Source organism: Larus michahellis, chromosome 3 (assembly GCF_964199755.1).
Source record: "Larus michahellis chromosome 3, bLarMic1.1, whole genome shotgun sequence".
NCBI lineage: Eukaryota > Metazoa > Chordata > Aves > Charadriiformes > Laridae > Larus > Larus michahellis.
The window spans coordinates 96,634,079-96,746,185 of NC_133898.1; the positions used below are offsets into that span (position 1 = coordinate 96,634,079).

Genomic DNA, 112,107 nt, shown 5'->3' on the forward strand with positions numbered 1-112,107 from the left:
AGAAAAAAAAAAAAGAAGAAAGAAAAAAAAAGATCTATCAAAGAAACAGCCGGCTGTTTGAATCTAGGTTGCGGCTACCGATTACTCGCAGAACTGAATGCAGGATCCCTCAGGTATGGTGTACATTACCAAGCTTCCTTTTGTAAGCACAGGTTTGCGTGAGTCCACAGGCAAATCTGCTAAAAGCAAGCAAGCGCTAGCCTGTCAGAAAACTACAACGGACCACAACAGAGAGAACAGTCGCTTTCCAGATTACACCTTCCCTTAACCAGACTGGAGCCTACAAAACAGACATCTTTCATCACATCTTTGAGCAGGCATGGTTGAGTTAAGCGGAAAGGATTTGGTTTAAAAATATGGTGGTGAAAGATAAGCAAATGGCTGTTACCTCACTCTTACTGTTTCAAAGTTGTAGTTTGTAACATCAGCTCCCCTTTGATTTCCAGAAGTAGATGGGAAGAGTCAGACGACTTGGGGAGATGCGAGTGCCTTTGTGAACCTAAGTCACTGCACAAAGGTTCTTTCGGGGTATGTAAAATTTAACAAAGACTTACAAAAAGCGTCTTACCAAAATAAAATAAAATCTTTTATCCAGACTGCACCACCTCTCACCATTGTGGCCCCATGGATCAGGACTCCAAAGAACAAGCAGTTTATAGCTACCTTCTTCTGTTCAATGCTAAAACACAAGTATCATGTTATCAACGAAGGGCAACGTAAAGCTTTAACCACTGACTGTAAATACGGAAAAAAAATTACAGTGGATTGGTGAACTAAGGAAACTGCTGCATTTTGTTCATCACTCCAATTTCCAGAGGAGCTACCACTAATGGGAATTAAAAACCATACGTGCAAAAGCTTCCTGTTCTGCTTTACTCATTTGCTCTGCAATACATAAACAAACAAAAAAAATTAAATCAACGGCATGGTTTTATCATCATGGCATGAAGTTTGCTTGATTTTTCAACTCTTTCTTTACCGAATGTTTTGGAAGTTAGATTCTCCTGAGACGAGAATACAGTACAACCTCAAAGATCAACACCACAGTTCTTCTGTTTGAAGTCTTTGGTCTTTAAAGAGTGTACTCAGTTTCTTAGAGCAAGAAAAATAGGACTGTCACAAGGGACGACTTAGGTGTCTCTTCTGCTTTTGCCGCTAGCCTGCAAATGGGCACCAGAAGTGCATGCATTTTTTATGCCAAGTAATCTAAAACTTTTATAAGAATTCTTAGCTGTTATTCTATCCGATGTGAAAAACAATACAAACAGATACATTTAATTAGGTAGCCATCTGATACCTTACGCTGCAGAACGCAGTCATGCTACTCTTAAAGCATTCGTAATCTTAAATCTTATAAAGGCATATACCAGTTATGCTTTCCTCAGAGTGTATGTGTGGCCATATAATTATTAAACAAACATATCTAGTCCCCACCACACTAACTTTCACTGAATAAATCTGATTCAGTACATTCACTGGTAAATTCTTTGTTAGATTGCAAAACACCGTGGCATAGCTGACCATCACGTTAACGCCTAACAAGCACATGCAGCAGTGAGCAGTGAGCTTTGTAAACCAAGTCAGTAAGGTTTTAAATAACTCATTCTTAATTCTGTGGGGTTTTTTTCTATTAACATCACATTTTATTAAAAAAATAAGTTTCCTATATTTAACATGTATATTAGCTTGCTGTATATGACTGAAGATCTCAAGACCTTTAACATTAAATGATAATAAATCAAACACTTTCTTCACAGCTTTGAAAAGGGGAGGGAGGAAGAAGGGGAGGACAGGAAAGAGGAGGGAGAAGGAGGAAGCACCAGGCCATTCCTAGCAAGAGAACCAAATAGTTCTACAGCATCAAATTATGAACCTGCATCACAAATGTTAGAAAAAGGAAAACTAACTATTATATTGATCAAATTTGGATATATTCCATATAATTAGAACATACCATTGGGAAAGACAAAACTGGGAAGAAATACATTCTATTTGCAATTGTCTCTTCTCTGTATTTCCAAGAAATTCTTTTCCTTCCCTCTCTACAAGCCATCACTGATTTACCTGCATTTGTATATTTTACTATTCCTGTATGTCAGTTGCACTGAAGCCAGATACACAAGACCTTGCAAGGAAACAGCCTGAAACTATTTTATCACAGATTTTCCCCAACAATGGCAAGAATACTGGATAAATTCGATGGAGGAAACAACTCGGAGGTGTGCACATTACATATTTAACTTGTAGTCCAGAAGATTTCCCCCCACGTACTTTCAACACGAAACCTATGCAGGAGTCATCTCTAATATGATGTATATACGTGGTGCTCACGTATTCTCCGTGGGGCCCACTTCTTCTACGCGAGAAGAGGGAATGACCAAGTCCCCTAAATCCCACGGGTTATCTGTGCAAAAGATTAGCAGCCCACGGTTGTATTGCTCTACGTGCACTCGCTCTGCCTTGGTGAGCGAAACCCCTTTTACACAGAGGGTTTCACAGAGACAGTCGTCTCTGCAGAAACGCCCCGGCAGTAACGTCATTAGCAGCCGTGTTTTCAAGGTTTAGTGAGAATGAAAACTCATGGAGAACCTGAAGTACTGGGTTAGACTTGATCTTGCGTATAAAAATTGATCTTGCGTATAAAAATTGATCTTGGGGGACGGAGAGTTCAGCTAATGAATTCTCTGCTGCCTCTCTTTGGGAGAAGGGAATGACAAATGACATTCCCAGCAGAAAAATCAGGAGAGAAAATACTATCTGCAAGGAGGGACAGAAGGTCCCTCTCTCCCCTGACAGATTCCTTCCTGGGAGGAGTTTCTGGTTCCCTTCAAAGACATCTATGTCAGTAGAAGACTGGAGATATATATATCCTTGCACGAACCATCTCTTACTTTCCTCATGTGAATACCACAGCCTTTCTGTAACAAGGATAAAAGGCTACGTTTGCAGTTTAAGCAACGATGGCATTTTAGATTGTTGTAAAATCAAAATACACCGGAAATATCCAAACAAATCCCAACATTAGTCTGATGCTACCTAAAGCCAAGAACAAACAAGCAAGCAATGAACACTGGTATTTTGGTTTTTTGCGTGGATATTACAAAAAATAGTAATCATACACTTTTTTTCTTTTTAAATGTTCATTACTTAGATAAAGCACATATGAATGTAACATTCAGAGTTGTAACATAGAAAATGTAATGTGGGCAATCTGCTATTCCAAGTACACTTACCAAAATACAATTTTATAATGAAGAAAGTCTCAAAATACACCTGTACAACAATTGGGATCCACAAAATATGATTTAATAGTATCACTCAAGATCACTTCATTGAAACCACTTTTATAATACTGTTTGAATAGTAATCTCTGGTCAAAGAGCATTCTCCCCCGTTTCCTAGCCCGTCCCACTAAAGCAAGTGTGGAATTTTAATTGCAATGCGTATCTTTTAAAACCCCAAATCTGAAGCAGTCCTATTAACTATTACACTGCCTACACTTAGATACTGGGAGGATGGGAATCACCCTCTCTGAGGCCATGGTACATCGAGACACCCATATTATTGCTTGTAGCGCAAGCAGAATAATCTTGTAAAGGGCAACTAAAGAGGGTCAAAATAGGAATTAGTTATCTCACTACCAAATCGTTCCCTATGTGTTACTTAAGCCTGTAACATTACAACTTTACTGAAAAAGAAAAAGTTAACCATTTTATCCTATAAATATTTTCTTTATTTGCTTTATGTTTAGAAGTTGCTATTTAAGTTCTATTAACAGAAATACATAACAAAAGCTCCCTAACAAGTGGAAAAAAAGTAATTACAAATGCTGAAAAAGTTGGCCTCATTAACATATGTACAGACTTGCTTACTTAATACACATCTTTGTGGGAATTAAATCATTTTATGACACACATTTATACAGGCATTAAACATTCCCAAGTAACTTTGAGCAGAGAATACGCCAAATCTTTAGTCTGGGCAGACAAAAAAAATGTATATTTCAGTTTTGATTGTGGAGCTAACATGCAACAGATACAACATTCAGTCTGAGCTGCTGTTGATAAGTTGTTCTGTTTTTTCCTGCAAAGATCTTTCCATTGAACTCAGGTCCTTTTGTCCCTTCTTTTCCTTGTTCTGCTGTTCCTGCAGCTTCAGGATTATTTTTCGTATTTCTTCTCTTTTGGTTTTCATTCTTGGGCGTGGAAACCAGTCTGTTAAGTTCATTGGTAGCTCAAAACTCAGAATGGGATTCTGAAAAGAAAGGTCATTTCGATATTAAAGTCAGGAGTTATAACCTAAAAGGCTGGAGAGAACTGTAGTGGGGAAAAGTACATGCTTCTTCACCTCATTCCATCAGCATGGAACAAAGTTTCTGCAATTTGTGTGTTTGTACATGTACGATTCAGGTAGAATCAATCAAGCTTCAGTATGTTACAGAGTACCATTCATGCAGATCACAGTTCTGTGAAGAAGGGCCCTAATAATGTACTCAGTTTGCTACATCTTTTATACAAAGCGTTTGACTGCATAAATGTGTAAAATTGCTCTAATTTTTTTTTTTAAAAAGAGAAAATTATTGTAGTGATATAGCACATTTTTTAAGGATGACTAGCATCAAAATCTAGAGCTGATTAGGAATCCGCGGCTAAAGACTCCTGTTCTTATAAATACTTTTAGGACCACAACCACCTAAGAAAGTCAGTTTTACATTGCACCCTAAAAAAACAGGGCCTGTGAAAAAACCCTGGCTACCACCAGCTCTTTGTGTGCTTACATTCTGCTTTCTTGGTAGAGGTCATTCATCCAATGAATTAAGAGAATGATTCTTATGAGATGACAACTACGCCACTTCTGTGACACTGGTATAACAATTTCACCCTAAACAAACAACAGGTTTTGGAATAGTGTTTTCTCTCCAAAGAAATGCCTCCCTTTGTGTATTCTCGTTTACATCATTAACAGGGTTATTTAAGAGTGAACTACATTCATCCACTGAGCTCACACTAATAGGGCTACTTGGGAAAAAAATAGTCACATTCTGCACAGGAACATGTCAGTGCTTAATGCTGCACTAGCTACATGACTCCACATCCAAACAGAGCATCAGGTAGATAACACCGCAATAAAAAAAAAAACCCAAAACTGTGTTGAACTGACTTTGCCAATGAAGCTACTTAACACCAGCAATAAGTGGACTTCAGAAGGATGACACTAAAGATGCAGGAAACCATGAGCAAAGACTGAATAGGTTTTCCATCGTTTCCATTATAAAATAGGCCAGACAAAGGTGTGGGTTTTTTTCAAAAAAACTAGTGTGCTTACCAACAACAGAGAGACATTTCAAATTAACCTGAACACATCCTTAAGTAGGGCTTTTTGGTTTTGTTGTTCAGTTTGGGGAAGAAAAGCAGGGCCATGGGTCGGCAGCCAGTCACGCAGGTATTCTGCTGCCTCGGAGCTTCCTTCTTGCCTTGCGAGAAGACACGACCAATTTCGGCCCCGAAGCCGTGCTCCCAGGGCGGCGGAGGCCACCCGCATCCCGCCCGCCCCCTGCCCCCGGCGCGGCCCCACGGCGGCCCCTGGCGGCGCGGCGGAGCCCGAGCCCGCAGGGCCGGGGCGCCTTTGGCGGCTCAGAGCTGTTCCCCCCCCGCGGGCGAAGCTGGGCCGGCGCGGCGTTGAGGGAGGGCTGAGAAACTACGAGAGCTGACAGGTATGATCCTTACTACGCCACCTACCCTGTCAAATGAGTCTTGGGTTTAGAAAACACACATCATGATTTTAACCCTTATTATTAAAAAGCAGGGATTTGAAATAAATCCACAAAGAAGAAAAAGATGTGCCTGAGTAGTCCCACAAACATCAAATGAACCAGCCCTCCCCCCACACTCCCCATTTAGTTCGTACAGCTGCTGAAACATATGAGACTGTGCAATTTTTCAAATACATTAGCAGCCAAAACTATTACTTCGATAACTGCAAGCCAGTCGAGTGCCATGCAAGTAGTACACCTGTTTGCCTTCCCCGCTAGCGTTACTTGTGAGAATACCCTGTGATTTGCTATCTGACACATCGACCTGCCATCCCTGCTCCCTGGCAGACAAAGCTGCCGCATACTGCAAGTCCAGGCAGGACAAGGGATTTCCGACTAACATAATTCAGCAACTAATTTGCAAAAAGGAAGGGGCTAAGATTATTAAAATTTGGTTGCTCCTCATATCCCTTGTGTAGAAACCAAGAAGCACGAAGACGGTTCTAAGCTCTCAAGGACTCACTGGTAAAGCAAAAGCTTTCGGCTTTGATTTGCATGAATGCACTCTGCTAAAGCCCTGCTGCTCTCCTAGAAAGTATGAACGAGGAGAATAAACCAACAGTTTTCTCAGGAAAGGTTCATTACAGGAGAGTTCAGGAACAGCGCTCAAGTACTATGGACCATAAACAGAGCTGGTGGCCCATGCAGGCAACATCTCACTTTGACCATCATTTCGCCTCCCAACCCAGACCTGAAGGTGCTAATACACCTTCGCTAGTTTGTAAAAGTAGCTGTAACTTGAAGACAAGACAGTTAAACTAAGGAAGATTTTAACTTATTTCAATGGAATCAAGATTTGGCATTTAGCTGTAAATGATTCCACTTACATGTTTTAATGCAAGTTAAAAAAACTAGCTGTATCATATTAATGAATTTATTCAGAGTCACATTTCTTAGGGAAAAAAGAACAAGCTTTTTGTACCACATCTTTAGTTTAGAATTTGAACTCGAATTTGAACTCCGTTTCTTACCGGATAATTTTAAAGGGAATACACGGTGAGAACACAAAGGAAGACTATTTTGTTAACATTCTCTCAGAAAATCCATGGCTTCTGATTTCTGATACCTGTGTGCAACTAATAATGATAACTAGTTTATTTTCGAAAAAGAATTATTTTGTATGTTAATGTATAAATTAGTTTATAATGCACAATCTAATAAATAGGTGTAAGAGACACACTATAGAGCCTTTTATTATTGTTACAGGTCATATTTGATTGCTGTAGGAGACCCAAAAAAAATGGTTACATGAACAGGTATACATACCTCAAAAAAGCTCTCCACATACTGCAGTATGTACACTCCACAATCACTGAAGTTGTTCTGTTGTGGCACTTTTGGGTTGGAACCTTTCATGACGTCTTTGGAAAAGCTTCTTTTGTTGCCTTTCCTGACTTCCCATTCCACCTCTAAATATCTATGATAAAAGACCACGTAAATTCAAACTTTCATTTTCTTGCATAATTTTGAGAAGCGGGGGGGGGGGGGGGGGGGAGATAAAAGAAAATCAACAACTCAAACCCCCAGATATGAAACTTACTCCCTTAGTGTTTTCACAACATTTGACCGGGAAGGGCCCCTCAGTGAGTCCATAAGCAAAATGCAGGGCCTAAGAGAGAATACAATTTTTTAGTACACGATATTTTCCAGCAGTTTGGAAAACACATTGTTACACAGCTGGCTCGCCATGAAATAATTTGTGGGGTGATCTTGAACTGAACTAGATCAACACTATGAAGTTTTGCCAGTGCTGCTGTAATCCCCTAAACTGGGAGAGCTGAATGGAAAGTTATCTTTAGATTTAACCATACACTAAGTACAGAGAACTTCAGAATACACTTAGAAAAATATAGTACTGTCAGACTGAAAGCATGTGTTATAGTCAAAATCCAGGTGCCTGAAACTGCCTCAGGTGTCTCATGCTCTTTTAGATGCACAGGTATCTGGGACACTGGCAAGAGACTAGAAAGTAAGGCACAGAACCCATATACATCCTTCTGGAGGGCAGATGGGACAGTCCACAGCCCCTAAGACGACATGTTCAAGAAGTGATCCCAACCAATGAATCTGAAATCTGACAGTTACCCACAAAACACACACGTATTCTATTTGATAGACTCTAGAAAATAATGTATCCATAAACAATTTCTAGAGAACCAAGTCTGCTTGAAGTCATGCACATGACAGATGTTTACATCCCATCACTTGACGTAGAGGATACTACCTTTGCAGTAGCTATTAACATAACATGCATATCAGACACCTTATACGCAACAGCTGGATTTATACATCAAAGCTAACTCATACCAGAGTTCAGAATCTCGGCACAAGATGCAAGATGTATTTTGAGGGATCAAATAGGATACAGACTACTCTTCACAAAGCTCTGCTTTCTCTTTGCTAACAATACCATGCATGTATTCAGACAAGGCGTCCTTTACAGAAACTCCAAACTAGTAAATTCGGACAAAATATCTGCATGCATTTATGTACAGGTTTATTTGCATTTATAAACTTTTTTACATGTATGCAATTTTTTAGGCATAAGCATATAGTCACTTGAATAATGTTTGCTTTTACTTGTACTGGTTTTAGTTTTTGATAAAAGAAAGTTACTATTTATATAGGTAATGTGCTTTAAAAATGCAGAGTCCAGTACTTTCGGGGTGGGGAAAAGAGGGAAAGAAGTGAAAACCTTTTCAAGGTAATACTCTTTTTCATATAGAGGTAATTTAAAAATATGCTAATAGTAAAGTATTTAAGTGCCCTTAATGACTTTCGATACTTAAGTGTACACAATCTTACGAAATTTCATGTTTGGATTGAAATAATGTCTGGTAGAAAGTATTATGTACAGATAATCCACCATCAGAATGGGATAAATTTAGCCAAGCTATAATCAGAAGCTCCTAAATATGCTAAAAGTCATAACACAGATGTAACCCTTCCTCAAAATGTATTAAGAGCAATTCATACACATTCCCTATCATGTATAAATCTATAATTTTATCCTGCACCGTAAGAACATATTGTGCATCTTTACCTTTCTAGTAACCATTATATTCACAAAGAAGGAAATATAAAAATGGATAAATAAATTGTGAAAAAATGCAAACAAAATTGTGAAGATAGCAATTCTAGTAACAATATTTCTAGATTTGGAATCATGCGCTTCTGTCACACCAAAATGCAAGCAACTGCAGTCAATGATTATTAATAAATTATTTCTGGGTTTCAAACATCAAAAAATAAATTTTAAGAGTTTTAAAATCCAAAACAGGTAAAAAAAAACCAAAACGAACTGAATTTAGTATTGTGGAATATTCTCATTAGAGAAAAAAGAATAATGCAAAGAACAGAGAGAGAAAAAAAGAATAATGCTAGGAACAGAAAGAGACAATAAAGAGAAACAGCTAGAGCACATTTAGATAAGAAATGGGAGCAGTTAAAATTACTCCCATTTTCCTGTACTAATTTGAGTGGGGACAAAGGTTTTCTTTAGTATTCATTTATTATTTTCATTTAAAGACCTTATTTTTTTATATAGAGGAGGAGACATTGAAACATGCTTCTGCAGCTTCTTTTTGTAGGAATCGAAGTGCAAGATATCAAAGACCAGCTTTATTTGAAGAAACAATCTTCAATTGCCTGAAGCAGCACACAGGCTTAACAGAAACCCAAAAAGCTATTATTTAACTCCTAGTGTTTATTCATTAAGCTGTCTGCTCACTGAAGATGTTGATATTGCAAAGTATAAAATTTTCTCCCAAACACTAATAACATGCTCATTAAAGTGTTTGAAGACTGATGTATTTCCCGTAATTACTGTCTTTTAAATTTCAGACTTTTATGGAATTTCCATTTTAATGGTTTTAATACTTACTGTTTGCAGATAGTAGGCTTCAGGTGCCATTGTCCCATTTCTGAATTACAGTTATCATCCACAAGGCCACCATCATCACTACTGTCTTCCTACAGAGGCAACATGTTTACAAGGTGTTTAAAAGCTAGTATTGTTTTTCAAACAGATGCAAAAGAAACTATTGCTATACTTACCATTTTTATTCGAGACCAATAACATAAATTTAGTAAAGAAGTGGTAGCTTTAATCTGAGACCATTCAGCGTTTGTAAATTTTGCATTACTAACTTTTAGTCACATGGTTTCTCAAATCCATGCTGAAACAACACAGAGTGAACGGTGCTATTTATTTAATGACTGCTGAAACTAGAAAAAACCTGCAACTGACACTTTCAAAGCATTGCTGGCTTAAAAAAGGTGCATCTCCATTATTTGGTTATAATCCAAATTATCAATACTTTTTCCCTTGCTAATGATTACTAGAAACTTGCTTGGTGGCTTCATGTACATTATCTTCTAGATGAAATGAAACAAAATCTGCAATGAATTCAGCAGTAAAATTTGATCTTTGCTCCAGAATATACCAACTCAATTCTTAGGGCAAAGGAAATTAAATCACCGTGATATTACATATCATGGGTTATAAAAACAGCCCTTCCACAAACCTCGGAATATCCTTTCATTTCAATATTGATTGCTATGAATGCTAGTGGTTTTGTTCATAAAACTTCCCTAAGTTCTTGTATCTAAAAGTAACCCAATGATCCATGGTTTATTACTCTTCTACTGAGTTCACTATTACTACCACAGACCATTGCATTATAGGGAAACAGATGCTTTCCAAAAATGAGAACCCCTGTATCAGCATGATTTGTGAAATTTTTGGTGAGTATTACATACACTTCACTAACACACAGGATCCTATGACTGAAATCCTCATGCTATGCCATGAAGATGTTATCATATGAAAAACTACTGCCTAGTTCCTAATACAGTTGTTTCTGTTGCAGCCTCAACTCCATTTTTGGCAGACGTGAAGGTGCACTTGGCCTACCATTTGTATACGTGCTTTGTGCATTCTAGAAGGCATCAGTGACAGCTTCAGCCTGAGTTAAGTTCTAAGCTACACTGCAACCAGGAAATTTGGCATCTTTTCCTCAAGGAACACAGCTGGCCATGTGCTTTCTTCCCTGCCTTCATGCCATCTCCTTCAGAATGGAAACACTCTACTGCTCATTCTCCACCTTCAGGGAACTCTAACTGCTACAAAATAGTCAGAAAGGCACTTCATCAAGCGGGAATCACAGAACGTTTGGGCAAGTGGCACGACAGGAGAGGTGGGTTGAGTCTGTATAAAAAGCATAGTTAGGTTTCAACATGAACTGCAGCTTTTATATGTGTGCACACATATACATACTATTTGGAAGCCATTACAAATAGCTGCAGACTTTGAAAAATAATTGTTTGTTCTGGACTCAAAGGTGAAAAATAGGTAATTCCTAGACTGTATATTTGATAGCCTCTGATTCTTTATTTCGGACAACTTGGAGTCATACACCTGGAAAATGAATAGGAAGGCCAATTAGGAAGAGTAAATGTGTAACTCCTAGCGTCTCACACTGAATTTACACTGTAGAAGCAACAGTGCTATGTAATAATGCCTGCGTACCCAGTAGTGAGTTAGTAAAGGACATTTTAGTGATCAGTCTTTCCACAGCTCTAAAATCTAAATGTCTTCCAATCTGAACAAGAACACTACTTGATTATAAATCCACATTGTTTAAATTTGATTAGGAGAAGCACCAATGAAACAAAACAGCAGAGTAGCACCTACTTATAAATGTGTCTGCTTATGTCCAGGAAACGGAGCTGAAATAAAAGTAACTTGTTCTTGGGTCTGGTAGATAAATATGGGTGTGGGGGAGATGAAGATAGAAATGTGTTGACTTTCAGAGTTTCCACTAAAATCATTGTGTAATGAGACTCACAAAATTAAATGCAGCATCAGTACAGCAGTACCATATTAAACACTTAAATGAATAAATGTATAATCCTCTCCTATGAGCTAATTTGCATATTTTTGGAGGTAACCAGTGTTTTGTATTTGACACTTGTAAAGATAACTAGCTTTAGACAATGCACATTTACAATGTGTATACAGCTTTTAAGCTGCCCATTCAAAATACAACACAACAGTTTGCATTTAACAAAGAAAACTGCTAAATTCTTTACCTGGTTATCTTGGTCTTCAGAAAAATCTATAAGCTCATCTTCATTTAGTTTACTGCCATCAGCTGAGTCTTCACTATAGTTTAGCCTGATTTTGTGCAATCCATCTGTATCAATCACAGACAGTAGTATATTTAAACATCAAATACTATGTCATCATTGAACACCAAACTCACTTTAAATACCTCAATTTCCTGAGGACTGCTTACAATAACCATGATACAACTGACATATTTTATTCATGCATATGAACAGAAGTGAAAAGTTACTTCTAAGTAACAGCAGGAACTGTTCCTTATTCTGTGAAAGGCCTAAAAAAACCAAACATCTAGAGACCTAGACTAAAATCCACTCTGAAATTACCCTGTAGTTCCATGAAGCCTATACACAGTATAAATTGGTATTGCTACCAAAAGGAGCGGTCCCATTTGGTCCCTAATATAACCATTTATTCCCATCCCTAGCTGGTTCTTTCCATGACACCAAATACATCCCCACACAGTGGACCAGACTGAGAAAGTCAGTCACAAACTTATGATTTTTTAACTTGAATAGTTTCCTTTATCGGATTCACTGTGTAGTTATATGAAGACTTGTGCTGGTAAAAGGGAAAAGGCAGCTTGGGAACACACTACTAGGAGGGCAGAATGCAGGATCAGCTCTCCTGGGAGCAGCAGCTTAGTTTGTGAAGCTTCACTGTTTGCTACATAAAACGAGTATCTCTAAATTCACTCCCTACCCCCTCTACATATTTAGTCCCTTGGGAAACAGCATCAGAAGAAATAAAGAATAACGAATGTACGAATGTTATAGTTATACCTGTGAAAGAAGCAGATACGGACAGATACAGGCTCCCTAGTCTTACTATACTACCATGCAAGACTTCGGAACAGATTTTGAGGGAAAAATAATAAACTATGTAGAAATAAGTGAAAAATGAATAACTCATGCCAGCAAAACCTCAAATCTTTGTAAGAAAGCTTATCCTATAAAAGGGCTATACTATATCCAAGCAATCCCAAAAATAAAAAAGCGTTGGTTATGATGTCACTGGAGGACGTATTACTTATTAAAGAAAACTAAGATTTCTATAAGAACAGTAAATAGGGCAATGAACTAGCTAATGGAAAAAACAGAGAAGACCTGGATTTGAGAATACTTCAACAGAGAATTTGAAGTAACACTTCAGAAAGAGGTCACTAGTGGAGTTCCACAGGGACAAACTTGGGAATTAGCCTCACTCAGTCTCTTTGAAAAGACCTTAGCACAAGAAGTAGGCCATATAGTAATGTGATTTATTGCTGAGAGATTCCTAACAAATAAAAATTAGTATCAAGAAGAATCACATCTCATACAAGAACTGAGCAATAAAAAGAGGATTAGTTCAGGAATAAAAACATACATATTTTGGATTATTTCTTCAAAGCTACTTAGGTATCAACTCCTACTGATTTACAAGTCCAACACCGGGATTTAGTCTGAGATCAAGACATCGAAGTTTACGCTCCCACCTAGGATCTCGCAATGTTAAGTGGAGACCATAATCAGAGCAGAGAGCTACTCAACTGAACAGAGCTACTCTGTATCTGCTTTAGGATGAGAAGAGGTCTCTTTGTTTCATTAACTATACTATCAAAGAAGCACCTGCTGCCTTTTGAGATACCCTAGGATATCCAGGACATACGTATGGATTTGGCAGAGTCAATAGTCAAGACCTACACCCTTCTGGAGCAAGAGCTGAAGGGTGTGCAGAAAAGCCAAGGCCTACATCCCCATCTCCCATCTGGAGAGACTCAGAGTGTTTTCGTCAGCAACAGAATGACCATCAGCCACAAAAAAAAAAAAAAAAAAAGTAATCCTAGTAAAAATATATGTCATGAAGTGTGTTCCATCTAATTACAGACAAGTAACAGTAGCAGCATCTGAGACACAAGATCATATCATACAGCAGCAATATCATAAACAATAACAATCACACATAAAATGAAAAATCAATTAAAACGCGAGCAGATCTCCACACACCCCCAGCCCCCTCCCCAAGACCTTCTAGAAATGACAATGTTATCACAAATGAATAAATTTAGATCAGAAAAGTAGGAGAGTGTTTATACCCACGAAGATATTAAACTTGTAATGGCCTGCAGTATACAGATCAGACCACATGACTGACAGTCTTCTCAGATCTTGTACTATAAGCTATGCAATTACTTACTGTGTAAATTAAGTCAGAAGGAATACTATCTGTGACTAAAGTAAAAGTTTTTTGCATGACCAGATGTTTTGTAGTCTATGCCTCAAGGAGATGCAAATCTTGCAGTGAGCAGAGAAAACAATCTTTTCCTAATTCCTTCATATGCCTTTAAAAGTATGTCAGCTCCTTTGTACACTTTGGTACAAACGCTGTTCCAGATCACTGAAATCAGCCTCCACAGCAGTGAAGCTTCTCTGAACGTAACACGGAGGTCATGTGAGAGATTTTTTTATTTTTTTTTTTAAATTATTTTCTTCTTACTTTTTTTACATACCTTCTATCAGGACATTAAATAACTTAATGGTGTTGAAGCAAAACCTCAAATGCTAGAAGACACTGGAATTAAGGTTGCTCACACAATCTTAATTCAGTTCCTCCATGCACATACACCCTGAGGATCCGTGGTCAACTACTATTCTTTCCTTAACAATTACAGTCTTAAGTGATGCAAAGTGATATCTAAAAAACGATTGTGTGAAAAAAGTTCATACAACTGAAAAAATTAATCTGATTTAGGAAAACAGTGTTTTATCGCCAGCCCTTTGCTATAAGAGTTATGTCAACCACAACAAAAACATTTTATATGCAATGGCTATAAATTACTTACATTGCAAGCACCCAAACTTCATCCACACACAATTGCAAAAGTAGTAATCTCCAATTTTTTTCATTAAAATTGCATATTTTTAAATTACATACCCATAGATTGGCTAGCAGTTGTGAATTCACCCTGTATACCATTTTTGTCCGGAGTCCTATGGTCTAGTTTATGGCAAGCTGATTCCACAGTGTTAGGCTCTTCCACGTCACTGTCTATTTGATTTAGTTTTTTAAAAGCAATTTTTCCCCTACAAGGACTTCTTCTACAACATGAAGACTCACTGTCCTCTGTTTCAGTGTTCGGGTCAATTAAAGCTGTATTATATTTTTTGGTCAACGTCTTCTTTGCTGTGGACTTGGAAGGTGAGTTTTGTGCATCTAATTCATTTGGCAAAGGAGATGGTGTGTTGGTCTCTCCATCTGAAGAGGAAGATTTTATCTGTGTTGTAGCACTTTCATGATAGTGGGGATTTGGTTCATATTTGGGTTTTTCTAAACCAGGAAAGCAGATGACAGCCAAAAACCAGTGGGCACTGCAAAGGAAAAAATACATTAAAAACTAGCAATTACATTAATGCTCACAGTTAAACACTGAGAGCACACACACACACACACACCCCCCCAACCTTACCCCCCCATAGTTATCAAAGATAGATTGCAACAGCTGTTCACTTTTCCGAGCAGGTTTTACTCAAGCCTTCACAGTCTTTTCTAAAGGAAAGGTGACTCCATGCAAGTAGTCACCAACAAATTCATTAATAGTATGCAGTTAGTTGAAAACGGGTGCTGGCTACATATTTATTTCAATTTGCTCATGCTTTATACATTCTTTTCCTTCTTTGAATTAAAGCTTATTTCTTTTTTGACAGTTTCTTTATCACTGTATGAACTACAGATTGTAGCATTCATGTTTTATGGCTGTATAAAGTTTTCTAGTAGTTCAGCACTAGCAACACAAGTAGTCAGATCTAATGGTATAGCTGGATTGCCCGTATTCTTCTTCCTATATATCTTCCAATTGTATATGACACTTCACGTTTTTAAAGAAACCTTGTCAACAGCGAATTAAAAAAGGGCAGAAAAGAGTGTTTGTAATGCCATCACCATGACTCTCTTGTCCTTCTCACCCTTCACAGAACTGACATTCTAACCCTTTCAGGATCAAAAATAGCTCCATTTTCCTCCTTATCTCCTTGCCTCTTTGGACTTTACTGACTTGCCACTCAACCAGAAATGGAGCAGCAGCAAATTCAGGGATTCAGACATTGCAAGTAGATATTGACTGATCTGATTTAGAAATTTTCTGAAGGTTCTCTGATTTCCTACAGCAAATAACAAAACAGAACCTAGCTACATACTAAGCAAGTGAAGACACATTTCAATGTGTTTTATAAAAAAGAAAAAGCAGTAGGTAAAAATGCATGTCTAACCGACATATTAAAAAATTAATTAGAAAATTATGAAGCCTAAATTTCATCAAAACTCTATGGCAGTTACAGTAAGCGGCCTTTGAAAGCAGCACGTGAAGTATGGAGGCATTTTGTCTTGAATGATTCACCACACCTAGTAAATGAATACATTAAGTATTGCCAAACCCTGGAATTTGTGTGCGCTCTATTAATATAGGCTTTATGTACCAATTATGTAAATAGACTAGCAAATTAACCTCGATCTAAAAAGGAAAGAGCTTGTAACTTTTAAAAGAATAACCTATTTCCATTGGAGACTTGAACAAAAAGGACTGTACTGCCAAAGGACGCTGATGCAGTCATAGTTAAATCAGACACATTGTTCTGAACTTAGCTCTCCCCTAGATTCATCCTGCCCACCTCAGTTACTGCAGTTTGACACTTGTTAGACAATAAGCCCACATTCCCTATACTAGTGTTTATGGGAGAGCCTGGAAAGGCTTTCTGGAAGTAGGTACTGAAGTCCAGCAACTCCAAACCAGTAATTTCTAGAATGTACTTGTAAACCGATGCCAGAATCATAGAATGGTTTAGGTTGGAAGGGACTTTAAAGATCATCCAGTTCCAACCCCCCTCCCACTAGACCAGGTTGCTCAAAGCTCCATCCGGCCTGGCCTTGAACACTTCCAGGGATGGGGCATCCATGGCTTCCCTAGGCAACCTGTTCCAGTATCTTCTAAAAGAAATAAAAGCATCACTCTAGGCAGCACAGGAGACCTGTTATCAGGAACAGCCATTAGCAGCATTCCTACAACGTGAGACAAGCTCTCAAGTTTTCTCAAATCCTAGAATAACTTGTTTCACATGCTACTCAATTCAAGACACAAAGAAGCAAATGAAACTCTGAGACCGGTTCTCAACCAGACTAATTTTGCCACAGATTAAGGTCTGAGACCTTTTATAAATAGTAAAGAATACATAACTTTCACTAGAACCAAAGAAACTCTTCAATACCTTTGATCCGCTATTGTATCACATAGAGAAAAGTTCTGTTCACAAGGACTAATTACCAGCATCAAACCCGGTGGCAAATTCCTGAAAAACACCTGCAGTGCTGCAATGTGTCAAGTTGCAAACAGTGGGAGAATCTATGCAACTCAAGGCTGTATGCACATTCTATGATCAGAATCTCTGAAGACAGAGAACAAAGTGATGGAAGAGAAGTGGGTGATGAAAGCCTTACTACACTATATTAGGTTGCATACACAGATGTCCAGGCACAGGCTGGACAGAAAAAATTCTGAAAACCAGGTTCTCCAAAAACCACACAGAATGGCATGTACTTTGCACTCTATACACCACAGGCATTAGCTGTCTCTCCCTCGTCACCACAGATTCTGTGTGCTCCTAGTGTTTTCACTAATCCCTCGAAGTTATGAGGCAATGCCCTGATTACAAAAAAAACCTCTAGACAATTAGACACCAAGTAGTTGGAAGTCATATTCTGCTGAACATACAGCATCTAAAATTCTCCATTCTCGTCAACACAAAGCGTGACAGTCCTCATTTTGCAAGTGAGGAACAGGAGCATTGGGAAATTTGGGGAAATTACGTAACACAAAAGAAATCACACAAGGGAATTTCTGAAAAAGCTGCAACTTCATACAGATATTAGGTGCCAGCCCACAGCCTTCATCGTAAGGCTTGCATGTCCGAAAGACTCACTGCAGATTAAGAAGCCAACTAATATACAAATCAGCACCACAAATATATAAAGATGATGTATTTAGCACGAAAGCAACGGTTCACAGTCCTAACAACAAACAAAGTCCAGGGGCTATACATTTCATAACACATTATATACACAGCTACAGAATGCTACCTGAGGCTGTAACTTACACAAACAGGATCTATATTGTACTTCCTAATCCTTCAATTTAGTATTTTGCCATTAAGAAAAAAAAAAAATCAACACTGATACTTAGTGCCTCTTTTTTTCAGCAGTATGTTTAGTTCTAAAAATAAAACTTTGTTGTTCTACATCAGAGAAGCTAAGTAGTACTGTAGTGAGGGTCAATGAAAATCAAACAGGATTTACACGTCAATTCAACATAAAGAGCTACAAATCAATGTAAGAGAGATACTTGCATTAACCAGCAAAACCTCGAAACATTTTTGACTGAAAAAAAGTGAGTTAAGACAACTCCAGTTCTCTGCTCTTGACCCATTTTGAAACATAAGAATACATGAAAAGAGCAGTCCGATGTAGAGCAGCCCGGTAACACCTGCTATTCTTCTGTGTCATGGCAACATAAGCAAGAAGGAGACACTTAGCAAGTGACAGCGATACTACTAGGATAGAGGCCTAGAAGCCTTCATACTTGACAGTTTTTCCGTTCTTTCTGAAGTAGCTCCCCAGCCTTCTCTCTGTCCTCCGATATCAATTACTCATCATAATGGGAGTATTTCATTGCTGAGTCACTGATTCCTTTCTAAATATATTAGCATCTCCCCCCAAAACAGTCAGCTTTTTGTTCCTCAAAACTGAATGTTGGGTTTCAGGGGATGGGGCAAAGTGACATGTTTGAGGGGAGACAGAGTAGCAAAGTGCATCCAAAAAAATACTAGCACCTAACAGCAATAAATTAAAAAAAGAGAAATATCGAAGATCTAACTTATGCTTTCTTTGCCAGAAGGCAGGTCAAAAGACAACAATAAAAACCAAACCCACTCCCCCTGCCCCACTGTCAGACCAACACTAACTCATCTATGACCATGTGACCCACCTTCTGGATGCGGGGAAGGCTGCGGACATTGTCTGTCTGGACTTTGGTAAGGCCTTTGACACCATCCCCCACAGCATTCTCCTGGAGAAGCTGGCGAATCATGGCATAGACAAGTGCACTCTTCGCTGGGTTAAAAACTGGCTGGATGGCCGTGCCCAGAGAGTTGTGATTAATGGGGTGAAATCCTCTTGGTGGCCCGTCACCAGAGGTGTCCCTCAGGGCTCAGTTTTGGGGCCGGTTTTGTTTAATATCTTTATCTATGATCTGGATGAGGGGACTGAGTGCACCCTCAGTAAGTTTGCAGACGACACCAAACCAGGTGGGAGTGTTGATCTGCTTGAAGGTAGAAAGGCTCTACAGAGGGACCTGGACAGGCTGGATCGATGGGCCAAGGCCAACTGTATGAGGTTTAATAAGGCCAAGTGCCGGGTCCTGCATTTCGGTCACAACAACCCCAAGCAACGCTACAGGCTTGGGGCAGAGTGGCTGGAAAGCTGCCCAGCAGAAAAGGACCTGGGGGTGCTGGTGGACGGCCAGCTTAACATGAGCCAGCAGTGTGCCCAGGTGGCCAAGAAGGCCAACAGCATTCTAGCTTGTATCAGGAACTGCGTGGCCAGCAGGAGTAGGGAAGTGATCGTGCCTCTGTACTCAGCACTGGTGAGGCCTCGCCTCCAGTACTGTGTTCAGTTCTGGGCCCCTCTGTACAAGAGGGACATTGAAGTGCTGGAGTGTGTCCAGAGGAGAGCTACCAGGCTGGTGAGGGGTCTGGAGACCAGATCATATGAGGAGAGGCTGAGGGAGCTGGGCATGTTTAGCTTGGAGAAGAGGAGGCTGAGGGGAGATCTCACTGCCCTCTTCTACAACTACCTGAAAGGAGGTTGCAGAGAGGGGGGTGTTGGCCTCTTCTCCCAAGTGAATAATGACAGGACCAGAGGAAATGGTCTGAAGTTGCAGCAGGGGAGGTTTAGATTAGATATTAGGAAGAATTACTTTACTGAAAGAGTGGTCAGGCACTGGAACAGCCTGCCCAGGGAGGTGGTTGAGTCACCATCCCTAGAGGTATTTAAGAAACGTCTAGATGTGGCACTTCAGGGCATGCTCTAGTGGCAGAGATTGTAGGTTGTTTGGTTGGACTCGATGATCTCAAAGGTCCTTTCCAACCATGAAGATTCTATGATCTCCCTGGATTCTTGGTTTTTTTTTCTGTTCTGCAATATTCTTACTGTACGTATCAAGAAACCACTTTTGCAGATGAATGTCCTCCTATCACTACTTACCAAGTTTCAGTTCACAGTGAAGGACAGTTCCAAAAACTGTGAACAGGATCATTTCCAGATGAAAGATGCACATTAAGAGTACACTTTCCACGCTCTAATCACTACTGGATGAGTCCACGAGACCAAGCTAGTCCAAAGCAAAATCCCCAACCCACACGTGGTGCGAACATCACACCTTCAGTATAAACTGTTTTGTTCTGCAAATTTACTCCTACTGAGCTGTACTACTTGCTAAGGTAGACATTGCTTTAGTTCCTTATCAGTAAATGAAAAAGACAATGAAAACTACTATGTGTTGAATTACTAGCAACGTAACTAATTCTTTTCAACGACAATAGCTTAGAAGAAAGAACTCCAGAGAACCAGTTAAAACCTAGAAAAAGTACTCAGCAAAGTTCATTTTTACTAAGTCTTTATATTGTCTGATACTTCTTATACTACAACAATGCACTTAAAGGTCTTAAATTATGATTTTGTTTTTATCACTTGGAAAAAGATGTTTATTCTCTTAATTTTTAACTCCAATTGACACTAAAATATAACTTTAAATTTTAGAATTATTAAACTTAGGCCCTTACCAAATGCGCTAAAAAGGTATATTTACTTACGCTTCATTAAGGGGAACAAAAATGAAATCTTTCTCAAAAATGTCAACATGCCGTGTCCATGTTTTCACTCGCCCATGTCGTTTTTGTTGTATTCTGCAAGAAGAAACCAACACATGATTTGTATGGTGGCTCTCATTTGAAATGAAAGACTACTTTTGCAGATATTTGCACCTTAACGGCTTCTTAAGATTTCAATGTCATATTCTATTTTTCTTATAGCTCTGGATGCTTCCTAGAGTTCTCTTGGTATCGTAATATTGTCTATAAGGATTTTATCTCTGTAAAGCATCTACTCTTGTATTCTTCACTGTATCTCAATGAGTCTTCACTTCTCTTAGTTAAACTAACTTATCAACAGACTTACGAAAGGTTTGAAGTTTCATGAATACTTCTTCTTTCTCTTTGATTAAGGCGTTTATAGAAGAATGAACTGAATACATGTATTCTATCAGCATCTTCTTTTTTCAGTTTTTCAAGTACCAAATACCTAATTAGTTAAAAAAAAAAAGAAAGAAAAATTCAGGGAGGTTTTAACTCAACGTGTTCATCACCAGAGTAAAAAGGACTGCCAACAGTGCTGTGTCCCCACCAAATTGTTGCAACCTCTCACAAAATACCTGTAAGAATAATAGAACTAACCAGCCACATCAGCTAATAAATGCAAAATCTGTGTCCATTTCTCAAGGTATTAACAGCTCTGCTCAATCAACAAGTTCTGCTCCTGTTGTATTTATTTTTATTTCATGGCAGGAAAACAAATTTCCACTCAGTTTATAATGACCTATCTAGGAAAGACCCGTATTTTGTAACAGAGCCACTAAATCTCAAAATACTCCCACAGTGATGTACTAATTTTCTTTCTACCTCTAAAATATTGTAATAGAGTGAAAGTGATACACGTGCACCTTATGTGTAGCATAAACAAAGCAGAATGCAACAATTTAATACTCTTCGAACATCGTTAGCATTAGTGACACCAAAAAATTAATTTATGTATTATCTTAATCAAAATTAATTAAGTTCCAGGGAACACAAATACCCTGAAAAAAACCAAACTTAAAAAGGCTTTTTGTTTTCCTTGCAGTTAAAATTCCTCTTCAGATACTAAGAAATTTTAAAGAACATTTTTTCCAAGTGAGAACAATGTCATCGTCAAGCAGGACAGGAGAGGAATGAAAACTTCTTGCAAAGATACAAAACAGCCTTTCAACTAGAGCTACACATAGCTGGAGACCAAGTGTTATCAAGTGACCTATGAATTTTTAATCTCATAAGTTTTCAAGTTTCAAAGTAAAAGACAACTAAAAACTGATTTGAAATAAAACTTACTTTAAATAAAAATCAATAATAACATCATTTAAAAATTCTCCTTCATTTAGACAATGGAGGTCTTCGTTGGTCACAGAAATACCACCTTTAGCTGGAGGAGGTGGATAAACTATCAACCTGAAAAGAAAAATAAATTCAATAATAAATATGAAATGCCAAAAAACCTTGGAGAATTGTTACAGGGCAAAGATAAGTATCTTACTTTTCTATAGGACCAATAAATACTGTATGTGGTTCTCCAATTTCTTCATCATCATCAAAATATGGTAATTGTTTATTTCGCTGCTGCAATTTGGACTCAGAAGCAACCTTAAAAGAATACAGTCATTATTAATTTGCATACTGTGCTCAAACTTACCAAAAAGGTAATAAAGCTTTGTGAAGTCAAGTAGTATACTTCAAGTTTGTGTTTTTTCCTTTCCTAGTTCATTTATTACACTTAGGTCTGTACTCATTTCTTGCAGAGCCACAAACACTTTCAAATTCTTTAAGAGGTAGTTTTGTTTAAAGAAAGCATTAAACTTAACTGCAACACTGCAACTTAATTTCTTGTTTGATGTGCTAGAATTTTATCAGTAGATGAATTTGGAAACAATTGTGTTGTCTAATTATAGTACAGATTTCTCATCCCTTAATAATTTTGAAATAATAACATCACTTGTGGACCACTGTCCAACCTTACAATCAAACTAAACACATTAGAAGGTATTGTGAATGCACAGACTATTTCCCATAGTTTCATAACGCACCATGGACCACTCTGGGCATCCTCTTATAAAAGCCAGCAGAAGTTGTGGGGATTTTTTTTGGTCTGGTGACTAGCACACTATCTTTAGTGTCTTTGTAACCCAAATAATATAACGACTTTGTTTCAAGACAAAAACATAATTACATTTTTTATTTTGTTTTCTCTGTGAGATGGGCTTCCTTTGGAATTGTCTTCCAAGCACTTAGTAAATGCAACAAGCCTGCCATTGGCTTCTTCAAAGGAAATTTTCACAAAGAAGTCAGAAATATTATTTCTAATACCAATGTCAGTAATTATTTTTTCAAATATTGAGTTTGCATGAGTATCAAGACCAGTTTCAAAAATCAAAATGATGTACTGTTCTTCTTGACCTACAAAAAAGCAGACAGAAGATTATTCATTTAGAAACAAAATAAAATATGTTGCAATTAAAAACAGATTTCAAAGAAACCTGGGTCAACACATGTATGCAGTACTGACAATACATACAAGGAGTAACATATATGTATGCAGATGGACAGAAGGATTAACTACCAAATCCTTCTACCTACATTTGCAAAAAGAGTGCATGCAAATTCTGGTTTAATCTAGAAATGTTAATTACTACACCTGATAAATTTTTAAAATCATAGAGAAACAGAATCAAAGAATGGTTAGAGTTGGAAGGGACCTTGAAGATCATCTAGTTCCAAACCCCCTGCCATGGGCAGGGACACCTCCCACTCAACCAGGTTACTCAAAGCCTGGCCTTGAACACTTCCAGGGATGGGGCATCCACAGCTTCTCTGGGCAACCTGTTCCAGTGCCTCACCACCCTCACAGTAAAGAATTTCTTCCCAATATCTAATCTAAATCTACACTTTTCCAGTTTAAAACCGTCACCTCTCGTCCTATCACTACACTCCCTGACAAAGAGTCCCTCCCCATCTTGCCTGTAGGCCCCCTTTAAGTACTAGAAGGCTGCTGTAAGGTCTCCCTAGAGCCTTCTCTTCTCCCGGCTGAACCACCCCAACTCTCTCAGCCTGTCCTCATAGGAGAGGTGCTCCAGCCCCCTGACCATCTTTATGGCCCTCCTCCAACAGGTCCATGTCCTTCCTGTGCTGAGGGCTCAACAGCTGGACACAGTACTCCAGGCAGGGTCTCATGCAAATGGAGTAGAGGGGCAGAATCACCTCTCTCAACCTGCTGGCCACGCAGTTGGCCTTCTGGGCTGTGAGTGCACATCGTCAGCTCACGTCCGGCTTTTCATCTGCTAGGACCCTGCACTTGGCCTTGTTGAACTTCACGAGGTTCACAAGGGACCACTTCTTGAGCCTGTCCAGGTCCCTCTGAATGGCATCCCGTCCCTCAGGCACAACAATCACACCACTCAGCTTGGCGTTGTCTGCAAACTTGCTGAAGGTGCACTTGATCCCACTGTCTATGTAATTGATGAAGATATTAAACAGTACTGGTCCCAATACAGACGGAACCCAGGGGGACACCACTCGTCACCAATCTGCATCTAGACGTTGAGCAATACCCTCTGGATGCGACCATCCAACGAATTCCTCATCCACTGAACAGTCCACCCATCAAATCCATATCTTTCCAATTTAGAGAGATATACATGCAGATATAGCACTGACATTTACATGTCAGCTCTTTCAGACAATAGAGATTCTTAGAAATAGTGGAAGGTTGAAAGAAATACTTCTCTCACTTGGGGTAGCTAGCAAGTACGACACAAAACTTATTAGAAACTAAACTGAACAGAATACGACAGGGGAAAAAAGTACATTTTTGAGACAACTGTTTTCTGACTTAAATGGGAAAATAAGCATGATGGTTTTTAAAAAGCGTATACAAACTGTATACCACATATTAGAAGCACGAAGTTCTAACACAACTACTCTTACTGATTCTAGGCATGTGTTGTTGGGTACGTAAGTATAAAAACCTGTAATGGCAATTTCACAAAAGAAAGTTATTTTTCGCTGATCACATTTTTGTTACTAAAGAAACAGAAATCTCTTAAGGATCTCTGATCCACTGGGAACCAGTTTTCATTTCTAAAAATTACACATCTGAACAAGGAACTTAAAACGTCACAGTAATCAAAATGTTCATCCTCTTACACAAGTAAACAGATCTCACCACTTAGAAGAGCAAAGCCCTGCTTTCAGGTCCTGTAACATAACCAAATCAAAATCTCCCTGCCTCCGGTGAACATTCTGCAAACAGAATACTGTCAGGTGTTCTCTCACGCTTACTCTTGCTAGCCCTAGTAAATCTCCTGTTTCTTTTGGTACAGTGGCTTAGCTTCAACAGGTCAGCCTACACCTTTACCAAAAGTTGGAGAACGTGAGTCGGATCAACCAGCTATTGTATAAATACCACCCACTCACATAATCTGAAAAAATAAAAAAGCAGTAAGTTGCACTAAGAGCAATTATTTAGGCAGTCAGAGACAGGAAGAGGATTCAGGCTGTAAATCCCAGTTTCATGTAGTTTGCTAGGTCAGAGCTGTAGAGACCTGTTTTTCCGCAAGAGTTTGAGACACATGCATAACCATTTCCTTTTGGTTATTCTTAACTCAGCATGCTAACTGTTGTGAAAAACAATTCTTCAGCATCGTATTTCCCAATTCACCACACAGAGAATTTAGGTGTCTAACCAGGTTTTGGGTGTTCCTGTTTTGGGAACTAGGCATCTACACACAATTGTTTACACAGCTATGGATTCAGGCTTACAGTAATTTCATTGCTCACAAGGCAAATAGCAGCTGTGTTATCACAAAGTACTCCTAAGTATCAAGTACAATAAAGCAGTTGGGTGTTAAAACTAGCTCAGCGCCACAGCCTCAGAGGGAAAAGCTGGAAAAAGAAAGGCTAAGAGACATGCTAAGGGAAGGATTTCTTAGACAGCCATCTCAGGAAGCTGTTCCTTTTTTCACTTTTGAACATCTGTGTTCATCTGTGTTCTAATGCCTGCTCCCAGGATTATGTCTAGCTCCCCTGCATGCTCTCCAATTACTTTTATAATTATGATACTCCTTACAGCTCATACTTTTTATAGGAGGTGGATGAGGTTGTTGTAACAGTATTATGTGTTGGAAGCAAACAATTTTGAGACTGTTGAAAGCATTCTTCCTCCGTTTGAATGCATCACGTATCTATGAAGCTGAGTACAAGTACAAAGAACCACAAAATTTAACCTAAAGAAAAGCCTATTTCAGGGGAAGATAACTCTATGCTAATTTTAAAAATACTGTGAATATTAAGATGCTAGACCCTTGAGGAAAATCATGTTGAAATTAAACTTAATTTTAAGATACATGAAGACAATCCACTTATTTTCCAAGCAGATATTCGTCTACATCACAACATCGCTTACAACCATATGGGGAAAAAAAACCCAAGCCAACCCACACAACAGTTTCTACTGAAACTAAGGCCTGTAAGCAGAACAGCGCAGAAAGCAGAAGTAAGTATACCAAAAACTGTCCAATAAATGTAAAGGCCCGTATTCAAAAGCTAAACAAACCAACTTGATTTCATTCAGTATAAATATTAGTGAAAAAAGTTATACTAAACTGACTAGATGCTGTAACTAGCACATATCTGGACAAACAGAAGACTATAGTTTTGCCAAGCTGTTCTGAACTGTACTCTTCAGCCTGAGAAGGTGGTTGTGCCCAGAAAAACACTACACCTGCCGCAGCCAGTAATGCCAGTTTTATTCTTTAGTCCAGTCACTCATGATCCAAAACTTTAAAACACAATTTAAAATGAAATAGTAGACTAAAATTGTTTTACTTACTGTCTCCTTTACATTCGTACCAGACATTATCTTTACTCATTTTCAGTTGGTCTCTCAGGCTACTACAGGTTGATGGTACTGTTTGTAGGAAAACTACTGGTAATTTTCGGACGCTACACCATTCACATTTGGTAAGTTCTGAAGTTTTCAGGTTAATCTCTCGGATATCACTTTCTGATTCTAGAAGAAAATAATGACATTATATTAAATTATAGTAAATATACATAGGTTTCCTTTACAATTTCCCCCTTTATTTTAACAAGAAATCAGTACGTGCTCATTAAGTTCTACAAAGTTTTTAAAAGATTAAAATCAACACATATCCAGGAAGTGGTGTCTGTTGATATCTTAAAAGATGAACTGAACTCCACTGTCACTTTTCAGGAAAGTAATCAGAAATAAACTGTTTTCTTCTCACCAACTTTAATCTAGTTTTTACTCCACAGAAAAAAAATGTAACTTCCAGTGACGATTTAAATTTGCAACTATTGCTATGATACATTTTACAACAGGTTTGTAAAACTTTCTTTGTAGATTTATCTTTGACAAAGTTTCCTTATGAAAAATAACTTTGAAATTAAGATAAACAAACACATGCAGAGAAACGACCTGATTGCCTGAGGAAAATAAGGTACCACTATCAATTTACAACCAAAGAGAAATGTCAGTAACACGGTAAATTTTTAAAACTACATCTGATGCTGACAGTGACAATGTTGAGAATTTTACAGGTTTTATTGAATTATAAAAATGGAAGGAAAAATGCGAAGTCAAAGTTCTTCGAATGTGGTGACGAAACCCAAAAGTTCAATGCCAGTAATTATTTCTAGATCAGAAAAATGGTTAATGGTAGTCACTTAAAGCTTTAGATAGTGGTAACTTCCACCATTCTACCACATGCTTGATGGCAGCCTCCACCAGAAAAACTATATCCCCTTAAATAGACAGGATAGAAGGAGAAATGGAGCCAACAAAGTCCTTTAGAAATTAAAAACGGTGCATGAAATCCATCTCCTCCTTTCCCTGTAAAAGGGAGGAGAGTGAAGGGAATTCCTGAAAAGACTAAGGCCTTTACTAAGTTAAATTCTAGTAAACATTTCATGACCAGACAGATGATAAGTAAAAATTCGTAAAATGGTTACCACTTTAAGAGTTTAATTTGCAGCACCCTGAACATAATTGTATAAAGCCACATGATGAAAACAAATAAAAAAAAGATGGCATTACCATTACTTTCTACCTTACCGGTATTAGTTATTAGAGGTTCTTATTATTAGTGGAGGGAGTGCTCCTCTCTGCCTCCCCCCCCCGCCCCCTGCTTTTTTTTATTTTTTAAACTGTTTTCCCTATCCTTCCTGTGGCATTTAGCAGCCAATGCCCAGCAGCAGCCCTCTACATCCTCTCTTTTTGATGGCAACTGAATTCACACCCCTGTGCCTGCCAGAAAAGAGTCTGCTGCTCATAAAGACAGAGCAAACAGTTACCCAAAGCAAGGCATCCACTGGCTGCAGACTGGAAGCGGTGGCCACCACAGCTCCTGCAGAGCAAAGCAGCTCTCCTTTTCTTCTAAACCTCCAATATCCCTGGTCCCACGAGCTGGGGAAGAAGGAGTCCAGCTCTGCGTCAGGCTGCAGCAACACCATGCTTCCTTCAAGCCAACAGGGCAGCATTTACTGCTCAGAACAGTAGTTTGCCATCTCATCAGGAAAAGAGCTGCAGAAATACGCCACAAGGATCTAACTAGTCCATCTCCTTGCACTGATTCTCCTTTTTCTCCCTAAGGACTTATATATGATAAAATGAAGATAGTAACTAAATGAAGGTTTGTAGATGATTCCTTGAGTCTTCTCTCCTTTGTGTTTAAAATGAACAACAAAACAGCTTTCGAAGGCTAGGCTGTAATACCACAGTCTCTATAGTAATACTTCAGTTTTCTCCTTCCTAAACGTACACGCTTTCCTTAATACATTTCACCTAAATTCCCACTTTCAGAGGCAGACTGCAATAACTACAATCGCAACTTAGAAGTGGATTCAACCCATTTAACTGAGGCATATAGGTCCTTCTAATGGTGTATAGATAGAAGGTCCTTGCCAAAACATGAGCTAGTTGGTCTTTGGAGAAAACTCTGAATCCTTGTAACTGTATTTGCACTGAGATGAAGCATACTGAATTTATGTGAGAGGAAGACTGTCTACTCTTCAGATGATAATTTAAATCATATTCATCCTTTTGCATTAAGACAGGCATCTTATAATACATTTCACCATAAGCACCTTAATCTGTGAACTATATTTCCTGTAATGCTGACAGAAGACAGACAATAGGACTTATCCATTAAAGGCAATGTGAATAGTTTTTCACACATTCGAAACACCACTTGGGAGCTGCACAAAACTGACAAGGGGTGTGGAGAGAATTTTGAGAACTTGATGTATATACACACAAAAACAAGCTCAAGGCAGGACAGTACTGCTATTTCTACTGCTGTTCAAAGCATTTGCCTTTCCCTGACAAAGCATGACGACTGTAATCAATCTAAAGAAAAAAAACATTAGGTGTCATTTTTATTTCAAGACTCTTACTTGTATTAAAACAAATCATCCTATGATTATAAAGTTAATAGAAATGGAGCTGGGAATACACCCATATTCCTCCAGATGCAAAACTCAAAAAAAAATTAAAGTGCTAAATGTTCCAATAAACACAGCATTTAGTGAGTTGCCATTTTTATGCTAATGAGGGATCAAGTCCCACGGAAATAAATTCACCATGCAGTTGTTTTGCCTAAAAATTGATAGACGTTTTCTACAAATTTTACTAAACTTTGTAGTGTTGTTTGGTTGTTTTTTTTTAATTTATTTAATGCATGAAAACTGGTAGTTTCTATGCATCTATATTTTAGATGTAGCAAACGTAAATACTTGACTGAGCAAAGGCTACGCTTATCTTTACAGGTTGTGAGACACCATTTTGCATATAATAGTGACAAAATATAATAGTCCTGTTTTACAAATAACAAAAGGCAAAATTCTATAGGACTGCATCTTCACGGAAACTTAAGATTATCAAATGGAGGCAAAGCTTCTTTTCAGGCCGAAAGTAAAACCCTACAAAGGGTTTTCTACCTCCAAAAGAAAACAAAGGAAACAGAGCAATAGTTGTAAGCTCACCATTTCCCAAACTATGTCACTGTATTTCTTTCATTAACATGAAATATACAACTTAGAGACTAGAGAAGAAAAAATTTTCAAGGGAGATACAGACAGGAAAGGTCTAAGACACCTGTGTGGTTTTTACTCTCTACTTACGCATCTGAAATAAAAGAACTAATAAAGTGTTAAAGGTACCATGTTTTACAGGAGGTTATTCTTCCCTTTTGTTTTTGCTAATCATTTTCAAAACAACCTTTGCTGACCATCACCAGAATATCTACAACTCTTCAGCTAGGATGAAGTGTAAGAACTAATGACCCAGTTGCACGCACAACACAAATTGCTAACTCCTGCTATCTGTGAATTTTCTTTCTGTCAGTAGAACGCAGAGAGAATGCCAAATCATTTTGTTTCTTATTCACCAGGCAGTTCAGGTTGAATTTATACTCTCAATTTTTTTCTTTTCTCTTATCTGACTACAAGCACCCAGTATAATTAATTACATACATAACAAAACCAGAGAAAATGTTTCATTATGATTCACTTGTTAATTCCTTTGACAAAGTTACTTCATTCAAAAATATATTGAGTACTAACATAAAATGAAACATGTACTCACCTTCTTGACTTTCTAGGCGTATTTTGATATAATCCAGGCAAAACTGTGGAAGACAACATAATAATAATATTTCACATCTTCTCTAAACCAAAATTAACTTAATGGCTTTTAACTGTTAGTAAACATAATTTAATTGACTAAGTAACTGTCAATTACTTAGTAATGATTGTAACATATTTTAATTGACTTAATGAAAACTTTAAAATAAAAAATGTATTTTTTTAAAAAAAAACAAAGTGTATATTTTGGTACAACTCAAGAAAGCAAGTATATTCTTTACTATTCAGTGTCTCTTTCACTCATATTGACTATTGAAACTTAAGATCTCTCAAGTACTCAATTTTCAAAAAGGTTCAAAATACTGTGAAAAATACCAAAAATTACAGGGAGAAAAAACCCGCATCTTCTAAGAAGAATGCCATCTATCAGTATTTAAGCAAATCACACAATAGGGATTCGCAGAGAGGCGTTACTTGTTCTTTCCACCTCTTTCCTATTTGGTGAAGAGCTTAGCGGTTGCTCCTGCAAGAAGTATGCTGCATGCTGCATACAACTAACATGCAATGTCTCCTTGAACATCTCCATGTAGCTTAGAAGGTTAACAAAAAAAGGTATTGTTCTACAGAAGCAAGATTATTCACCTGCAGACATGCTGCTTCTTCCCACCTATCAATATCAATTTTTTGGTAATTACTGCCTTCAATTTTCTTAGCAAATGCACGCCAATCCATAAGCCCTCCCCCAAAGTAAACACATTTTCAAGGGTTTTGTAGGCATGATGTTTCTATTAAACACCAAAACTAGATGGTATGCATTAGGAAGCACATAATAGTATTTTGGGTTTCTTTGGGAACCACAGCCTCTGAAATTGGAGACAAACTTACTGTTCCAGACAAAGGCAAAATATTATGTTGATCAAGTATGAAAATAACAACATCCATCAAAAACTGAAAGGAAATTTGTCAAATAACAAGTTTACTTACAATGACAGGTTCCACTACCATTCTTCGTAGTGTTCCTATTCGTATACTTCGACAGTTCAGAATGACACTTTCACAGGAATTTTGATAATTTAGAGGTACAGCCTCAGTTACAATCTCTTGAGAAATAACTTTACGACGTTTTATTGGAGTGTTAGACACAATGTTCCCAAACTGAAAAGTAATTTTCAAGGTTTCAGAATGTCTCACTAAGATTTATTGCTAAAACAAGCTTATTAAAAACTAGTGACTAAATTTACAGGTACTTTTCTGTTTGTCAACAGGATTACTTACTATAGCAGCCACCTTAACCATATCCAGAAGGTAGAAATTTCCTAAGGGACTTTTTTGGAACACCTGACAATGTAAATATTGCTAGATTCAAGAAAAGAAATGTAAACCAAAACTTGTAGACTTTTTTTTAACATTTCCAAATCACATATAATGCTTATAAAATTGCCAAAACCAATTCAGTTTTTGTCATTTTGAAACAACATTCAGCCCAGCAAAACAAAGTTATTTTTAATATATTTTATTTGTTTATTTATATAAAAACACTAATTACTAATGCTGTAAAAGCACCACAAAATTGGTGGTTTTATTTTTTCTTTCAGTTTTTTTTTTTAGTCCAAGCTTTTCGTGACTGAAAACACTGAGTAATTACTCTAGTACAGTACATCAATCACATTATCAGGAGTAGAATCTTCAAGAAATATAAATAAATAAGCCCAATCAAAATTCCTTAAAGCAACTTTATAAAACTATTAAGATTTTTTTAGGATAGATTCCAGGGTCAGAAGACTAAATACTGAAAGAAGGCCACGTGGAGTTTGGCTCCAGTTCAGGAACGTCTCTAGCTGCTGACTGAAGCTGTAATCTCAGTTAAGCCCCCTGTTTACCAACAGAACAATCTTACCAAAAACAATTAAACCAAAAGCAAGCTGGCTGATAGCCATCAAGATTAATATATTTATTTGTTGTGTTCCTTATAATGCTATACTTTGTTGACAGATTTTCTGTACACTAGTCTTTTCTTTGTTATTTATATTGTTTCATAAAGTCCATTAATAAACATTCTTTTGGGTTACAAAATACAACTAAATTCCCACAGAAAAACATTTTAAGGGATTCAGTATTTCTATTAAGCCTAAATCTCAACATTTCAAGCCCCTAATTACTAGCCTATCTTGGCCATAATTCAAAACATACTTTTCAATGCTTCATTTAAATACAGTGGAGAAAGCAGAGATTCTAAATCCCTGTAATTGAAGTATTTTGCTATAGCTCCTGTTGAAGACAGTTTTTCATTTTTGTCTGTTGGACTAGCTAAATATTAAAAGCTCAAAACTCAAATCACAGACAAACAGTAAAACAGTAAACATTAAAGTGGTGCTATATTCAAATAGCCTCTTCAGTAAAGAATTAATTAATATTTTGAGAGAAAAAACAAATGTACAAAGCTTCTTAAAGCTTCTTCTATCATATCTGACAAAAACACCCTGACATCTGCAATTCTTGGAAGTTTCCTTGAATCAACGCAAAGTTTGTGTTAAATTTCACCAGGGGAAAAAAAAAAAAAATAAAAAAATCTGTTTCCCTTGTTTTCAAAACCAAGCTCTTTTCTACTTTTGTCTAAAATATGCGGTTAATTTCCAATGGTACAACTTGGTTCTTAAAGACTAGTGAACAGGAATATATGGATATACAAAGGAAAACATTTGGGAGAGTTTCAGAAGTCTTAGACACCAGTGCCTTCACAATGCAACGCTTTCAATTAATCCAGCACATAACACCAGAATAGCTGAAAATCAAAAGTATTTATCATTCAAGCTTTTAGCCCCTCAGTTTTATTGGTGGCTAGAGGTTCACAGCTTTGTATTGACAATGATGACTAATTATACACCACATTATAAACACCCATAATTTAATCAATTACAGCACTAGAATATTGGCTTCTGAATCTCAAAATAGCATGAAGGTTTTGGCATCATTACTCTAGCGTTTTAACTCAGACAACAAAGGGTTTGAGACTGCAGGTGGAAATCTGATACTCTCATTGAACCAAACCCACAATAGTAAAACTGGACAAGTGACCCAAGAGTGGTTTTAATCAGCACTATTAATTTAACACCAGTTGTCACAGGGAATTCATTCTTCTTAATGGCTCACTACTGAGGTAGTTAAGTTTTTAACATACCGTGAAAGCTGTTCCCTTTGACAGCACTTAAGGAGTTTGCTCATGGTGCATTTTTTGTCTTTTGTTTATCCAATTTTTGCAGTGGTACTCAATTAAAAAACAAAAGCCCCACCATGAAATCCTTAAAATAAGTGCTATTAATTGGGACATTTGTCAAAGTATTTTAATTTTAAAGGCCCACTATTGTTCCCAGTGTCTCTTTTTATGTTTAACTTCATACGTCCAAACTCTTCCCACGCAACAACTGGTACTGACATTCTCCTGCAAACGAAGTGGGCCCTTGAGTTTCAGAGAGATACCCCACCCAGTCTCAAAGAGTATACATTCAACACAGAAGCATCTACGTTAAAAGTGTAATTCAAATCATGATGAACGCTTGTAAAAATGTAATGAACACATTTTCTTATGTTTCCAGTACTATGTACGCAGATACTACTCAACGAGTTGCTAAATAAGAAAAGCAATCAAATATAGTCAACTTCTGACAATGCAAAACAAGCCGTTACATTTTCCATTTATGATTTGATTTTTGTTTTCTTTAAACAAAGCGTTAAATAGTACCTGATCTTTCATTCTTGCTTTTCTTGGTAGTGTGACTGCAATTTCTGTATCTGTTGTTATACTACCTATTCTCTGTTCTATTCCACAACTGTTTTCCTTTAATGCTGCTTCCACCTTTCCTGTAGAAGGAGCTGGGGAGGAGCGGGCTGAATCTGCAGGACGAGGTGAAATGCTTTCCATTCTCCTAGTGCTGCCACTATCCTCATCATCATCATCATCACTAGACAAAACAACTAAACAGAAAATATTAAATTCTCAACCACTACATTTTTCTGTAACAGAAATGTCTTTTCAAGCAACAGCTTTAAAATAATTTATGTAATTGTCCTGCAGTGCCAAGAAAGTCCACATTTATCATTATATTATGCTTTTATTAACGTTTATTTGGAATCTGCTCGCAGGTGCTCTCTCCCTCATTTTTTTATTTCTCACAACTAACTGCACACGAAATGGGTATCATTAACCCGCCTCTAGATACAGAAGTGAAGCCATACATTTCTTGTATGTACATTCCTTCAATCAAGAATTGACAGTGAATAATGTAACTTAAGAAAAACTGACAAGAAATTATGACCGACATTGTTCACATCTGCAAGACAACATGGTCTAGTAAACTAAGCATGGAACTAGAAGCATAACTTCCCAAATTTCAGTTCTTTCCTGCTTATAAATTAATTTGAGTTTATGCAGAGAAAGCACAACAATTAACATTTTTCAAATTATGAAATGCAATTAAATGCGTAGCTCAAAAGGAAAGAGGGAAAAATATAAAATAAAAAAAAATAATCAAAGACTGTCTTTCCCTTTGGGACAATGAATGATGGAATTCTGCCCAAGAATGTTTTTTCTTAAAATGATAAAGTGTAAGCCTTTAAAAAAAAAAAAAAGGGGGGGGGGGGGGGGGGACCAAAAAATAATGACATAATGTTTGTTTTCCCCAGTCTTCATCTTTCTCAGGGAGTAACTCAGTATATGAAAAGGAAATTATAAAAAGGTCTGGCCCTCTTCCCCAAGAACACATCCACAAAAACATTCCATGCAAAATCAGAAATGTAAACCTTCAGTTTCTTCAGTATACGCTATTTTGGGTTTCCAGTTTATGGCTATATTCATAAAAAGGTACTTACTTGGATCATTTAGTTCTGATGGTCTTGTACTCCTCTGTCTTAAGCTTCCTGTAATTTTAGGACTTTTTGTCCCAGTTATAAGACCAACTTTTCCATTCTGTCGTAACATAGAATGTCCTACAACTTCATTACTCAGTAGAATATCCGTTGGACCTTTCCCAACAGCAGAACTATAAAACTTCTTTGTGTTGAACCCTGTACCCGAAGATTTTTGTCCTGTTGAATTCTGATGTATTGAAGAACGTGATAAAGGCCCCACAGATTCACTTAATGCCACAGTTTGTCTGGAGACTCTTTGCAAATCCTTTAGAGAAGCACTTTCACAATGTCGGCATTTGGTCTGATTTTCGTTTGCCTGCCCACAATTTGGACAATCAGTAGAATAATCAATTTGTTCCAAAAGCTAGAGGGGAAACAAATACACACAAAATCAGTAACTGCGTAAGTACAAAGATATCATTTCCAAATCTCACATTTAATTTCCATTCAGAATGAAGGTAGACAACACTATATTAGCAACTACAGTAAACAGAGAAAGCAAACATTAAAATACAGTTTGATTTTTTTCATTTAAGAAAATGAAAAATGTTCTAATAGGAACAAATGCCATTTCTGTCAATTTTTCAAAAAGGGATTAATATTGGACAATTCAGATCTTCCTTCTTGCCTTTCTTCTTTCCGTACATAAAAGGTTGCACACCATTCAGATATACATATCCATCAGCAAGAAGGTCCAGATACATTGTTTCCGTAAAAATAGTTTCATTGGACAAAAATAAAGTAATCTAAGGATCCACAGAGCAATGGTAAAGAGGACTAGAAGCAAGCTCCTAGGTCATGAAGTACATTTGTTCTCCCAGGATATTTTCTAACAGCCTGGCAAAGCATGTAGAAAAATCACTCCTTAAAAAAAAAGACAAAAAATTAAGAAAATAGAGAGAAAACAAAAAAAAAAGGGAAAAGAAAAGAAAAGTAAATACATTGCTCCAGAGCCCAGTATCTCAGAAAAGGACTTGAGGAAAAGGAGTTCTCTAAACTTTCAAGAGGAAAGCAGGGGCTACAAGGGAAAATGTATCCTATCACTGCAAAGACAAAGATGTGTTTTGTTTCTCTCACATGTACTAGGCCCCACTTAATTACGTATCACAAGTGCAGAACCTGGACTTCTAAGTCTAAGGGATTCAATACTAACATAAGCTACTGAATGTGTACTGAGTTGAATACAAGACACCTCTAGAACAGAAATGTTTGTTATTGTCTCCTGGAGTATTGAGCTCAAATCACATAACCATTGTACTGTGAACTACTGAAGATACTAAATACCTACATCCCACCAAAAACTTTTTGAACCTATTTTCAAACCAAAACATAGCTATAACTGTTTGCACCCTCCACATCCCCAGCCATGAACGTTTTTCCAATAAAGACGACTTTCTCAGGTGTTGAATCTTCAATCATTTTTTAAAATAAATGTAAAGACAAAAGCCATACACAGAGAATATATTATTTTTACAAAATTTCTGCAATTTAACAAAGTTACACATATCACAGTGAAACCGATGCAAAAAAACCCCAGTGTATAAAATGTATCAGACCTCTAAAAGCCAAGTGGTGGGATACGATGGTAAGTGACATGAAAACCATTGCTGTGCCTCAGTGTTCAGTTACAGGATACAGTTTTTACAAAGATACTACTAATCACATTGAAAAAATTTCAATTAGACATTAAAATACTCAACAGAAGCTACCAATCATACCTGAAGGATCTTAAGTATAGAATAACCGCACCCCTCTACTTCAACCACACCAAAAACTTAAAACTAACTTCCTTTCCATGGTTTGAGAACCTGCATCTTGATGGTAGAGGTAGCAGTGTTTAATTAAGAGGGGCACACTCTTCTCTTTTTTAGACCCTATTTTAAGATAAATGACTACTTAAGTAGATGAGTTCTACCTAAATGCGTCTGCCTTCTATGTTTTCTAATACAGTATTTTTTTAAACCTTGAAATCTGCAAAATAGAAGTACTAAATGTACTATACAAATACTCTGCCCTATCTCTAATAAATGATTCAGAATCCAAAGCTTTTGTTATTTTTCAGCTTTTTTTTTTTTTTTAGGAAGCACATATGAAGCAGAAAATCCTCCTTCCTTTAAAATTATGTACATTTTTAACAACTGGAAAGTGCAACCTATTATAGTCTGGTAAGATGAAAACCATTTGCACTTTGCCTGACAAGCAGCTGGTTATGTTTGTAATTCCTCTGGCACAAAACTACTACCAACACTTTTGAATTGTTCAGACGTTCCACAAACCTCTGATCGATCATCTGCACACTTCAGCAACTCACGGCTCATGAAAATGCACATGGTTCATGACAAATGCATAAATCATTGTGTTAAATCCCTATGCTGCAATAAAGGATAAAACTCTTAAGCCATTTAAAAAAAAGAAAATAAAACCAAGAGTTGTGCTAGTGAACCCAGTTGCAGCAAAACCTGTTCTATATCCAGGAAGTGTATCCACAAACTGTACAGTCTTATAGGATCATAACTATCCTGTGGGACTGGAGTAAAGGTTTATCTAGCCCTGTGCTGTATTTTCAACAGTGGCCAGTGGTAGTGTTGGGAGCACAGGGAATAGAGTAAGGACAATTACTTGATGTAATCACCAATGTAGACATTTCCTGAATCAGTGGTTGAATTTAACTCAACCTGTTTAATGATGATGTAGCCTCACAAATTTTGAAATCTTGTAATGATTGTGTGAAAAATATGCAGGTTTCACCTTTTTTAAGCTAACTGCTTGACACATATCACAGGCACTCAGCTCTTGTGTCTGAGAAAAAGTACGTGGTTTCCATTCATGGCTGTTGATGTTCTCAACTTTAGAGATCTCCAAGATACGCATGGGAACAAGTACCAGATGTAATTATTAAATCCTGTTTACAAGTCCAATCTGTCTGATGGCTTTGGAAATGAAATCATGCCCCTGGAACAACATAATCGAGTCTGCGCTTTTTTATCAGGGAGACAGAGAACACCTTGTTTTAGCAATGAGGTCAGCTACACACAATCTGGCTCAAGGACACCAAGCTACTGCTATTTCTACATGCAGCTCCAGCCCTCACTTTCCACATGTTTACAATGGGGGAAGTAGTTCTTGCTTCTACAGGTACACTGAGCTAGGAGTTGCTGCAAATGGCCAACACAGATCACAGTCCAGCCACAAATGATGAGCCCCTCTCCTTCCTCTCATGCTAATTCACATCATTTGTAAGGAAAAAAACTATGTGTTAAAAGATGACACTTGTTAGATCTTCAGACTAAAAATTGTTTTATCAAGGCAGCGACAAGATTCCGTTTATTTTTAACTTGTTTTCTTCAACGACCATTTCAATCTAGAAGACTGTTTTCTGCTCTTGTCCCTTACCTGACAGGACATAAGCAATGAATATTTTACTTTTTTAAACAAACATAAACAAAGTTATCAATGTAATGATTAAAACAAAATCCATAGAACTGCAATGACTTTTGTTTTGTTTTCAACTGTTTTGCTACTTCATTACTTAGATTTATGGATTGTATCTATATAGGTATCATATGTAGATCAAAAACTCATCTATTAAAATTTCCAAGTAACATCATAGTAATTAACTAACTATAGAATGGAAATGAGTAAGATTAGCACCAAGTGTTCCATCCTAGCAAAGAAATACAGTCTGACTTTCTTTCTAATACACAGGAGCAAACATAAACTGATTACATGTAATAATGACACATCTAGTTGTTATGTTGTTTTTTTTTTAAATTAAGAACTTCTTACAGGAAGTTTTGCTTTGATAGTCATACAGTGGGCATTATGAATCTTCCACAGTAACTTGGGAAGATGATAAGAAATACAGAAGGGCTCACAGGAATTTCCAAAATACCTTAAATATGATATTCAGAAAAGTTCCAGTCAAAACATCCTGGTTGGCTGTATCTAGACCAGAGAATGCCATTGGGATACCTGCACTATTTTCACTGAGAAAGAGAGCAACCGAGTAAGAAGGACTTGCATCTCTGCAGTACCTCTGTCTTTATTGTTATAATGAATACATAAAATCATGATACTTAAAAAAAAAAAATCCTGTCAAAGAGTAAGATATTGTTCATCTATTTCATAGACAGCAAACCAAAATTATCAGTTTCTGGTTTCTTGACCAGCCAATCAATTTAAACACAGGTTCTTTTGCTTTTTACTACAGCATCTATTTGTTCAAATAAAAAAATAAATATTTCATAGCTAGTATAAATATTAACACTTAAATATCTCTACGATTATAGCTTTTTAAAAAAAATGTCATTATCTAAATCTTTCTCCCAACTCTAAGGATTTTTAAAACATCAACTTATTTTACAACTGAATGCTTGTTTTTAAAATATGCATCAACTTTTAAAGTTAAACAGAAGTTTACGTATCTTTAAAATCTAACCCACCTTTAACTGGCTTAAGCATTTTTTTGTAGCAGAAGACAGAGTCAAGTCAGATTGATATGAATTGCAGTGACGTTTCTGTTGCACTTTTCTCTTAATTTCCGATTCTGATTCTGATTCTGACTCTTCTGTGTTTTCCATTATACTATCTAGGAGGGGAAAAATGCAAAAATGTTAACAAGAAATGTCTGCTCATATGCTGTTAAAATTATTTCTTCACATACATGAACACCTTTTTTAAGACGCAACAAACTACACTGCTTCAAGTGTCTCATTATTTGTTGTATGAGTAAGAAAAAAAATCCACAAAGTAACTTTGAAAATTTTGCTTTATTAATACTATTTAAGTGTCTCTTGGTGGCAATAGGTAGCTTAATATCTTTGAAGGAGGCTTGGGACTTGAAAATCGATACTAACTTCACTACAACTAGAATGGAGCGACTGCTACGGAAAGTAGGAGGGGATCTGCTAGATTATGATGATGGTAATTATCACTAAAGAACTGTTGGTGAATGCATTTAGAATCATCGGAAATGTTCTGCGTAATTAGGATTTATTCCTTCAAAACAAGACTCAGCAGTGCAGTGAACTATGCTGTCATATCCTGTTTTATACCAGGGCACTCATTTAAATACTGGAATAGTATAGCAAAAAAGAAATCCATAATCTACTTAAACTAACAACATACAGAGTGAGATTTTCTTTTAAGCGCAGTATGTTTTACAAGAGTGCCTTAATTCAGTTTAATGTAAAAGTGCTATTTACACTCCCTAGCCTAATTGCAGTCTCCATACTGGAACTTTTTTAAGTTTGGTAGTTGTTTTTCTTTTTCCAACAGATATGAGCACTTTTTCAATATACATACTGATAGTCTCCCAAACATCCTAGTATTAGAAGACACCTCGAAACTGAAGAATGACTTGTTTTCAAAAAAGAAACAATAATAAGTGGGTTTTTTTCTAAGTTAACTTACTTTTCTGTAGAATTGATGAAGTTCTACTTACATTAACCTTAAAAAGGCACAGCAGAACAGCTATACTGTAAGAGCATATTTCATTTGAGCTACAGGGCAGTGCTGACGCTGACTCTTCTCCTCACTACCTCAGTGCCTGAATGTACTTCATAACAAATGTTATTTACCGTGTTATATTTTGCACATACTAACAGTACTACAGAAGTTCCTTGCCAATAATTCAAGAACAAGCTGGGGGCCTGGGCTTGGACTAGATGATCTCCTGAGATCTCATGCAACTCCAACAGTTCTACGATTCTAAGTTTTTCCAATTTCAGTTGAAAATAACTGAAGCGCAATTTAAAATTAATTCTGACATGACCGAACAGGTTGCAGAAATCTGCTAAAAAGGGCAAAATCCTCCCTTCATGCACAAACTTGTTTAAACCTAGAATAACAGGATATAAGGATAGAAATAGATATACTAAAGGTTACACAGAGTTTGGCAACACACCCACCCAAAGCAGGTATTCAAAAAAATTATTCTGCTTAAAAGAAATGAGAACTCTAAACGTAACTTACCCACACCTTGAGACCGTGGTAACCTAACGTGGTCTGCTTCTACTTTCTGAAGTTGAGGGGGATATTCTTTTCTGGAAAATAAATTAGATATACGGTTATTCTTTTGACAGACATCATTGTAATTTAGCCAAAATTATACATGAAAAAAATAAACCTGAAACGTATCTGAAAGCTATGAATAAATAACTTCTCCTATTACATGCTATTTATACACTTAAAAAAAAAAAAAGCATTACCAGAATGCTAAGAGCACCTACCATAAACGTCTTAGAAGTGTTTCTGATCTAAACCCCTTTGATAGTAACCAATAGTTCAGGAGCCTCTCACTTTCAGACCCAAGTCTTCAAAGACTGAAGCCTGCATCTCCTCTCCCCTCTCATGAAGTACAAGATAGATACTTTTAAAATCCAAATTTTATTTATTTTTTTAATATTAAAGTAGATTCCACAAGTTCCACAACTTAAAAAACAGGAAGAGAAGATGCAAAACAGAGGAAAGGGATCTAATGTCAAAAATTGCCGTGGCCAAAAAAATAAAAAGAACAAGACAGGAGAAGATGTAGTTCCCATATACTTGTTTTAAAAATATAATACTATAGACAAATTAGTGGATAATAAAACTTCTGTTGGTATAGTTTGCATAATATACATATCACATTTTTCGTGCAAATAAATGCAATATAAAACATTCTAGTAGGATTTTTTGAGTCTCCTGAAAGACATTTTCAGTTTACACACAAGCATGTCAAATCATGCTACTCCCAAATTAAGATTCCTGAAGCTCACAGCATCTCAGTTACTGTTTGTGGCAGTTCTCTTTCTCAGCTATCTTACCCTGCTCTGCAGCTGCAGATTACTGTTCCTGTTATAACAGATGGCACACACCTGAAACACAGGAGGCCTTGCCAACCACTTCAGCAGAAACCGGTTTTATTGGCAAGTTAAGCCAGTGCACTGGGCTGCAAATGGGTCACATACATCCCATACTGCTACCTCTGATTACAAGGACATTAATCAACAGCAAGGAGGCAAAGAAAACAGCTGTAGGCAGTAACATCTCAAACTAACAGCTAAATTTTGAGAACCCACCTGGCAAAAACCTGTCTTTGGCTGAAGCTGACTTCAGGACTAGCCATAAGATTTTATTTCTTTCAGCACAGCATTTCCTAATGCATCACATTAGAAAACCTTGGAATTTTCTGCATTTCTAGGTAATATTTCTCAGGGTTGTACCATATTTTATTATTAACTAATGCCTTTGGAACAGGATTAATCTACAATGCCCTTTGGGATACCTCTTACCTAAATAAAAACATGTTTTATTGTGTTGAGTGGCTGCAGCGTGAATGAAAACTCGGGCAGAAAGGATTGAGAAACAAGCATGGCTGGATTGCAACACAGAATGTAGAGACGCCACAGTACTTTATGGTGACTGCTCACAAACACCTCACAGCCAACAAATTAAGTAGTTTATTTGTTACTGATTGTGTCAAACATCAAACATGTTTCTGAAACAATCCTACTCCTCCAAGAAGTTCTTTTTACTGCCTGCACACATAAAAACTGAACCAAACTCAGAAACTCAACATGAATATTTATTCATAAATTAAGTGTATGATTTTTTTTTTGATCATTTTCTTTAAAAATTCAAATGACAAGGGATTGCTTTAAAGGCAGAATTGGTAGAAATATAAGGCAGAGCCTAAACTAATCACTACCTAATGAGAAGCTGTTACTGTCAAACCCAATGACAATGATATTCTAAAGGGTAGAAAACACCTGTAACACCACTATAGGAGATTTGAAAAACATAAACTTTGTAGTAAGGATGCGCGAGCTGTTGTTTGACATGTTATGATTATCTTCCAGTAGTCTTTCAAAACAGTAAGTCTTGTTTTGAACATAACTGTTAGAAAAATTATTGTCTGTAAAATGTTTTAAATATACAACATTTAATTGATATTTAAGAGAAACAATACTGAAACTATTTGACATTTAATTACAAGCAATGAAAACAATATGGTAGATTTCAAATACTAAAATTTCTTTTAGAAATTAGCTGACAATTCAAAGTCTCTGGACATTTGTATGTTATGATTTTACTTCTAAAAATCATACAGCTTTGCATTACATTTTTAACACGCAACATTTATTTATCTTTTTAAGATGATAAATTCCTCACTGATCATATATTGCTAAATAATTTTCTGACAATAAATTGGAATACAGTAGAATTATTTACCCTTGTCTGAATTTTGCTATCAGCATAGACTTGTATTGATACTTATTAAATGGCCGAGCACTTGCAAGAATACACAAGGGCTAGCATAAAATGAGTATCTTTCTTCTCCCACAATAGCAGACTTTTACTTGTATGCTCACAATGAACCAGTAACACCCAAACCTAAGTTATGAAAAACAACTCTAAGTCAACTTAGGCTTCCTAACACAGTTTAACTTGATTAGCAATTCAAGGTCAGGTTTGAAGTTGCTTTGAGTTAGAAACAAAAGTGGAGACTATTTTAAACACTACTTAATTTCATCTGAAAAAAATGCTTTCTTGGAGACAGTAACAGCCACCAAAACAAGCGGACGGCAACTTGAGGTGCCTCCTACTAATTTCCTTTCCTGAAAAGCCCACACACAAATAAAAAGGCAGAGCCCACCACCACAAAGTTTTTACAGATGAAAAAGTGAAGGCTCCCCCCTCAGCATGATGTTCGCTGGCATTTGAACAGCTGCAGATCCATTGAGACCTTCTCCAGTAAAGTACTTAGTACACTGAGCAGTTTAATTGTGTGTTGGTGCAGAAACAGAATGGAAACTATAGTTGTTTTTTTTAAAATCAAACAATAGACCTATCTTTAAAAGGACTTCTTGAAAAAGAAAAGAATTCTTGTAAGAGATTAAAAAACATACAGCACTTCAAAACAAATGCCTTCTTGCTGTTAAATCCTAACTTAAACTAATAGTCTCACGTTTCAAAAGGAATAAATGAGGGATCAAGTAGCTAAACCGACCAAGATGCGAGACTATCTACATACTGTATTTAACAGAAAAAAACAAGAAATACAATATTGATTCCTGTTCCTACCATCCTAGCAAATATTAAAAATGCACAAATTTTTTTTCCCTGTTAGGATTCCTAAAATATTTATGAGATTCAGATTTTGTTTGAAGAACAGGGCTCCATGCTCGGCGATTAAATCATTTTAGGCAACTCATTTATCCCATCCATTATAAGCAGTTTTGATTTTAATAACTTTAAGTACAAGGGAGGTAGACCAGTATTTCATAAAAGCAACCTCAAGAAGTAGTAAAGCATCAAACAGCAAAACATTAATTACAATATCAAGAAAGATCAGGCTTTTCCTGCAACAAAAATGACAAAAATACTGAGGTAGTCTGGACTGTGGAGAGTCTTGAACTTTTAACACATCTTAACAGCTAAATGGTACAGCATTCTTAACAAAACATGTTTTGCCCAGACAGAATGGTGTCACTGATTTAGTATTTTCAGCACACATTCAAGATTACTGACATATTCCTTTGCTGATGGAATTGGACCTTAGTATCTTCACCTTGGGCTGGTAGACAGACCTGTGTGACACCCTTCAGCCAAAGTGAAGTTTTAACATTAGAATTTCTTCTCTAGAAAAAAAAAAAGGGGGGGGGGCACAGGTGGGGGACACAGGGACAACAATCTACGCCAGAAAGGAATAAACCTAAAGAAGCATCTGGATCTGGGAATTTTGGATACAGTGCTGTCTTAGATAAGAGCTTTCAAAACTACCTCCGATCTGTTCTGAGCCACATCAAAAATACCATCTATGTGCAAGGCTGCACCAACTCCTAACTTTGTTGAGGCGCAGGCTCACGCCAGAGCTGAGTTTAGTGCGCAGTCTGGCTCTTTGGGAGGCTGCCTTATTCAGCCTTCTCTCACTCTGTATAGTACTATTTGGAGGTATGCCACCACAGGCAGGCTACTGGTTTCTACATCATTACACAAAACCAGAGTAAAGTATGGTTAAGACAGGAAGCACCAAGCTGCTGAGGTGAGATTTACCTTCAGTGTGTCTTATAGGAAAAGCAGAGTACAAAAGTCAAGGGCTGAAAGAGAGAAGTTGCAGGACAGGGAGTTGGGGTTTTAGTATGCAGGTCAGTAGCCCTATTTCACCTAGATAGTCAGGAGCTGCAGCTGCACTTATCATGATGGTTAATGACTGAAACTAAATTTAGCAGCTCCTGCCTACATCGTCTTCCCCTGCTAGGACAGCAACAAAAAGCAGGGAAGGAAAAAAGAACGTATCCAGTAGTACTTGTTTAAGAAGCAGCAGGTGTCCCCCAGGGAAAATTAAGATCACCAGCATGCAATTCAATCCTAGTATTCTATGACACACAATGACAAATTAAAAACATTAATAGCTGAATGGTGAACTAATAACATAAATGCAGCACAAAGAAAAACAGGGAAAAATACATGAACTCAAAGCCTAGGCAGCAGGAGGATGATCAAATCCCTTCTTAGAGGGCCAAAACTAACTGGCAAGTATCTCTTTGAGATTTCTTTTAAGAAATAGCAAAAAAGCAGTAAAACAGAAAGGCTTGGTTTTACTACTGAATTTGAAATAAACCTAGAAAATCCTGAATTCACAAAGAACAGATCTAGACTAGATTTCTGTTTTATTTATATCATTATTGGTTAAACATTATATACACTGTTTAAACAACCCAACCTGATATCAAGCATATAATGCCAAAAAACACCTACATAGACAGGATTGTTACCAAGAAAAACAGAATTAATTCATTACTATCAAGAAAACCTTTCCACTAACATAAATTTAAGTTACATAGGAAGAAAAAGCAAATGTATGGTATTTCACATTGCTAACAAAATATTAACAGCAGTAAAACAGTGGAAAATGAGTGAGAAATGAGCCTGAAATGAGCAATGAAAAACCAGCATGCCTGGTTTTGCTACACATTTTCTGTTAATTGCTTTAACATATACACTTCACGAACAGAATGTACACACTAATGCAATAAAAACCTTAATGCTATTCAAACCATGCTCAGATGACATGAAAAGCTGTTGAACACCCTACTAAGATACGCTTCAGAACCATTCTATTACAGAAAGTTTGTGGCTCTATGAAGAGAATTAGCAGTGAATTCTTAAATTCCAGAGAAAGTCAGAATTTATCTATTTAACATTGGATATTTAGAGAAGACATATTTCCAGTGGAAATGTACCCAAAGTTCACATTAACATGCATTATCTAGAGATGGACATAAAGGTCTTTTTTTGGTAAAAGGGAATAAGTGAACCATAAAAAAAGAAATAAAAACAACTAATGCCCCTCACACATGAGAATATATGATTGACTGGATCGAACATTCTTTAACTAGCACTGATAAAGCACTCATTCAGGTAGTTTTCTTAATGCTCATTGCCATGCTCATTTCATCAACAGTAAGCTTACCTTTCCTTTCGGTCCAGATTGCTTAAAATATGAAAAAAGAAAAAAAAACATAAGATGCAAAGCCCCACACGTGTTGCACATCACTAAATTCAAGTTATTAAATATAAACTGTAACTGTTTCGTTGTCTCTTGCACTCACTGGACTAGTTTTCAAATGAGCATTATTATTTTTCACAGCATTTTTGTAACAGTAATTATAAACACACAAACAAATGCTACTTGACAGACAGCAATGGTCAGTGGCCTAAATACTACATTGTCTTGCCTCTTTTTCAATGTATAAAATTTGCTAATTCTGAACTCAACCCAGTTGTCTCACTTAATTCACTGCAATGTAGAACCGGACATGACAGAATCCTAATACATGAATTAAGATAAAGCCCCATTTCCAATCCCCGATTGCCATACGAAAGGAGATAAAACCAATTTACATAACAACTTCTTTCCAACTCTTCAAAAAATATTTAAGTGCTTAAATTGAGGGGGAAAAAAATTCAGAAAGCACTACTTAAATATTTAGGAGACCACGTGCAATCAACTACTGGATAGAGAAGGATAAACAGAAGCAACCAGCCTCCTCCTCAGGTTTTTGCTAAGAAGAATCTCCAATTCACGAATTAGGGCCACTAGTTTCAGAAGTGTCTCCTTTAACATCAGTGAATGTAGTTGGTGCTCACAACTCTGGTCCTTTGCATATACCAAGAGTGATATAAAAATAGATCTTACTAAGCACAGCACAAAGACAACTGTAAAACAGTATCGTTACCTCTCCTGCTTTTTCAAAACTCGCCATATGGAATGCTGTAAGCTTTTAATCTATGTGGCTGTTCCTCCCAAATATCAAAAGCCTAACAAACTTCTGTAATATATGCATTACACTAAACCAGAACAAACTGGTTTGTGTTTTACTTCTGTCAAATTAAACAGAGTAATAATATTACAGAGTAATAAAACTCATTCTCCTTTCCTTTTTACAAACAGAACACTCACAAGAATAGAGCATACTCTCTAACTGTTACCCAGAAGAACAGCAGGATTGAAAGCAAACCAGGTAAAAAGGTAATCATGATAATCCTACAAAGCGCAGTACAAAAACATATTCAATCTCCACAGCGCTGTGGGTTCTTGGAAGAGAGTAAAAGGAATTCAAAACTGAACATGACCACTGCAACTTAGGCTGGGGTGGGGGTAATCAGCCAATGCTGCATGGAAGTGGGGAAAAATTGCTTCCAACTGGACCTAGCTTTAATAAACACTGGTTTTGTGCAGGTCACATCTGAATTTATAAATGCAGTCAGATCTAAACCACGTCTTGCATGGAGCCATATCCAGTATCTTTGTATCCTTGGCACAGTTAATACATAACTTGCATTAACTGTTTACAGGTGCTACAGAGGGTCACACTATTGAGAATTGTAAATTTTAATGCTAAGGAAACTTAAAGGCAGGAAAAAAAATTCCAGAATGCCTAATACTGTACACTGTCATTACATTAGATGCCTTGCTTGTTTTAAAAATCAAAGAATCATTTAGGTTGGAAAAGACCTTTAAGATCATTGAGTCTGACCATAAATGTAACACTGCCAAGCCCACTAAATCCCATATTAATACAACGCACTTAAAGAATTATCACTTTTACATCTCAGAAAGATTAAGAAATGAGAATCCTGGACAGACCCAGGAATTATAGCGAGCAGTGTCCCTATGAATTGCTTCATGCAGCTCATGCATTAATATTTGTTAGACATGCTGTACATACATGCTATTCCAATGCCAAGTCTTGGAGAACAGTCAGTCAATAGCATAAGATAGAACCACGTGTCCATTAAATGAAGCAAAATAGTCTGAACCAACTACAACACTAGGCTACACTGTATCTGAAAATCTGTTTTATCAGAAGTGAACAAATTTTAAGTTCATCCCCAGATTTCACTGGAAAAAACACAAATAATATTTATCAAAATATTATTTTGAAATGCCCAATTTTGTTGTATTGGAAGCTTATATTTGAAATAAGAGTGAAACAGATACTCAGCCAGATCTTAAATTAACATGCATGTGCAAAAAAAGTTGAAGATGAGAAATACAGTACAAATCACAAGCTCCAAATTCAACTTGAAAAAGATTACAGCCAAGTTTCATAATTAGCTTGCCCCATGTGACACCGTCCCCACTCAAAGAACCTAGTATAAATAACGAAATCTGTAACGTCAGTGCCCGAGACTCAATCTGCTCAGAACTAATTTAATCATGGTTTTATTTTTCATTACCCTTTCAATAATGCACTAGACATTTAAGAACAATACATTAGGTTAGTTAAAACTATTTTCCCCATGTTGTTACTGATCACCATACCATAAAACAATTCTAGAAATGCAAACAATGTAAAAGAAAGCAACTTTGTGTTGGCTTTCAAGTAGTATAGCAACAAAGCCCAACACATTAGAACTCAATTTCCATGCTACCAGATTTTTTTTTTGTCTGGATATATACCTAGAATTTTATTCTTGGTTTGCCATCCACATTCTCTGCGTGTACTCCTTTCTGAGGAGACACCATCAGAACTTACTTTTAAACTCAACAATTGTTTAACATTAGTAAAAACCAGCAAAAAAAGATACTAAAAAGTTCCCAAAAAACTAAAAATGTACCACCAAAAAAAATTACATGGTTTATATGCACTGGAATTTTGTATTATGAACAGTTTTACAGTCCTATTTTAGTTTGTTTTTTTTTCTAACAACTACTGTCTTCTCATTCATAAACCTACATTTTCCATATCAAGAAGCCTTAAGATCCCCCTTCTTTTTTAATTAAGTAAAAAAGCATATCCGGAGGACATGTTCTATTAATTTTCAACCCTCTAACTCAGAAACAGATTTAGAACCTTTCAGAAGCAGTCAATTGCATCAAGTGTCAAAAGATACTGGCATTAAAAATCCTTTGCATAGTTCCTATGTAAAGCTCACCCTCAGTCAATTAGATCATACTGGTTCTGACATCCTCCAGTAGCAAAACTTTGCTTGGAATTGTTATGACTATTTCCTGCCTTTGAAACTCCTAAAATATTCTTAGCATTAAGAGTTAACTGTCTGTTGTCAATGTAAATGAACTATAATAACAACCCTGAAAGAAAACACATTTAGAAACATTCAAGATGACTATTATCCAATTACTTCATGCAGTATTCAGGTTGCCTATATTATGCATTAGTTTTCTTTCTGTGTGTCACACATATGAAGGCGCTACTTTTATTTTTTTTTTCCACATTACATTGTAGGCTTATAAAGAAGCAAGTCACCTAGGTGAGAAAGGCAAGCTGGCACGTCTAACATCCCCTCAAGATCAAGAATCTCTGGAGCAGACTTTCCTGCATGCTGAAGAAGCCTACAGCACTTAACTAGATAAGACGGCGGTTTCGAAGAACCACCTTAAAACAAAGCTTAATCACGTACACTGATATTATTAAGGTCAACATTCAGCAATTCAAGAAAGAGCAGTCTTGCATGATTTTGCTTACTTCGAATCATTTTAATTAGCACTGTAGATCAAGATTTTAACCCTTTGAATTACAAAAAAAAAAAAAGATAGATAAGGGCATGAATGCTTAAGAGATGCCCCATGCTTTCCTCCATGGAATACTGAACAAAAATATTCTAAAAAGGACTGCATGTAAGAAGAAAAGAGCAGAAAGAGCACAGCTGGTTCAGCCTAAAACACACGGGTAACATACACCTCATCGTCTTTCAGATAATCTGTGGGAAAAGTTCTGCCAATCCTCCTTAGTCATCCCTGCCTTGCCATGACAGGAAGAAATGAAAAGGGAGATCTCTACTACTGCATCTGCTATTACTAAGGGGAAGGAAACATCCACACTATTTTCCATTTACAGATGACAGTACAGTTTGAAATGGAAGGAGGCAACAATGGTGTAGATCCTCAGGGACAGGACTGCAAAATCCGTTTTTCTGCCTGTTTCTTCAATGCCAGATTACCCTAATATATGTTTGGATCACATAATTCGTTCACATTAGTATACGGGCTTTGTTTTTCTGAAGATAGCAAATGTAAGCAAGGGAAGTGGGATGAAAAGAGGATGATGCCTGTGTATGATCCCACCACTCCAAAAAATCTACACCAAAAAAGAGAGAGGTAAAATGGGGGCAGAAAATGGAGGCTACAAAACGCTGACGGGATGAAGCACTCCTGTAGGCTGGTGGAAATCCATGAAATTCACAGATAAAAAGAGCTCTGAATGGACAAATTTTGCAGGAAAATTCCTTAAAGCAATGGTTATCTCATATGTTTGTGATACACATTGGGTGTGAAAAGCCTGTAACAAAAATTTAAAAACAACCCTGCAATTTATAGAAGTCTGATATAGTTTTAAGTTTTCAAAACAATGAAGTTTAATTCAGCATAGCTGAGTAAGATTCTCCAATTTCCAGCTGTCCATTCTAACAATTATTTATATAAATGCAAAGCCTTGCTTCTGTGAGATGTCCCAGTTTATATGTTTTATGCTGTATTTACAGACCATATAGGATCAACAGATCTATAACTTAATCTTTAGCTGGATTTTATTCAAGCTGGAGTTTCTGTGAATTAGTATTTGATGATGTTGTCAGTTATGTGAATTTCTACTGCATACTATGTTTGTCCATTTCAAAGTATTTTCTAAGTGTATTTACATTAGCAGGTGCTCTCCTACTGAATATGTGCCATAGTGTGGTTAGTAAATTCTAAGATTATATAATAAGTTCTGAACAGTAAGTTTTATGAAACTTCAGTAATTAAGATCAAAGCTCAAGAATGCACCATGTAATTACTTACGTTTCCTTAAAACACTTCATAGCAAAAGGGAAACCATTAAATACAAAACCAGAAAAGATTCTTTTGAATTGAACATCTGGAGGAACAAATATAGTCTTACCTTTGGGCTGCTGTTTTTACTACTGCTGTCTGTGCATGTGCATGGTGAAAACGTCTACCATGTACCACAGTTACAGGACAAGACATATTCTGAGCATTTTCACTGCAAACATACAGAAAAATGGTTAAAGAAAAGACTCTGGTGTATTTGTACATCATTTTTGCTAAAAACTGTGGTGTCCTGCTTTTACAATAACAGCCATACAAAACAAAAAAACAACAAGGTATTTCTGAATCAATAATACAACTTGTTAGGATCCTCTGACAGGCACAAAAACATTCCGATAGACAAATAAGAATATACACAATTATATTTTTTTTTCCCTGGAAGAAAAACTAAAGAATTTTTAAATTTTATTGCCACCCAAAACACTGTGAACCAGCTCTCCTTTACTCATCTCCATCACTGCAAAAAGACACAGCCTTTTTTAATGAATTAAAACCCATTTATAATTAATTTCATACTTCCATCTACACATTTTATCAAGGCATAATATTAACTTCTTTAATGTGCCTTAGAGGGCATAACATGCAAACATTTAGAAATTCGTAACATTGCACATGCAGAAATTTCCCTCATCTTCTTACTCATACGGGAAAAGAAATAAGATGGCTGGTAACCAAAAAACACAACAGAGCTCAAAAAAAAAAAAAGAGAAGGATTCTCAGGTGTTCAAATATCTCAGCAGGACTCTGCACAGAGATAGTATATTCACTAATGTTTTTCAGCATTTCTTTGGTTTCTTCATTTGCTGCCTTTTAACACTTTAATCCCATTACTGTGTAAAACAAGTAATTCTGGAGAGAAGATTACTTGCCATTACCCTCTCTAGTAAAAGCTGATATAAAGATATGGTAGATCAATAATACAGTATTCCTTCAAAGATTGTTAGAGCCTAACAATTATCCTACGCACTTCTGTGACAGGACACACAATACTGCATTTGAAATGCTCAAAAAACATGGAATTTTTAACAGCATGTTGATAACGCAAACGGTTTCAAATTATGGAACTACAACGCTTACATTTTGCTTGTAAAATTGCCTGGAAATCTTATTTGCACTAAATAAAATCATGTGAAAAAGCATTCTGATTGATTAAAAATATTTCTCAGAAATATTATTCAACAGAATTTTTGCTCCTGCCACTTGTCCTGTTACGAACAATGAAAAAACCTGAAGTATCAAAAAACCCCCAAAAGCTGCAAACCAATTCCTAATCCTTCCTCTACATTCCCCAAAAAGTGAAACTGAGCAAACTGCGAGCTTGCTTTTTGAATTTCTTTTCAGTTTAGCACTACAAACCCTTTTGGGAGCCTTATATCAAGTATCATAAGTGAATATTAGAAGCTTTCAGAGCATTTCTGACTGATCATAAGATGACTGTTGTGATCTGACTGATCATAACATAACCATGAACACAACACAAGACCTATCAAAACCAACTAAATGGTAAAACTCTCTTTCCTAGCATATGAAGTTTTAGCTTTGCCAAACTATCGTGATTGGGAAACTCTTGTCACAAAGTCTTGTGCCCCTGCAGCAGAAAAAAACCTGATATGCAGCGCTTCTGCTTTCTGCCTCACGCTCAAGTAGTGAGAAACTCCAGTAGGTGCTGGAATAGAACATCGCAGCCTGCTGGGTGATCAGATTTGAGTCAAAGCAGACTGTTCTAGATAGCACACTTAAATGGTTCATATGGCATCAGATATGCTTCCAAGTAGGACAGCTATAAAACACAATCTGCTCTATAATCCTGTTCTTTGAATAGAACATACCCAGTGCAGACAAAATCACCCGAAAATTTAATCATAAAGTCCTAGCAAGTTGCAAAATGGGCACATCCAAACTGAAATCTGGGTTTGCAAGTTTCAGCACATTTTCAAGAAAATTAACATACAACACTAAAACCAGCGTGATCCACCGATCAGAAAGTTCCTTGAAAGAAGAAATGTTCTAGAAGCCTCAAAGAACTTACAATATATTAACGATATATCTCTCCCTGACATGACCTCAGAAACAACAGAATTATTTAAAGTTTAGGCTCTGATGAAAACAAGGTTACACTGCCACTTTCTACCAGCTGATAGAACTCCTTATCACCACAGATTAAAAAGGCAAAGCACACAGGAATCTTGCACTGGGCAAAGGGATGGATCTAGAAGTAATGGAAGCATGAAATTTCAGGAACACAGGACACAACTATAGACTACATTAATTCTGCTGTTTGCCAAATTAACTTTTTTTATGAAATATTACACAAAAAAATCTAAAATAGACATAAGGAAGTCAGAAATTTTGATACACGTTATTGAAAATAGCAAGGATAAAAGCAATTTAAAGTAAGACCTCATGATTAAAAATAAAACAAACCAAAAAAGCCCCAAAAACTATTAGGGTTAAGTTAGAGCTTGAGACTGGATTTGCTTAACCAGATAACATGATAATGTTTTGCTTGGTTTAAATTTTTGTACATGCAAGTGGATATGTACAGGGAAAGTTTCTTATCACTGTCCTTGCATATCCCATTTTCCTATCACTCATTCCCTGAATTTTAGGGAATATTGTACTACAATAACACTAATTTGAGTCAAGCTCCACTGATCTGAAAAGTTTTTAATCCCTATTCTGCAAACAAGGTGGGGGGAAAAAAAAAAAAAAGACTTCAACTTTGTGATAAAAATCACCATGAACAGCTCAAGAATCTCAAGTAGCTTATCTTCTTGTACTAAATCTAGCAGCTTAACTGCACGATCAATCTTCAGAATTTTCTCTAGTTGAAGAGTCCCAATATTGAAAGGACAACTATTACCCACCTTCCATGCTGCATGTCAAAGTGAACATGCCAGCAATCTCCGCTACAGACAGTAACTGGATCACAAACCTCTACTGATTTGGGGATTTTATTGTGATACGTGTGTTATGAAAGACACACATTGCTGTCACAATTAAATTATTAAATCAAGATAATCACTTACAGCATAATCACATTTTCAAGCAGCCTTAGTGACCAAAATCTGAGTTATTAAATATGAACTCATAGTACCAAGTGTTTACGGCAGTCATAGTTGCCTGCACGCATCCATTATTCCCAACTAAATTCCTTCATTACTGACAGTTTATTAACAAGAAGGTGGATAGTTATATTTTCCATTTAAATTCAGCATGCAGCTCAGTACTAGACAGAAGGCAAATGCCTGCTTTCAAAGTAGATAATGTGACCTTTAAGTAAGGTAACGTACTTGCAACAGATTTTATTTTTTTTAGTTGAATTTTATGAATCATACTAGGTCTTAGGTTTATAACATTTTATTTGTCAATAGAAGGAAGTCCCAATGCAAGTAACAGAATGCCTGAAACTGCTTAGACTGTCTAAAAAACCCTCAGCAATTACTTACCTTAAAAACAAAATGAAACAAACATACCCTTCTGGAACTTAAGAAAAACATATACATACACAGTCAAGTATGACTGCTTTAATAGAAAAAGGGAGAAAAATTACACAGTAAGGTTGGATTTCACTACAAACCTCACAGCCAGACAGAAGAAAATTCTAGTTTCCAGAGGATTAGAGAAATCTTATTTTAAATGGTTAGGTGTACTCAAAACAAGCCACAAATGTAATGTTGCACAGGCTTCTTCACTATTAAAACAGAGCAAAGAAGTCCTGACAGATTTGTTAATAGGCATTTGTATCTTTATGTCTATGTTCAAGAACAGAATCCTAAAGAATGGAATAACCAAGGTGATTCCCTAAGAACTGCCCAATTTGAAGAGCAGCAAGGTAGAAATCTGGATATAATCTTATAAATCTGTTGTGTGTACTAAAAATTAAAGACTGAAACACAAAACATCATTTACATCACATAAATCAAGGATAATGAAGTACTATGCTAATTTATGTAAATGTAAAAAGACTTTTAAAAAGGGATGAAAGGAAAGAAAAGTGATGTTCAGAGTTACCAAGAGCTGCAAAGGAAGTGCTTAAATGTGTTGAAAAATAACAGACTCCTGTGCAATGGCACAACTTTTAATCTATAACAAAAAAAACCTTGCCATTATTAAATGCATTTTATTCAAAAAAAGGTTTTTAAGTTCCATATAAGATCCTATTAGTCTATCTCAAAAATCAAGACACTGTCTGTATTCTTATCAAAGGGAAGCAGGGAAAATGTAGGTGCACTCTCACCAAAAAGCTAAGTAAAATCTTTTTCATAAACGTATGATCATGTCTGATCTGCAGGTCTGATCTGACCAGGTCCGAAACATCTGTGAAGAGAATGCAATGATCGCTTTCGTGTTTTATTAGACACTGGGAAGGCAATGACTTTTGTATTCGTTCTTCTCTATCAAACTGATGGACCACCAGTCCAGATTGGAAATTCTGGATTTGTTCCCTGTACATCAGGCTCAAAGATGAGAACAGCAAATGACACACATCACACATGACTTCAAGGATTTATTTTCTCAAATGACTCTGTGATAAGATGGTCCCACTAAACAACAAAGCTCTATGGATCAGCATGCAAGAATGAAGACAAGGACATCCCTCATACAGCTATGTATGGGTTAGGTATTTGATGACTGGCCCAACTATAGCTAGCTATCTGATGAACTTTTCCTTCCTGCAAAGGTAACCAAATTGAGTGCAGTGTAGCAATATGAAACATTCCCAGAGGAAGTTACATGAATGTATCACTTTTTATTATATACTAAATAAAGAGATTAGTCTGTTACAAGCTAGGGATGGTAGTAACAAGCAAGTACAGCACAGAATGCTTAAACACTGTTCCTGTCAGCTCTAAACGCAAGTGACAATCTCACAATATCATGTAGGAGTATGGATATTTGCCGAATCCTTTAAAGGAATAGTCCATGACTCCTAAATCAAATGATATCTTGCAGTAAGAAAAACAGGAAATGCATCCTGAGTTAACCTTGGCAATTCACAGTCATGGAAAGAAATTCTTGATGGGCATGTTAGAAATATTCTTCTACCTGATAGCACTGCGTAGAGGAAACAATAACACATGCTGACAACATTGGCAAGGCACTGACAACTATGCCAGTGAATGCTCTATTTTAATAATCTTGTAGTATTTTACTAACACACTATTTAACATTTTGGAAAAGGAAAGACCTTAACAACCTAGTTTTCTATCTTTGCTCAGAAGCACACAACAGCGTAGCTTCTTAAAATGCACGGCAGATAATGAAAATGTACAAGTTCTTTTCATTTAGCATTGATTTATATCAACGATCGAGTACATAAGTAAACATAAAACTAAATGTAGTACCTCAGTTTCTTGCTATTTCCCATCATGTTGAGGCCAATTGAGTTCCCTTTAAAAAGTCTCAAGCTTCCAGCTTTGCCTCGCCTTGCATATGTTTTTATGAAATCACCACTGGTGCCGACAGCTCCAGGCCGACAACGAAGTGACTGTAAGAAGAGAATTCACATATATTAAAATACTTGTATAAAAGTTAAAAGGAAAAAAACAAATTGCAAAATATTTATATAAATATTACTTTGGCTTCATTTTCAGACTACTTCTGTGCCAAATTTCAAGTACAATATACCCCGTCTACACCCTTACTCACCAGAATTCCTTACTAAACAAAATATGAATATTTTCAAGGTGTTATGAAGCATCTTGCAGTTCTAAGCTATTTCAGTATACATGAAAAAAAAAACAAAACAAAACAAAAGCATGGGGTTGCCTATGTATCTTCTCCTTTTATATATATATATATACACACACATATATATGCATACAAAACTGGGAATCTGACAGTAAGCAATCAAGGGATATAAGGATTAATATTTTTAATTAAAAATTATAATCCCATTAATGACAACTATCTACAGTTAAACGTATTCACGCTCATATTTTCAGAGCACTATGCAAACCAAGATCTACAGGAGTAAGAGGAAAAAATAACATGAAGGGTAGGCAGAAAGACAGCTTGTGCATATGTTGCTAAATCAACACAGAAACTTTAATTTTGCAATGCCACACAGATGACTAAGCAACATTGTTAAAGAACCCAGCAAGCTTTAAAGATACATTTTCAACAGAGATAAACAGAGTATTTACCTTTCTTTCTTCATTGGGACTGAATGGCCCATCACTGTCTACGCTGAGCAGATTTGCCTCACTAGATAGGTGTGGGAGAGAAAAGCAGATTCATTGTAATGCAACAGAGCACCATCACAACATTTTAAACACACAAAGGGGCTTTTTTTTTTTTCCCCCTTTGCTCTTTAAATTTAAATGCATCACATTCACATTGTGTATATGTGCCCAAAACATCAGGAACATAAAGCAGACAACATAGTGATCCAGATGTTGTTATGTGAACCTGAACTTAAAGCGTATATTAAACTATTTCACAAAAGCAAAATTAAAAGAATTTTATTAATTAAAAATAGAGAATACTACTGAACCTTCAATATTGTTATGGCAATGTTACTTACATGAAAGATTCTATACAACCCTATGCATAAATTAAGTCAAATGCTAAATTTATCTATAAAACATAGTCTAAGTTTGTTCACGCATATCAATGTTCAAGTATGTAGTTTAAAACTGCAAACTTCACACTGCTTTAGGAGAAGAACTTACGTATAACTGAATTTTATCCCATAGGAATTACTGCCAAAATACGTCTTCCTAAAAATAGCGTATTCAGTTTGGCTCAACTTTTCATTAAAATGTGTTTCTGTAGTACTTTTGTGTCTGTAAACTTCAGCTATTATAATGGGGAAGAAGATGCAACAAAAAGAAACCCACACCATGATCCTGTGAAAACGTATCTTTCTAGTCATAGGCAATTATCCTCAAATGTGTATTTAAATTAAAACCCCAATCAAACATTGTATACTGATAGCAACTAGATCAGGCTAACACATTCTTGCTTCCAGGAGAAGCAATCTGCAGATAAGCCCTTCTCATCAATCCTGGTAAGGTTACTCCTTTCTTGGCCACAACAAAAAAATATGTTAGCCAACTTGTAATTGCATGGTTTTGGGGTTTTTAATTAAGATCATTCAGGCAGAAATTACTTAAGAATACAAGCAGTTATGCCGGGAGTTCTAAGGGAACAACTACACGAGAGAAACAATGATGGAGGTGAAGGTGGAAACATTTCTTAGCTGCAGGTATGGTATGTTCATTGCAATATACACAGTGACTTTTGCTCTTTATATATAGGTAACCACCCAGTACCACCACCCCCCATTTTCCTAAAAACTTCTTCCATGCACAAGATTTCCTGTCATGTTACAATTTATTCCTCCACCTTATATAATACGGATATCCCTACATCAAATAAAATGAAAGAAAAAAATGTTCTTGACTCATAGGGTGAGAATTGCAGACCCTGGAGCTTCAGGAGATAAGACTGTGCACACAGTTGGTTTTGATATGGGAAGAATGATGTAAGTGTCAACACTCAGCCAGTGGCACTGTTGTATTTTCCTTTCGTCTACAGACCACAAGAATACTAAGTGCGTAATGGTAAAGCAGTGTAGTGGATCATCACTAATTTCCAATATACAGTGTCACAAAGACAAGAGTATAGTTGTACTTCTGTACAGACTATGCATGGATATTACAATTTTAAAATACTGTAACATTTTTTTAAATTCTCTTTCAGGATAAATTATTCTTTCAAGGGAGGCTCAGTGAGCTTTCTCAACCCTTCATCAGAAGACAATAAGTTCAACGATTTCAGAAATTTTCCAAATCCTAGAGCACAAAGAAAACCCTGCAGCACAGACATGAACGGCAACCTACGGTAGGTACCTGCAGCTCTGGCATTCACCTATTGTGTTCACCTAGCCACATCATTTCACCTCTAGATGTGTTTTTGTTCTTCAGCTCCAGCTTGTACAAAAGTCATGACAATTTTAAAAATGCCATTGTACAGAGGGTGTACATTTAGGGCTTCAAGATGCCACAATACTGCAACCATTTTAACAGAGGGTGTTTGGGTGCGTGAGAGAGAAGGGAAGGTAACAGACTGCAAATGAACAAAACACTGAAAAAAATCCTTACATCAAACTGAACATGAATAACCCTTATGATGCAACTAAGATGACATGACTAAAAAAATATTTGGGAATTGGATGTCTTTAAAGAACCAATATTTTTAGACTTTACAAACTGCAAAGTATATGTATCAGTACCAGAAAGGCTGGTTTTTTCAGAGAGTAGAATACATAGCAACTGAGTAATGTCTATTTGCTCATGCATCACATGCTTACAGTTGCCTGCTTAAATGATGTAATTTATAGCAGACAGGAAAAAAAATCCACTATACCACACTCCCACATACCAGATAATAACGTTTTAACACTACAGAAATGAAACCTCAGTGGTCTTGCTGGGAGGAAGCTATGCCTCCACAATTTGTCACTTTTAACCAGGGAACCAGAGAGAGATGTTTTCATATTAGAATAAAAATTTCTAACACTCCAATGATCTGCAAGCATATTTCTATCAACTACCAACTGATCTAGCCATGTTTCAAATGTAATTGGAATTTCTTTCTCAAAACTCTTACCTACAAAAACAGGAGGCTGACAAATTTCCCCTCACTGCACACTGTGTACGTTCTTTATTTTAAATTACATGGTGGTAGGCAGCATAGTTAAAAAAGCCCTGATATCAGAGGCATAAGAGAAGTAGTGTTATTATTCAACTCATGCACAGTGACATCCCATTAAAAATAACTTTAACTAAAACTGCTAAAAATTAAGAACTGAGGCTCTGAACAAAAGGTTTTTTATCAATTTAAAGGTTATAGGGCCTTACTAACAGGGTCACAAAAGAAGGATAAAACATCTATACAAATGGGTAGGCGGGGGTGTTTGAGAAAGGAAGAAAAAGGAAAAAAGTACTGGACAAAAGCTAAACAGAAATAAAAAAAAAAAGTATCACTGCTTTTCCAGTCAGGAATACAAAGGAACAAGCAGTTTATACCCCTAAGTGAAAGAAAAAAAAATAAATAAAAGTTTTTGAAAGAAAATGTTAGTTAAGAAAGGACACCATAGCACAAATAAACTAGAGACACACATTTCTTTGTATTCAGTTTTTTGATAAGGCTATTATTGAACAAATCTCAGTGGAAGGCCCAAGTCTGGACTATTAAAATCCAGTATGACAGACAAGAGAAAACCAGGTCTGTCAGTTTACAAGACCACTGCGGGGCATATCAAGACATATTTCAAAACCATTTACCCAGATATTAAAAAGGAAGTAAACATAAATTATCCAAGACACTTCAAGAACAATCACCTGTAAACTAGAAAGCATCTTATAAGATGTTAATTTCAGAAATCATAGAATAGAATCATAGAATCATAGAATTGTTGAGGTTGGAAGGGACCTTTAAGATCATCGAGTCCAACCTTTAGCCTACCCTGACAAGAGCCACTTCTAAACCATGTCCCTAAGTGCCCCATCTACCCTTTTTTTAAACACCTCCAGGGATGGTGAATCCACCACCTCCCTGGGCAGCCTATTCCAATGTTTAATAACCCTTTCAGTGAAAAAATGTCTCCTAATATCTAATCTAAACCTCCCCTGACGTAACTTGAACCCGTTTCCCCTCGTCCTATCACTTGTCACCAGGGAGGTCAGCCCCCATCTCTCTACAACCTCCTTTCAGGTAGTTGTAGAGGGTGATAAGGTCTCCCCTCAGCCTCCTCTTCTCCAGGCTAAACAACCCCAGCTCCCTCAGTCGTTCTTCATAAGGTTTGTCCTCCAGACCCCTCACCAGCTTTATAGCCCTTCTCTGGACACGCTCCAACACCTCAATTCAATTAATCCAACAAATCAATTCAATTAATATATTACTTTGGCCACGTTAGCATAAGTATGACATCCTTTCATGTCTTCTGCTACAGAAGACACACATCATTTCCATCATTTATTCTGTGATGGTCTACACAGGTTTCAGTGTGTTCAGCTGACCAACTGGTCTTTTTTTTTCTACTGTTCTGCATAAAGATTTCTCTTCTGTGTGATCTCCAAGAACAAAGCAAGAAAAGTCTCAAGTCACTTGCTATTATCTTGATTGCCATCTTGAGTAGATCAAATCTTGTAAATCATCAAAAATGATACTTTTACTCTTTCAAGTGGACTGAAGATTATCTGCAGGCATTTACTTTGGGATAAGATACTTGTCAATTACCACTTTCAATTTCTGTAACTCTAGTTCCATGCCAAGTATCAATTCTAGTAGCATTTTAAAATGTATATGTTGTGTTGGGTGATCTTCAATTTTTCCAAGTCTTCTTCAGTTTACAAAGTTCTTTACTCTTTTTGTGTTCATTATGCAACACCTCACCATTACAACACAGCCTATCTAATTACCCAAGTAAGTTAAACAAAACAATTCTTTTAAAATAATCTACCTATTCTAAAAATTGCTTTGGTAGGAAGTCATTAGCCACGTTATTTTGTGTTCATTTCACTGAAGAAAGATAATCCAAACAGACATCCAGTATTGACCAACAACATTAGCACAGGTCCTATGGGGTAATATAAGAACACAGCCAATCCTTTAAGTGCTGGAATGTTATTCTTGGGCCAGTTCAAAACAAACTTATTGTGTGTCTGCCATTATGAGGGCAAAAAGCTGTGACAAGGTCAGACACTGCTAGTGCCTCAACAACATGCATGAGATGCATCCAGATGCTTCCTTCAGATTTACAGCTTTCTCCACACAGAAACGCAGTAAGTTACAAACTTTGCTAGTAAATACCAGCACAGCATAGCCAATGACATTTTAAAAACCTGCCAGACTACATACTTATTTGTCGTGGTTTGGGCAGGACTGGCCACTGAAACAATAGTATGCTCAAAATATTGGGGGGATGCAAAGCTTTATGCTGGAAGAATTTTGTGAACTAAAGCTGCTTATCTTTGAAATGTTCTACTAAGGGTAAAGGGAATTAAGAAAGAAAAGGACAATTTACTGTCAAATAATTTGTTTTCTAAAGATTCCGTTCTGTCAATATTTTGTTATATAAAGTAAAAACGTATCAGAAATACACTTTTTTTTTTTTTTTTCAAAATGCTCAAAGCTTACAATACCATCAAGACAGAAAACCCCAGGTGTTACCAAGAGTAAACGTGGGTAGCTTAAAACACATAGCTGTCTGGAGGGAGTGAGAAGTTGCCTGAAATGGTATCAGAGGATGGGTAAACAAAAAAGGCAGGATCTCCAGTTTAAATCAATTTTCAACTACTCTTTTATCAAAACCTCCAGATACGATTCTCCATAATTCACAGATACAAAAACAACTTACTGATGTGAGTAGGTAATAAAATTTCAACACTGGCTATGTGAGAACTGTTTATCATACAGAATATTTGAAAGGAATGAAAAAATCACTCAGAAATACAATCTTAAAAATAGATGTAACTATATAAAAACATATGTTCCACAATCAGTTTTTCTAACTTTTTTTTTTTAGCATCAGTACACTATACATAGTTCATTCTCTGTTCTTAAGTCAACATCAGCTGGAGACAGATGGAAAACAGCAGTAAAATACCAGAAGTAAAAAAATCTGCTATGCTTACTTAAGTGAGTTACTTTTATTTCTGAAAACAAGCAAAATGCAAATACTAACTATATTATGTGTACTATCATGACACTTAAAACATATTACTATGCACCAGAAATGGATGTAAAATTGCTAAAAATAAAAAAGGCAAGCTTAATTTTATAAAATTAAAAAGCCCTTAGTTTGAGAACCTTTTAAAAAGTCGATTTAAGTTCTAATACAGTTCTGTTTTGACAAAAGCTCTTAATGCTTACCTCACACTTCAATGAACTCCCAAACTCATTTTTTAATATCTAAAGCATCGCATTTCTCAATGTTTTTGTCAGATTACAGCATAGCCTGCTACTGCAGCCTAAGTGGTTATGTGTCTACTTTCCCATCTCCCTTCCAACACACAATATTTGGCATAATATTACAGGATATAAATTCATATAAGAATTATTTTTGTATTTAACCACAGGATTCAATTTCTCCTTACTAGAGAACCACAGAATCCTTTTTAAACTTGCAGGTCCTACTCTCCAAATATCTAAGAACAACAAATATACCTAACATGCATTCTTCATGTATGAAACTTGTTCTTTTAACAATTCATTAGTCTTTTTGGAAATAAATACATTAATATCAAGAAAACATATAAGTAACAATAAAATGTCACAAGGACAAAGTATGTATTCAAACTACACACACAGGGTTTAAGTTCTAGTCAAAATCCAAACATACCAAGTAAAGAAATAAATGATCAGGGAACAAAACCAGCCTTAAGTCTACCCAGTGAGATAAGGACGCAGGAGGAAAACCTACAGTCTTTTAAGCTTAGTTTAACTTGATGTAGGCCTACAGCTACTGAAGTACCTTAATCATAACTGTGAAGTACCAAGTAGCATCACCACTAAAGGAGAAGTTGAAGCTGCTTGGATACCCTGCTCTTACCATTTCCTTACTTTGCATGTTGACATATTTCTTGTCTGTGTTCCTTAGAATTACACAGTAGCTCCGAAGACAACTACACTTGAAACGTACTGTTCCCTATGTTGTGAGCCCCACATTCACAATTAACTTTACATTATAATGTACTTTTTTATGTACTTTACTATTTAAAATAATCACTTCTTTGAAGCCATTTTCCTTAATCACTGAAATTTTTAAGATATTATATATTGTTTCTTATTAATAAATTACAAAAAAGTATTTACTTATAAATAGACACTTATACTTTCAATAGCCTAAATAAAAGTATCCTTACTCTTTCTCTGCATCTCCTTCACTTTCTTCTGCATGATCAAAGCTCCAATTATTTTTAAAACCTCCATCTCTCTTGGACTGTGATCTATCCAAAGCTGAAATGAGAACAAGTTAAGATAAGTCTTGATTTTAAGATGAGTTATTAATCAACACAAACTAGAAGAATAAACCAGATGCATATACTTTCCCCAAGTATTTATTTTGTTGATGTCAATGTTTAACTATCATTTGACAAAATAAGTTCATCAATGCAGTGGTGACTCATTTTTCTAAATAAATACAAGTGAGTATCTGCCAACATCTTAATTACTAATGCAACAAGTTAAGAAGCTATTAAAAATGATGACATGAGGTAGTTTTACAAGGATATCAACTGTTTTAGACACCTGTAAATTTCAGGGTTCCTTCTCTGATATGAACTATATGCATGCAGAAAGGGTCCTAAAATTTATTATTTAAATGTTTAATACCCAAACACATATTTAGTTCTTCCATATAAAAGTAACAGTCCTGAACTGCCCCAAGTACAATTTCAATGTAATATGTTTTCTTTAATTCAACATATGACACTGACCTGAATTAACATCTGATGCTAACTGAAATTTCAGCATTAGCATCAAGTAAGTAAAAACCTGAGCTTTCTGAGAACAGTCACACTACATCAAATTTCAGACTTATCTACTGCGATATCCAACGGTATGGAGATTTTCATATAATATGATGGCATGGGGGTACTCTTAAGTGACGGAGGTCCAGTGCATGGAGACAGCACTCGTTATGGCGAGGCACTGTTCACCCCAGGCCCTAATTATTGCAACTAAGAGCTGTCTCACACAAATTCTGTATGACAAACTATGCAGCAGCTTTGACTCTGGTATAATTTAATGTGTCTTTTCTTACTATGTTCTTCTTTACATAGTTGGAAATGCATTTAGAAATAATGAATACAACTCTACGTTTTAATAGAAAACAAACAAAAAAAAATCACAACCAACAACAGATGTCTATGGTAAAGTATAAAGACTGCACACAGAAATAATTATTGCATATTCAACCTCTGCTTCCAGCTACATACATCTACCAAGGACTTCCTGAGCCATGGATGATATTTTTGTGTTTAACAGCCATTGCTACTCTTTTTCTTCTCCCTGCTTGCTTTTTTAATCAAGCCTACTTTATAGGATCAACAGCATCTTGCAGTAGAGAATACCTCAGCTTAATTACACATTATATGAGTAAGTATCTTCTTTTGTTTGTTCTGATTCAATTTGGCATCTTTTGCCCCTACTTAGTACTCCACTCCTTCAGTTCTTGTACTTTGGAAGACAGTAATAAGTAATCCTTCCCTATTCACTCATGATTGCATAGATCTCTCTTGTGTTCTTTCACAGTCATCCTTTTCCCAGGCAGAAAAAGAAAAAAAACTGAGTCATTTTTCCTCACATAAAAGCTGTTTCATGCCTTTAAATCACTCTCAATGCTTCTCTCTGAACCACTTCTAGTCTACTGTACCCTTTTTGAGATGAGGATACCAACACTATGAGGAATATTCAAGATGCATACGTGCCATGAATTTCTACAGAAGCAGTATGATGTTTCTGTTTTGTTCTTTAGTCCCTTCCTAATAAGTCTTAACACTGGATTTGCTGTTTTCACTGCTATGGAGAACTGCACTGATCTTTATGTACTATATAATTCCATCTTTCACTGATGGCTGGTAAGAACCAGTTCAGGGCCAATTAGTGTCTACAAAAATTCTCTTTCCTACTTCTTATTCACTTGGACTACTTGGCATTTACCTACACCGAATTTCATATATGATTTTAACCCACATAACCCAAAATCTGAGCATCTGCCATTTTCTTCAAATAGCTAGCCACTACACTAACCCAAGTAAAATCTGGAACATCTACAAATTTTGTCATCTCACTATTAATCCATTTTCTTTATATCTGCGCACCAATGTTAACACAGAGCCTCGTGGAATTCAATGAGTTACTCCTCCTATTAACGAAAAAACATTTTTGTCCTCTCTTTCCAGTTTTTCCTTACAAAACTTTCCATTTTATCCATACACAACTTAGCCTCTCCAAAAGCCTTTGGTAGAAGACTTTACAGAGGCAACGATGAAATTAATTCTGGTCTTCATTACCATTTCTATGAATCTGGGTCGTGTAGTCACAAAGCTCACGGATGTAAAGCTTCTCAAATACCTCCACTGCCTTTTTAAAAAGCTGGTATCGGTATCATACTAGCTACCTTCTTTACCTGTAGCAGAAAGACAATGCTAACCAACAAGTAACACACTACGAGTTCCTCTTACAACACTTGCACACAACACTTCGATACCATTCGATCCTGTTGCCTTGTTCACTGTTTGCTTAAATGAGCTGCAATTTCTTCCACTGATGTTTCGTTTTGAGTCATATACTCTATCACATTCCTTCTTAAGAAATATTCGGCATAAAGACCTTTATAAGTGTTGCCAAAGTAGGTGCAAGCGATTTCAGGTTTTTTAGCTGTGACCTTTTAGCCACCTTTTACAACTCAGGTATCTAGTGACCCTAGAGATATTCCATAAACTTTTCTATTGAGTTTGAAGAAGTACTTAATGATAGTTTTTATGCCTGTTGGGAGTTATTTATCAAAAATTTTTTTGCCTGTCTCATTGGAATTACAGGTTTAATCCTCCAGCTTTTTTACTAATCTCCATTTTCATCATTTGGACAAAAGTTCGGAGTCAAGAAGGATGATGTTTTACTTCAGACATCTCCCCTTAGGCTGCTGTTTAGCCATGCCAACATTTTGTGGGGCCTTTTGAAGTCTATTTAAATAAGCAGCATTCATGTGCTGTAAGCCTTCAATATGGTGTCTTTAAATAACTCGCAAGCTGTCCGCAAATATTTCACACTTCGGTTGCAGAGAATGGTTTAGGTTGGAAGGGACCTTAACTATCATCTAGTTCCAACTCCCCTGCCATGGGCAGGGACACCTCCCACTCGACCAGGTTGCTCAAAGCCCCATCAAGCCTGGCCCTGAACACTTCCAGGGAATGGGGCATCCATAACTTCTCTGGGCAACCTGTTCCAGTGCCTCACCACCCTCACAATAAAGAATTTCTTCCCAATGTCTAACCTAAATCTACCCTCTTCCAGTTTGAAGTCATTACCCCTCATCCTATCACTACATGCCCTTGCAAAAAGTCCCTCTCCAGCTTTCTTGTAGGCCTCCTTTAGGTACTAGAAGGCTGCTATAAGATCTCCCCAGAATGTTCTTTTTTCCATGCTGAACAACCCCAACTGGCTCAGCCTGTCTTCGTAAGAGAGATGCTCCAGCCCTCTGATCATGTTCATGGCCCTCCTCTGGACTCACTGCAACAGGTCCATGTCCTTCTTATGTTGGGGGCCCCAGAGCTGGATGCAGTACTCCAGGTGGGGTCTCATGAGAGACAAGTAGAGGGGTAGAATCACTGCCCTGGCCATGCTTCTTTTGATGCAGCCCAGGATGCAGTTGCTTTTCACTGCCGGCTCACGTTGAGCTTCTCATCCACCAACACCCTCAAATCCCTCTCCTCAGGGCTGCTCTCAATCCATTCTATGGCCAGACTGTATTTGTACATGGGACTGCATCTTTTAGTTTCTTTCAGAAGTTTCTTAAGATATTCTGTAGTCCTTCCCCTCCCCACCCCGCCATGTCTGCTATTTCTGCAGCTTTTAGAATTTCTCTTAACAGGCTACTATAGTCAGCATCCTGGTCAACTTAAGTGGTAATGTGATTTTTCACATAGTCCTTGAATCTATCTGGATTTCATGTAACTTTTGGAGCCATTTATGTCTGATCTAACTTGAACTTTTTCTGGAACACACAGTACTTCTTCAATCAACACAATCAATTCTTCACCAGTCGCCCTTTAGTCTCAATTTGTCATAATGTCCCTCTAATTATTTTCCTTCTATCTAATTTCAAATAAATTAATTCTGTCAGTTTCCAGTTCTCTCATTTTACCTAAAATATTTTTCTAGGTTTCTTCACACAAATGAAGCAAACACTTTTTTTGGCATGGGGTTTCTTTTGGTCCTTTTTCTGTTTAAATTGGACTATGTGTACATGATTTTCTACGCTAGTTCCTACCTTAGTTTTACCAGCTACAGTACAGGATTTTTTTTTTTAATAGTTTTATCCACTGAGCATAAATTACATCAAATCATGTGCTGCTCCACATGTATCAGCCTCAGTCCACTCTAGGTGCCATGAGACTGCTTCTAATTTTGTTTTGAGAAAATCCATCCCCACTGCACAGAACTCCCTCTCTAAAGAAGAAATTTGCAGGTATTAATTCATCTTCCCTGCGTGTTTTTTTCTGACATTGCAACTGTCCATTTTTGTGGCCCTGCACCTGCTATGGAATATGCCAAGATTCCTATCATGTGCAACAATGCTACCAGCTCTTCTGTTGCGTTCTCTACAAGTCTTCAGATATCTTATAAAGTTTACCATCTCTGCTCCCATGAGACAGCTTGTGACAGATTCTGTCTACTCTCATAAACCCAGCAACCCATTTTTGCAATAATCCAGTCCACTGCCACAGTCCAGCTCAGTTGTCCATGGAAGAAGAGTCTGACTCTGCTCGCACAGCTCTGGATCAATTTCCACTCTCTCTAGTATTCTTGATCCTACCACAAATGCAAATCTACAAGTATACCATCATGTTAGCCAGACTGTTCACCTAAGAGAGTTACTTGATCTGAATGGTCACTTGGGATCTGATTTTATACAGGATTGTTTGTTTTAACAGGGATAACAAGTCATCTGTCACACAGGCTAAGTTTCTAACTATTTTGTAGTAAGACTTAAATTTGCAACTTCTGTGTTGCGATTTTTACTATGTATACTATGAAGACCATTTTAATCAGCAAGACGCATTCATACTTAGAAGGTGACAATATTCAAATAAGCTGACCTGGCCCTAAGAGATTGCGCCAACAGTGCCCATTAAGGCAGCATGCTGGAGCAGATTTCACTAGCAATGGCAAATCATTTTTCCTCCCACTATAAGTTCCCCTTGGTGCTGGTACACCAAGGAAGATTAGCAATTCTCAGCCCCAGAAACTAGAAGGAATTTAAATAGACATTCTTAACAGGTGTATCTGACATACATCACTGCTTTTTAAAATAATTGTGATCAGTGACATTTCATTTTAAAAAGCCAATTAAAAAAGTTTGCTGCAAAATTAATTCGTATTTCAGTTTTTATTAAAACTTTTATGGCATTACCAACAAAATCCTGAAGTCACCCTTTTAAAAATCCCCATACTGCCTTTTTATGTAAAATCCAATTGACTAATTTTAGGTTACAAAACAAAGTATGCTGTAGGAAGAATGGCAGAAAGCATATTAACACCTTTCAGCTACTGTGTGTGGGCACTGTTTTGTAAACTCCTTTAGCAGGAGTTTCTATCATTCAACAGTGTCCTTAACCAATTCCTATATGGGAGGAAAAAAGTTCACAGTGAATCTCCATGAAATAATAGAAAAGCTATGCATTTGCAAAAAAAATCATTTAGAATTCTGCCTAAAACAATGAAGTGAGGAGTAACATATACAGTATTTAGTTAAGTCCTAGTGTGTAACACAAAGTACCATCTTAGAAGATTTTTTTTGCATGCCTTGTACCCCTTGCTCTAAGGCACATCATTCCATAGTAATCTATATTACATCTGACCAGGAAAACGTTACCTATTTCTTCTCACTGTTTTGGATATGATGCTGTATTGGGTTTGCGTGGTAAGGTTTTCGTAGCCAGGGGAGGGGGGCATTGCAGGGTGTTCTGTGAGAAGACGCCAGAAGCTGCCCTCATGTCCGATAAAGCCAATGCCAGCCAGCTACAAGACTGACCCACTGCTGGCCAAGGCTGAGCCCATCAGCGACAGTGGTAGTGTCTCTGTGATAACATATTTAAGAAGGGGAAAAAACAGCTGTGCAACAGCAGCTGGGAGAGAGGAGTGAGAATACGCAAGAGCAAAAACTCTGCAGACGCCAAGGTCAGCGAAGAAGGAGGGGCTGGAGGTGCTCCAGGCCTGCAGCCTGTGGTGAAGACCATGATGCGGCAGGCTGTCCCCCTGCAGCTCATGGAGGTTAACAGTGGAGCAGTATCCACCTGCAGGCCACGGAGGGCCCCACGCCGGAAGCAGGTAGATGCACCCAAAGGAGGCTGCAACCACGTGGGAAGCCCATGCTGGAGCAGGCTCCTGACAGATTTGTGAACCCATGGGGAGGAGCACACGTTAGAGCAGGTTTGCTGTCAGGACCTGTGACCCCATGGGGGACCCATGCTGGAGCAGTCTGGTCCTGAAGGACTGCACCCGGTGGAAATGACCCACACTGGAACAGTTTGTGAAGAACTGCAGCTCATGGGAAGGACTCACATTGGAGAAGTTCACGGAGGACTGTCTTCCATGGGAGGGACCCCATGCTGGAGCAGAAGAGCACGAGGAGGGAGGAATGGCAGAGACAATCCATTGTGAACTGACCACAACCCCCTTTCCTTGTGCCCCTGCGCCGCTTGGGGGGACTCAGTAGAGAAATCAGGAGTGAAGTTGAGCCTGGGAAGAAGGGAGGGGCAGGAGGAAGGTGTTTTTAGATTTGTTCTTTTTCATTATCCTCCTCTGATTTGACTGGTAATGAATTAAATTGATTTCCCCAAGTCGAGTCTGTTTAGCCCATGATGGTAATTGCTGAGTGATATCCCTGTCCTGATCTTGACCCAGGAGCCTTTCATCATATTATCTCTCCCCATGTACAGCTGAGGAGGGGAAGTAATAGAGCAGCTTGGTGGGCACTTGGTAACCAGCCACGGTCAACCCACCACAGTCACCAGATGTGTGTACTGGTCACACGAAGACCAACTTCTCTAGGAAAGCAACTTTTTCAGACGTATCACTGTATTGTCAAAAGAACTCCCCACCCCCAGAATACAACATTAGAGACTTTAAGGTCTCTATTTCAGCACACGGAAGCTTTTAAAAAAGTCTTTCGTCTGCTGAGATCACATCTCTTTCTGTGCCCGAGAACTATCCTAAACATGAAACCTAAATCAAACAAAGGTCTGATTCAAGACCAAGGAGTTTTTCCAGGAGGACCTGAAGTTTACTTTTTTTTTTTCCCCAGTTACACTGGTCTGAAAAAAAAGAAATAATAGAAGCCTCATCTTGCAAATGCTTAGACTATAACTGCAACAAACTTAGCAGATACTGCAGCCTTCACACAAAAAATGCAAATTAATTTAAATGTGCTCAGAATCATTGCCTTCATTCAGACTCGTATTTAAGTAAATTAAAAAGAATGCTTCTAAGCCTTCTAATCTGTTGTTCATTTAGAGTCGTCACATATATTGTTAAGAGGATACAAGCACTCATAACAATCTGACACAGAAATATTTTTTTAATTTTTACCTTCCCTGTTGATTCATTATTCTTTCAAAAAGGCTTCTTCAGGCTTCTATGCAAAATAGCTTTTTATCTTCCAGCTTTGATACTATCAGCTCTAGTAGGTCAACTGTGTAACCACAGTGAGGTTGCATTTTCACATTCTGAAGCAGGACTACATGAACAGGTTTATGCACCCCTCACACTTCCTGAAAGCTGGGGCTTCTTGCTCCTGTCCTGTACACCGCGTACATCAGCACAGACCTACCTGAGAGCAAACCTGGGGAAGGAAACTAATTCAGGCAAAAATGCCTTGGGCGGTGGGGCAGGGGAAAGCTATTTTTCAACCACATCAGTTCCCTGCTCTGTTCAACCACACCACCACAGCACAGCTATGACAGCACAGCGGAGGTAAGAGGCATCCAAGAACTAAGATTGGTTTAGGCACTAAGAATACCAAAGAAATCTGCACGGAACCATAGCCTAACCTACATTTATAGGTACAGATTTAGAGATCTGTTGCTTAAAAGATGCTTTAACTTTTCTCTCCCTAACTAGACGCAGATGCAAAAAAAGCTGTAATTTCCAGTAACAGGCAGTAATCATAAATTAATAGTAAGTTAGATATTACATGAAGCACAGAGTTCAGCAGTAAAGTTCTACGATACCAGTGTTAACAGATACAAAGTATGGACATTCTTTCACACATGAAGGCAATTTAATTTCTCATATGGCTAATAAAAACCTCACCATTTCAAGAATATGATGCCAACAGAAAACCAATGATAAATACTGAGTATCCACTCCTGGACAAAAAGCACACAAAGAAAAAGCATTTATAAGAGGTCTGTAATACAAAGATGGAACATAATCTGCATATTCTGATAAACAATTATTATTTTTTTTTTCCTTCGGGACTTTCACACACATTGGGTTGCTTACAGTGCAGAATATCACACAGAATGACTGGACTCAAGAAGACGGAACTGCATAAATTTGATCATTTGCCAAACTGTGTTTAATATTTTCTAAGTATTAACAAGGAGTAACAGAGGAGGACAGAGCTCTGAAGTATGTTGAACATTTTCTTTGCAATGTCTTTGAAGGTTTTTCTGGTAAAATAACAGTGGTAACCACACACTGGACAATGTGTGTTTCTTGACCTTTTCTACTGATTCTCCCAACAGAGATGTAGATGTATCACCCAAAGATGCTGCCCGTATGATAGCATCAGAAAACAATGCAGCAGTACTTCAAGAGGGCTTATTTACACCAGCAGCAAAAAGAATGCTGAGGAAAACATGGGCCCACTGCTCAATGGGACAGCAACCTAGTGACACAGAACATGGAAAAAACTGAAGAACTTGATCCTTCTTTTTTTCTTTTTTTTTTTTTTTGCCCCTGCAGATTTTAGTGGTAAGTTCTACCCTCTGACCTCCCAGTTCCCCAACTCTACCAGCAGAGCGTTTGGGAATGTAACATCACCCATTGTCAAGGAAGATATGATTAAGGAACACTTAAGTCAGTTGTACATGTAGAAGTCCATAGGATCAGACAGGATGCATCTGATGGTGTTGAGGAAGCTTGCCACTCTCACTATTAGGCCAGTGTACACTATATTTGAAAGGTCATGGCATGAGAGAGGTTACCAATGACTGGAAAAACATCATACCTATCTTCAAGATGGGCAACAAGGATGATCTGGTGAACTACAGGCTGGTCTGCTTCACCTCAACCCTTGATAAGGTTATGGATCAAGCCTTCCAGGAATCCACTCCCAGCTACACAATGACAAGAAGGTGAAAAGCCAGCATGGATTTACCAAGGGCAAATTGTGCCCAACTAACCCAATGTGTAGGTAAGGGGAGAGTAACGAGTATTGCAAGGCCTTTGACATGGTCTCCCACAGGGTCCTTATAGCCAGACTAGAGAGACAGGGATGAGTAAATGAATGAGAAGGTGAGGGGAAAACCAGTTGGACCATTGGGGTCAAAGGGTGATGACTACCAGTACAAATCCAGCTGCTGGCATCCCTCAGTGATCAGTACTGGAGCAAATACTGTTTAATGCCTTTGTTAATAATCTGGATGCTGGGATCAAGTGCACTGAGCACTCGATACCAAACTGGGGAAGCAGCTGACACACTGGAAGCAGACAGGGCTGCTATTCAGAGGGACCTGACCAGCTGGAGAAATGGGCTGACAACAACCTTATAAAGTTCAACAAAAGCAAAATGCGAAGTCCTACATCTGCAACCAAATAAGCCCATGCAGCAGTGCATGCTGGGGGCTGACTGGCTAGGAAGCAGCTCTTCAAGAGAATCTAGGGGTCCCAGTAGACAGCAAATTGAACATGGATCAGGAGTGCACCCCCACAACCTGGAAGGCCAACCTCATGACATAATAGCAAAAGTTTAGCCAGCAGTCAAGAGAAGCGACTCTTCCCCTCCATATGGCACTTCCACACGAAACTGTAACTGGAGTACTGCATTCAGTTTTGGCTCTCCATTATAACAAAGACAGTGACACACAAAATCAAGTTTGGTGAAGGGCTGTCCAGATAGCCAAGGGGATCAAGCATATGACATATAAGGAGAGACTAAAAAAACTGGGTTTATTCAGCCTTCAAAAGGGGAAGGGAAGACCTTCTTGCTGTCTTCAACTACCTAATGTGAAGGCAGAGAGAAGATAAAGACAAACTCTACACAGCGATGCACAGCACAAGGGGCAACAGACACAAGCTGGAACAAAGAAAATTCCAACTCAACGAAAGAATTTATTTTTTACTGAGGGTGATCAAGAGTGGACCAGGCTGACCTGAGAGGTCATGCAGATTGAACAAAGCCCTGAGCAAACTGCTCTGACTGGGCTTAGTTCGGACAGGAGGTCCCACGTGGTTCCAACCAGCAATCAAATAAAACCAGTGACTACTCATAGGTACAAAGAATCACCTAAGGCAACTGCACCATCATCACAAACGCTTCCAAAATGAAGGACTTCAGTCACTTTCTTTTTTTTCTTTCTCTGAGTAAGTATGCCACCCACTCAAACTTTCCACACAAGTAAAATAATTTAAATAACATCAAAAGTAGGATTCAACAATAAAGGGGAAAAAGAAGAAATAAATAAACAAGTAATTTTTTCATCTCTAGTATTATGAATGTATATAATTCTCTACTTACATAAGACCTTTATTGCTAGACTGGAGACACACTAAAGATTCAGAAAGGAAGAAGAAAGTTTCAGTGTTTTTACAGTAAAGACAAAGACAGGAGACATATCTTCCTATTTTATAGGAGAATAAAAGGTTAGGATAGGCTAGGGACAATTTCTGAACTGCCATTTACTCTCAAAATGTGAAAAAGTATATAAAGCTAACAAGCCATTTCAAGGAAGATGACACTTGAATAAAAATTCCAGAATATGATTTCTGTGGCAAATCAGTATGTGATGTTAATCACGTATGGTCTCAATTCTGAATACTGGAAGAGTTTTACAAGATAAGCAAAACACAGCAGGAAACCTTACAGTACATTATGTATCTGATTTGCACACTTCTGATTTTAGACTTAGTTATGCACCGTGGGATTCAACTTCATAAAAAAAACTAAGCTGGTGCAACTGAGAATACAGCAGCACTAAACAAACAGCAACCTATTTTTAGAAAGTGCTGAGAGGCAGTTACATACAGAATAAGATTAATAACCTAGCCTATCTACCCAGAAATTAGGCAACCAACACTTTGAGAGGGTTTCCAGGTTTGTTGCAATAATTGGAACATCAGGTTGAAATACAGCATGGTATTTGCATACCAAAAGGAAGAAGACCCCCCAAAAAATCAAGAATTTGTGTTATCTAACACTTCTGGATTTATCCTGCAAACTTTCACAGATTATGTCAGATAGGTATTATCCCCTCTATAAAAACATACAGAAATTAAAGTCCAGAAAGGTTCCATGACTTCTACAAGAAAATAACTTGCAAATGTAGGACAGAAGAAGAAACTCTAAAATGTAATTAAAGTAGAAAAAAGCAAGACACTTCTTTAATGTTGTCAACTGTTCAAAATTCACTGAAAATGGACAGGAAAAAAAAAATGGACACACAAAACCAAAACACTCGACAACCAAGAAAACCTCAATAATTTGGTCAAATGAAAAAGGCATATCTCAGAAAAAATCTGAGTAGGGAAAGGACGAAAGGAGAATGAAAGTTAGTTAAACTGTAAACTGTGAGAAAAATTTGCATTTGCCTTTCTGTAAAGGCCAAAGACCTGTTTCTTCTCCCTGTTCTTAGTGACACTGGCAAGCTTTCATACCCAACTGAGAGGGCAGTCAACTGGACTGGATTGCTGATATGGCTGAAAAGTAATACAGACTAGCTCCAACAACACTTCACTCCCACCACCCCCACCCCACCCCCACCTTAGTTTTCTGCCAATTTAGTTCTTTCAGCCAACTTGCCATGAAGCCAGAGAAGTGCCAGTGTTGACTCAAGCAAAGCTGTGAGCGCACTGTCTCTAGGAGGGGCAGCAGGACTGTCACTCTGAGCAGCACAGAGCAGTTCGGTAGGCCTGGCTGTGATGTAAATTGCTGGCACAATTATTTGCATGGCTATACAGTACGGCCCCACACATGGAGACTGCTACGAGTTAGAAAATGACCCTGCAAATATATATACAGTTAAAAATCAAGTAAATCACAGAATGGTTCGGGTTGGAAGGGACCTTAAAGATCACCTAGTTCCAAACCCCCTGCCATGGACAGGGACACCTCCCACTAGACCAGGCTGCTCAAAGCCCCATCCAGCCTGGCCTTGAACACTTCCAGGGATGGGGCATTGACAACTTCCCTGCGCAACCTGTTCCAGTGTCTCACCACATTCACAGTAAAGGATTTCTTCCTGATATTCAATCTAAATCTACCCTCTTTCAGTTTGAGGCCATTACCCCATGTCCTATCATAACACCCCCTGATAAAGAGTCCCTCCCCATCCTTCCTGTAGGCCCCATCGTGCCTGTAATCATGTCTGTTTATAAGAAAAAAAACACACCACCAAAAAAACAGAGAAATGCAACACAAATACAAGCAACAGCCTCCTGCTCACACTATATATTTCAATTCCTTTCACAATTAGAGATCATCAATGCAGCAAGGCATGATGTAATGTAACTACATTACTGCATTAAAAACACATAAATCTTTGTAATGGAAGTATCAAACTTCACTAGATCTAACGACAATGAGTTTAAGAAACACTTGACAACTGCTAACTAAATCACAGTGTGCTAAAATTCACTAAGCAGGCTTTATTTTTAAAAAGCTAAAAAATAACTTCAACATCCCTGAAAAACAAACATTTTCTCAGTAATTACTTGTAAAGGCATTGAAATGAGGAAGGGCTATCGATGAACTAATTTTTAATATAACAAAGTAGCACAGGCCAGCTTTGTAACTGCACCCAGTTATGAACCTACTTTTTAAGAAATACCACTCAAAAGACAGCTGAAGCAAAACATCCAACTTCTTAAGGGACCATCCTGCAACTGGAGATGAGTTTCAGCCACCTTCATCCAAACATGAAACTCGTGCTTACCTTGATCTACCAGTTCGTTCTATCACAGTGCACAGAGTAAATCTTTCTTCCAAGTAATGAGCAGTGCCTTTACTATCTAACAAAGGCTTTTCTAGATGACAAAGAACTTCTTTACTACATTGATGACAAATATTTATTTTTTGTAGTATTCATCAGGTAAAGATTCAGCTACAACATTTTTGCTTTACGGCAGAACTAGTAATCTCTGTTAGAGGTTTACTGCTCCACTGTGCCACGTATATGCAATCATAATAACCTCGACCGGAGCAGTCCAGAGGTTCACTTTTGAAAGTTTATTCTCAATTCTAAAGGAACCTTAAATTGCCTCTTGAGCAGTAAGCCTTGTTAGAAATAAAGTTATGATGCACTCTAGTGTTTCTAAAAGAAGTGAGCCTCAGAAATTACAAAGGCAATTGTAAATATGAAACCTAACATCTATCTACTGCATAGTTCAAATTCTCATCTAATGGGCTCTTGAATACTCTTTCTGTTAAGACTGTCGTATTAAATTCTGTCATCAGCAGGATATTCATATTTTGCTAAATGAGCCATAAAAATTGGACATGCCAAACAAACACAACATTATATCCTACAAAATTAATAAAAATACATCAGTAGAATGACTTTTCGTACAAGTGAAACAACTGTATGGCACTAGATAAACACATTCTCATGAAAATAACAAATATTTTTGCAGCTGTTTCTTACAGACATGAATTTCTAACATTACATAATATTAAACTTGTCATATAGTATTATGTTTTACCACACCAGCAAAATATTATCGGTATTTATCAATCCTAAAACATGGTTGTGGCAAGTCTTAAAATGAAATTAAAAAAAAAAAAAAAAACAAAAACCAGGGAGACTTTGTTGCAGCTACAGCTTATATGGTCTGAAAACAAATAAAAACATAGGAAGGCTTCACACAGATTTTCTGAATCATCACTGTTCTTTGTTTATAATCATTCAAGATTCAGCCCAAGAGAGATATCCCAAATTCAATGTCTTTCACTTCAAGGTATTCTTTCATAGGAATTACTGGGACATGCATTCAGAAATATTCCCTTGCCTCATGCAACACCTACAGCACTTGCCCGTTAACAAAAACTTTTTAAAGGCCTGTTGACCAACCTGGGAAGAGTAACCACAGCCTGTTAATTTATTCCCTCCAGTCTCCCTCCAGCCTTCAACATAAACTTCCGCACAGAACCTGTTGTTTAAAATAATTTAATTTCCCTGGGCAGAATAAAGCTGCTGTTACACAAAAGTATTTATTCTAAAGTTTAAGTCATGTATTACACCTTAACCTGACTTAAGTGAAGGGGGGGCATGAGAGAGCATGAAAGGGGTAATGTGCTACTCCTCTCACATGCAGAGCCTGTCTGCCCTCTCCAATCCAAGCCATTGTCCTGCCTCTCCCGTTTACCCTTCAGTGAGCAAACTCAACAGGGGTTTGGCAAAGTGCCAATCTGGCAAGACAGTACACAACAAGTTCAATCTCCTTGGCAATAAACTGGTAAGCCTCAGGGGTGGTGAACAGTACAAGACACACCATGACGCTGGAATGTGGGGAGGGGGGGGCGGGGAGGGGAGGCAAAGGGGGAAGAGTGGCAGACCTCTCTCTCTCCCCCACCTGCAGCAGTGAGCCCTTAAGAGCAGCACAGCTGCAACACATAACTCTCTCTTACCATAGAATAGTTTGGTTTGCAAGGGACTTTCAAAGGTCATCTAGTCCAACCTCCCCTGCAATGAGTAGGGACATCTTCAACTAGATCAGGTTGTTCAAGGTCTAGCCTGACCTTGAATGTTTCCAGGGATGGCACATCTACAGCCTCTCTGTGCAACCTGTTCCAGTGTTTCACCACCCTCATTGTAAAAAAATTTCTTCCTTATATCTAGTCTAAATCTTCCCTCTTTCAGTTTAAAGCCATTACCCCTTGTTCTGTCACAACAGGCCCTACTAAAAAGTCTGTCCCCATCTTTGTTATAAGCTCCCTTTAGGTAGTGGAAGGCTGCTATAAGGTCTCCCTAGAGCCTTCACTTATCCAAGCTGAACAACCCCAACTCTCTCAGCCTGTCCTCATAGGAGAGGTGTTCCATCCTTCTGATCATCTCTGTGGCCCTCCTCTGGACTTGCTCCAACAGGTCCATGTCTTTCCTGTGCTGAGGGCTCCAGAGCTGGACACAGTACTCCAGGTGGGGTCTCACCAGAGTGGAGTGGAGGGGCAGCACCACCTCCCTCGCCCTGCTGGCCATGCTTCTTTTGATGCAGCCCAGGATACAGTTGGCCTTCTGGGCTGTGAGCACACATTGTCAGCTCACGTCCAGCTTTTCATCCACCAGTACCTTCAAATCCTTCTCTACAGCGCTGCTCTCAATCCCTTCATCCCCCATTCTGTACTGATACTGGGGGTTGCCCTGACCCAGGTGCAGGACCCTGCACTTGGCCTTGTTGAACCTCATGAGGTTCACACTGGCCCACTATTGAGCCCTCTGGATGGCATCCCATCCCCCAGGTGCATCAACTGCACCACTCAGCTTGTTGTCTTCAGTTAATAATGTTCTCTTAGTCCCTATGCCCAAACCAGTTAATAATTTTAAGCCTTGCAAAGAGAACCAATAAATAGTTGGCATGCAGCTTTGCATCTAAAATGGAGTCGCAGCATGGTAAGATAAAAGCACCAATGTCACAATTCACTGCTTTAGGGAATACATACACCCACTTTATCATTACCCTGTACAAGACAACAGCATTGCACCTTAATAATTTTACTATTCTTTGGATAGTTTGAAAGCATTATTTGATATCCATGTTGCAAATTGCTAGTGTACACTAACTACAAGACATCAGTATTCATGCATTTACTACAATCCTTTTAATAACAACTATCCTCGTATATAAGAGAGTATATATTAGAACATAATTCCTTCCACAGATTATTTAGAAAAGTTACTCAAACAGCAGCATTGCCAAAATGCTATTTCTTTAACTCATAGCAGACATTACACTATAAATTTAAAAAAAACCCTAACTTCTCAAAAGTTATTTGCTCTTAATCATTCCTCTTAGCTACAGTACCCAAACAACCATTAGCCATTCTGTATTCTGATTTATACTAGACTGTAATTCAGTGACTGAATTCCATTTGGCACAAATCCCCAGTTCCGAGCAGGGAGACTACACCATACAAGAAAATTAAATAAGTTTTCAGTACTTTGACGACATTACAAGTACTCAAAAGACATCTCACAAATATGTCTATGTACTAATGAACTACTAAGCTCTACTTACAACATGCTAATAGTTCTCAAAAAAAGCTTCCAGCTTAAACATGTCACTGAATTAGGCAGTGATTTAATGATTAAAAATACACCCTTTGATTTTAACCCATTATTTAATAACTGGTTATCTTTTCCACATTTCCTAACTCAGCAGCAAAACAAAAACATTTTTTATCTTGTATTTGTGAAGGACCAGGGAAATAAGGATTGCCAGGTGATTATTTTTGCATCGTGATATCCATCAACACAGGCTGCGGAGCACCCACTATTGAAATGCTGTTTATTCCTGTGAACACAACATGCACAAGCAACTGACACGACCAACAGAGACACCTTTGACTTCACCACAGCTAAAGACCAGCTTCACCTGAAAATATTACACATGCTAGGCTGTTGAACACATTAAGAGGAAGTTTAAGAACACATGCTTTTAAAAATTAAACGTGTAAGATAAAATTACCACCAGGTTTAATTCTATATAATATATAAGAATAGTAATATTTTTACTAGTGCTTTAATTTTAGGCAAGAAATAATCAAGCACACAGCATCGGACAGATTTCAACCTATGTAAGAATATCTCTCCAAATTGAAACCAAGTAAGTGCTAAAACATAGGCCAAAAGAAAGGATCTTTACAAATCTGCCTCCCCTCCCACAATGGAAGTGCCTTTTAGAACAATGAAGTTAAGAGAAGAATTACATTTGCCCTTTTTCCTCCAAAAAGAATTTGCTCTCTACAGCCTCCCTCACCACAACAGCTCCACTTTATCTTGTTTTCTCGGCCTCCTGCAGTACCTTAAGGTATCCTGTACACTCTTCCACTCCTTTCTGCCACGCATACACAGATGGAGGTATACACTGACCTGTGTACCGAGTCCTCTATCTGCCCTGACTCCTGACTGCTCAGCCAGTATATGTACTAACACCGGCTAGCAGCCAACAAGCAGCTGAGGAACCACTGAAGCCTTCACTTCAGGAACTACTATTTCTGACTTCTCTGTTTATGGAAGTGGGCAAGTTTCACAAAATTTCTAGCTATTTACCTGTGAGATCTCTACTCCTCTGCAAAAGGGTTTAATAGCTATTAGTAGGAAGGGAGGAGACAAAGTGATGAGAGATTACTAAAAATGCCCTCACATTCTTATAAAGCAGTATTTAAAGCGGTGAGTTTGGTGATTAGTCTCACATTATAGGACGTGCTACAAGACAAGACACCTTGACAGCCCTCAGTCATCTCAATTAAGGGATACAGCTAAAACCACAGAAAAGGTGAAGTCTGATACAGCACTGAAATCCATGCATAGTCTTCTAGAAACAACAGTAATAAAAGCCAAAGTTCCCCTTGAAACCATTGCAATAAATAATTCGTTATGTTTTATCCTCGTACGTAAAACAAGCAAAACACTAAAATATCCAAATAGGTTCATCATAAAAGTATCTGTGCAAGCAAGACATTTGCAAAATGTTGGTTTATGCTTGCTATCATGCCACATATTGATGGTATTACTATTAATTTTGTATTTATACTTACATAAAGAAGAGTGTAAGGATCTCTTTTAGGAACATTTTATATTTAATTTTTTTTTTGGCCACTAAAACCCAGTACAATTTCTGTACTTTTTCTGAGGAAAGAGTAGCACTTTACTACCAAATCCAAGTGCCATAAAATAAGGGAGGAGGCATCCCATACAAGATACTCTTACACCTGAAGCTTTGATGTCCCACTTTGTGCAAAATTATTATAGCAGCAGCTACTTAGAAAAAAATACCAAATAATAAAAGCCTCCATAATGAAACCCAGAAAACTGCACGCAGGTGCTTTCCAATTTAGAAAGCCGAGGACAAGCCTGGGCTCCTAGAATCCTATGTCTCAAAATTAAAAAGAAGGTGACAATGTGGAATAGAACTTGGGCACAAGCTATTATTTTAGAATGTGCTATCAAGCTTATTACAACATATGTTACAGAGCATTCATAGATAAATTAAGTTTATTTTTAGTATCCTTCTACATGCTGAAAAAAAAGCCTACATGTTCATACAAAGCCTGTCTTTCTTAATATTTCATGCCATCTATCACGCAAGTTAGATTGGCACATACAAAAAATAAGACAGTAATATGATAGTTTCAATTTGACTTTGCTGAGAAATAATTCTTGAGTGGGTTTCATTCCTAGAAAATAATCTGTCACTGAAGTCGATGAGAAGGTTCTTAAACCCACTGGAAAGGACAGCTGAACAAATGTGGACACCTGAAGACATGTGCAGTGCTGGAAAGAAACTCTGAATGGGTCAGAGGACTAGGAGACATAAGCAAGCCACGGAAGAGTCACAAAGTTCCCACTAGAAAGCTACTCTCAAGAAAAACAGAAGGAAGGAACAGAACATGTCTGGACATTGCTGGGACTGATGCAAACCAGAGAAGAATTCAACAGCATAAAGCAGGAGTTTAGATTACGGTAGACATAGAAGGTGAATGATACCTCAAACACCCCCTGCCCTCATTTTCAAGCTAATACTTATCTCCGCTAGGTCATAAACAAAGCATTAGAGACTGCTTCAGAGACAATTACAACAATTAATAATTAAATTTCACTGTTAAGAGAAAAATTAAGAGAAGAGTCATAGCAGGTAGAAAATTTTAAAGTGTTCTATCAGAATATAAATTTCACTCTGTCCCCTTAATTTGCATTACTCCTGTCAGATATTTCTCAGTCTGATTAAAAGAAAAAATGCTGTGTGTTTCTCTATCACTCCAGAATCTCAGCTACTTTTAAGAAAATACAAGTCTACAATCCTTGCTTTGGTGAAGACAATTCTTTACATGTGAGCTAAATGAAAAACAAAGTGGTCTTCTAGAGTCCTCTGGCAGACAACTGTGAAGTTTCTTCTGCTGCTAATGGGTAGTCCACATAGTTCTCTCTATTGTTATTAGGAAACCTGTAGCCAAGAAAATGGAATGAAAATTGAGCAAATTCCTGTCATGTTTGCACTGAAATCTCTCAGCAGCTCTGAAGGTAGGGACTGGCAACATTCCTTAGAAAGGAGATCCTCAAAAAGAAACTTCAATACTGGTTCTCAGTATCACTACTGTAACCAACACGAGACTGAAAAAAGAAAACAGGAAGGAATAAAATGTTTCTCCTTTCTTCTGGAAAACACATGCATTTAAGAATACTTTAAACTTTGCCTGTTATCTACTGTACAAACACAGGGAAACTTTAAATTTAGGGTTGGAAAAGAGAAATTACAATTTCCTTGCAACTCAGTAACATCCAAGGAGGCAGAATATAACAAGAGTTCCCACAGTTTTTCTCCGGGGGTAATGATCAACAGTACTGTCCATTCCTACACGTTGAACATCCCCCTATTCTAAACTCAAACAGATTTGCCTATAATTGCTTTATATTTTAGGTGTGACTATCATTTAAAAAACACAGGAATTCTTTAATCACTACATTTCTAGTCTTCCGAATCAGGAAAGAATTCCCATGCAACAGGACTACTTTGTTAGTGTGAATTTCTGCATATTCTGCCCATAACTTTGGAAGTTTACCACGGAAAAGTAAATTCAGAAAAGTTTTACAAATTCCTCTTGCAAACTAGCTTAAACAACAAAAATAAGGTACTTTCCATACTTCTAAATTTTAACAGTCATGACATTTCAAGAAAAGTAAACACACAGGTCATGTATATCAATCTATATGATATACACCAACTATGAGCACTGCTCTAGAATGGTAACAAATATAGCTTTAAAAAGACTCAAACATTCTAGTTCTAGGGACCTTTTTCACATTTTCCATTAAACAGTCTATACAACACAGCATAAAAAATGATGACACGTTAGATACGCAAAACCGGACAAAAACCATGTACTAGTATGAATCACTGTGTTCAAGAACAGCATTACCAGAAAGGCAACAGATAAATCACCCAAGAAACACCCTTCCAGAAACACCATTTTGTTTTTATCGGAGAATAAAATAATAAAAATATTAAAAGGAAGCACTTTAAGAGAAGAATGACAGACACATTTCTTCATAGTAACATCTGTTACACTAAGTGAGAGAAAAGCAGTATTTTACTGGACATACGGTGTCAAAATCAAAATTCTGAACAACTATCATACTTAAAAGCAATTAATTTCATTTAACTCTGTATTTAAGTCTGACTGATAGTCAACATAAGGATGACAGCGCCAGAAGTTTCTATGTACGTATATGTACACACACATACATATATAGCTACATATTTAAACAGCACAGTTTCCATTAGACTGAGTTCAATTAGTGATAGCTGTAACATCCATTTGTCACGCAATTCATTTGTTTTGCACATTAATGGCAGGGATGGACAGAGGAGTCCTTTAATATTACACCAACCTTTAACATAACACTTCCAAAAATATCAAGTAAACAAAACAAACAAAAAATGCTTGTTGCTTACACAGACTTCAGCAGAGTCCATGAAATATACACTCAGACTAGTTACAGATATAACTCTAGGTTCACATATTAATCATCATCTTGCAACAGAAGTTGCCCTATTTCCTACTCTATACACTTTTATCCCCATTACACTTGTTTCACAAGCTTGGCACTCTTATGCTCGTCTAGCCTTTGGATAATGGTGCTTCTAACATCGTTAGGTTGACCTAATGTGCTTTCCAAAGACCCCACATATGTGTATATTCTATGCCTTTACTTTTTCCTATAAAGTCAACATCTCTGATAAGAACCTCTCAAATAATGTCTGACAGCCTTCTTTTCGTTTTGCGTCAAATCAATACAAAGTTTACCAGCTCTTACTAAATCTGCCACAGTACCATCAACCCATGTGGTCTTGGGCCATCCTCTAGAATTGTCACCACCATCCACATTAGGTCTTCTTCACATGTGCATGCACACTCACACACTCTTAGGCTTTCTATCATATCATCAGTCCCAAAATGAATGCATCCCCAAATAATGGGGAAACACAAAACCAGCTGATAACTCAGTTCACCAATTGTGGAATACTGAACTTGGAATAGGGATGTTATCCAGTGTCACGTTGGTCCTGCTGTTGGAGATTTCAGAAGCAAAAAAAAGTGTAGGTGTTGCATATGAAATCTTTTTTTAGCCACCTGTCCAACCAGCAAGTAGCCAAGGTGCACACAGAAGGCACTAACTAGTCATCACCCTGAGACTTTTAGCCGTCTGCGCAAACCTCACTATATTCTGTGGAGAGAGTTCAGGAAAAAATGGAGTGTCTGCATTTCAACACCAAACATGTTAAAGGTAGAAGGGAGGTAACGTGAGAGCAGTTATTAACCAGAAACAGTTTCTGAACATCAGAATTTCAGATTAATCATTCAAAACAACAAGCAATATTTTGTTCACACAGTATTTCTATTCCAGAACCTGTAGTAATAAAAACCAAAACCCAATATCCCACAGCAATACAAAATCTGCACGAGGTACGTTCTGTATAATATACGTACTACAAAACCTCCAATGCTAAACTTATCCCTGACTTGAAAAACTCTACTTATGAGGAGTAATTTATTTCATTGATGTATCTTTTTCTTCATTATCATCATGGCAGTTTAGCAGAATTTAGCATACTATTGGCCTATGTCATCAGAATATACGCTTACAGCAATTTTGCAAGACTATAACAGCAGATTTATTTTTTTTTAAATCGGTGACACTGTAAAGGCTCAACAGTTAAAGATACTCGAATTTCAAGAGACTTTCTGCATTATAATTAAGAGCTTTACAATGACCAAAAAAAAAAGAGAAAATAAAAACAACCTACACATCAAAAAAATTACTCAAGGCTTTATAAACGCTAAAGGTTTCTTTCAGTTGCAGCTGATAGATTCATCATCATCTTCGTCTCCCAAATGCAAGAATGATCCCCCTCCCAACATTAACCCCAGTCCCAAACCTTTAAAGTAGCATTTCGGAAGCAGGCGAGACTCATATTCTGGTGGGGGAAAGAGTACGGACTAGGCCGGGGCCTGGGAGCAGACTAAAGGCAGCGAAATGCAGCGGGGAGGCGGCACAGCAATCCTCGCTTCCCCTCCTCACCTAGCGCTAACCTTGCCCGGCCGCCCACCACCCCACCGCCCCTCCGAGAGAGGATTCCTCCCGCTGCAAAACCGGCCCTGCTGCACCAAGCCCAGGCTGCTCTCAGCGCTCTGCCCCTACAAAGAAAACACTGCATTTCCAAAGCCTCAGAAAATTAAAAGAAAGAAAAAAAGAAAAAGAATAAGAAATCAAATCGCCCTCACTAACCCCTCCCTCAAAAGCAGGTCTCTTTTCACCGAATCAAACCACCCCTTACGGCACCCACCCTTCCCCCACCACGAAGCCACCTCTCATTGTCGTCGTCCCCCAAAGGGGACCCATTCCCCCCCCCACACCCCCCCATGCACACACACGCCCGCCTCCCCCATTCCCCAGTCTGCACCGTACCCCTTACTGGTTGCCAGAAGGGAAACGCAGCCCATGGGCCCCTTTCCCACCCTCTCAGCCATGCACGCACCTTCCAGAAACAAGCTGTCTCTGCAGCCGCCGCCGCCGCCGCCACCGGCCATCTTCCTGCTGCCGAGCCTCGCTCCCTCACTCCATCGCCCAGACAGGCGGCGGGGCCTGGCCCTTCCCCCGGCCTGCGCGCTCCGCCGCCCACCCCCACTGCGGAAGGCTGAGTGACCCGCAGCGGCGGCGGCGCCGCCGAGGCCCGGCCCTCTCCCGCTCGCAGCTCACGGCGGGCCGCGCTGCCTTCCGGCCCCCGTGCAGGAGGAAGCGGCGGCAGCGCGCCCGCTCCTCCCTCACCCCGTCCGCCACCAGCAGCCCCCCGAGCGGTTGCCAGCCGGGCCTGGCCCAGCAGCCGCCGATGGCGCCCGGCGGGGGAGAGGGGCCTGGCCGGTACTCCGCCGGAGGCGCCTCCGAGCACACGGGGAGGATGAGGAAACGGTGCGCGCCGCGCTGCCGCCCCTCTCCTCCATGAACGGCGCGGCGGGGCCTCACCAGCGCTTCCCTGCCGAGACCCCCGGCTGGCCCGCCCCGCCGGCCGCAGCGGGGGCCGCCGGCTTCTCCGGCCCCTAGACGATTAAAATGGCCGCAGTAGGGCTGCGCCTGGCGATGCCTCGGGCTCTCCCGCTCCCCCCTTGATCAGCTCGGAGGCAGCAGCTTTCGGGAGGTGAGGAGGTGGATCGGACTGCGCAAAATGAATGAACTTCCACGCGTGCGGGAGCCCATTGCGCAGGACTGAGGCCCGTGGGTCTCGCCTAGCTCACGCTCGGGCAAAAGGCCGCAAAGGTCTAACGAGTTCTTACCGATCATGAAATCCTCCGTGGCCCGATCAAGGCATGTTTAAATCCAAAACTTAGATTCTGCAAAACATACAGCGTTGCCAAGCCAACTATACAGAATTTGCAAGTCATGGCCTCAGGTGTATTTGACTTTTAAAATTAAAAAAACCTTTTTTAGCATGTAAGGTTTTACATTTTAAAAAGCTTTCTTGTGAAGCCTAAGTACCAAAACCATACATCCTTTAAAAACTGAAGGCAAATTATGACAGTCTACAGTTAGTGAAAACTAGATACTCCTTTCTTGGACAGGTTTCTTCATCTGGAATTCTACTGATCACACTTTTTACTGCAGAATCAGGGAATTTTTATGTCTAATTTAAAGTACCTAGTTTCTAAAATTACTAATCCCTGAGAAGTGAGCTTCCAAAAATGCTTGAACTTAAGAGTTTGTAGTCTAAAGTCCTAAATTAGGCAAGTTCAAATACCTAGTGCATATGAAAATTAAAAACTAGAGAGAGGAAAATTCTTTATTTTCCTTTAAGCCTTCTAAATTTGTTATTTTCATTCCCAAATTTTCCATATTGGCACCAACTATATTCACAAGCCAGTGTGTTTAAAAATATAAGCAAGAGGTAAAAAGAACGCGAGCAGAGCGCAGAGCTGGCCTGGAAGAAGACACACAAGAGACGTCCCACTGCTCCCCAAATGCTACGTCACACCACCAGAGCCAACGAGCAATTAGAAATAATTCCAAAAGCTGGCAAACCCGCATATCCTGATCTTCAAAATCTCCTTAGAAAAAAGACTTCTTTTTGAAAGAGAGATCATAAAATATTCTTGATTCATTAGTAATAAAATTAACAGGAAACAATTAGGAAAAAACAGTGCAAGCTAATTATACAGAAGCCAGAAGACCATATGTTTAATAGAAACCTAATATTAAAAAAAAAAAGGAAATTTAGAATCTAATTTTCAAAAAATATGCTATTGTATATCAGAAGGGCATTGTCTAGACAGAGAGTTTAGTGCTGAGGTTACAGCATTAAGCCACACAAAAAAGTTCCTATTGACAGCTGAGACCAGACAGGTTCAGGTCTGCCCAATTCTTCACAATTTTTTAAAAACTAAGGGTTATGAGTTATGATTATGAGTTATTTGAATAAAAGTTTGATACACAGTAGTGTGCCAAGTCAAGGCATTGAATACAGCTTCATAGTCTTATTTTTAGTGAACTGAGGCACAGTATAGATTAAAATACCTTTTTTAAGTAGAAATAACAAGGGAAGATGTTATGAATATTCGTCTAGATGCATGGTTGATTTTTTGATCGATAATTTAACATCTACTTTTTTATGGAGAAGAGCTGCCCCAAAATTACATCTCACTGCAGTGTTCTTTTTTCCTTTCTTTTGAAGCTCTTGAAGGATGCGAGAGAATAGTATGTAGTCAAATCTCTTGTTAATTTGTTTTTCATTAAGCTTTTATTAGTAGTCTGTTCTCAGCCTTAGAGTGTTTTTTTTTTTTCATTTGAGAAGTATTTGTGAGGGAATGTAATGCTGATGCCACTCAAGTCTTACAAAATCTTTTCAGCATCCTCTTAATTTTGCTTAGAACCAGAGGATTTTCTTCATGTATACGAAGTAACTAAGAGATCAATGAGAAAGAGAAAATTAGCATTCCCCTTCCTGCTGGAGGAAATCATACAGAATTTGAGTTTTCTTTCTCTTCTCAGCCAAAATGTTAATTGTGTTCACAGAGTAAAAGCCCAGGGATGACATGCATCAGATCATTACTTCCTGGCCTTTAGCAGCCACTAGAAGTTGACTAGTCCCACTATGGGTAGTTAGGATCATAGAATCATAGAATTGCCTAGGTTGGAAGGGACCTTTCAGATCATCGAGTGCAACCATCAACCTAACACTGACAATAAAACATATCTCTAAGCACTAAGTCCGTTGACAATCACAGGACACAATCTAAGATCCTGAATTTGCAACCACTGGCATGTGCACAGTTCTGTTGACACAGCGCTGCGCAGAGTGAAAAGCTGATTACTTCATTAGGCAATGACGAAGAACTTTTGTTTCACCTTAGAAATCTAGTTTTTCCTTCTTTTCCCACAATGAAAAAATTGTCATTAATGAATGTGACTTAGACGATTCAGTACTGAAATTATGGAAAAGAATACATCTTTTTTTCTTTGTATTTCTGATTCCTTCCAATTACTTATTGTTTCCTGTATGTTTCTTAAGGTTAGCCAACAAAATGAGGGCGGCTACTTCATAGAAACACTATTTCCTTACTTAAGGAATAAAATTGAATTGTGATTGCAGTTTCACAGCTTCTCTAGTTGTGGTATTGTACATTACTTAATTTTCTTTACTGCGACATAAATTGCATATAGAAGTTTAAGGGAATTTATGGGCACCTTGAATAATTTTTTGTTGTTTACAACCCATGAACAAGACCAGATTCTACAGACTATAAATCAATGCTTTTTAAACGTCCCATCTTTCAGAAATTAATTTATGGGCTGAATTATTTTTCACTGTTTTCCACAGTTGTTCTTAGAACTGTTACTTGAAGGTATTAATGATGCATAATCTATGTCCTTTGTGAAAAAAAAACCAGTTTTGTTGCTGTTCCTCATGACTTGATGCCTGGCTTTCCTCTGTGCATTTTTAAAGCAAAATCAGATTTATTTCTTGTCCTTACAATGCCTTATTTTTGCTATTAAAGCTCATTTTTTAATTTTAGGGGTTTTTTACCTTATATTCCAGGATAGCTCACATACTGTAGTTAACTCTTCAGGAACGTTCCCAAATGGAATGGTACTCGCAAATCGAAGAGTACCATTCTTCTGTGTGCTAGGACTTATAATGATACATCAAGATGTGGAAAAGTTTTTTGTTAAATTTTGTTATCGAAGATAGTTTGTCAAGTAGGTAGTAAATAACTATGGACTGCTTAAAATCATCAGGGCTTTGTCTAAAATGTTTTCTTAATTCCTTCCTTGAAGGAGACCTGTTTTTAAAATCTGATCAGCCTACTCAAAATGCAATATTGTCTTGTTGGAAGATAACCATAATAAACAAATACCTATTAGGTTTCCTGCTACTGTCATAAACATTTTGAAAAGAAAAATCACATTATTAATTGCTGGGGCAGTTGCTTAAATATCTGCTGCACTGTCTTGGACATTACTGCATTATAACTATTCAAAGAGAAATAGTTTTGCTTTAAATCTGCAAGTTCTCTTGTCGGACAGTGAGATCAAGCAACTGTGCTGGTTAAAAAAAATAATGACTCATTAAGCATCAGAGTGAGATTTATAGATATAAAAGAGTGATTGAGAGATGTGTCAGTATCATTAGTTACAACACAGCATTAGATAGTACTTTTGGAAATAAACATTTCTTTCTGGGAGGTCTGGGCTACCTACACCTGGAAGTCTTTTTTTTCTAGTAGAAAAAATAACAGAATTTGGTGCACAGCCCAGAACCATTACATCAGTGACCTCTCCTAAATAGAAGAATAATTATCATCATCAGAAAAAGTAAAACTTTATAAAAGAGAATGATTTAAAATGTATGCATGAAATCATACTAAAGAAGAAATGGCCAATATAAATCAAATATAAAGTATTCCATCCGAAAAAATTTGGGATAATCTTCTATATTTTTAATTATTCCTTACTAATGTATATTGGGTAATTATTTTATGACACATTTTGAGGCAAAGATTGATCTTTAACTAAAGAAAAGCAAAACTGTTGATAGTAGTTTTCTAAGTGTTAAAAGGAGAGCACATAAAAGGCTCAAGAGAATACCTCAGATCTGAGATACTTAGAATATACTCCCCAATGTATATTAGAAATGTCTGTATAAAAGATATTTCTGTGTATTTTGGTGCACTTTATCCTGAAGCAACTCTGTCATTAATCTGAAATAAACTTTTCTTTTTCTGTAATATTTTTATGGTGGTATTCTAATGGAAATATGTTTTTGCATACAGACTGATGAAATACATTTATTGATTGCAATCCAAGCTTTATGATTAGGCAACAGTATAAATTTGTTGTTTGTCTTTCAGCATAACCCTTTCATCATTTTACTAATAAGGGCAGAAGTTTTAACTGATTTAAAGTAGGGAAAATAGAAAATGTTCCATTTGTCAACATTAAATAGTGTGGCATAATCACAATAGTCTTTCATCTACTCACAAAAAGAATAGAATAAATGCATTTACAGTCCAAAATATTAAAATCAAAGACTGTGTAATCAGGAAAATAAAATAATAGTGTGTTTTTACTGCAATAAAAATAAAATAAAAGCACAGCAAGACTCAGACTGTTACTTAAAGCATGTCAGTCCAAAAATATCAGCATACAAAATATGGTATGCATATATGCACTGGCTCAGACTCTCTCTCTGATCTTTTGCTTTTCAAATCAATGGGAAATACGCCTAAGTCAACTTCTAAAGTATTTTTAAACACATTGAATAGATATTGAAACTTTTTTTTTGTATGAAGTTACACAGAAGTCACTCTCACAATCACACATCGAAAGAAATACGTGTTCTTAATTGCCAGCTAACAAAACTTGCAGATGGTCTTTCTTTATAATGGTCTCACACCCATCAGAAAAGGAAACTGTTTTGTATCAGAAATCCTTGGAGATACTTTGTCAATTATCATTAGCCTCAAGATTTTTATGTTCGTAGAGATGTCTAATTCAAATAAATGCATGTAATAAACAGAAAATACCCAATTGAAATTGTTTCAGCAGGGTCACACATTTTAGAAGAGGATCACCTTTTCCCTGCCTGTTCCATTAAATGCCTATTTGTCTAAAGTTTTAAGAATACTTAGGTTTCAGAGCAATTTTAGCAAAAGTTATTATCTGTTTTATGTAGGAAAGTTCTGTATATATCTGAATCATGTTTATAAAAATAAACACCACAAAGGGCACATAAAATGGCAAATAATAACCCATACACCTACAAGCAGAAATACATGCTATAGCAAAGAAAAAGCTCAGGTTTGTGTACAAGGAGGTGTATCATAATCATAACGAAAGCAGAGGCGAAAAATCACTACATCCTACCTAAAGTCAGTGTGCATGACTTAGTGCTCTACTGTTTATGCTGCTAGCTAAAACACTAAAGTTGTTTCTTATAGATCCCCCTTCTAATCAGAAGAACTTCTGGAAACTTTTTCTCAGTCTACGAAGGAGATTAGAGATCTGGACTATGATGACAGATGTGCTTCTGCCTGAGTACTTCAGTGGTTCAGTACAGTCTCATCTGCGAGGTGGGACCAGTAAAAGCATATGTAGGAATAACCATATTGCAAAGAATAGAATCCATACATACAGGATTTGAAAGACAAAAAGGGATCATTTCATTTGTCCTTCTGCATAAAGTTGTAAAGACTTAAAACGTCACTGGCATACGCCCTTACAAATCTCAGTTTAAGACTGAACTTCAGTCTCCACAGACAGTGAATTGGAAACGTTGGCTTTTTTTTCCATATTAACCTAAATAATCTTCTCTACAAATAAGTTTCTTTTTCCACCTCAATTAGAGTTCACTGTGCTCTTTTGAGTAACTTTTCTATACTGGGAGATTGCTGTAGTGTTTCTCAGTCTTTTCTACAGTTCCTTCAGTCTTCCTTCATTTATTATTTTTAATCTCTGTGGAGCCTCTTTAACTTGGCTCTATTTTAAAGTGGGGCATTCAAAATGGGATGCAGTACTAATATAGGTCTCTCCAATGCTGAATAAAGCAGAATGACTGTCTTCTGCTTCTGACATACTGCATTTTTTTTAATATACCCTAATATATTATTAATAGATCCTAAAATATTTTTCAACAAAACCACAGTTAGATCACGCTCAATTTGTAGTCCAATATAAATCCCAAGTCCTTTTCTGTACTGTTATTCCCTAGCCAGCTATATCTCATTTTGGATTAGTTCATTTGATTTCTCCTTCTGAAGTGTATGGTTTTCTACTTGTCTTCACTGTGTATCATCTTGATAGTTTTAGATAATTTCTTTTAATTTATCCAGATCACTTTGAACTCTAATCCTGTCCTTAACCTTACCACTTGTTAGGTGCCTGCAACACTTGTGATTTGGCAGTGAAAATTATAGTAGAATTATAGCTAGCATAAAAGCGTGAAGGATCAAGTGCCCCCTCTCAGTCTGTCAGTGAAACACTGAGAGTGCACTTTTTCAGCCCACTTCCAGGTTCAGTTTTAAGAAGTCATACAGGACAGTGGCTAACGTCTTACTAGAGTCAGTATCACCTGCATTGTCTCTATTTATCCTGCATGCCAACTATTCCAACAAAGACGGACAAAACTGTAGTGTGACATCGGAGCTTTACAGTGATTCTCAGAAGACTGGAATACAAGATGTGTAAGAAGGCTTTCATATCCATGTAGAAGTCCAGAGTTCTTTACTCTTCTCAGTCACTTTCCTCTTTTCCACAAGATGAGGAATGTCATTCTGCGTTAACATTTCCTCTGTTAGAAGGATGTGGATGTCCACTGCTATTTTTGAAGATGTCATTTACATTCTTTAATAGAGGTACATACTAACAGCACTGGTCCACCTGAAATACTCAGTTATACATACAGTAATTGTCAAATGGTAGAATGTGGGTTTGGAAGGCTCAAGGCAAGATGAAGTTTTCTCCAGAATTGTACGGATAGCCAAATTAGCCCTCTATAATCCCTATGAAATAAGACATAAGAAATATTCATGGAGTAGAGCCTTGGCCCTGATGAAGTCTGTAGAGAACTTTGATTAATGTAAGCAATGTGAGCTCTGAGACAGGGGAGGTTAAAGAAATGAGAGCTGTCTCATGCTCACAGTTTTACTGTATAAGGACATCTCAATGAGAGGGAATGTTCTAACTCATAGTGATTTGCGAGTTCTGCAGTATTTGTTAACAAGCTGTATCAGTTTATAAAGTGGCTTATCACAAGCATTTATTTTAACTTTAAAGGTTCTCCAAGTCTTTATGCTCTTTGATAAATGACAGTGTCAGTCACTATGTATGTGTCTTTGATTCAGTCCAGGCATATATCATCCTTATCATTAGCTGCATGTATAAATATGAGATGAATCTGGTTGTCATTGGTGTATTATTCCTAATGAGTACCATCAGATCACGTTCTTCAAGTAGTCACATGTAGCTGTTAAAAGTAGGAGGCCAAGAAGCTAGGAGACAATGGAGTCAGGGAATAGCTGCTACCACTCGAGTCCTGTCAGAAATCATTGGATCCCATATAACACCACACTCATGTCACATAAAAATGTCACTAGTATTGCTGTTGATTTTGTCAAAAGCTAAGGAGATGTTGACTGCTGTGAGCAGGAGTGAATTCAACTGATTTTGGTGTTTCACTCCTTTTTCTGCTAAAAATTCTTGAGAGTTGCTTTGGTAGTTATTTGTCTTTTCTAGGAGCATGAGGTCGACAGGAGTTTGTAAGCGTGTTGTGAGCATATGTGAGGATATTACTCAGACTACTTGGTGCTCACAGGAAAGATATTGTTCCTTTTAATATTATGAATAAATTAATCTCTATTTCTTTTTGAGAAAACCCTGTAACTTGTGATTTAATTTGCTTACTTTAATACACTGAATTTTGTAAATTTCTGTAAAAGGTACCTAAATCACAAGCACATTTTAAACAAAATAAAGACATGAAAACTAATCAGTTTTCCATCAGTTTGAAGATATATGTACTTTGACTGAGGATTTATGGTTGCTAAAACAATGTGAAATTTTAGCAGACTGTTTAAATTACAGTTACCATATGAGGACATTTAAAGTGGAGCTGACATATTATTAATGTCTGTCCTGTTTGCTGCCTTGTAGTATAGAAGCTAAATGTATTGTTTTTCAGCATAGAAAAGTTTTAAAGTGCTGTATCAGTTTTCATTGTAAAAATTCCAGACTCTGTACCACCCGTAAGGATGAATAAAGATTGTAATCATTCTATGGGAAATTCAGCAAATGAAACATAATCTTCTTAAGAATAGGTAATATAATTTAAAGAAAGGAAAATTAAATCTTATTCATTACCCGTAAGTAGTTTTCCAAGAGGAAAATCATCAAATGACACCTGAAGTGTATTGGGAAGAAATTCAGTGCTGTAGAATGTTTCCTTTCTTACTGCATGAAAGTTTGTTGCTTTCATACAGCAGAAGATTTGAAGCGGCCTTAGAACAATTATATATGCTGTCTATAATAAACTATATTACAATGTTTTTGTGGTTTCTGATTTGTAGGATCTGATTAACAATATTTTCATAATTTTGGGGGTATCTTGAGATCTATTACTGTCCTCATCACTTTATTTAATAGCAACCCATTAGCTACCATCTTCTCCTCCTCCCCAGACAGACTCACCTTGTTTTCAGACTCTATTCGCTTTTGTCTCACATCTCCCTGTGGCTCCTGCACTAAATGCAATCCTTCAACTTCTTGTCATCATTGCTCAAATTCTTCCCTTCCCTCAGTCTTCCCTAAAATCTTTCTGTCTGGCTTTTCCTTTCATTTAGTTTGTGTTTTCAGCTTCTTTCCACCTAGTCTCTCAGGACCAAAATCCCTTCCATGCTTCCAACAGAGATTTCTCCAACCCTTTTCTCCCACAATTGCTACCCCATTCCTGCCTTTTGTTGTGGTTCCCTCCCACTGCTGCTTCTGCTATATTAGTTAGGATCCATGATCCATATTCAATAACTGAGGATAGCAATAGCTGAAATTTAGCTACATAAATAAAATCTTGTCCCTATTTCTTGACTACATTTTCTTCAGTGCCATAATTCAGTTTAGTAATAAAACACGTTCTTATCTTCTTGTATTAGCTAACACGTCATTTTGTTTCTAAAAATGTTGCATACATACATGTAAGACTGAAATAGCAATCCAACAAATTTCATACTCTGTGCAAAGAACCTCAACAAAAACATAATTAATGCAATACAATGTTTGAGATTTTTAGCCAACAAAAGCCAGACAATTTAGAGCTAAGTTCCCATAGCAACCTTACTCTATCTCCTCCTGTGTCTGTGTGATAGGGTCTTTTTTTACATGACCACATATTGCTAGAGAATGTGCTGTATTATTCCATAAATAGAACATCAGTTTAATAGGTGACTTAACTACACAAGGACTTACAAAATTATATATATGTCTTCAAAGGAAATTAAATCACTGTGGCTTGTACAGATACTGTATGTATATAAATAGTGGAAGAAATTTTCATGTAAGATTCAACATGATGTTGCAACATCATTAACATAAATCCTGACTGCAAGTGAATTTTTGGCATGTTTTTAGTTTCACGATTATCTATTTCCCTGTATATGTAGAAAATATAAAGGCTAAATAATTATGGGAGGAAAATTGTTGATATTTCTTAAAAAATAATACAAGGAGACTCTTCAATTTTAAGTGATTATTTTCCAGATTAGGCAGCGGCATAAAAGCATATGGGAACTCAAAAGAGGCAGACTTTGGTCAGACTTCGGGGCCTGAAATTATCCAGTTTAACTGTAAGCACTTAAATAAAGAGGCCAAGGTTATATATACCCTGTAATTTCTCTACAATTTAGGGAGGTGGAAGAGCATCTCCAAAGGATGATTCAGTCCTCCTGAGATGAGGAGATTTGCCTTCTGCCTATCTTACTCTGGTCTGGAGAAAGCAGTCAAGATTCCTTCATAGCCCAATTTATCGCTTACAGTAGGATAAATCCAAGCTGTATTGTCCAAGAAAAAGGAATAAGACTTTCAGACATTTCTAAGTACTTAACATGTCTTAGGGGTTAGATGCAGGAGTCTCCATGGACTACACCGATATCAATTTCTAAATCCATGACTTCTTGTTCACTTGACAATACAAATTTGTTCTGGGTTAGATAGGACAACACAGGCCATCTCTTTTGAGTAGACACAGAAACAGTACTGTGATTATTCTGGGTTTACACTGACTGCAGAAAGATGATACCTTATGTGACCTAATATTAAGATGATGCAGACGATAATACCTTACTTATACATAAAGACTGTTGGAAGAACTTAACTTCATTTGTGTGTGTGCATTTGAACCAGCAGAATGAGTTAACATTGATTCAGCACTTTACAGTCTTCAGCTGTGACATTTTTGATAGAGGACTGTCTCAGAGAACCTAGGTATCTATCTTTACAGGCATCAGATAAGGTACATCAGCATCCAACTCAGGAGTTTTGTTTGCTACTTCTGAATGCCGAGTTAGGCGTTGCAGCTCAAAAGTAAAGAAACCCTAAATTTTTGTTGGATCTAGATCAAGATGACAAAATTGAGATCCCTGGTAATTTATCTGTACCCTTGAAATGTATGATTGGAATTGGAAGTGTTTTATATGATATGACATTGATAAAAAATTCTGGCAAACCAGATGGCAATCAGTTAATTTGGAGAGGATTTTAAAACAAGAATAATATGATAAAGAAAGGCGAGGAATAACATTGCAAAAAAATACTCCTGACACAAAAGAGAGAAATGTTATCCATTTCCTCAGTTGGGCTGCAGAATACATTTTCCATATTCAGTTTCTTTGTAAAAAAGACCTACAGAGGAGACCTGGTTAATGTTCTGATGGTTGTTAGAAGCTAAGCAGGTGGATACTGCTGGCATTCAACCACTGTTAGCTCTGAAGAAATCTGACACTCAACAGTTAGATGAATGGCAAAGCAGAAATATCTGCTTTCCTGTAATAATATATAGACAACAATGAGACAATGTGTCCAAATAAAAGTGGGTAACAGTCTGAAATATTGAACAGTTCCCGAAAGAAATAATAATGAGGAACTATTCAACTAATATTCTCTCTCTCACATGGTTGTTTCAGGGCAGTAATCATATTGTGCTATGCTGGATTTGTTGGAACTAGCACATTTAATTGTAAACCTTCATATAAAACAGTAGTGAGAGAAAGCTTTTTTTTTTTCTTTCACCCAAACAAAACACAAATGCATGAGATCCTAGGGATCTGAATGCTCTGAATGAAAAGCTTTCATCTATATACAGTTCAGGAAGGCAAAGTGGGGAAACAGATGAAAATGCATAACACAACAAATAGAAACCTAATGGGGAAAAAACTGTAAGAGTTCGAAGAGTATGAGTGTGCAACCACAGTTAGAAGCAGATGTCAGACCACAGGCTGAAACTGTTTCTGATGCTATGAACAGAGGAACTCTTAAGTTATCTAAATCCTCTTATACCCAGGGAAGTAAGTAGAGCCTTGCAAATTATCTTAAGTAAATGGAGTAGCAACAAGAATATTTGACCTTCTTACCAATTTGTCCTCTTAGTTGAAACAGTTCAAAACATTCTCTATAGTGGGTCAATATACCTTTAACCTCCATTACAAAGTTCACAGACAACAGCATATTATTTCCGCATCTAAGACAGGAATAACTGCAGCTTCTCACTCACTAGGAGAGCAGGACCCCACCATCAACACCGGCTGGCATATCAGGAAAGCCATATGCTTGAACTAACTGTATCGTGAGACAAGAACCTCATTAGCCCTGAGGGTCCACAGCCAAAAGTATTGTTTTCCTATCAGGTTTTAGGTTAGTTATTTTTTGAAAACTTCACACATGGTTACTTACAGGCTTGTAGCAACTGCCTGGAGAAAGCAGATTTTGACACAGGACAGTAAGACATCTTTCCTGTGTTGCCAAGGGAAAGTGTCCGGTGAGGAAGGAAAAGCTTTGACGTGTGGAAAGGACCAAAAAAGATGCGTCTGGTCCAGAAACAAGTCACCTGTCGGGGGAGCCTTCTGGTGAGGTTTCCTGAGGCACTTCCAGACCAGCTCCCTTTTCCAGAGCCCACAGGAAAGCTCTGCGGCCGCCTGGGCAAAGCCGGCAGCGCAGGGGCTCTGGCAGTTGTCCGGACCCGCCCAACGGTCACCCCAACCGCCGCCTCAGCAACCAACCGCCGCCTCAGCCGGCCTTGCCACCTCCCCCTCAGCGCCCCTCGGCTTCACCGCCCGCCTCAGCCCCCGCCAGCTTCGCTTCTCCCCTTCAGCGCCCAGCGGCCTCCCCGCCGGCAGAGCCCAGGCAAAGAAGCCGGCCTGGCCCAGGCTGTGGGGCACGATGGCTGTTTGCCCTGGGCGGGCACTGCCCTGGGCTCTGCACCTGCAAGGTCCGGCCTTGCTTCATGGGGTAAATCCCGCCATCCCTCAAAGAAAGGCTTCTGGCATCGCCCTCTTCTCTGGCTTGGCGTCTTGTTTGCACTGGTCAGGTAAAGGGGGAGGAAACATCTTTAGCCAAATGTAGAAATGAATTTGTGTCTATGTAATGAAACTTGGGGTTACACAGCTACAGTTAAATATACACACTGTGTTACCAATTACCGTGTTACTCTGAGAAAGCAATGTACGTATATAGTGAACATAAGCATTATTTTCAACTGGAAAACTCACAAGCCTTTTCTTTTTTCTTAGGCAATGGGTCAAACCGTTGTTATTTTGCTCCAGCTATTTGTTACAAACTCATAAACAACTACATTTTTCCACCATTATTCATCATCACCTACAATATTTGTAAGTATACTGATCATGGCACTTAGATCTCTCTCTCTCCCTCTCTAATATATATATAAATAAATATATTGGTCTTGCAACGCTTAGGTTTATAGATATATATATATGATACTAGCATTGCAAATAACAAACGCGTTATTTCAATTTCTGTAAAACAGTAGTAACCCATAACCAAAAACTGTACCAAAGGTTATGTTGAATTACACGTAATTTATGTGTACCTGTAAGAATACCCTACCACCAAGGGTAAGTACGAAGAGATAAAGTTATCTTAATCATCAACATTTGCCTTTCTTGGGTCATGAAGATTTTCCTAATGCTTTTACACCCCACATGTATTACCTGCAGGACATTTGCAAGCCATAATGCCATGGTAAGCGTCATGTAAGATGCCATAGAATCATTTTTGTGTAATAATGTAATGGAATTCTGATACAGATCTCTCTGGTTTAAGAAATAACCACCACTTCTAACTTAGATGAACTCAGAAACTGGCAATTTACATTTCACAGGTAGAATTTTGTGGATGCCTTTCTACAGCAGAGATTGGGGTTAGTTTGCTAGAGATCTACCATCTGTGATTGTCTGAGACATACCTACTTCTTAATTGGAGCTTCTGGTGCAATAATTACTATTCTGTTTATAGCAGTACCATAACTTTTAAATCAATTGTTTTCTCATAGATCCAAACAGTAAAGATTAGCAATGACGTATCAGTGCTGCAAGGTAATTGACCTGGCAGCATGAGATAAATTAACACTTAGATTGCTACTCTTTTTGCTTTGATGCACCATTAAGAAAGTTAAGAATCAGCAGTCAGATGGGGAGAGGAAAACCCAGTTTTGCTCTTGTTGAGTTTTAAATTGATCACTAATACAAGATCTTGAAAGAAGTTGATGTGATTCATTCAGATTTCAAACAGAAGCTGTTGAATATAGCAACTCTTTCAATTATGGGAGCAAGGAATCTGAAGTAGTGAAAACAGTAGAGCTCAAGCTGAGAGGGGAAAGATACTAAGAAAGAGAATACACAAGATAGGGCAAGGAGATACAAATCAAGCTTTTAAGTCCATCAGCAGGACCAGCTGGTGAGTATTTCGGAGAACTGGGCAATTTACTTGGGCAATTAAATATGAAATCAGAAAATTAGCACTTGGCCTTAGTTTGTGTTTTAGGAAACAGCTGCGTAATACAGATAATGCTGACTGATATTTGTAAAGCATGTGCATGAAGCCAGGTAATATTAAGAACAAAATATGCCACGTCACAAAATACCTACCCTGAGAGGTAAGAATTCTTTTGTAAATGCTATTATAAAAATAAAATTCTGTTATAGCTACCTGGCCCACGAGAAGTCAGTCTTTGAACTACTCACAGCTTCTAATGCCTTAAAATTATCCTAATGAATTAAGAAATACAGTTATCCTCACTTAAAGGAACATAGGCACAGACAGTGGGATTCATATCTTTTGTCTTCAGATGACTGCAGAACTGTAGTCCACATATGATGTGGAGGCCTGACATGCTCCTTTATGTTTAACAGAGAGAAATAGGCACTTTCAAGGTATGACTCATTTGAGATATTTTTAGATACCTACTTTAGAATGGTGTGGATTGCTCCTTCAAATCTCCTGCTCTCCTGTTGCTTTCCATTAACTATAAAAGTTATCTAGATGTCTAGCTCAGATGTAGATTTCTATAGTGTAGGAGTCCCCATTTGATTAGATTAATTGTATCTTGAGAGACTCATCAGAAAATACAAGCTGGCTATCTGAGTTCCAGAACCACACATACATCCCCAGTCTTTTAGAGGAAAGTACTGGATGATGTTATATTTCTATGTCCCATCCAAGTGTCTCAAGATTAATTTAATTTTTTATTCCTTTCTTCAGTGATTTTTCTGGGCAGGTTCTCTAATTCTTTTGGACTCTGATTTATGTTCAGAATATGCCTACATGTCGTGCTGTGAGTAGACACAGTCTTTCTATGCCGATGCTGAAAGCTGATATAACCTCACACTGCAAGTGTTCTGAGCCAACCGAAAGTGTGCGCACTTCAGTGCCCAGCCCTGGCTAATTAACTGTGCCACATAGCCGTCTTGTTAGCTCTGGTATGGTGTGACATTCACTGTGCTCACGCATTTCTTGATCAGCACAGAACATAGGTAGAGTGATCTGGGGCCTGTCTAAAGTAACCAGGTAGGCAGAGCTGCAGAAAGGTTATAACCCTTCCATCTGCTTTGTTGCAGCTGTGCACTCTGTTTGTCATCTGATTAGGATTATGACTGTATAATAGAGTAGATCATTGCATATAAGTAAAATAGAAAAGATCTAATGATGTCTTGGAATTGGTGAATATATGTAACTGCTTCTTTCTTCTGTGTGATCTGATTGAGTAGACAACTCTAAAGAAAAGAATGTCCAGTCTTCTAGATAGGAAGAGCCAAAATTTGGTGTTACACTGGTATGAGTAACAAGTAACTAATAAGAGCTAGTTTTAAACTTGCAATCAGAGTAATTAAGATTAGAGGATGGCCTATACTGGGCAAATGATATGATGTACAGCCATTGGGGTGTAGTAAGACTGAGATTCTCCAGTGAGATGACCTTTACAAAAATGTTTTGTTAATCTCTCCAGGAAATTCAAATGACAGCTTCACCTCATGCAGTCTGCATCTATAATCATCACATCCACGGTATTATTCTCCCTTTTTCTTAGCTTCATCACTTACTATGGAAACAGCTATATGACATTTTCCCTTAACTGTTGTGTTATCTCCTGGGAACAGGGAATTTAGAGCAAATTCTTTCTTATCCTGCCTCACACAGATGTCATTTTACTTGTGGAAGCAGCAACTTTAATCGGTTTTAGTTAGGACTCCTCTATTCTGTCATCTCTGGAATGAAAATTTCTTCACACCTTTTTCATCTCATGAAATTGTGTTGTTATGGCAATGTTTTATAGTGCTGACCTATGCATTTGATGAACATAATTACAAAATTTTAAGCAAGCATAAGAATTTATAGACTACTTGTCCATGCTTCAGAGTAAAGTGGAACACTGTCTTTCCACAAGTCATTTACAAAGTAAATTAAAGGATTATGTTCTTTTTATTTTTTGTTCCCTTATGAAATTGAAACTGAAGAATGACTCTTTTCAAGTTTTGAGGGAATGTTCTAATTAGTGAGCTGAAGAATAGCTCCTATAAATGTCAATAGTTAAGCAGTCTTGGCTTTCTAAACTATATATGCACAGTAATGAAAGAGCAAGTACCCTTGAAAATTATTTTGTCACCTTTTGAAATCATACTTTCAGAACCATATTTTTAGTCAGATGAATTGCAGCTGAAAATATTTCATTTTTATGAAGCTAGTCTTGACCGGATTGTGCCATTAACATACCTTTGTTTACAAAACATCAAAAAACCCACCCTGTCTTAACAGTCTTAATCTTAAAAATAGGCTAAACTAGCTGTGAAAGTATATATGAACATTTCACTCTTCATAAGAATTTACAAATCTTATAACGTGCCCTGTCATATCACTGAACATTGGGACACAAGGAACCACAATATTAGGATAAAAGTAGCCCAAATTGGTATAAGGCGTCACGAGATTTAGCACTATTTGATGACAGACCTCTTCTATGACTGGCATTTAATAAATGTGTTATAGTGGATTTTTAGTAGACTGCATTTTGTGATGCGATATTCTCACAACAGTATCAAGAAGCTTTGATATAGCCAGCCTGACTTTGATTTCAGTTTCACTAACTGAACTCTCATTTAAATTTTTTAGTGTAAAGACTCCAGGATTTTATTAATCTAGCAATGTTTCTTAGTCTGTCACAAGGGGGCAGATTAGTACTGTTGAAGTTTATAATTTTTTTCCAGCAATCAGTAGCAATCTACAAGAGAAGACATATGTTAAGACTGATCATTTGAAAAATCTTGAAATACACTGTTGCTAACAGTTTGATTTTCTTATCAGTATTGAATTATGAGGTTTTAATGTAAGTGTTTCAATCACAAAATAAATGCATGCTCTGGGGGATTATATTTGTAACTTTTTAATGCAAGAAATAAAATTAAACAACATAGTATAATGGATTTTCCATTCTACTTATCACACTATTCACATAGTGTTCGGTCAACCACTGCGAATTATTAGCAATTGCCACTTTTTGTGGCAAATTTTGTGGTAAAACCCCCCTTTTATAACTTAAAAATACAAATAAGAAAGATTTGATTCATTAAAGCTTGTTTCTGAAACTTCTAATTCTTTCACAGTTTCTAGTAATCATGCGATAATAGTGTGTAGTATCCCTTAAAAATAAAATTTATTTATGAAGATAAATTAAAATGATAGAAATTTAGTTCCATAAATAAACCCCTTTCTTAAAAAAACAAATCTTCATTCTGTCTTTTACCCTTTACTTTTCAAACAGTATATTCTTACCTCAAACTGCATCCCTATGCTACAAGCATAACTCAGTAGTCCAGTCAGTTGAAGGATATAAACCAATTTAACTTGAATATTCCTCAATTCCTTTTTCTCTCTTTTGTGAATTCTGGTCACTTTTAGTTTTTCATTTTCTGCTGAAAAGTAACGTTCTTAAGTTTCCTTTTTTGATATTTACTGAATTCAAAGTAACAGCATTCAAAATTATTTATGTTTGGTTGGGCCTCACTAGGTTTACATATATACTGAAAGAGGAATAGTGATCCAGCTTACAGATTTTTCAAGATAAGGCTGCGCTCAAGACCTTAAACACTTAGCAGAAGCTAGTGTCTGACTCAAATGAGCTGTTGAAGGATCCCCTGAATTTTGATCTGGAAAATAAATAACAAAAATTTGCTTTTCATACCAGAGAAAAATAGTAATAAATCCATTGAATTTACTGTATGCTGTAAAGAGAAATAAAATAATTGTATTTCTGGTAAAATTCCGAGTAAATTCTGTTGTAGCATGACAGTATTCCTTGTGCTGAGAAGTTTTAGACTGAACGTGCACTGTAGTACTTGGAGCAAGTATTTTTAGAACATATTTATGTACCAAAAAAGTCTAATTTTTAATACCTATGATTCTAAGAAAATAAATACATAAATAATAAAACAATATATTAAGAAGCTACTAACAGAAGAAAGATAAAAGTGTCTTCTACTTCTGACCATATATAATAGAAATGTTACCAGTGTCACTTGGCAAAAAGAAAACAAAAGGAAGACAGATGATGATACAAAAGCCAGCCTAACTGAGTTTCAGGGATGAATTTCACCAAAATACTGTTTTCTGTATTCCAGCATGGAGGCTAGTCCATACAGGCGGAATCTTCTGTCTGTGAAACTTTAACGTTAAAGCAGGCAAAGTTTTAAGCACTTGCCTCCTGAGTATGCAAAATATGATAATTCAGAAGGTTATAATTTGATAATAAACAGTGGCTTTACACTGTAAAAGCAACCCACCTTCAGAAGTATGAGGCCTCTTATGTAAGACAAGGCACAAAAAAAGAACCTTAACTTTTATCAGAGTTGCCATCAATCTTTAGTACAAGATGGCAATAATTTTTTTTTCTGAAATAAAATGTCTCAAACCAAATAAAAATAACTTGAGACTGCAACTGAGATCACATGTAGAAAATTTCAGCTCAGACGTTTAGGGTATGACAAAACTATAGGAAATAGAATCTAGCTAGTAGTTTCGCATACTATATATATGTTTACCTATATGTATATTTTTGTATAAATACATATAAGTATAGTGGTAAAAGCTCTGTCCAAGGAAATGGCATTTGACTAAAATAGTTGATATATTAAGTTCTGATGCCAAATTCAAACACAAATTATTTAAATGGTGTTATATATATCCATGTGTATATATATATATAAAAATGTGTCTTCAGATGTCAGGATTTGTTATAAATAAGCAAATGCCTTAGATGTCTGTTCTCAGTTTGCAGGTCATATGTACGTGGGATGAAGTACACAGTGGTGATTGTTCTAAGATCAGAAGAAAGGCATTAAAAAGGCTTGTTGTTGAAATTTATGTTCTATTTTTAAAAGAACAAGATGTCAGCTTGCCTTAGCTTTTTCTACATCAAAACAGTGTTATTTAAATTTATGTAATTGTTATGTATACTTCTCATGTTTTTAAGAGCCCCATGGTAATAGTTAATGAGAAAAACAGAAATGTATTTATTATGCCAAATATTTATTCCATGCTGACATTACTCCTACTGGTAAATCTGGTGTGTACTGACCTTATTCATTGTATCCAGGACATTATGTAAGGGAAAAATATGCATAATGTTGTTGCAGACAGTACATCCCACACTTAAACAGAATCAAAGTACTCTTTAAGACATTTTCTAGGATCTAACCAGCAATACAGACCAGATGGCAACGATTCAGCATACTGTGTTTGCAAATTTCAGCTGAGCCCTCTTAAGAAATATTTCTGGATGTGAATGGACTTTTTACTTGCTATGAACTTTAAAACATCATTCAGGATGTGTATCTGATCTTTTGAATTTTTGAATTCAGTAACAAAAGTAAAATGTCCAGAAACTTTTGGAAAACAGTGACAAAGGTGATGGTAAGAAAGTGTTTTTTTTAATTCAGTTTTATGTTATAATTAGTGATCCTAGAATAAAAATGTTGGAAAATTAATTTTGAAGCTTAATTCAATGGGTAAATTGATTCTATTGTTTAATATATTTTCAAATGTTGTCCCCATACTGAACACAGTGTGATAGAAGACCTGATGTTATTTATAGTGTTGCTAAAGGATATGTTGTTTGACTTAGATTTTTTGGCAATATATACAGATATATACATTTCAAGTATATGCATATATGTAAACTGTATGATAGTAAGATATTTAATAAGTTTATTGCAGTTAGAAAAAATAATTTAGCTTCTAATTTCTAGGAAGGTATTTTTGCCACTGTTTTACTGCTCTCATGGCAAAAGATGGTACATTTCTACAAGAAGGCAGAGGGCACATAACACACAACAAACTGAGTTTTTAAAAAAAGTCATTAACAAACTGAAAGGGTACCATGTGCTTTACAGCTTTACACGTTACTCAGTTTTGCAGGGAAAATGGCTAGAGACACACCATCCTAAAACGAAAGCTTAGACTGAAAAGGGCTGTTCAGGAAACATCATGTAAAAAGCATCAAAGCTACTCCCTCTGTGATCTCTTTTGAGACCACAGTGTGCAAGTGGAAAAGGGAGAAGAGTTTCTGAATTATTTTTATGAGAAATATGTATGGTTCATTTTATCCACCTACTTTTATATCGTAAGCAAGACCAAAAGTGTTGACAACTTGTTAAGAATGAGCAATGAGAGATGGCTGTAGCTCGTGTATTCAGGACTGTATTAGTATACATGAACTATGAGAGAATGTCCACTTTTAAGTAGTTTTACCTTGGAAAGAAAGAAAATAGGAAATGCATACGCAGTGCTCCAGGTGCCTAAATTTCAATTCTGAGTCAAGTCTCTAGAACAGGAACTTTGCTGTCCAGTGACACTGTGGTTAGCCGTGCTGTAGGCCTGAGAAGGTTGGCATAATGCTGCTGGAATATTCATAAACCATTTCTCTCCATTCCAATCTAAATACTGTAAAATATTATTTATTGCTCCAGCATACTATTTCTGAAAAGACTGTCCCATCATTTCCGAGAACATCATAGGTTTGTGTTCATACTGAGTGGGAAGCTCTCCAATAGACACTCAGCTTTATAGATGTAGCTAAAAGAACATCTATGAAAAAACAGAGTGTACATCTTTACTCGTAAATTAAACTGGTCCAAACTACAGGCCTGAGCACTGGCACATGACCATACCATTAAATTATCAGAGCAGACCCTGCAACAATTGTGGTTTGTGCCAACCAGTGTTTTCCTAGATAGTGCCTAGGAAAGGTTCAGATTATCACAGGCCAGGGTCTACTCCCAGTAGTCTGGAAGCAGGTAAAGGAGAGCTATGTGGCCACAGTATTATTTACTAATACAGCTGTAGCCAGGGATGGTGAAGCCAGAAAACCAGTCTCAGGATAATGAGGCTGGTAAAATGGAGACATTTAAAGGCTGATAGAAAAGGGTTCATTTCCAAAAGAGTTGTATAAAGGATCCGGTAGAATAAGACCCTCTGTGGTTCATCTTGCTTTGCAGGGCATAGAACAGGGGGCTGTGCACCGTGTGTCCCATTCTGCACTGATGCTGAGTTATGACCACCACAGGTGGAGCATATGTGTTAAATGTGAAGAGTTATATAATCACATTATGATTAATTATTTGCTATGCACCTTTTGTTTTCTTTTGCTAATAGCTGAAATATATTTGCATCAGTTGTGAATGAGAATGGTCACTATATATTTGCCCTGAGACTCTAAATACTGGTTAGTTATTGTGCCTGTATAAGTGGATAATAATACACTTTGAAATCGAAATGGATAATCATAAGCTTTAAAATCTTTAAGTTAGAGAATCAGTTTATTTTAAACACCGAAGTCATAATTGTGATGGTTTTGGTCACAGGTTGGACAATTAAACATCCTAAGTGACAAACTTTAATCTAAATTTGGCAGTTTTCAAAAGAACTGAAGCCCTACACCGCTAGATGGCATTATGTAGTCATTTAGGAACTATGGAAAGGCACAGAACACTAACAATCCATACCAATAATGTGAAAATCAGTAAATATTACTGCACCACGATAAATCATTTTGTTTTCAAGTCACAATAAAAACGTCTCATACAACTTTTTATGGTATCACTTTAAGGGCAGAACATAAGATATGATAGTTGAATATTGGTTTTGTAACAGCATGCTAGTAATTGCTAGCTTATTAACTCAAGACTAGCAGTGTATACACACTTAAAATGATCTCTGGAAAATTTAGTAATAAAAATGGGGACAGATGACAAAGGCATTGTGAGTGCAATGCACTCACACAATGTAAGGTTTCTTCTACAGTTTCTCCATTTGTATGCAGCCTTGACTTACAGCTACGGATGGATCTCAGTTAAAACCCTGGAGATGAATAACTCCAAACCCTGATGATGTTCAACACTCACTTCCAGTTAGGAATTTTGCAAATGTTCTCCGTGCATAGAATGGGACTACCTCCTGGAACCAATTATTCATGAACTTTAGTGTGCTCGAAATCCAGTCTCAGATCCAAAATTTGCAGCCTCATTATATCTCTACCAAGAGTACTGCGGCCCCTGGGACTTTTATAACAAAGCCTATTCAGTTTACCAGTTGCTATGATGGCTTCATAATGAGAGAAAATATCCATGAGAAACTAGTTTTCAAATGCCTCAGTTCTGCAGACAATGCCTGTAGCCCAAAGGCTTGTTGTTATTAGTAATGGACTCAGTTCTGACCAATTCTCTACAGGCATATAGCTCTTGTTGATTCACCTTTATAAATGAGGGCAAATTTAGTCTTTAAATTTCTCAAGAATCTTGATAAAAAATCAAATTTCTACTCACCTGTAAGTCTTGTTTGTAGATGCTTTAAGTTCCTAAAAAATTTCTCATTTCTTACCTGTATTAAATAGACAAAACAATCCTTACATTGAGCAAAGTGTGTAGTCCTTTTCCATTTTACTAGACTAAAAAATTCTGATGCTATTTAAGGTGAGGAAAGGCCAAGTTTTGTCTCGACTTTGTCCTGTCCCAATTTGTCAGCTCCTGGATGCTACATTGCCTGATTAGAGTAGGGAAAAGCCTACCCATAAGGTCCATGACATGTGCATGTCCTGTCATAGGGTGGAGAGGGCCTCAAGCGTAAAGTTTTAAATTGGGACCATGACTGCCAATGGGGCTCTTGTGAGCTTAGGACTGCACTGAGTGATGTGCCTGCTACAGATCCCTGTCAGTTTGTAACACCAGGCAAAAGTACAGCTGGAGCAGGCCAGCCAGCTGCACAGGGTGTGCGCAGTGCTGGGACAGGAGAGTGGCTGTGACAGGCAACTATTGGTCTTTGAGATGGAGGTGCAGCAGTGTAAGAACCTGAAACTCCTGTCAAATGAGTATCACACTCCGTGTAAGGTATTTGACAGGTCTGGCAACAGAAAAGAGATATTGTTTCCCAGTAGCACCTACAAAACAAGAAAGGGAGCTGGTTTTTTTAACCTCTCCCACAGTTTCTGCTGCATGACATAGGTTTCTCTGAAGAAAGGGATTGTAATAATAACTATGGTTTGGTGATAAGTAGCTCATATGGGCTGTTGGTAATGGTACCAGCAAGCAGTGGAGAGATTCATCAGTCTCCAGAGCTGTTCTTGGTGGAAATCCTCCAGTTGTGGCACAAGTGTCTTTCAAATCCAGGTGGCAGCTTTTTTTAGTGAATGCAAGGCAAGTAGTAGGCAAGGAAGTAGGCAAACTCTTCAGTGGATCACTACAGGAAGAAGCTTTTCATCCATATGCTTTTAATATTTGTCATTAGGATATGTGAGCAGCAGATATAAAAATAGATGTTATTTTGAGTTTTATTCATTTTAGGATTAGCCTAATAATGTCTTATTCAATTTATTATACCTTGTAATGTATATAATCTGTTCTTTTACTAGTCACACTCATTCATTCTACACTGGATAGTATAGTAGTGTAACATCTACTATATAGTGTACTGGGACATATATATACAAATGTAGCTAACTAATATAACATGGTAGGTCTGTCTGCTACCCACGTAAGTCTGTCAGAGGCAGTTTAATTATTTTCTGGCTTTTTTTTTCTTTCTTTCTTTTTTTTTGTTTTTGTTTTTGAATACACCGAGTATGATGTAGTGTTCTTTATAAAGATCTGATGTAAATAAGTCTTGGACCAGACTCATTAAAATTTATTGACATAACAAGGATGCTTTCAAGAGTTTTTGGTATTTTGTGCTATGCCCTTCCTTGTTTATACTGGCTTCAGCTGATATAAGCATGACCACAGAGTAAGTTTACATCAAGCTCAAGTTAAAGTAGAAAAGTTGGGTTGAAACTCAGAGAAAAACATTACTAGCTTAGCTAAGTGCATTTATTCACAAGGTACATATCTCTATTGACCCTTAGTCAGTAGGTCTCAGTAATCTTCACTATCTATGGCATGATTTTCTGGCTAGACAGAAGAGCTGAAGAAAAAAACTGAAAACATAGGGCTGCTTAATTTAATGAAAACGGAGAACAGAAAATCAGTTGTTTAAAATAAATTCTTAAAGAAAACTTCAGGTTTGTGAAGGAAATGCAGTTTTGTTTTCAGGGGTACAAACAGATACTTGGGATCTGAAAA

At 37.4% G+C, this 112,107-nt stretch overlaps 1 protein-coding gene across 5 annotated transcripts; it reads right to left on the minus strand.

The window, feature by feature from the left end:
• Positions 1–1,620: 1,620 nt before the first annotated feature.
• Positions 1,621–88,071, minus strand: SENP6 (SUMO specific peptidase 6). Of its 5 annotated transcripts, XM_074581344.1 has the most exons (25): positions 87,982–88,071; positions 87,441–87,676; positions 64,607–64,700; positions 57,878–57,938; positions 57,077–57,219; positions 51,781–51,882; positions 46,848–46,868; positions 41,363–41,433; positions 39,832–39,977; positions 35,351–35,753; positions 34,224–34,456; positions 31,469–31,639; positions 30,486–30,528; positions 26,712–26,891; positions 23,055–23,281; positions 22,365–22,471; positions 22,163–22,279; positions 21,198–21,320; positions 20,834–20,926; positions 14,853–15,286; positions 11,906–12,009; positions 9,696–9,784; positions 7,353–7,421; positions 7,079–7,229; positions 1,621–4,254 (listed from the first exon to the last, which is right to left on the minus strand). In XM_074581344.1, the coding sequence occupies exons 2-25, from the start codon at positions 87,490–87,492 to the stop codon at positions 4,045–4,047; spliced, it is 3,444 nt and encodes a 1,147-aa protein (XP_074437445.1). In that variant the 5' UTR covers positions 87,493–87,676; positions 87,982–88,071; the 3' UTR covers positions 1,621–4,044. The 5 variants fall into 5 exon arrangements, with proteins under 5 accessions (XP_074437445.1, XP_074437444.1, XP_074437446.1 ...); XM_074581343.1 differs by lacking the exon at positions 87,982–88,071 and having other exon boundaries at positions 87,441–87,752; XM_074581345.1 differs by lacking the exons at positions 64,607–64,700; positions 87,982–88,071 and having other exon boundaries at positions 87,441–87,728.
• Positions 88,072–112,107: the final 24,036 nt, after the last annotated feature.

Excerpts from the sequence above, each read along its gene's own strand:
- SENP6 (XM_074581344.1), bottom strand. The coding sequence starts at position 87,492 with ATGGCCGGTGGCGGCGGCGGCGGCGGCTGCAGAGACAGCTTGTTTCTG. Across the intron at positions 41,434-46,847 it reads AATCTGGACCGAAAGGAAAG|AAAAGAATATCCCCCTCAAC; the intron begins GTAAGCTTACTG and ends TTTATTTTCCAG. Across the intron at positions 9,785-11,905 it reads CTGAAGACCAAGATAACCAG|GAAGACAGTAGTGATGATGG; the intron begins GTAAAGAATTTA and ends TTGCCTCTGTAG.